The sequence below is a fragment of the Amblyomma americanum genome, chromosome 9, assembly GCF_052857255.1.
Source record: "Amblyomma americanum isolate KBUSLIRL-KWMA chromosome 9, ASM5285725v1, whole genome shotgun sequence".
Classification (NCBI taxonomy): domain Eukaryota; kingdom Metazoa; phylum Arthropoda; class Arachnida; order Ixodida; family Ixodidae; genus Amblyomma; species Amblyomma americanum.
This window is the reverse complement of record NC_135505.1, coordinates 101,487,931-101,630,642: the sequence shown is the minus strand read 5'-3', so window position 1 is coordinate 101,630,642 and position 142,712 is coordinate 101,487,931. Positions and strand designations below refer to the sequence as shown.

The window sequence follows — 142,712 nt, the reverse complement described above, 5'->3', positions numbered from 1 at the left end:
CTAACGATGTGGCCTAGAAACAGCAGCTCTTCTTAGGCAAAGTGGCATTTCTCTGCTTTCAAGGTTAGGCCAGACGACTTGATTGCGTCTAGTACTGTTCGAAGTCTTTTGAGGTGCTCTTCAAAGTTCGAGGCGAAGACAACGACGTCATCTAAATATACCAGACAAATTTTCCACTTCAGGCCTGCCAGCACTGTATCCATTACTCGCTGAAACGTCGCTGGTGCGGAACAGAGACCAAATGGCATCACCTTGAACTCAAACAGCCCATCCGGAGTTATGAATGCTGTCTTCTCGCGATCTCTTTCGTCGACCTCAATTTGCCGGTAGCCGCTCTTGAGGTCCATCGATGAGAAATATTTGGCGTTGCAGAGGCGGTCCAGTGTGTCGTCGATGCGGGGGAGGGGGTAGACGTCCTTCTTTGTTATGTTGTTCAAGCGGCGGTAATCCACGCAGAATCGAAGTGCGCCGTCTTTCTTTCTCACTAGAACAACCGGTGCCGCCCATGGGCTGTTTGAAGGCTGGATGACGTCGTCGCGAAGCATTTCTTCGACTTGGTCCCGGATGGCTTGTCGTTCTCGCGGAGACACACGGTAGGGGCTTTGACGGAGAGGTCGGACGTGTTGATCCGTTATAATGCGATGCTTGGCAATTGGCGTCTGTCGCACCTTCGGCGATGTCGAAAAGCACTCACTGTAGTTTTGAAGCAGATTGCGGGTCTGGTCTTGTCTGTTCCGGTGCAGGGCTGGGTTGATGTCGAAAGTGGGCGAGTTCTCTTGGTCAGGCGGATCTTCTGCGGAGGGGTCGGAGAGGGCGAAGGAATCTCGTACGTCAGATATTTCATCGTAGGAAGCAATCGTCGTTCCTCTGTTAATATGCCGGTATTCTTCGCTGAAGTTAGTCAGCAGTACTTCGGTCTGGCCATTGCGGAAATGTGCGATGCCTCTTGCGATGCTGATTCCTCGGTCTAGTAGCAACAACTGCATGTTCCCCTCGATGATGGCTTCAGTGTTTATGGCTTTCGTGGCGCCTACGGTCACGATAACGCTTGAACGGGGTGGGACGCTCACTTCTTCCTCCAGGACACTTAGGGCAACGTGATTTTCCCGAGTTTTCATCGAAGCGATGGCTTCGTCTGTCGAAAGCGTGATCAGCTTGGATCGCAGGTCGATGATCGCCTGATGCTCATTAAGGAAATCCATACCCAAGATCACTTCGCGGGAGCATTGCGGTAGCACAACAAAGGTCGCAGGATAGGTATGTCCTTTGACAGTCACTCGCGCTGTGCATCGTCCTGATGGCGTAATGAGGTGGCGCCCAGCGGTGCGAATCTGTGGGCCGTCCCAAGCCATTGTGACTTTTCTGAGCTGCGCAGCGAATGTTCCATTCATCACCGAGTAATCGCCTCCTGTGTCGACTAGAGCGGTAACTTTCCGGCCGTCGATAGTCACTTATAGGTCGGAGGACCTGGCTCTTGCATTGCATGTCGCTCTCGGCGTCGGGTCACGGCTTCGTCGCGTATGCGAGTCACGGGTTGGGCGTGTGGTCGAAGCTCCTCTGGGTGGCGGCGTCGATTTCAAGGTAGCTTGCGTCGTGGCCGAGGTTCTCATTGTGTGCGTCGTCGGTGCAGCGAGTGTCGGTTCTTCATGCGGCGTCGCGGGTGCAGCGTCTTCATGGGGCGTGGTCGGTGGAGGATCTTCGGCGTTTAGCTCGTGAGCAACCTCACCTCCAGAGGTTGCTGCCTTTAGTTTCCCCTACGGGGGCTGGGCGATCGTCCTCGTACCGCGGCTGCGTAGCTGCGGCGTGGCGACGCAAAGCGCGAGGTTGACGGCGATGGTGAGCGCGAAAAGCGGTTCGGCGTGTACTCTTCTCGACGCAGGTACTCGTCGATTTCGTGCGGACGTTGTCCGAAGCGTGGTCATGGGGCGTTAACGGCAAATCCTCGAAGACCGATACGTCGGTACGGGCAGTGACGAAGAATATGGCCGGCCTCACTGCAATGGAAGCACAACGGCCGGTTGTCGGAAGTCCTCCAGGCGTCGCATTTCCTGGGGCTTGAGCGTCGGTCATAGGCTGGGCGGGCGGGGGCTGGGAGGCGGCGTTGTGGAACGATTGGCTCATCTCGGGGAGGACGTGGGGGATGTCGCTGGGGCTGAGCAGTACTTACTGCAGCGGCGTAGGTCATGGCCTGGGGTTCTGTGGCCGTCGGGGTGCCAAGTGCCTGTTGCACTTCTTCCCGTACCACATCCATCAGAGTCGCTGCTTGTGGCTGTGGGGAAGATGGCAGTAATCGGCGTAGCTCCTCTCGGACGATTTCGCGGATAACTTCCCGCAAGCTGTCGCTGGTGGTGGCCGGCGTGTCCGAACGGATTGCACAGGCAGAGGAAGGGCGATTGTACTGCCGAGCTCGAACGTCGAGGGTCTTCTCAATCGTGCAGGCTTCTTGCATAAACTCCTCGACTGTTTTTGGCGGCTGGCGGACGAGGCTTGCAAAGAGTTGTTCTTTTACGCCACGCATTAAAAACTGAACTTTCTTTTCCTCGGTCATCCCGGGATCGGCGCGGCGAAATAGGCGCTTCATCTCCTCGACGTAACTGCGGACGGGCTCATTCGGAAGCTGGATCCTGGACTCGAGGAGTCGTTCGGCTCTTTCTTTCCTCACGACACTGGTGAATACCTTCAATAGTTCTCTCTTGAATAGCTCCCATGTCGTAAGGGACGACTCGTAGTTTTCGTACCACGTGCGTGCGGAGCCATCCAATGAGAAAAAAACGTGTCCAATCTTTGCCGCATCATCCCACCCTTTGAATGACGCCATGCGCTCAAATTGGTCCAACCATTCTTCAGGGTCTTCGCCTAGGGATCCATTGAAAGTTGGCGGCACCCGCGGCTGCTGCAGTATGATCGGTGTCGACATCTTTGGCGAGGTTGCAGTGCTGGTAGCAGCGTCTTTTCGCTGTCTGGTGCTCTCCGGCAGTTTCCCGAACTCAGGCTCCTCTCCCTGGAGACGTCGGCTGGCTCGCTGAGCTGCTGGTTCGTCCTCGGGTGTGAAGCGCTCAGGGCTGGGTTCACGACTTGAAGAGGGCGTCCGGAACATGGAAGTTACCCAGCACCTCCACCAGATGTCACGTAGTGGTGACGGCAGTCGAAGCAGCGATGAAGACGGACGAAAGGGTCTTCTAAAAGAACTGTTTATTGGGCTGACTTGCACCCAAAATGGACTGAATCACTCGGCGGCGGCGAAGCGACAAGCGTGCTCGGCGGTCGTCGAACAGAATGCCCGCCGCTGTCGGCCGTGCTCAATTTAAAGCTGATAGCGAACATTCGAGATAAAGGGCGCAAAGTTACTAGAACATTCCGGAACAACGTAGAATCAGCTTTGCCTGGCTGCGATCAATCGAGATAAATCTAGTCGCGTCTTGCGTCGCAAACAAAACGATAAGGTGGTGTCGCGGCAGATTTGAAAAACGAACAAACACTGGAAATATTCGCGGCAATATATAGCTGGCAACGCTGCGAAGAATGCGGAAGTAGTCTGTTCATGAAACCATACTCCACCACACATATCAATCGTTCTTCTCAAAACTCAGATGAGTGTTAGGACGAAAACTAAGAGCAGTGTGAAACGAAGTGGAAACTGTGAATCGCTCAGTGTGCAGGCTTTCTGGCTGTAATTTTCACTGAGTGAACCACTTTTCGGACACGGATTGAGCTTGAGTGATTCACCCTGCCAACCTATACTTCGTCTCACAAGATGTTTGCAGCACTACGGAAGGTAGAGCTCTCTCGTCCAATCAGGGCTGCAGAAACGCAGAAAATAGTCCCTCGAATATTTGAGGAGTGTATGACTATTAATCAAAACAATAAGCATTGCAACTAAAAACATGATTTGGACAGGTATATTTAAATGGTAGGGAGTGTTTCAATCACTGGTGAAATTACCAGACAAAGCCCGTACGGACACAGCTCTGCGGAGGCCTGCTGCGAGGTAGTGACTTTCCAACATGGCGTCGGACGAGTCTGTTGTGTCTCCTGTGTGCTCTACACCGACAGTGCGCTGTTTCCCCAAGCAGGCGAAGCAGGTGGCTTTAAATGTTCTTGAAGCGCTTCGCGTCGAGTGCGGGGGCAGTTGGAGTACAAATGCGCTCATCAAGAGGACGGCAAAACTATGGCCTCCAAGATCACCCGATGAAGAGCGAGCGTGTGCTTATAATCTCGGAGGCTTTAAGTGTGGAGGCGCAGGTCGCTCTGAGGGCGCCAGATGGCGCCAGGTGCCCAGCAGCAAAGCGCAAGCCTGCCGTATCGGGACCAATCAGCGCGTGCTCACAGCTCGAGCCACAGGCGCGTAGGAACACACTAATGTAGTGCGCGCCATCCTGATTGGACGAGAGAGCTGTACCTTTCGTAGTGCTGCAAACATCTTGTGAGACGGAGTATAGTGTCATATCGCCTCGTGTAACTTTTGCTTCTCGAAGACTGGATGAGTCACAGAGCGAGAATGTGGCAATAGGTAAAACAATATCCAAGAGGTGCCAGCCGCGGGAATTAAGGCTTGTCGCAACAAAATATTCTTGTGTTCACGTTTGTTGTTTGGCAAACAACTTTCTGGGTGCAGACTTAGCCTGCGTGAAGAGGCGGGCTAGCTTTGGCAGCATTGCCTTATTTGTATGAAATGGAGTTTAGGAGTCTTGGTTTCTGACTTTTTTTGTGGTGTTTCACGCGCACGTTGTTTTGCTCAAAAAGTGAAGTCATGTCGGATAAACTCCGCAGAGCTTTCACCTTTTCCAGCAGAGAGGGAATGTACTTCACTAAGTAACTCGCTGCTCCCAAGAACCTTTGCACATCGTGTTTGGATGATGGTCGTGGAAACTTGGCTACACACTGAATGGGATTTTCATCCCTCCCAATTCCTCCACTTGTGATTGCATCTCACTGGAATTTTACTTCTTGAGCACCAAAGATACACTTCTCGTTCAGAGTGAAGCCTGCTTCGTGAACAGCCTTAAGCACTGCCCTCAAATGACTGCTGTACTTGGGCTTTGTTGCGTCTGAGATCAATATGTCATCTATGTACATTCTCACTTTAGGCATGCTATCCAGTGCTTTACTGAATTTCCTTTGAAATATTTATTATGCGGAGCTTAAGCCAGAGCCCCGTACGCCGTACTGAAAGTGCAGATTTGGGACGAGTGTTCGTCTAATGGTACGTAATGAAACCCACAATTGGTATCAAGTTTGCTGATGTAAGTGGCACCAGCCAAGTCTGCTTCAATATCTTCTCTTTTATGAAGCTCATAGCTCTCGCACTTGATGTTTTCGTTGGTATCTAGCACGATGCTTTCTTTGGTATCCCATTTCTGACGCCATGCTTCAAGGTACGGGACACTGACGCTGTGACTGGCGTGGGAAGAATCTTGTATTGTACTTGAATGCACTACATTTTTTTTTTATACCCGATAGATCTGGCCATGCGGCCAGACGACACAGCGTAATCTGCTACATATCGATACAGTGATCTTCCAAAGTCCAAAATTTTGTGTCAAAGAGCACAGGGTCGCAATGTAGGCTGCCAGTCTGGCAGTGGCGGGGTAAACAACCGTAATGTTGGAGGTGCCCCATCATCCCCTGATGTCCCTACAGCTGCGTATTTGGCCAGAAAGCATTACCACGCACTGGTCATTTACGATAAATAAGGCTTTGAGATAGTATTTAGTATTTCTGGAAAGTCAGCAGTGATAATGTAGCAATGTTCAAATTTTATTTCACAGCTTCATATCTCCTTCAGGGTTGTTAATATCATAATTTTCAGTTAATATATATATATATATATGTATGACTACAAAGATCCAAATTAATGGTCACGAATGAATATTCCTAATCTGATGCTCTTTGGATGAGGTTTGTACTCTGATGTTTTAAATAGAGGTTTCAACTTGCATAAGCCACATTTGCAATTGTAACTCAGATTAGTTCTGTCTGTACCTTGTTTTATGCTAAGTTGGACATGTTGACATAATCATATACTGATTGCAATTCTTCATGTTAATACAAACACTCAGCAATATCAAGTTGGGTAGTGTTGTAGCTTTTAGGATTAATATCCCTTGAACTAGCTTCCTAATGATGTCTCTGACCCTTTTTATTAAAGCTGCTTGCTGTGATGATACAATCACTTGGCTCTAGACAACTCTTAAGACTGTATGTACCGTACCTAATGCAGTATGCATAGGCAGATGGTCCACTAATGACTCGATTATCAGTCTTATCGATGCTACACGACTGATTAGGGTGGACATTTACCCTACTTTTGTTTAGAGCTTAGTAGAAAGATGATTGACGCCAACCAGGTTAATTTCTGAAAAACACGACGTTTAAGGACCGGCTCGGTCCCTTCTTCACGGTGTGACTACGGACGAGGTGCAGCTTGGCTTAAGCAGACTTTCGATATTCAGGTGGTTTAGGGGATCAGAGCTTTAATTAATAAGGGATGAAGTTTCTATTCAAAATTTGTAGGCTTTGACACACTACCGCTTATACTACAACGTGGCAGTCTGTCCTTGGCAACCTCAGATGTGACACGGACGCTCTCTTTGACCCTAAATTCGGGCAAAATTGAGGGATCATTATTTGCAAACAGGATATCGTTTGGCATTAGAAGGAAGCCTGGTGGGTCTGGAGTGAATTCCGGGCGCTTGCACGTGGGGCAGTGCTTTGTTGTTCGGAACATCTCTTCTATGCTTTCCTTTGCTGGTGGTTTGGTGCTTTCTGTTTTTTTGGAGTTGATACTGCAAGCCAGGAAATCAACGTGGATGCAAGCCCATCTCTTCATGCCCAGCGGTTGGGAGCGCTGGCCAGTCGAGATTTTCCGGGCCGCGGAGGTGTTACATTTGGGCGCCCGCCCGTCTGTGTTGGCAGCGTCGTCAGCAATGCTCACCTGCTGGTAGCCAGCACTAAGCTTCTTCGGTATGGTTCCGAGCCACGCGGTAAGAATTGCTCCCACGTTCGAGAACCGAATACCGAGAGCGTCGCCTAGGTGTATTCCGGGAACCAAGTAGGTAGAGCGAAGGCCCGCGGAAAGTCGCCGCAGCGAGCGTCGAGCACCTGACAGCACCGAGTGCGACTACACCGGACAGACTCTTGGCGAAGCGGAGAGGCCGCCGCAGGGATCGAGCGGCAGCTAATCCCCTATGGTCGTGACTAAGGTGAGGGGACCAATGTGGCCTCATTCCCGGAATATGGCAGCGAGCTGGCGGTCGTCGTCTGCTAATCTTCGCAGGCATGGCGAATGAAGAAGCGCCTCCTTTTGGCTACTAGACCCGACCCTGCCTTCTTGTCCGAGCGTCAACTGACATCTAAAGAACAGGTGTTAGCGGTGCGTGGAATCTTTCGGCTGCCTACGGAATCATCCCCCTCCACTGTCGATGTGGACACAAGGGCATTCTCCTCTCTCCCTGGCTCGACACGTGACGAGGACATGTCCCTATGTATGTTGGTGCATGTTTGTGCGTGATAATACAAGATAGGCCACTCTCACCCTGGCGGAAACGTCCTCAACCTGGGGAATCTGGGGAGCAAGAACTGTATAAACCTGGACAGTGAGTGCAGTGAAGATGGTGCTCCTCTTCTGTGCTCCCCTGTAATGCAAAGTCGTGTTCCCTTTTGGGTGCCCCTATTGTGTACTCTATTTAGGAATCATGCTCTCTTTTAAGGCCCCTTAAGCCTCCTTTTAAGATCCTCTCTTCGGAGAGAAGTTTCTTTTGACCTCTACCTATGTAAATAATGTAAATAAACCCCCGAAGTTTTCTTCTTCCCATTATCCAACTCCTTTAACTCGTCGGCAGTCCTGTCCTGGTGGTGGTGGCGATCGGAGCAAGCATCGTTCCGTGACCCGTGGTCCCGTCGGGAATGACTCCGAACCCCCATCCAACACCGCCCACCTAACCTTCTGCGGCCCCCGCTATGCTTGTCTTCTCTTGGAATCCACTCCGTTACCTTTAAGGACCAGTTGTTATCTTTCCTTAGCATTACATGGCCTGCCCAAGGCCATTTCTTCCTCTTGATTTTGACTAGGCTGTTATTAACCCACATTTGTTTCCTCACCCACTCTGCCCACTTTTGGCCGCTTAACGTTACACCTATCATTTTTCGTTCCATGGCTCGCTGCGTCGTCCTTAACATAAGCTGAACCCTTTTTGTGAGCATCCATGTTTCTGCCCCATAGGTGAGTACTGGTAAGATACAGCTGTTGTACACTTTTCTGCTGAGGGATGTTAGTAAACTGCCATTCATGACCTGAGAGAACCTGCCATATGTGCTCAACCCCATTCTTATCCTTCTAGTTATTTCCCTCTCATGATCCGGATCAGCTGTCAACATCTGCCCTAAGTAGAGGTATTCTTCCACTGCTTCCAGCGCCTCGTTGCCAATTGTGAACTGCTGTTCTCTTGCTAGACTGTTGAACATTACTTTAGTTTTCTGCATGTTAATTCTCAGACCCACCGCACTGCTTTTTCTGTCTAACTCAATCATCATGATTTGCAGTTCATCTCCTGAGTGACTCAGCAAGGCAATGTCACCAGCGAATCACAGATTATTTAGATATCCTCCATTAACTCTTATCCCCAACTGTTCCCAATTCAGGCCTCGGAATACCTCCCGTAAACAGGCGGTCAGTAGCCTTGGCGAGATCGTGTCTTCTAATTGTGTGACGCCCTTCCTTATTGGAATTAAATTGCTGATTTTGGCAGCTTTACAGTTACCATATATATCTTTCAGTACTTTGACATAAGGCTCATCTACACCCTTCTTCCGCAATGCCTGTATGAATGCCAAGGTTTCCACTGAGTCAAATGCTTTCTCGTAATCAATGAAGGCTATATATAGAGGTTGGCTATATTCTGTGCATTCCTCTATCACCTGATTGATAGTGTGAATATGATCTATTGTGGAATCTCCGTTATGAAAGCCTTTCTGATCATTTGGTCGATTAAAGTCTAAGGTTATCCCGACTCTATTAGCAATTACCTTAGTAAATGCATTGTACACTTGCAAAAAGGTATTTCATTGTAGCATAATGTGAATTTAGCTTTAACTGAAAGTGACTGAACTGTACAGTGCAATCTGCCTGAAAGGTTACTTCACTATAAATACAGGCTGCCTTAAATCGGAAATAGAACTAAACAAAGTGGCTGGAAATGAGAGGTGCAATCAAAGGTCACTGAATATAGTTGGCATGCAAAGAGCCCCTGCTCTCTCACAATGATGTTCGAGAAACATGTTCACTCTATTTGCAACTTGTGTTTAACGAGCAGCACTGGCTCATTTTTCTTGTGCTTTGAACCCAACTTGTTGCATGAATTGGTCCAGATATGATGTGAACATGCTGGCGTGAATATTTCTAGCACACCTACACTTGTGCTTAGTTTTCGGGCATCAAAAACAGGGAAGAGGCAAGTGCTGCCATGCCTGAGATAGCTATGCTTTCCAACCTTTTTCTCCTGTTAGTTGGCCTTAGGGCATTTATGAAAGATTTTGTTTAATTTCAAAGCCAGTCCATTACTGCAAAGTGAGTTGTATCAGAGTCCCTTTTGACTTCATCTCTTCACCGAATTCCCGCCAGGCATGGAACCATTCTACTTTTGTTGATTTCTACTGCTGCCCAGTTATGTTTGCCACTTATTTTAAGTCTGTCTTCAGTAGCGTGGGCTTTACTTGCACAGTTATTTGCGCAGTCTGTTAATCTCAACTGTGGGCTGTGTTTTGATGGAGGCGAAATGCACAAGGATTCTGTGGGCTGGGCAAAATAAATGTCCATTGAAGATCTCCAGACAGTCGAAACTTTTCTAGAGTCCTCCACTTTGGCCCCTCTCTCTGCCTGGTGTCACTCTGGGAGGCTAAAGCTAACATGCCAGTATCGAGCAACTGCTTGGGCTTTGGAGAGCAATGCCATGCCCTTTCATACAACTTTTCGATTCCTTTTTTATTGGTTTGGCGGATTGCTAGCGGCTGCTTTGATGTTTTGTCTGCCCATTTCGTTGCCAGTTTCTTTGGCGTACCTTCTTGATAATTTGAGCACTCTCACTTAGACACTTGAGTGGCACATATTCTCTTATTATTTATTAGTCCCCTAGTACTTACTTATAGTGTGTTCATAGCTGGAGCACAGATGCAAGTGCTGATGAGCATGCTGCGCTGTCAAAAATTAAAGATAAAAAATTTTTGTTTTGTATTGTAACCTTTTGAAGAGCATAAAGTGAGTTTTTGATGTGTAATTACTTTTTCTGTCTAACTCTATTGCTAGACCTGACATATTTTGAGCAGCTGCTTTCAGGTGGTTGTTAATTGTGATGAGTCTTTCCTTTCACTTGCAAGTCATTTGTGTGCTTGTTGATATGTTGCAATAAAACATATTGCATACCTCTAAGCAGAATTTGTTAATCTCTCATTCAAATGTGATCGTGGCAGATGAGATTTTTTGCAATGCACAAAAAAATTGGAGGAGCGGGAAGGAGTCCTCAGTCCGCTAGCCATTGTTTCAAGAGCTCTTGTCTTTGTGACAAGTCTTTTCAAATGTTGGATAACAGACTGACGCTCTCCTCTTGGCTCTTGACAAGTTTTTCCTTGTGCTTAATTGTCACTCAAGTTGGATTAAGTCATCCAGGAGGTGCAGTAGAAGCTTAAGGCAATTTATATTCACCATTTCATTAATTTGAGGACATGACTGCTGCCTTGGAAATCTACAATTAAGGCAAAGTAACTTGCAGCCTTTTCCAGCTATCGTTATGTTTCCCATTATACATTTCTACACTCTCCTGCCTGTGAAAAAAAAAAGGTAATTTTCGCAAGGAACAGGTCCTAAAATGTTCAAACACTGTTGGTGCTCTTAAAAATACATGTTTCTCTTGGAAAAGACGGCTAATTACTAGCAGATCCTGACCTCACAGTTGCTTCATGTCCACTGGTGAGGAGAATAGAGAGAAGGAGTTTGTGCAATATTCATAGAAGCGCCAAAATAGCTATTGCATATGCGTGCACTACACACATCTGGCAGTTATAAGTGAATTTATAATTGATGGCATTATATATACCTGAAAATTCAAACGTTTGTTTAGCAGCTAAAATATATTTACTTGTGATGCTGGAAATCATGATTCAGCAATTTGAAATATGCATTCATCCATTGGCCAACTCAAGGCAGGTTGCAGTTCGTGATAACTGGCAAAAGGCACTCACCAGCTGGAAATTGCTTTTCATAGCTGTTTCATGTTCCAGTTGAAAAGCTTACAGCTGGAGCAGTGAAATGTCCAGCTGGAAACTGCTTTCTTTAGCTGTTTCCCGATTCAGCTTGAAAGCTTGCATCTGGAGCAGTGGTGATGATCCAGCTGGAAATGTCTTTTTCCAGCTGGAACAGTCAAGAGTCCAGCTGAGAAGAAGGACATTCCAGCTGGACATTACTTGTTCCAGCTAGGGCTGGCCTCCTTGCTTTTTACATTACAGCAACCTATTGTATACGGTAAGGCATTTTATAACCCGTCTAAATTCAGCCTGTACTTAATCTCTGGTGTTACCATTCCTCGATCATTGAAATTTAAATTCTCTGTTCCTCAGCATAATTATCAGGAAGCCTTGACCTTTTCTTGTCAACGCGCATTGCATATTTGCACTGACGGGTCATTCACTCATCACTGTGCTGGTGCTTTGTTGTTCTTAGCTCCACAAAAATCATTTTATATGTTCATCGCATATCCTTAGAACTACCCTCTAGTGCCTGTGCCGGGGAGCTTGTATATTTCCATTCTGCTGTTGTGTTTGCTGTTAGTAACCCTTTCTCTATGCCGTTTTTATTTCTACACTGATTCTCTATCTCTGTTTTCTGCCCTGTCTTCAATTGCTTCATTGAACCCGACAGTTATTTCCACTATGAAAGATCTCGATCGTTTGTCTTCTCTTGCCCCATTTCTTTCATTTCATATCTGGGGTCACTCCGGAATTTTTGTAAATGAATTAGTCGACCAGGCTGCTGGTAGTGATGGGCAATATGGCCATTTTCACACTTCTACACCCTTTCACACCATTGTACGCTTTCTCCTTTACCCCGTTCTTCGCTTCTTTTATGGCGAAATTATTGCCAAGAAAATAATTGCGGCACAGAATTATTAAACTGCATGCGTAATATGCTCATTATTCCTTCCATACGTCTATACTAGGAATCCTCTAATTACTTTACTCACTGGGCTTGGTAGATTACATTTCTACACTTAAAAAAGTTTGCCTATTTCCATCTTCAACTTATTCGTATGTGGTATGTTGATCAAACATGTCAGTCATTATTTACTTCCGGAATTGTTCTCTTACTATTCCTTTTTGTTTCCCGTTTGAAGTATCTCTGCTAATCTGTCATTACACCGTCTAATTATTCCTCTCTTCTGAATAACCCTGCTGCTGGTGCTGTCCTGATTCAAATGGTTCACAACCTAGGGTGCGACCTCTTTCTCTGCACAACCAATGTGCCGGAATCATTTACAACTGCCGATGTAGAAGGCTAGCGAGCACCTACAACCTCAACGAAGCGTAGCTCCTAACGATCTCCTTACATATCGTCACCTAATCGTGTTTTCTGGAAACAAGCCCGGACAAAAGCTGTATTGTAAAACTCTACGCATGATCAGGTCCTTGTAACAAAAGCCTTGGCCATGCAAGAGTCATGCGTTGCGCCTGGTGGCACAGAGCTGGAGAAGTTCGAGTACTGCGAATTCAGCAAATAAAAAAATTGGCCGCAATGCCTCGGCAGAATGTAGTTCCAACAGAGTGGAGAGGTATCTGCACTTATGATTTCTCTTCGCGCGGAACTCAGTGGCGACGAATAAACCATCGCACATACAAGTTAAGCCGCGGATATAAATTTCGAATGTAAAATTCATGCATTAGATTCCATCGGTGCGATATCGAAACCAACAGTGCCAAAATTCGGTTTTGGTTTCGATCGCTCTGGAAGGTTACAACAGGTCAAACTTTTGTCCTGCAATAATATTTATTTTAGGTTTCCCACGTAGTCTTGATAAGGTTTTTAATTATATAGACGTGCATACGCTAACCTGGCAGGGACCATGTATGTTAGCGCAAGCTGCATCGCGGGCTGCATCAACGGTCGCACAAATTTCGGGCGTTTCCGGTTGTGCCAGATCCCCGATCTGTTGTTACATATATATTATTTTTGTTGTTGTTGTTGGTCTGTGTCAAGAAGAAGCTTTGCACAAGGAAATGTATGTGCCTGCAAAGCAAGGGGAAATGCGTGCGACCCGGTGAACGTCACTTTTGCAGTGTGCGCTAGTGAAGACGCGGTTCGCGTTTGTGCGCGCTTGCCGAAATGTCGCCGCACAGTCACAAAAGATTCGGGCTTGTTAACGCCTTTACCAGTAACACGAAAGTCGCAGAAAAGTCTAACCACAATAGCAGACAAATTTGCTCCGTTGAAACCTGCTGGCTATTTTAAGACTTACATCAGTAGGCTACTAGACGCATAGGCTGCAAAGCTGCAATTACCGTTAATTTGTGTACGCGTCTTCAGCCACGACCATCTCACTGACTCGGTCGCCAGTGAGCCTTCCGAGCCTTATTTTTCTTGTAGCAGGCTTTAGCAAAGATAGCACGTTTGTGGAGATCGCGCTGTTCACAATTCTGTCATGTCCGCGTTCTTCTGTGTGTGTGTAATCGCATTGAAAATGCAACAATTAGTTCCTTGGCAATCTGTAGCTTTGCCGTGAAAATTTAGATGCTTTATGTATTCTGTGGCGGCATGTATGATAACATTGTTTATGGTGCGTTATGGTGACTTGTGGAAGCTGGTGAACCATATCTCAATGGCGGTACCTGTAACCAGCAGTTTACGCCGGAAACTGGTACAAACCACGTTGGTACAAACAGCTTCTAGTTAACGCGCGTACCACCAGGCTTTTTTTTTTTCCATATAGAAGTCGTCCCTTCCTCCATGCTGGCATGTCACACAAGCATAAAATCCTTATTCCGCGTCCCAATAGCCGCTACAAGGGAATAAAAAATGATTGCTACTCTTCGACTGCACTAAACGGCATGCATCAAAATGCAGGACTACCTGCCGTATTTACAATGCTGGGTTCGTATTATTGCTCGCCGCGGTGGCTCAGTTTTTAGGGCACTCATCTACTTAGCCGGAGTACCCCGGGTCGAGCCTGACCACGGCGGCCGCGTTTCGATGGAGGCAAGACGCTAAGGCGTGCGCCCGTTGCTATGCGATGTCAGTGCACGTTAAAGATCCCCAGGTGGTCGAAATTATTCCTTCCTTTACGGCGCCGCGCTTCAGGTGTCCGCCGAGGTGTAACACAGATACTGCACCATTTCCTTTCCCCAAAAACCGATTTTCATTTTTTTTTTTGGCTTGGCCTCTTTATTGTGTCCTCTTTTTGTGGGCATTGGAGAACTACTACTAGCCACAGGAAGAACATTCCAGAGGAACTGCAGCCAGCTATGCCGACCCATAGCTTGATGCTCCTCTCCAGAAAAACAATGTATTAAGGGATGTGTGTTTGTACCACCCACCAAAAAATCTCCTCTACATAGATGACTATTGGCATCCTCTATATATCAGTCTGGTGGAGAGTGCCGGTTTATTTTTTTTTTCAGTCTTTTAATCCTGTTCTGTTTATTTTTTTTCTGTTCGTGGCTATTTCTCATCTTCTAAGTGGTATTTCTTCGATTTCTGTGAGTTTTCATGCATTTTATCTGTTTTGCTTTTACGTCGCCTGTTAATTTTGCTCTATCCTTGAAACCCAAGGCTACAAGATGGTTTGTTCTCTCTTGATATCTGGTTGTGTAGATTTAGAGTTCGCTAGAACTTGTTCAATGTTTTCTGCACTGCTCCTGTATGCTGCACAAATATCTCCCTGTTTGTACTTGCTTCTATGTTGCCTGGTTCTAAGACAACCTGATCTAGCCTCGGGTACATGGGTATTGACTCTTAAATTACCATATAGCGCTTCCTTCCGGATTTTGTTCTTAGCAGCTCTATATTTGCACCTTCATTCTCTTGTTCTCATTTTTTTCATGCCCTTGTACTCAGTTTCATAAATAGCAGGCAACGCTGCAGAGAATCCAGAAGTAGTGTGTTTGTGAAGCCATACTTCACCAGATATTCATTTTTTTCAAAAGTCAGGTGAGTGTTTGGACAAAAACAAAAAGTTATGTAAAACATAGTATTAGCATTGAAAATCACGGTTGAAACTATGAGGCGCTCTGTGTTCAGGCCTTCTGGCTATAATTTTCACAATGTACAACTACTCAGGCACGGATTGAGTTGGAGTGATTCGCCCTGCCAATCTCGTGTCGCATCGCCTCTTGTAACTTTTGTTTCTCAAAGACGCATTGCATCGCAAGGCGAAATTGCGGCAAGAGGTAAAACAAAGTCCAGGAGGTGCCAGCCACGGCACTTAAAGTTTGTCACAATGATGTGCTTGTGTTCACTTTAGTTGTATGGCAAACAACTTTTTGGGCGCGGTCTTAGCCTGTGTGAACGGGTGTGCTAGGTGCGGCAGCTTTGATAGCTATGAAGGAAATGGAGTATATTTTTTATTTATACAAGTACCTGCAGCACCACAAGGGCATTATTGCAGGGGGGACAATTGGAGGAAGATGAACATGTGACAAAAACTTATACAGCTAAGCACAGTTGGTAAAAGCAAGAAAGTAACAAAATATGTAACATCGATAAGTCACCTCGATTGGCAAATGGTCTTCAGTGTACTGCGGTGCAAATGCAGAGGAGTCTGTTTTACAAACATTTTTTTTTGTGTTCCATGGGCGTGTTGCTCTACTCGAAGAGCAATGTTCTATCGGATTAAACTCCACAATGCTTTTCTCTTTTCCGACAGACAGAAAATGTACTTTCCGAAGTAACTGGCTGCTCCCAAGATCCTTTGCACATCGTGCTAGGATGATGGTCAAGGAAAGTTGACAACACACTGAATGAAATTTTCATTTGTTTTAATTCCTTCCCTTGTGATTGCATCTCCCAGGAATTTTAATTCTTGAGCACCAAAGATACACTTCTCTTTGTTCAGGGTTAAACCAGCTTCGTGAATCGCTTTAAGCACTTCCCTCAAATGACTGCCGTACTTGGGCTTTGTTGCGTCCGAGATCAATATGTCGTCTATGTACATTCTCACTTTAGGCATGCTGTCCAGTGCTTTACTGACTCCATTTTGAAATATTTCTTATGCAGAGCTTAAGCCAAAGCCCGTACAGTGTACTGAAGATGCAGATTTGAGACAGTTCTTCGTCTAATGGCATCTGATAAAATCCATAGTTGACGTCAAGTGTGCTAAAGTAAGTGGCACCGGCCAACTCTGCTGCAGTATCCTCACTTCTATGAAACTTGTACCTGTCACACGATGTTTTCATTGGTATCCAATTTCTGACAATGCTTCGAGTTCCAAGATGCTGACGCTCTATGACTGGCGTAGGAAGAACCACCTGTATTGCACTGACCTTCCTTTTATGTCCCTTAGATTTGGCCAATGCAGCGGATGACACAGCGTAATCCACCACATATCGATACAGAGATGTGTCTTCGGAAGTCAAAATTTTTTTGAAAGAGCACCGGGTCACATAGTAGGCTTCCAGTCTGGCAGTGGCATGGTAAACAACCGTAATGTTGGGGTGCCCCATCATCCCTTGATATCTCTACAGCTGTGTATTTGGCCAGAAAGCATTACCACCGTCTGATCATTCGTGATAAGTAAAGCTGTGAGATAGTATTTAATATATCTGGTAAGTCAGCAGTGATAATGTAGCAGTGTTCAAATTTTATTTTGCAGCTTCCTATCTCTTCCATGGTTGGTAAAATCATAGTTTTTAGTTACATATAAATATATGTGGCCACAAAGATTCACATTAATGGTCAGAAATGAATATTCCTACTTTGATGCTTCTTGGATTAGGTTTGTATCCTGAGGTTTTAATTAGAGGTTTCAAGTTTCATAGACCACATTTTCAAGTTTAACACAGATATCTGTGCCTTTTTATATGCCAAATTTAGACAGCTTGTATATGTGTCAGAAATGGTATACTGATTGCAATTTGTCATGGTAATACAACTCTCACCAATATTAAGTTACCTAGTTGGCCACCACAGTGGCTCAGTGGTTAGGGCACCCGGCTGCTTACCCAAAAAACGTTGGTTCGATCCTGGCCACAGCGGTTGAATTAGATGGAGGCGAAATTCTAGAGGCCCATACTGTGTGATGCTGGTGCACATAAAAGAACCCCAGGTGGTCAAATTTATGGAGATCTAAGGCATTCCTCATATCCTGAGTCACTTTGCTTTCAACTTGGATATTACAGGTTTCAAGTTGGATAGGTCACATTTTGAAGTGGAACACAGATTAGTGCTATGTGAGCGTTTTTATGCCAAAATTAGACAGCTTATATATGTGTCACAAATGATATACTGGTTGTAATGTGTCATGATAATACAAACTTAGCAATATCAAGCTAGGCAATCTTGTAGGTTTTAAGATCAAAATCTCTTGAAGAACTAGCTTCATAATGGTTTCTTCGAGGCTTTCATAAAGCTGCTTGCTTTTATGATAGAATCACTTGTGCCTGTAGACAACTTTTAAGACTGTATGTACATAATTGTACCTAATGCTGTACGCATGGGCAGATACTCTGCTGACAACTTGATTATCAGTCTTATCAACACTACAGGACTGACTAGGGTGGACATCTGTGTTACCATTGTTTAGAACTGTGTTGGTGTGCCAAAGAAGTACTCTGTCTGCTGCTTTTGCAGCAGTACATCTGTAAGCGTTTTATTTCTGCATGCAGGGTTAGTCATGCAAGCACTGCTGAACGTAGCTAATGCAGGAAATGGCTCTGCACTTCATTAAAAAGTCTAACTTATTATGACTCAAGTTTTTTAGAAAAATTGGGTCCGACAGGTGAGGATGTCATTATGATGGCAGTGATTGTACACTAATTGATTCTAGGGTTCATTAATTTCTGCTTAGCTGCATTGTCTATAGATTTCCTTCACTTTTCAATTCCTTGAAAACTAAGATGTGGGGTATACTACCACCACTAAACCTCTAAAGTAGAAAAAGCATTGTTTCTAAACAGACATTACTATAGCATGATGTCATTTCTCTAGTCGAACACTAATTGTACGTTCACTATCACACAGCCAGGCGGCATGTAGTCACAGTAGGAGGAATATATTGGCAACATCGTGGGAATTCCCTGGGTGCTCACATAAGCAAGGACCAAAAGACCACTTAGACAGCAATGCTGTTAACACATGCACCTTATGAAAACTATGGCTAGAGGGCATAAAGTGAAGTAGCGTGTGCATCATGCACACTTTGAGCAGGACTACAAACTCAAGCTACAAGCCTGGACCCGAAAAACATTAATGCTACTCTGCTTCCCTTATACTGTTAGCGTCCAGTGTACGAGAATGCCGAGTGGCCGAAAAAGTTTCCGCGCGGCCTCGTGGAATGTCACGCTGACATGTTCGCATGCGATGAGTTTCTGAGGCAAATAGAGAGAGAGCACTGTCTCCCCAATGCTGTAACAGTCTCTCCGTCTATCGGCGCTAGGTCCGCTGCAACACACATGCCCTCCCTTGTTGGTTAAATTAACTAGGGAGGACGACATTGTGGGAAAGTAAATCCAAGGGCACAGAGCAGGCCGAGTGCCCACAGAATGCGCTCTCTAGTTTAGATTTTGACGTCAGCACTTCCTTGTACCCCTGACTGCATATTATCAAAACGGTCACTTTGAATTTATCTCCGAGATCACATTCACAAAGATAGCTTTGCTTTGAGATGCATAAGGCTGTGCGTGCTGATAAAATAGGTAGCTGCCTCAACATGTCTGATCTGCAATTTCGGGAGCACTCTGCTGGCTTCTGGCACCTCCTTGAGGCAGTGAGTGGACCCGAGTTCAACATTCGCCAGGAGTGTGCATCTAAAATTGCACCTCCTTTGTCTATATGCATCATACCATCGGCATCCTATGCATGAGTGTTGTCTCCGCTGCCGTGGTTTCTTGGCAAGATAAAATGTATTCCTGCTTATTAATGGCTGCCTCTCCGACATTATGAGGTCTTGATGCCCGTCGATCACACTAAATATTTTCTGCCTGTTCCACCTACAAGTGGCTACTGTATTAAACTTGTTTTGTGTAATTGTGGTTTTCCCTTGTGTTCTTTATGCTTTTCTGTCTGCCTTTTTGCAGAGAAATCAAGCGTACTCCCAGATGGAGTGCTAGGTTCTGGAGGAACAACCTGCATGAACAACTGCTGCCAAACTATGCAGATTATATCCTTAGCCTCTATCTTTTCAAACTGCATATCTATTGCTCTGAATTTCTGATGACTACGTGCGGAGTTAGGCACATCAGAATCCTGAGTAATTTGTTACGAATACGGTGGGTCTTGATCTGACAGCACCTCTTTACGGTCTGCAGGCCATTTTGGAGCTCAGGTCTATGACTTTTCGTGGCATTTCTGTTGTGTTCATTGATCTGGCTTTTGGGTGTGTTGAGCCGTATGCATTGACAGTTCCTTTGCAGCCAAGATCATCTGTTGCTCCTGTTGCAAAAATATTGGTCTGAGACAAGCAAATTGTTCTCACATTCCCCTAAGTACTCACTCAGTTGCATGTCCTGTGTGAATTTGGGCCTGATGATCTTGGGTGCTGACAAAAAAGACACTGTGTTTACATTATGTTTATGTATCTGCATCTTCTTGTTATCCTAATCCCACACCCAATGAAGGAGTTAGTTTGTTACGGTGTTATAAACAACCAGGTGCAGCGTTAAGACGGGCATGAAAAGAGTCTGGAGTATGTTCAATCTTGGTCCACTCTAGTGGCATATGGAACTTGGTACAGGCACTAAAACAAAGTTTCAAGCATGGCAATCTTTCCTGTCACCTGCAATGCTTTTCATGCTGTCATAAAATGTATGCCTGCTCCAGTAACAAAACAATTCCTGTTTGATACCCAGTGCATTTGTCTATCTTGTAAGCGCTGCTCCTCTGCAAATAATTGTTATTACCTATGGCTGTTGAAGTTATGTAATCTGTAATTGCAATCAACACAGGGATGCCAGTATATCGCATTTGAAGCAGTGCAAGGACGGGAAGCAGTAAGGAGATGCCACGAACGCTGACTATCAACTGGTTTTATTCCAGAACGGTCATAGCATATATAGGTTTGCCATATATATGGGAAGCATTCATGATTTAGAAGGAAGAACAACTCTGTGTGAGCACACCATCTATCACCCTGTTTCCCAAGGAGGCTGCATTTCCAGATCATCGGATTTATGACGTGCGTCCTGACGCTAGATTTTAGCTCCCTTATACATTGTTGTGAATTTTTGTTTTTCTTGTTTAAACTTGTTTTACTCCTTTTGTGGCTTCCTCTCACATCATCATTATATATCTGATGCATGCCTTGTCGTTATATTCTAGCTGTCTTATAGACCTGTTATGAATTTTTGTTGCTCTTTGTGACTTCCCCTTTGAGATCTTGTTAGCAACTCAGCTGGGCATGTGCCATTTTCTCCGTCAGGCCACGTTTAAATTATTTTTTTGTTGTCCTTAGCTGGTCAAACCTATTATAACGCATTCTTCACCTTGGAGTAAAACTAGTTGATGCTCAGTACTCGTGGTGTCTCCTTGCTGTGTCTTGTCTTCGCTCTGTTTAAATAATAGTCGGTAACTATCAAGCCCAATTCATAACACTAGTGCCAATCTATTATTATTGGATATATAGAGTATGTAGGCACCTCTGCTATTAACATTTCGGTTTTTTGTGTACTTATTCTGTCTTGCTCTGGTTGATTTCACAGACATATGTGGTCCTGCTACTCCCTGCTACCAAGTATTAACCTTTCAAAATGCTTCCAACCCTTACTTCACTTGTGTCTTAATATTGAAAACATGCAATTTCACATCCCCAGTAGTAGTAGTAGTATCTGGCTTTGTACTTGCATTAAGCCATAAACACAACCAGATGCATTTCAAACACAGAAGTACCTAGAGCATTATAAGTGCTGTACAACTATTCAGACGAGCTGTGCTAAATATACCACAATTGGCATTGCTGGTAGAAAACATCAATTTCATGTATATGTTCTCTTATTTTGCTGCACAATGCCAGTTGCACTTCTTTATTTCTGACAATATCCTTTCACATTTTCTGCCTAGGGAAGAAAGAAAATGACAATGTATTGTTGGATCTCGTTTTTGTGAATGATTGCTAATGCTCTGTGCATTACCGTTTACACAAAAGCATACAAGCTCTGGTGCTTGTGGCATATGTGTTCATTGTAAAGTGACACTCCATTTCTCTCCATTATTTTGCAGGGCATTATTGATAAGCGAATGTGTGCAGCGTTCCAGAGGAAGAATCTTTCCATACCACTCCTGCCTGCCTTCAATGACTCCATTGCTTCATGTTCATAACCTGATAAATTGCATGTGCAGTGGTCTCAGTGCATTGTGTTTACGTACAAAGTGAGATGTAAATGGTTTTGATGTAATTGTAATAATAATGAAATCTAAACTAAGAATATGGGCATTGCCCTCGAAAGAAACATTTTGTTTAGTGAACTTGTTTTGTAAACAATGTAATTTTTTTCTGTAGAAGTGGCAGCCGCGTTGGGAAAGGAGAGGGAAGGAGGGAATAACGAGAATAATGGATGGCTGCACAATGGCCTCTTCAGATGTTACTGATGCTGAGAGGGCACCAGGTTCTTTTTTCTTTTTGGCCCAAAGGTTGTGGAGCAGAAACTTTTGGTGTTCATTGGCTGAACAGTTTAAATTAGGCTCTGAATGAGATTCTGATACAGAGCATGTGATGATGTACAGCAATCAAATGCAACCTCCGACCTGTGTGCTCTTGCGGTGGGCACTTAGCAGTATTAGTATTAGAACCAAATGTATTTGGTCACTGAAAATCAAGCACCATGGAGGGAGTTGGCTAACAAGTGCCAGCCAGTCTTGCAGCTATCTTAGACAAGCCAGGCACTCCATGATAAAGGAAGATCATTGGTTCTGAAACATGCTCAAATAAAAATTCAAATTGTAGATAATGATGCCTTTATTTTTGGTGCAAGGTAAGGTGAATTAGAACCAATCCTGTTAAACAGAGGTCAAAGCAAGATCTCTGAAACTGAAGCAATGGTCACTGTGAAAAACTTAAACTTCATATGAAGGACAAAATGCAATTATGCTGCACATTGTGTGATCATTCTGTTAAGTGTGCAAATTGATTCAATGTTTTTCTTGCTTTTCAAAACAAAGATGAAGATCTGCATGCACTGGAATAATTAGTCTTTTCCTGCATCTCTGTTTGACACTTCAGTCTTGATCTTCATTGTTGTGTTGTATGGTCTCATATGTTTGAAAATTCATGTCAATGTAATTGAATGTGACTCCACCACTTTGTACTGTTGCTTTGTCTGCTGGTTCCAGCCTTGTGAAGGCTATAGCTGTGCAAAACCTGTCCTGTCAGTATCATGCTGTGTATTCTCTATGTTATTGTATGTGCAGCTGTTCACTGCTCTATGTGCATTTTTTCTGCTTTGTTGAAGGTTATAATATGATTACTTGTGATTAATCACCAGTGAATTACCTCATTTTGTGATATGCATAGCATTACTTACTGTTTCAAAACAGTATCTGTTGCTGTGTGGATTTAGCTTCCATTCTGACATCTTCCATTCTATTTCGAGGCTTTTTTAAGAGCAGGTGACATTTATGTGTATAGTTAGTACCGTGAGAAAGTTTGTAGTTTTCTCACAAAACTGATTGTTCTGCACATCTGTTCTACAAGGTAGCACCAGTTTTACCGGATTTGCTGGTCCACGGTGTTCTTTTAGTTGCCCAACTGGGGCCCTTTCATGAGTCAAGCCTTCATGCACCACAAATGTTCTGTAAAACCGGTATAGTGCTGTGATTATGCCCAGAATAATGCTGCAGCTGATAACAAGGGGACAGTTTGCACTTTTATTCACAACTTGTCGCCATGTTCACTCCCTCTACAGCGGTGGTCTAACCATAGGAGCATGCACATTACATGTAGGATGTGTGATGTTGGATTCCCAGTGCCACTGGATACCCTCCAGTGTTACAATATGCAAGTTTTGTCCCTGGCTTGTGCTGGGTGGAATGCCTGGAAATGGGTGTTTGACCCCGCCTTGTGTAGACAAAAGTGCCTTGCGCCATGCTGCGATTTGCCAGAGCTGCCCTTGTGCCTGAAAATTCACCATTGTCTTTATCAGCTCCCACTCTCACTGTTCCAATGAGCTCACCTCATCATGGTGTTCCCAGAAATGGGCTTCTTTTGTGCCATCCGTGGTGTTAGAAAAGCTGGTAACCTTAAACTTTTCTGAACAGCACATTGATGAACTGATCTGCATTTAGAAGTGCATTGTGAAACTCGGTCGTGAGAGCTTCTTCCTTTCTTCACTTGTCCTAAAATTTGCGGTGCAGGTATTAAACGAGTAAATATAATACACTCTAACTGCACTCAAGAGACAGTAGTGTGCAGTATAGATGTTGTTTTACTGATTTGATTTGTTACACTCTTGGAGACGATGGAGGCAGAACATCATAATGGGCATAATGGCAACATTCATGGGCAGCTGTAAGCTCGGCATTTTACCAGTAGCTATGCTCTGAAAGGTTTTTTCCTTTGTGCAGTACAATGCCTATAAATGGTTTAATGAAGAAATGACAACTGTATCAATGTTTTGTACCATTTTTGCTTGTGTTGTGTGTAGGGAGACGTACTGTCCTTCCCATGAAGCCAGAAATTGTGCAAGTTCATTCATCAATGCAATGGCTGTTAACTCAGTTCAAATTGGTGTATAAATTTGAAGGAAGTTTTCAGTTTTTTTTAATGTAAGTATAGTACTTATCTGCATGTAGAATTAAAAGTCAAGAATGTTTGCTTTGCAACTATTTTCTTTTAAGACTCTCTCTACTGATTTGACACAACCTTGGAGACCTGGTTTACGAAATTGTATGCCATATTCCAAGTGCATGAGACCACATGAGCGGTTGCACATCTAATCTTTTGTCTCAGTGGATGTAATCCGCTTTTCACATGCAGGTCTGAGCTTCAGGGACTACAAGCATGGTGTACCCTCTGGACAGAACTTGCCAGGTTAGAATCGGCACTTTTTCTCCATATATGCTTTCCTGAAGAGTGTCCTTGCAGTTTGAAAGATACAGAAGCTTCAATTTACTGAACTGTGGGGAATGAAAGTGATATGTGCCTTCGATATTCTGGAAAGCTGTTTTCTGTGATATGTGAAGTATTCATCGAACTGTCATTGCTTTGAGTTCTGTTTATTGATGCAAGAAATTATTTAAGGAGCCAAGGCCTTGGTACGTTTTTAGACTTTTGCCTTGGCCTCAGACACTATCTGAGAAGCTAACAAAAAAAAATGGCATTGTGCATTGGCCAAAGCATAGCTGACAGCCACTTGCTCAGTTATATAGCCCACCTGGTTGGACTTTGGACAGTGTTGGTCATGATGCCAGTAATGTAGTTGCAGTGATCAAATGCATCAACTTTGGATGGATTGAAAGGCTGCCCTACTTTTTTTGGCAGCGATAACATTTCTTGCAGTCTGAATGTTTTTTGCGTGCGGGCAGAATTGACTTAGAGACATCTTATATCAGGCCTGAACTCTCTTTAGAGCCGATTTGTTGAATGAAACTTTTGGTCAACATCCACAGCTATTGATAGTCGACATTCCACATTAAACTTTTTTCCTAACTCCAAGTGAACTGTGGATTGTTGGTTCTGGCATTTATTAAAGTACTCTCCCTGTACAACACAGGTTCAGCGGTCAACCACGGCACACTTCCCGTGCAAGATTCAACCACTGAAAGGCGCCCTGTGAGCAACTGCATGGAGTCTACTCCTTCCTGCATGGGTAACCACCAGGGTAAACCCACAGGAAAGAAGCTGCACGAATGCACCGACTGCAGCAAGAGATTCAAAACAAGGTCTGAGCTAGCAGTGCATCTCCAAGTTCATACCGGGGACCGCCCATACCAATGTAGTGATTGTGGAAGCAGCTTTGCACGAAAACACATTCTGAATGCACATGAGCGCACTCACACGGGCGAGCATCCTTATCGTTGTGGCGAATGTGGCAGCACCTTTACAAAAATGGCCAGTCTGAAGAGACACGAGCGCACTCACACTGGTGAACGACCTTACCATTGTCTGCAATGCGATAACAGCTTTACACATCATTTCAGCCTCTGGAGACATCAGCGCACACACACAGGCGAGCGTCCTTACTGTTGTGAACATTGTGGTCGCACCTTTTCAGTGAAGCATAACCTGGTGGCACACATCCGTACTCACACAGGTGAAAAGCCGTTTCAGTGCCAGCTCTGCCCCATGGCTTTTGCGTTGCGTTTAAACCTTGCGAGGCATGAGAGGTCCCATAAGGGCGAAAAGCCCTACCAGTGCGACTTGTGCCAAAAGACATTCAGTCGGAAGAAGTATTTAATCGACCACAAGGAGATGAGACACAAGGATTAGCACTGGTCCCTAATGCCCCGAGCCAATGCCGATCAGTCTTTCCTGTACAAGTAACAAGAGTCTCCTCAGCTCACAAACTTGCATCAATGGCAGCAAAATCGCAGCATTCATGAATGAAATCACTTACTCTTGATGAGAGACTTTCAAAAACTGTTGTGTAAATCTTTTTGTTTGTTCCAGCTGTGTTAGTGGCAGGGATAAGTGAGGAAAAGCAGGTGTCCAACCTTGGATTGATGTGTCTTGTGTTAGTTTGTTGGCTTTAATAGTTGATAATTGTTGAAATGAGAACTAACGAAAGAGTCACAACCTCGGATTGATGTGTCTTGTGTTAGTTTGCTGGCTTTAAGAGTTTACAGTTGTTTGAAACGAGAACTAACGAAAGAGTTCACAACCGTTTCTCACCATTTCTCAGAGCGCTGTCTCTGCTGGATATAAAAGGCATAATATTTGTGGAGAATTGTTTCCATATCATTCTTAATCTATCTCATCTGTCAGAATACCAGCTGTTTGTGACCATTTCACATTTTGCTTGTTTCTTTGTTGTGTTGGTGCTACTTGATAAAACCTCTATTTGCATAAGGTGTTCATGGTAACAAGCTGCAAGGGTCGTGGCTGCTGAAACAAAAAATACTGTGATTAATGCCTGTGAAAAACATTGTAATCTTGTAGTGTATTGTAAAGCTCGCAACTTGGCTCATATGTGTGAGATTGCTTAGTGCCAATGATTCAAATTTGCCATGCTACGTTGGAAGTGCCGTGGTGCAAGAGAATTCGAAAAAACGGTACAGCTATCTCGGTGTGTGTGTCCATCTTCACTGCGGAGTGTTACGTTTTGTCTGTGGCTGTAGAAAAATAATAAATGATAACACCGAGAACAGCATCATTTCCACAGATTCTCTGAGCATACTCCCCTCACTTCACTATACAAATACAGTTCCACCACTAATCGGAGACATCATATACACAATGTAACAAGAGCCACAACAGATCGACATGACAAAATTTTGCTGGGTTTCGAATGATGTTGCAATCAGTGGCAGTGAGAAGGCAGATCCATATTCTGCACAAGCTCAGCACAAAGAAATGAAGAGTGACCGTTCTCTAAAAATGTTACTCTATAAGCTCTATACTCTGTAAGCTTTGAACTACCATCGTTGAAATCGTCCATATAATCGATGTTTCCACATTCGTTGTTGTTCAGGCTCTTGAGGAAGGCTGGCTTCAGGACTGCAGGAAATTAAAATGTTGAAGCAGCAATCATTATATGAACGTTTTTTCATGCCTCACAGGACACAAAAGCACTCTGACGTCACAGCCATCGTTTGGCTGCTGAAACTGAAACCGAAAAAGCACGACAGAAAAAATTCTGTTATAAATTATTTAGCGATCGTAGGCAAATTTCACATGGCGATTCATGCATAGTAGTGTCTTCTGCATCATTGTAGAGAAGAAAACATGGCACCTAAATTAGATGTGTATAGTCCTTTAACTAACCGATGTCATCGCAAAACTGACTAATCACAAATTTCATTTTCTTGTTCTGCATGAGTCTATAATCCCTGTCTACCACACCTCCATCCGCACAAACCATGGAAAGACCACCTATCCTGCACCTACCTGCATATCTACACATCTGTCTTCATTTTTGTGCACACTGCGAAAGAATGGAATGAATTGCCCAGCCACGTTTGCTCCATAGTGACCCTTGAGTATTCAAATCATCGATTGAAGCATTGTTAGGCTCTGTAACCTGCTCTCGCATGTAATAGCTCTTCAGGGGCCTTTGAGGTAGTAAAAAAAATAAAAATAAATTGCAATCTAAAAGATGATTGAAGTAAATCATAAGATACACCAATTAAAACCTAGTTATAAAAGAATGGAAGTCATGGCCACATCAAAAATGACTCATTGAAGTCATTTTGTGTATATATAGAAAAAAAACATTTAAAGATCCAAGTAAGTGCTGAAGTAAAATGAGACCAACTTCATTTTCACTGACGGGTGTGTCTATGGAGAAAGAAGGATGGCCCATGTTGGTATTAAGCTGTGGAACAAGCTTCCAAGTGAACTCAAACATAGTAAAACTCTTCCTGAGTCATTGAAGAAATATTATAAACAATGAGTGAAGCCAGCGTTTTTTCTTTTCATGTATTTTTGTGTGTTTGTATGCGTTTGTAAAAAAGGCTTGGTGCTCTGAATATTGTTGCTCTATGTACCCATTTATGTATTTCTAATTTCATGGGCTTTTATATGTATGTAATTAATTTTAGTTATGCCTGCAATTTTCTTTGAAACTGAATTGCATGGATCCCAACTAGCTTTTAGCTAGGGATCCAGATGTTTTCACAAGCATGCCTTGTATGAATGTTGAGAAATAAAATTGAATCAATCAATTTTGATCACGCTGAGAGAGAGAGTGCAAGGATTAGAACTTGAGTGCGGGATGTAGGTCATATGATTACTTGGTCATCACAAAGAAACAGAAGTTGAAATAAGTTGCTTATTATTCATTCTTGATGCTGAAAGTTCTTGACGTTTGTTGTTATTAAAGTTACTGAATCAAACAAGAAAACTAAAGCATATTGTGAGCGCTTTGCGCGAACTTTCACCTCTCATCTGTATATCCCCATCACCATCATCGTTGCTTGCCTGGGCTCCGGGGAGCGCGCGCTGTGTGCCCGGCTGTTCCCGAATAAAAGACGCCTGTGTAAGCGGTGGCTCACAAGTGGTGGAGGTGCTATTTGTATCCCCTACCTCTCGCTTCGGACCCGTCTTTCGCTCTCCCTGGAGCTCCGATCAGGCCGTCTTTTGCGTCTGCAGCCCTCAGGTATGGAGGAAGGCAACGGAATGCGCTCACCCCCATCGCCTTCCCCGGCTGCTGCAGCTGCCCCAGCCTGGACCATCACCAGCTGTCAACGCGACCCTCAGGTCTTCGGCGGACTGTGGCGACGACGTCGACGACTGACTCGACAACTACACCAGGGTCAGTACGTTCAACCGGTGGGATGACTCCCACAAGCTGCTGAATGTCATCTTTTACTTGACTGACGTCGCAAATGCGTGGTTTCTTAATCACGAAGATGACATCGCCGACTGGACTACATTCACACAGCAGCTGCGGCAAATTTTTGGCACGCCGACAGGCCGCTCTGAGCTAGCCAAGAAGAAGCTTGCCGCGCGGCTTCAGCAGCCTGAGGAGTCCTACACCTCTTACATCGAGGACGTTCTTGCTCTTTGCCGCCGTTTTAGTGCTGACATGCCTGAGTCGGAGTGCGTTCGCCACATTCTTAAGGGCATTGGGACCGTTGCTTTCAACGCGTTGATAGCCCAGAACCCCTCCAGCGTATCTGCCATTACCTCCACATGCCAGCGCCTGGATGAGCTGCAGTCATGCCGCCTTCAGCCAGACCCCAGTGATGGCAGCGTCCTCGTCGATGGGAACCTCCGTTCCGTCATCCGTGCCCTGATACGCGAGGAACTCTACGGGCAGCCCACCACTCTCGGCTCTCCCACCTTTAATATCCCACCTGCTACACCTGACTTGCGGAGCGTCATCAAAGATGAGCTGGCCGCTTTCACCTGCGCCGTAGCCCCTCCCACCCCTCAGACACCTCACCTGCCCACCTATGCCGACATTGCATCGAGGCCACCCGCCCCGGTCCCTACGTCTACTCCAACGCCTGTCTGCGGTCACGTGGCTGCCGTGGCTCCGTGTCCTCCAGCAACGCCTTATGCTCCAGCCTGGCGTACACCCCGTCATACTTGCTACTACTGTGGGATCCGCGGTCATGTCTCATGCGTCTGTCGCCAGTGACAGCAAGATGAACGACGCGGTTATGCTGCTTTCGAACGTGCACCTGTGCGCCAGCCTGATACTTCCACCTCGCCGTTCTCCCAAATTTACCGTCGCTCCCCCTTGCCTCCAAACTCCCAGGATATCACTCAGTCCTCCCGTTCTACTTGCCGCCGCTCCCCTTCACCTTTTCGCCGCTCATAACCTCTTCGTCCCGCCTCGCAGCCCTTCGCTCCTAGCCCGGAAAACTAAACGAAGCAGTTTTTGGCGGGAAAGCTGCTTGCCGTGCGACTCTAAAATTCCTCCTGACCACCCGTCGAATATGTTGACAGTGTGTGTTGAAGGGGTGTGGACTCAAGCTCTCATAGACACGGGTGCCGCTTTCTCCGTCATTCACCTTGCCCTGTGTTCCCGCCTGCGCAAAGTCACAACTCCATACACCGGTTCGCCACTCCGTGCAGCCGACGGCACGCTCATCCACCCCACTGGCCAATGCACTGTGCGTGTTTTCATCGCTAACCAGCGCTATCATATTGAATTCGTTATCCTCCCATCCTGCGTTCATCCGATATTACTGGGGTGGGACTTTTTGTCATCGTCTTCTGCCCTCATCTCTTGCAACGACCGCCTCATCCACATAGCAGATCCAGACTTGGCACCCTGGTCTGACTGTTCGCCACCACGTGTGGTCGCTGCTGTCGACTTCGCCCTGCCCCCTGGCCGTGAACAGCTCATCCTTGCAACTTTAGACTTCGCTTTGACGGCGATGCCTTTGTCATGCCTTCGCCACGCTGGACCTCCCAAGGCATCGCTCTTGCCTCACATCTTTCGTCCGTGGTTGCGCGGTCATCACGGCGCTGAACACTACCAGCCAGTCCAAGTTACTACCCAAAGGCGCTACTATTGGTTTCCTGTTTGAGGGTAAACCTGTCCCTCTCGACACCGACCCGATTTCATGTGCTGTGCTACCAGCTGATCCTCCCGCTCCGTGTTCTTCCTCTGCGCTCGCAGCCGCCATCAGCGCTGACCTTACGTCTGAGCAGTCGACAGCCTTACTAGAAGTTCTTATGACCCACCAGAACTCCTTTGATGTGTGCACGTCCGCTTTAAGCCAGACTTCTGTAACGTCCCATCGCATAGAGACGGACGGCTCAGCTATTGTACAGCGCCGTCCGTACCGCGTTTCCGCATCTGAGCGCAAGATCATTGAGGACCAGGTTGCAGACATGCTTTCGTGCCACATCGTTCGACCGTCTACAAGCTCCTGGTCATCTCCTGTCGTTCTCGTCTGTAAAAAAGATGGCTCATTTCGTTTCTGCGTGGATTACCGTGCTCTTAACAAGATAACCCATAATGATGTCTACCGCTCCCTCGCATCGACGACGCGTTGGACTGCCTCCAAGGCGCTGAGTACTTTTCAAGCCTCGACCTCCGCTCGGGCTATTGGCAAATCCTCATGCACGAATCAGACAAGAATACCGCATTTGTTACCCCGGACGGTCTTTACGAATTCAGTGTGATGCCTTTTGGACTGTGCAATGCCCCGGCCACATTTGAGCGCATGATTGACACCGTGCTACGGGGCATGAAATGGAAGACCTGCCTGTGCTATCTGGACGACATTATCATCTTTTCGTCCGACTTCTCCCAGCACTTGCACCGTCTCAACGCAGTTCTCACGTGCCTTGCGAAAGCCGGTCTTCAATTAAATACCAAAAAGTGCCACTTTGCCAGCAAAAGCATCAAAGTATTTGGCCACATCGTTAGTAAGGCCGGAATCCGACCTGATCCTGAAAAAATTGCCGCTGTCTTCAGTTTTCCTCGTCCCCAGCGCCTGAAAGAACTTCGCAGCTTCCTGGGCTTAGCGTCCTACTTCCGCCGTTTCATACGTAATTTTGCATCCATAGCGTCCCCCCTCCATAAACTACTGACTTCTGAGACGCTTTATCTGTGGTCCACTGAATGCGAAGAGGCCTTCCAAGCCCTCAAGCAGGCGCTCACTTCAACGCCTGTGCTTCGCCATTTTGATGAGGCAGCCCCCACCATTCTCCATACCGACGCCAGTGGACAAGGCCTTGGCGCTGTTCTCTTACAACGCAACGATGCCAACCAAGAGCAGGTTGTAGCGTACGCCAGCCGTTCTCTTACTACAGCTGAGCGTAACTACACCATAACAGAGCAAGAGTGTCTCGCCGTTGTTTGGGCAATCCGGAAATTTTGCCCCTACTTGTATGGCCGTCACTTCACCATTGTCACCGATCTTCACGCACTCTGTTGGCTGTCGACACTGAAGAACTTGTCCGTCTGGCGTCTAGAACCTGGCGTCTAGCACAGAGGTGATCAACTTCCATGGATAGCCAGCATGCGGTTTCATGCAGTTTTTCGCACGGTTTCGAGATGCATTCTACTATTAGTCACCAACTAGGCCCACTCTCTATATATTTCTTCAGAACCATCTGGTGAAAAGTGTTTCTACATTTTGTCCAATATACATACCGGGTTGACCATTTGTTACCCTGTAAGTACATCAAGATTGCACGCATGCTCATGCAGTCATGAAAAGCTGAACAAAATCGATGAGCAGGTCCGTCCTTGCATACATTTCTCTTTTAGTGGTCAGGAGTTCTTTTGTGACTAAGTAAATCAATATGAATGGTTGTAGTGTGACACAACATGATGGTTACATTCATGTGAGCACTATTTTGGATTTTGCGTTCATCATCATCATTATCAGCCTGACTACACCCACTCCAAAGCATAGGCCTCTCCCAAGTCTCTCCAAGTAACACTGTCCTTTGCCAGCTGCATCCAGCCTATGCCTAGAAACTTCTTAATCTCATCCGCCCACCTAACCTTCTGCCGTCCCCTGCTATGCTTGTCTCTCTTGGAATCCACTCCGTTACCCTTAAGGACCAGCAGTTATCTTGCTTTAGCATTACATGGCCTGCTGAAGCCCATTTCTTGCTCTTGATTTCTACTAGGATGTTATTAACCCACCTTTGTTTCCTCACCCCCACTGCCCACTTCCGGTCGCTTAACGTTACACCCATAATTATTCGTTCCATGGCTCGCTGCGTTGTCCTTAACATAAGCGGAACCCTTTTTGTGAGCATCCACCTTTCTGCCCCGTAGTTGAGTACTGGTGAGATACAGCTGTCGTACACTTTTCTGCTCAGGGATGCTGGTAAACTGCCATTCATTACCTGAGAGCACCTGCCATACGAGCTCCGCCCCATTTTTAGCCTAGTTATTTCCCTCTCATGATCCGGATCAGCTGTCACTTCCTGCCGTAAGTAGACGTATTCCTCTACCGCTTCCATCACCTCATTGCCAATTGTGAACTGCTGTTTTCTTGTTAGGCTGTTGAACATTACTTTAGTTTTCTGCATCTTCATTCTCAGACACACCGCACTGCTTTGTCTGTCTAACTCATTGATCATGATTTGCAGTTCATCTCCTGAGTGATTCAGCAAGGCAATGTCACCAGCAAATCGCAGATTATTTAGATATTCTCCATTAACTCTTATCCCCAATTGTTCCCAATTCAGGCATCGGAATACCTCCTATAAACAGGCGGTTATTAGCCTTGGTGGATCGTGTCACCTAATTGTGTGACGCCCTTTCTTATTGAAATTTTATTTCTGATTCTGGTAGCTGTACAGTTCCTATATATATCTTCCACTATTTGGACATAAGGCTCATCTACACCCTTATTCCGCAATACCTGCATGAGTGCTGAGGTTTCCACTGAGTCAAATGCTTTCTCGTAATCAATGAAGGCAATATATAGCGGTTGGTTATATTCTGAGCATTCCTCTATCACTTGATTGATAGTGTGAATATGATCTATTGTGGAATCTTTTTTATGAAAGCTTTCCTGATCATGTGGTTGATTAAAGTCTAAGGATGCCCCGACTCTATTAGCAATTACCTTAGTAAATGCATTGTACACATGCAAAAAGGCAGTTCATTTCAGCATAATGCGAATTTAGCTTTCACTGAAAGTGACTTCGAACTGTACAGTACAATCTACCTGAAAAGTTACTTCACTATACAGGCTGCCTGAAATCAGAAATAGAGCCAAACAAAGTGGCTCGAAATGGGAGGTGCAATCAACGGTCACTGAATATACATGGCATGCTAAGGGCCCCTGCTCTCTTGCAATGATGTTCGAGAAACATGTTCACTCTGTGTGCAACATGTGTTCAATGAGCAGCTCTGCCTCATTTTTCTCATGCTTTAAATCAACCTTGTTGCATGAACTGGTCCAGATCTGAAGTGAACATGCTGGCGTGAATATTTCTAGCACACATACATTTGGGCTTACTTTTTGGGCGTCGAAAATAGGGAAGAGGCAAGTGCCGCCATGCCTGAGTTTGCTAAGCTTTCAAACCTTTTTCTCCTGTTAGTTGACCTTAGGGCATTTATGAAAGATTTTGTTTATTTCAAAGCCAGTCCATTACTGCAAAGTGAGTTGTATCAGAGTCTCTGTTGACTTCATCTCTTCACCGAATTTCCGCCAGGCTTGGAACCATTCTACTTTTGATGATTTCCACTGCTGCCCAGTTATGTTTGCCATTTATTTTAAATCTGCCTTCAGCAGCGTGGGCTTTACTTGCACAGTCTGTTGCACAGTTACTTGCACAGTCTGTTAATCTCAACTGTGGGCTGTGCTTTGATGGAGGCGAAATGCACATGGATTCTGTGGGCTGGGCAAATTAAATGTCCATTGAAGATCTCCAGACAGTTGAAACTTTTCAGGAGTCCTCCACTTTGACACCTCTCTCTGCCTATGTGTTACTCTGGGAGGCTAAAGCTAACATGCCAGTATCGAGCAACTGCTTGGGCTTCGGAGAGCAATGCCGTGCCCTTTCATAAAACTTTTCAGATTCCTTTTTTACTGGTTTAGCGGATTGCTAGCCACTGCTTTGATATTTTGTCTTCCCATTCCGCTGCGTTTCCTTGACATACCTTCTTGATAATTTGAGCACTCTCACTTTGACACCTGAGTGGCATATATTCTTTCATTATTTATTAGTCCCGTACTACTTACTTATAGTGTGTTCATAGCTGGAGCACAGATGCAAGTGCTGATGAGCATGCTGCACTGTCAAAAATTAAGGATAAAAATTTTTGTTTTGTATTGTAACTCTTTGAAGAGCATAAAGTGTTTTTGATGTGTAATTACTTTTTCTGTTTAACTCTATTGCTAGACCTGACATATTTTGAGCAGCTGCTTTCAGGTGGTTGTTAATTGTGATGAGTCTTTCCTTTCACTTGCAAGTCATTTGTTTGCCTGTTGATATGTTGCAATAAAAGATGTTGCATACCTCTAAGCAGAATTTGTTAATCTCTCATTCAAATGTGATCGTGGCAGCTGGGATTTCTAACAATGCACAAAAAAATTGGAGGAGCGGGAAGGAGTCCTCAGTCCGCTAGCCATTGTTTCAAGAGCGCTTGTCTTTGTGGCAAGTCTTTTCAAATGTTGGATAACAGACTGACGCTCTCCTCTTGGCTCTTGTCAAGTTTTTCCTTGTGTTTAATTGTCACTCAAGTTGGATTAAGTCATCAAGGAGGTGCAGTAGAAGCTTAAGGCACTTCATATTCACCATTTCATTACTTTGAGGACATGACTGATGCCTTCTAAATCTACAATTAAGGCAAAGTAACGTGCAGCCGTTTCGAGCTATGGTTATGTTTCCCAACATACATTTACACACTTTCCTACCTGTGAAAAAAATAATTTTCGCAAGGAACAGGTCCTAAAATGTTCAAACACTATTGGTGCTCTTAAAAATACGTTTTGTTTCTCTTGGATAAGACGGCTAATTAATAGCAGGTCCTGACCTCACAGTTGCTTCTCCATGTCCACTGTGGATGAGAACGGAGAGGGGGGTTTTAGCAATATGCATAGAAGCACCAAAATGGCTATTGCATGTGCGTGCCCTACACACGTCTGGCAGTTATAAGTGAATTTATAATTGATTGCATTGTAAGTAGCTGCAAATTCAGACGTTTGTTTAACAGCTAAAATATATTTGTTTGTGTTGCTGGAAATCATAGTTCAGCAAATTGAAATATGCATTCATCCATTGGCCAACTCAAGGCAGGTTGCAGTTCGTGATAACTGGCAGAAGGCATTCTCCAGGTGGAAATTCCTTTTTATAGCTGTTTCGTGTTCCAGTTGAAAAGCTTACAGCTGGAGCAGTGAAATGTCCAGCTGGAAACTGCTTTTTTTTAGCTGTTTCCAATTTCAGCTGGAAAGCTTGCAGCAGGAGCAGTGGTGATGATCCAGCTGGAAATGTTTTTTTTTCCAGCCGGAAGCCTTCCAGCTGAAAAAAAAAACATTTCCAGTGAAGATTCCAGCTGGACATTATACTTGTTCCAGCTAGGGCGGGCCTCCTTGCTTTTTACATAATGGCAACCTATTGTATACGGTAAGGCATTTTATAACCCGTCTAAATTCAGCCTGTACTTAATCTCTGGTGTTACCATTCCTCGATCATTGAAATTTAAATTCTCTGTTCCTCTGCATAATTTTCAGGAAGCCTTGACCTTTTCTTGTCAACGCGCATTGCATATTTGCACTGACGGGTCATTCACTCATCACTGTGCTGGTGCTTTGTTGTTCTTAGCTCCACAAAAATCATTTTATATGTTCATCGCATATCCTTAGAACTACCCTCTAGTGCCTGTGCCGGGGAGCTTGTATATTTCCATTCTGCTGTTGTGTTTGCTCTTAGTAACCCTAACTCTATGCCCGTTTTTATTTCTACACTGATTCTCTGTCTCTGTTTTCTGCCCTGTCTTCAATTGCTTCATTGAACCCGACAGTTATTTCCACTATGAAAGATCTCGATCGTTTGTCTTCTCTTGCCCCATTTCTTTCATTTCATATCCCCTGTCACTCAGGAAATTTTGGAAATGAGTAAGTCGACCAGGCTGCTGGTAATGAGAGGCAATATGGCTATTCACACACTTCTACCCTTTCACACCGTTGCATGCATTCCCCTTTACACCATTCTTCACTTCTTTTATGGCAAAGTTTTTGGCAAGAGAATAAAGGTGCCACAGAGTTATTTACCTGCATCTCTAATACGCTAAAAATTCCTTCCATCTGTCTAACTAGGAATCCTCTAATTACTTTACTCACTGGGCATGATGGATTCCCTTTCTACATTAAAAAGTTGGCCTATCTCAATCTTCAACTTATTCGTATGTGGTATGTTGATCAAAGATGTCAGTGATCATTTACTTCCGGAAGTGTTCCCTTACTATTCCTTTCATTTCCCGTTTGAAGTATCTCTGCTAATCTGTCATTACACCGTCTACTTATTCCTCTCTTCTGAATAACCCTGCTGCTGGTGCTGTCCTGATTCAAATGGTTCACAACTTAGAGTGTGACGTCCTTCTCTGCACAACGAATGTGCCGGAATCCATTACAACTGCCGAAGTAGAATGTTAGCGAGCACCTACAACCTCAACGAAACGTAGCTCCAAATGATCTCCTTGCATATCATCACCTAATCGCGTTTTCTGGAAACAGGCGTGTACAAAAGCTGTATTGTAAAACTCTACGCATAACCAGGTCCTTGTAACAAAAGCCCTGGCCATGCAAAGTGTTCAGGATACGCATCATGCATTGCGCCTGGTGGCACAGAGCTGGACGAGTTCTAGTACTGCGCATTCAGCAAATAAAAAATCAGCCGCAACGCCTCAGCAGAATGTAGTTCCAACAGAGTGGAGAGGTATCTGCACTTATGGTTTCTCTTCGCGCGGTACTCAGTGGCGATGAATAAACCATCGCACGTACAAGTTAAGCTGCGGATATTAATTTCGGATATAAAATTCATGCATTAAATTGCGCTCCATCGGGTGCGATATCACTGGAAGGTCACAACAGATCAAACTTTTCTCCTTCATTAATATTTATTCTAGATTTGTACGTGGTCTTGATCAAGTTTTTTTGGTTATTTAAACGTGCATACGCTAACCTTGCAGGGACAATGTATGATAGCGCAAGCTGCATCGCGGGCGGCATAAACGGTCGCACAAATTTCGTGCATTGCTGGTTGGGGCAGTTCCTCGATCTGTTGCTTTACATATTCTTTTTGTGTGTTGTCGGTCTGTGTCAAGAAGAAGCTTTGCACAAGGAAATTTATGTGCCTGCAAAGCAAGGGGAAATGCGTGCGACCTGGTGAACGTCACTTTTGCAGCGTGCGCTAGTGAAGACGTGGTCCGTCTTTAAGCGCGCTTGCCCAAATGTCGCCGTACAGTTTCATTAGCAACCGTTTCATTAGCAACCTCTGCGACTAACTCAGCGCAACGGGTCTTCACTCCTTCTTTTAACTTTCTATCCCGTGCATTCCTTCCCCCCTTCCTTTTTCAACTTATGCCTTATGGCACACTTCTCGAATAAAAAAAAAAAGTCGGCTGCCTGATGAAGGTTTCCACCTATTCTTTCTTAAAGTTATCCCCATTGATGGTATAACTTGGGCTTAGAGCGCGACAACGCGCATCACAACAAAGAGCAGAGTTGGACATCCACCCGTTCCTCCAGGGCAAGCAGCTGGACTACGGCATATACCTCATTGAGCAGGTTGGCAGGCTCCACAACCCACTCTATTAGACTCTCGCCAAGTGTAGCGGAAATCTTCAAAATGGGTGCCGCGTGCAAATTGGGCCATAACATAAGCCAATCACACTGTATTCAGAAACAACGCGGGCTCTCACATCGTTGAAGAATTGTGCTTTTTGCGGTTCTTCTACTGTCTCTTGTCATCCCAGGCAATTTCTCGAAGATTATGAGCCTGCCTCAGCTCGACAGAAAGCCATACAGGGTGAAGTGGGGCAGAACGCGACACAAATTTGCAAATCGTCGCGATTATTTGTTATCCACAGATATCAAAAACGAATACTGTCGAATTATTCCCTACCGTCCTGGCATCACTGTTACCAAATTTCAAAAGGCCATCCGAATAGGAACACGATAAAGTTTAACGAAATTTAAAACGCCAAATGTCACATGTCACTCCACCCCGCAGGACATAACGAGATGCCCCTCCAAAGTCAAAGTTTATTGCTCCTCCGTGCACTGAATATACATGAATTGGGCTCCATGGACATCTATCTTTGGAAGCCTATTCGAATGACAGACACTACGTGATGAGACCCAACTTGCCACAGTTTTGCTTTCTATTGCCAAGCTTAGCGTGTAGCCTAGCTGGCTATGTGGTGTTCCTCAATTTCTGCCTTCATTGCAGTTTTTTTTTTCTGCTTTAGTGTCACATTTCTTGCTCTCTCGCTCAGCCGTGTTGAATGAACATGCGATTCGGTTTGATTCGTAGCGCGTAAACATGAGGTTTTGAACGTGATTGCAGGCCAGATTGAACACAGCTTGCTCCATTGTCTGTTCTTGCCCGCTGTTCTTGCTGTTCTTGCCCGCCGGAAAGAGTACAACGCTGATCTTCGCAAGACTTTTTATGCAGTTCCTGCCTTTCATATTGTCCCATTTTTTATTGCACTTCTGCGTGAGGGCCTTTCGGAAGACTGATACGCTTGACACCTGTGCTGCTTGCGTCTCTCCAGAGCCTTCTCCTGTTCCGCACAATAGTCTCCATTCATTATTTTTCTATTGTACGTTCAGACCATCCAGTAGAGAAAAGGAAAACACTGGTAGAGCTATAGAGCAAGCAATATAAGCACAACATAAAGTGTACTCCCTCCAGAGCATCACAACGTCGCTTTTTGCTCTGTATGTATAGCATGCTGCGAAAGTATCCCTCTCTTAAGAACCAACCTCATAAAAATTCATAAACTTTGCATAATGCAGGCCAAATACCAATTTATAATTACTAAACAATTGCAGTATTCTAGGCCGCGAGCTTTACTGAGCTGCACAGATTTAAAAAAAATCGTGCAGATTTTCGCAGCTTTGTGACCGCATTCCCGACCACCAAAACTCACTTCGCATTTTTTTTCTGCTTAGAAGGGTCCAATCTGGTTAATCTTAAATTAGATTGTTGCTTGGACGTGTGCCCAGTCATGCCAGCTAAATATAAGGTTAACAGGATTGCTCAAATAAACGTTTGTGGGCGCTAGGTAACAAAATGACGCCGTGTTTTGCCTCACTCTAACCCCCAAATGGTTATTCCCTCATGGGACACTGCCCTTGCCGCTGCTGCAGAACGGCACGGGAGACTTCAACCGCACAAAGCTGCTCAATGTAGGCTACGAGATCGCCAAGGCGATGCACGAATACGATTGCTTCATCTTTCACAACGTCGACCTGCTGCCGGAGAACAGGGCCAACAAGTACGCCTGCAGGAAGAACCCGCGACACATGTCCACGTGCCTCGACACCATGAAATACAGGTGAGCATGCGACCGAAATGGCTGAAATTACCACAAAGCGAGACTGATTGTCTGCCTGCTGCCAATAGTACAATCGTAGTACCTGCAGTGTTAAAAATTGAGAGAGTAATAACAACGGCGAGGACGACGATGGAACAAGGGGGGCGGTAGAGCCTGGTGATCGCGCCTGAATAAATCCGAACCCGGTGTTGGTTTTTGGGGAACGGGAATGACGCGGCACCTGTCTCACATATTTCGGTGGACACCCGGGCCGCGCCGTGGGGGGGGGGGGGTAATTGGGTGGGAGAGGAGAGGAAGAAAGAGGTGCCGTGGTGGAGGGCTGCGGAATGGTTCGACCGTCTAGGGATCTTTAACGGGCACTGGCATCGCACAGCTCGCGGGTGCCTTTTGCGTTTCACCTCCACTGAAATGCGGTCGCCGCGGTCGGGTTCGAACCCGGGTACTCCGGCGCAGGACACGAGCGCCTTAACCACTGAGCCACCACGGCGGCCATCCCATCCACCCTGATGGGGCTTGTTTCGCAAAGCCGAATCATTTGCCACGCGTTCAAAAATGCTGCAGCGTTTACGGTTCCCAAGTGGTTTCCTGGAGCGCCATGCTGTAGCGACGGGAATCCATCTCAGTAAGACGCGCACAGTTAGTTGCGAGTTATCAACCTTGCCATAGCAAGGGCACATGGCCAGATATTCCTGACTTTGCCCTTTATGTGGTATTTCTTGCATTGTCCGACGGCCATCGTTTTCGAAGCGGAAAGCTTGACTACGCTAAATAAAGCAGTCGTCGCGTAAGCCGGAGAACGACCTTCAGCCCATCCACGTTAGCCGTATATCCGCGTATGTGGTACAGTTATGGTGCCTAATCCTTGACACCTGAACTTTAGTTGACCTTCGACCTTAAGAACATCTGATGGAGTGATGTGAAGCCACGTGATGACACCCGGGCTCCGGAAATTCCGACCGCCCGGGATTCTTTAACGAGCACTTACATCGCATACCGGACCTTTAAACAGGAAATTGTCAAAGAAAATATCTATGATAATTGTAGGGGAAGTTCTTTGTTGTTTGAGGCCAGGACTGGAGTTTTGCGGACTAAGAAGTATAGAGTCAGGTACCAGGAGATAGACACTTTGTGCATTGCGTGCGGAGAGGAGGAGGAAACGGCTGAACACTTGATACTTTTCTGTAAAGGGCTTCACCCTACAGTGGAAGGCAGCGGAGCTGACTTACCCAAGGCATTGGGGTTTAGGGATAGTGAAGGGAAAGTGGATTTTAAGAGGTTAGAAGTAACCAAGCGAAGGTTATCTGATTGGTGGCTAAAAGCAAGACAGGAGTAAAATTTCACAAGACATGGCTAGGTGGCTTGAGCCACCGCCCGATGTAAAGGGTTCAGCCGTATCCATCCATACATCCCATCCAGCTCTAGAATTTTGCCTCCATCGAAATTCGGCTGCAGCGGCCGGGATCGAACCCGCGTCTTTCGGATCAGCAGCCGAGCGCCATAACCACTGAGCCACCGCGGCGGCGTAGAGAAGATGCTCGCCGCGTTTGTGCCGTGTTGCACGTTGACCGTCAAGACGCCTCGAGGCTAAACCGAGACTCCTGTGTGCGCGCGCGAAGCTTGGGCGCAGGAGGCCAGAGGGCGGAAAAGTCGGCGATATTGATTAAAATTTAAGGCATAACTGGCGCATCGGTCACAGTGCCTCGCTCCATGATGACCAAAAGTTATTTCACTCTCACCCGTACCATTATAGGTTCAGTTTTGTTTAAGCCACGCCCTTTAAGGACATCGTTTCTGGGTGCCATAGCGCCTTCACCTTGTCCCTGGCTGGAAGTTTTCTGTGAACAGCGCGCGCTGCATGTCCCTTCTTAGCAGGCCACACACGAAGCGATCCCATAGGGACACATCTAAAGCGCTCCCAAAATCGCATGTTCGCGACAGCTTCCGAAGAGGGCTCCGGAGTGGTTTCGACCACCTGGGGGATCTTTGGCGTGCACTGGCGTCGCGCGGCGCACGGGCTCCTTGGCGTTTTTAACGCAGCAAAAACGCAGCGGCTGCGTTTTTATGGAGGAGGGGCGCTGGGGCGCCCGTGTGCTGTGCGGTGTCGGTGCACGTTGGGGATCCCCAGGTGGTCGAGGTTTTTCCGGGGCCCTCTACTGCGGCACCTCTTCCTTTCTTCTTTCGCTCCCTCCTTCGTCCGCAAGGCGCGGTTCGGGTGTATTTTTCAAAGGAAAAAAAAGAGGGCGTGGAGGGTACAGGAGGAGGAAAGGCGCCGTTGCGAGAGGGGTTTCGGCACGCTAACGAGGAAATTGCCGATCGGCATTGTGGAGTTCGCTGACCATTCCGCGAACTCGTTGGTCTTGTGTTCGCAAGGAAGGCCGCTCCAGCGGGGTCGGAAGTCCCCAACAAAGGGGCCCGTCCCGTCCCTGCCTCCTCTTTGTGCAGCGGACGTCCTCGTTTACGCCGCGCCGTCACGGGGATGACCCGCCGGGAAAAACGCGAACCAAGTACAGCTGACGACATGTGGTTGTTAAGGGGTTGACGAGGTTTCGGGGGCGCACGAGATACGGCTGAGTATTAGCCGAGTGACCGGAAACCCACTATTCCTGTAACGACTGTCTACTTCCCTTAACGACTGTGTTCTCTTTGTTGCTGTCAACAACCTGAGTCATCGCCTCGTCGGCACATGTTTCTAGCGTCTGTGGTGCCGTGGGTGGCGTGGGAAACGGAAGTCGCATTTGTGTTGTTTGTCTATTTGATTGCAACCTCTCCTTTCCCAAATGTTTAATCAGTACTTTTTCCCCAATCTCTGATCAGTGGGCGGACCTTGTTTTCCTTTCCCTAACCACTGATTGGCGAGATGGGTCGTTTGTTATCTTATTGGTTGCTGTCCCTGCTAAGGGCGGAGACAGAGGGTTTAAAACCAAGCGCTCTGGGTTGAGCGGGGGCTGAATTTGTCTGATCCACGATTTAGTCATGTAAATAGTTTTCTCCTTGCTTTGTTTCTTCTCGTTTTTTTACCTATGTTGTAAATAAATAGTTAACCTTCTCCTTTCCTTGAGTAATGTGAATGTTTGCGAGTAGGACCACCGGGTCATCAAGAAACCCCGATTTCATCAAGTAGTTTCCTCTCATTGCCACCGGAAGGGGAAACTCAACTGGCAGCGCTATTCAAAACTTCAAAGCAGGGAACCCTTGCCTTCCTCGACGATGAGCGATGCTTCGTATTATCCAATCTCCGTTGTCGCGTGTCCGACGGCCGTGACAACGAGCAGACAAGTTCCCGGTATAGAACGACGTTTATTATCCATGCTTACGGGTTGATGCTGGAACGACAGCGGCGGCTAGCAGAGAAACTCGGAGCGCCTTAGGCATTTCCATTACCGCAAAAATATCCTACGCTACAATTTTAAACAAAGATACCGCGGAGAGTGACGCTGGCGTCGCTCGACTTTCAACCGTTTGCGGCACATGCGCACTTCGCACGGTGCGTAGTCAGTGGCGCGCATAGACAGGACACTATTATTTGAAGACATCACTTTAAATTCCTGCCGATTCTGTTTCCAACTCAGAAGGCATAGCATTGAATATGGCATGAAAAAAATATGACTGAGCACCTCTTATTGTGTAAATAGTTTGTGTATATTACCTCTCTTCCTATCAGCCGCCGCGGTGGCTTAGTGGTTATATGGCGCTCGGCTGCTGACCGCAAAGACGCGGGTTCGGCCCCGGCCGCGGTGGTCGAATTTCGATGGAGGCGAAATTCTAGAGGCCCCTGTACTGTGCGATGTCAGTGCACGTTAAAGAACCCCAGCTGGTCGAAATTTCCGGAGTCCTTCACAACGGCGTACCTCATAGCCTCAGTCGCTTTGGGAGATTAAACCCTCATAAATCATAAAATTTCTCCCCCTACCTCTTTCCCTGTTCCCTCACCTCTTTCATTTCATTTCTCCATTCTGCCTGCTATCCTTTACTTCCGCTGCCCCAGCTCAGGTGCTTCAGTATCGATGGCAGATGCCGGGGCTAGCAAAAATCTTTTCCTTACTTTTTATCATTATTTCAATAAAACCACTACTACTACTACTACGCTAGCGCTACAGGACGACATAGTTGAGCAGACGAGGCTCCGTATGTACTGTGTGCAGCGACGTTCTGTCGTCTGCTAGCATCGTTCCATAGCGATGCATTGGACCCTTATTTTTGAAACGTCTTTCCCGAGGACTTTGCTGCTCTCCTCATGCAGTTGACGGCGCAACAGGTAGGTATTGTCACGAATAAAGACGAGAATGTCGAAAAGACAAAATGCTAAGTGGAAAACGAAAACTAAAACTGAAAAACCGTGCTGAGGTCCGATTTCGTGCACTGTCAAAGGCTGACTTCTGGGACATGCCGCCCAACTTCTGGTGGCTTCACTTTCGAGTGCCCGATGCGGCGTCCAGCCTAGTAGTAGCTCTATGGTCCAGCCCCCTAGTGGACATCAGTGATAAAAACGCAGGTGGCACCAGTTTCTCATGCCTGACATTCGCCAGTGCTATAGTACAGTGCTCTAGAGCACTGTAGCTATAGTGAACTAGAATACTGTACCAGTGCCTCATTCGCCGACGCGCGATCTTGTGTTCTGCGCCTACACGAGAAAAAAAATAATGGCAAGGAGAATTTTTTTTGTCGTTTTCGTTTTTTTTTGCCGGTGTCGTTTTGTTTTAGTGTGTAGCGCGTTATTCAAACCAAAAATTTTTTTTGTTAGCGGAAGTCACGTGGTGGTTTTGTGCCTACTCTCGAACTCTGCTTTTGCTCCGTGGCGGTTTCAAAGATCGGCTTGGTGGTTTTTGCTCACGACCGGCTTAATAAAGCCAAAGCCGGTGGTGGTTATGCCTCATGACCGGACTCGGCGAAATACGTTTTCACGGTACCCCTCCCTGCAGCTTTCTCCGGACTTTCGTGAGTACTGCAAAAAGGCAGCGTCGTGCACGCATGTTGGCATATCATCGCTGCTCTCCCACTGTCTTGGAGCTTGTTGGAAGTGGTTCTGCTTCGGCACACAAGTGTATACATACAATGATCGCGGTTATTTGTGCCGCATCTTTCTGCGAACTGATTTCGCGAGGGCTGCGAAGTGAAGGTGTATTTAGAGTACGAAGGGGCACGGTGAGCTCGCTTCCCTGCGCTTGAAAGCCCTGTCGTGTAGTTGCTTCCCGTGCTTCTATCTGTCGCCGTGGTGGCGCGCACGAAAGCGCCTTTCTTTTGTCTTTTATTATCCAGTGCGCCTCTACTTCTGTCATAACCACCATTGTTTTCTCAGGGTGAGTAATTTCGAATAATTTCGTTGCACAGCGGTTGTGGGATCTTATATCCTTCCTCGCAGCTTCTGCTCATGGACTCACCTGCACCATGGATACCTTGTGCAATCCGCCTTTTTCATTTTCCTGTGCTGCCACCTCGCGTACAACGCTGGAAGCTCACTGGTAGGGTACTGCGCGCCCAACCCGGCCGGACTGAGTGCCGCTGCGGAGCACGTTTTGTTGGAATCTGTCAACGATGGCGTGTCCTGGGCAGCACCTGGTACCTGGAGGATTTCTAGGGTTGACTGATGGCTTGGTGCGAAGTCCGAGGCAGGCTGTAGTGCCCACTGAAAAGCAAATTCTTCAGTATCTCCGAGCATCCGGCATGCGATGCGAACACCAGCTAGCAAGGGCCGCCGCTTCAGAGATGAAGGCTACATTCGGAACATAATGTTCAATGAAATATCCCCGATCAGTGAGGTTGGCGTTTTCCGCTGTATATGCCTGCCATTCATGAAAGGTGGATACTACATCATGCACGCCGTAGTACAGAAAACGACTGGGGACAACAGTTTTCACAAGCAATCGTTGTGCTCAAGCGCTGCAGAATAGCTACACGAGCTATAAAAGCACAAGCGTACTCGCAACAAAGCAGCTCTGTTAGCATTTCACTGTATTTTCCCACAACACACCGCTGCATAGGTTAAACAAGCATGCGCGTCCCTAAAGACGAGCGCGAGAAGCGCACATTAATCCATTCCGGCGATACCACGCAGAGCTCTTCATCATGGATATGGTTCGAACACACGCATAACGCACCTTCTTCTGCCTCTTAGTACATGGCACATACCCACACGGGGGGATTGGCCAGGGTGTAGTGGCATAAACAAGGAAATTTCCATAGGAGAATATGACAAAATTTTAGCACCATGCGTGAATGCTCTCGTAGCTTCTTTTTCGTTGCCCGCTCCATCGCGCGATGCAAGCGGCTCACAGCACTTGCCCATTTGGCCTTCTTGCTTGAGAAAGCAAAAAGCGTCGGAACGAAGTCTGGGTGCCGCGGTGACATTCGAGGCCTTCCTGCCCATGAGTAAAACACTTCGTGATAGACTGCACACGCATTTAAACACAGTACCTCATCCGTACCTGTCACAAAGTGATTCCCGCACAGTCTTGACGTGCTTGACGGTGCCCAAGGGCGGCACGATCGTCGAGCCGGCGAACTGCTTTTATCCACGCTTCGCGTCGAAGGCTGTCCCGAGATGCGCTCGGAAGCGAAAAAATCCTAGTTTACTTCCCTTTACATATTGGGCATTGCTGCCGTATGCAACACATTTCGTAGGTATCGCCAAATGCGTCGCGCTGAACACCCGACGGCACCAGCAACGCACCCCATGTAGGAAGCCGGTTTGTTTACACTTCCACGACCGGTCTCGAGTGGAGCGAGCGACCCTTCCAATATGTTTCGCGACACCGCCGCCAGGGGATGGGCGCATGCGCAGTCGCGTCGTGAAAAAGGCGGATTCACGAAAGGTGGGGAACCCCATTGCTGTACAGAAGAGAGCTGCAGTTTAACTGAAGGTTTCCCCAATGTGAAATGAATTACCTACTTTGATGAAGCTGCAACTCTTATGCAGTACGGCTGTGAAGTGTTGCCACAGGGCGTGAATTTTTTTCCCATGAGCGGCAGAGACAAATGAGCTTTTTATTATAGTCATTTGAATGCTGCATGGAAGTCAACGAGTGTAGCTTTCATTTGAACTTAGTCATCAGTTTTCTGGACGACTGTGGGAATATTTATCTCATAAGCTGAACTGCTTCAGTGGACTCCCTTTATTTTTGTCTGCTGAGGCTAAACTTCCGTGCTAAATAATGCATATTACTTAGCTAGGGTGTATACCATGGCCGGTGCTATCTCTGAAGCCATTAGATATGTTTACGGTTCCTGAGGAGGAGAGTGGATGGACAGGCTGGCTTGAAGTGTTGTTCCGAAAGCTTCATTTCCTTTTGAGGATTGTGTAGGGAAGATGGCTGGCGCCAGTTCCCATGCCCACAAATAAAAGCCAGTTCATGTCTCCCAGCACCTGTGAAATGTGGTGACAGGGTATTCAGACATTGAAGACTGGATGAACCTGAGCCAGCCTGCTTTGTGTAGGGGAGCTAGTGCCCTTAGGGCAGGCCTCTCAGGTAGGAAAGAGCAGTGCAACTGCCCCAAGTGCTTTAATGTAGCACTTTTGGGTGGGCCAGCTGGTAAATACCTGGAATGTGACTTCACTGTGCAAAGTGGACAAGAACGCAGAACAAAAATTGGGCAAGGGGGTGCTTCTATTTTTCCGCCTGCGTGTTTTTTCACTTTGTACAACCTAATCATATTCATGCTTTCCTGCATTGTACCTTGCAAGGAGCAAATGCACCAACTGTGCTGGAAAATTTTCTGCATTCTTCTGCTTATTCATTTGGCAGCTACCGGCATTATAACTTTCTGTTTGGCACAAAATTATTCACATCTTATACCCCTGTCACACGGGCATTTCGAGGGCCCTCGAACCGATAGTCTATCGACTCAAAGGCGATCGAGCGCTGCCACACGGGCAGTTTCAATGGCGATCGAGTCAATAGCCTATCGAGCCAACGGAGTAGCGCAGAACTCCATCGAGATTTCGAGGGCCTTCGAGCGCTGCCCAAGGTTGCTAGCGTTGCTTCGAGTGGCGCCAAGCGCATTTTCGTACACGACACATTCACGGTACAAAAGCATGAACATTATTAACCTAAACTTTAATGCAAGCAGTCAGTATAATAATTTTAAAATTGTATTAGACTAGTTTTAAGTGCATTAACTTTGCGTTGCTTGCGTACTTAACGTTGACAACATGGTGGCACCCTGCCCGCCCGCTTCACAGCAATAACAGCTTTGTCGCTAATCCCTCAAAGCAATGTCGTGTTCTAAGTTGTTGTATTCGCCTTCGATTTGCCCATTCTTACCCTCGCATAAAGTTTCAAGAGACAAATAGCTCTTGTTTTTTAGATATCATGGCGATTTCCCAGGTCTTAAGCCTGACGAATCAGCGCTCCGACGCAGTTGGACTGGCTTGGTTTTGGCTCGTCTTGTATTAGAGTGGCTACAGCAGTGTAAGCATATGTCCGTCGCCTACGTGCAATTAAAAGGGTTTTGAACGACTTTCACGTATGCCTGTATTTCAGCATTTAGTATACATTTATCAAATATTTTGTTATTTTTGCAAAATCCAAAGTAGCGATTGTGGCGCCACACATCCGTGGCGTAAGACACGAGAACCGTTTCAATGGCCATTGAGATTTGCCGTGTAGCAGCGGCGAGTTCAATGGCGATTGAGAATCTCGAAGACCCTCGACTCGAGGGTGATTGAAACAGGCCGGTGACACGGGTATTACCCTTCCCCAGAGTGAGCATTTTTTTTACTTCCAGTGTTTTCTCTTTTTGGTGCATATGCAGAGACTGGGATCCCTTGGAGGCAATGTGCAGTTTCCTCTTGTCGTCTTGATCCTGTCTTCACCTTGTTAATAGTCGACATCTATGACTGGCATGGCCAAATGTACTGCACAGGATGGTGGACCAGCATTCGGTGCGTATATCTGTACTGGTTTTTCAGGGTAGGGCATGGTTCCAGGGCAGTTCCTAAAAAAAATTTTGGATTTCAGACAGCTTACCTTTAGTGTTTTCAATTTTTGTTTCATGGCTTAGGTGCTGTGCTACCTTTCTGCTTCCTTATCCAGTTAATCTGGTGCTTCAAGAATAACACTAGGCTTTAACAGCTGGCATGGTCTGCAAAGAGAGGAGTAGCGGAAGTGTTGTTACGTGGGTCTGTATTCTAACTGCGTTGCTTTTGAAAACGTCCCTTTCGGCGACACTTGGTTGGCCAGTCGACTTGAAAGCGTCGGCTCATTCACCTCAGCATTTCGACCAACCAGGTGTTGCCGAAAGGACGCAAGCTGCAGTACTGGCTCTAAGTTTTTGTTTCATTCAGAATAATGCCACACTAATTTGGATCGCGGTGGTGCCCTAGTCGTTTGAGCATCCGCCTTGCACGCGGGAGATGGGGGGGTTCAATCCCCAGTGCCATCGGGTACCCACCGGTGATACAATGGGTACAAACTTTCCGCTGCCTGGTGCTCGGCTTCTTTAGGGTGAAATGGTTCTTTGACCCCACTTTGAGTATAAGAAAAAAAACTGTGCCATGGCACTCTTTGGCCAGAGATGCCCTTGCGCAATAGAATAAACCCTAATTTCGTTGACGTGTGTCAGTTAGCAGGTGCAAAACATGAGCTATGTGTGACTGAATGGAGTATCCTGCTGTGAAATGTGAACTTAGTGCTTTTGATGCTCATATAAAAGAAGCAACAGCCACCAAAACGTAGGAAAGCATAGAGGAATATTTTTACTTGTAGTTTTTATCAACAAGGAATCAGTAGAGTAATAATGCATTTTACCTCAAAGATAACAGAATAGTAAATAAAATACAAAAGGCATGCTGTCGGCGGAAATGAACTCATGTTAATTTAGTTTATTTGCTCTTAGGACCAGGCAATGCTGCCTTGGAATGTTGGAGCTTATAGGCAGGCTGTACATATAAGCTTTGCAAATAAAAAAGGTACCATTCAGGAATGGGTGTGGAAGATTTTGAGAGAAATTGGGTGTCCTAGTTGTGTGGTGAGAACATCAGTAGCAGGGTTCTTGACATAGGCAGCCTGCAAATGACCTGTATGTGCATGCATTTTCAAATTGCTTTAAAAAACTGGCAGAGCCGTTCAGTTCTATATGCCATACAGTTGAGACCATATACAATCTTAAAAGGGGCTGTGAAAGGGGGTCTCAACAAAGATGCGATGTGCCTAGGATGCTAAAGGATGCCGCTTCACAAATATCCTCTTGCAAGTATTTTTCAGCTGCGCTTCATAGAAGCTGAGTTATATTTAGTCAAAATTTGAATTTCCATGTCTTCGCGCCTTTCCCTCTCTTCTCGTCACTTTTTTCACGCTGAAATGCGGGCGCTACTCCACCGGCCTTGCACTTGCCCCCTCTGCCGGCTGCCGACGCGCGTGAACCAATGCTAACAGTCTGCTGCTGACGTAACGAGCGCTGATGCTGAGGTAACGAGCACGGATTTGGGCGAAACCCCAGCACCGCAGGTCGCCGCTAGGTGCAGAAGCGGGTAGTTTCAAAAATTGTACTGTAAATTACCGGCTTGCTTTTGAGGTCTTGTACGTGGCATGAATGCTCGTTGGCCTGTACTCTATATAATGCTAGCATTTTGTAGACAACCTCAAACAACCGTTTCAGGGACCCTTTAATGGTATAGCAGTTGAGACAGCTTCCACTTTACAAGTATTTAGGAGCTTACCTCCATTCAAACTTAAATTGGAAATGTTGCATTAACTTATTCCAGCCACTGCTAGCCATTCTCTTGGTCTCCTAAGCCGGAACATTCAACATGCTCCTGTGCAGCTGCGAAAACTTGCTTATGGAACGTAATCCGACTTAAAATCAAGTACGCTTCAGCCATATGGGACACGGAGCAAGCCTACGTCATAAGTAACAGCAAAGCCCTGTAAAACCGTGCTCATTTCATTTTTTACAGACTACTTGCATACCACTAGCGTATGGTCTCAAAAGCTTGTGTTAGGCATGATAACCTTTCCCATCATTATAGACTTGCTCGCTTTACACTTTTTTACAAAATTTCCTATCATCTGTTGCTCGATGACTATTTTTTTCACTCACCCTCGGCAGTCTTCCCATGCCATGACCATACATTCGAGATCAAACACATCACATTGCACACTTCAACTTTTGCAAAAATATTTCATTCCTAAACCATCATTCACTGAAGCTGGCTGCCTTCTACAATTGCAAGTGAAATGAATTTGACGTTATTTCATGAAGTTTCTAAAAATGAAAGCGATGTGCAGTTTTCTAGCTGTGCTCTGCTCATTGTAATGTGTTAATTTTTTGTGCTGCTTATTATGTTGCTTTTCTCATTATTTCCATTTTGCATGTTGTTGTTCCACCACATTTTGATAGTAGCATATTTATTTCTTGCTTTATTTCTAGTTTTGTGTATTGTTCAGTTTGTCAGGTTAATGTTCCCTGTTGTATTTCTATGTTTTCATTGTTGTCACCCCCCTATGTAATACTCTTGTAGTGAGGGCCTGTAGGCTTTCTGAAAATAAAATAGAAAATAAAGACACTTATGACCTCCGCTTAAGGTACCACGCGACAGCATTTATGGGTCCTTCAACTGCTCGCTCCTGTAGCCCGCGTAGACACGGACACTGCTTTTTCTTTCACAATCTCATCATTGTGTAATCCATTTGACATACATATAAAGCCTCACTTTAACCAAGCCATACCAACGTGCCTGCGTGGCGTATAGGTAGCGTGTGTGACTCAACATAATGGTTGGGCTCGATTACAGACTAATTACCTCACTTGCAGTTCTTAGTTTATATTTTCAAATGTCCTAATGACTTTTCAGTCATGTTGCAACCATTCAATCAGCAGTTTTGTAATGTTTTAATCACTTTTCAACTCCGGTGCTGCACGTGTGATGTAGCCACCTTTTCATCCATTCCGGAGTTTGACACAACACTGATGGGCTACACCGGGTTTTCCGCTAAACAGGACGCTTAGTGCAGTTGTGTTGATATGAAAAGATATAATCTTCAGCATTCTATAAATACACGAATATTAACAATATGCAGTAAGGTATTGGAAGGGATAAAGCTGTGTAGGACAAGTAGCGATTGTAGATCTGGGCCATGAGAGCAGAATGACTATGAATATGAATGGGGTAGAATGCATTTGGCAGCTGTTTTGAGCTCATTTATAGTGGCTTACCCATACATCTGAATAGGAAAGTACATACAGTAGAACCTCGATATAACAAAGTTGTACTTTTTGGAAAAACTTCGTTATATTGCAAAGTTCGCTGCATTGAGGCTTTTGTCTTTCAGTGGCGCAAATAATATCGCTTATTCCTAAAATCTTCCCTTTCGCTTTATTTTGCTCGTGTGCATTCATGAAGATGTTACAAGCAATTTTAGAAGAAACACCACGTAAAACGATCGGTGAGAATCGTTCACTACAGCTTCGTTACCTCGAAATCGCATATAACGAAATACAGGTTCCGGAAAAATTTCCTGCATAACCCAGCCACTCCCCAGAGTCCCGTGCATTTATATTACCATTTGCCTTGAAGTATTTTCTTGACGGACTGTAAATATCTTGAAATCTTGACTGATAGTTGGAGGTAAACGCTGCTTACAAGAAAGTACCCCAAACTTCATGCATTACTGCGGCAACTGCCACAAAGTGAGTGCCTTCACTGAATACAAAATCATGCAGCGCTGTGGAAGTCAGTTGTGTGTAGCGCACATTGTTTACCTCCCATAGTCGGACAGTTTGCCGAAGTTCGTCTTTCCGATCGATTCTGTGAAGCCGCACTTTTCTTGTCAAGTTTTGCTTACCGCGTGGAATGCAAAATATTTTTCTTGCCGTCTTCCGTCCAGTTTCGGCACCCAACCGTACAGCAACGAGGCATTACATCTTTCCCAGACCATAATTAGCACAGCAATGTGTGTATGCTGATATCTCAATCTTTCAGAAAAAAAAACAACAAATAGATAAATGAATTCGCTGAAGAGAGAAGATTGCAGGCCGTTAACAGAACAGGCGATGCCACAGCAGCCGTCAGCTACTTTAAGCGAGCTCTCCACCCACACGAGCGGGAACTTTCATGGTGGTGGAGGGGCAGAGCTAGGTCATGTGCTACAAGTGAGCCTATAACTGCATTGGCGGCGGGATCAAGGCATTTCCTTACTTATAAATTATCGAGGGACTTTAGCTGACCTACGCCCCTGTTATATTTGGTGGGGGTTCAGTTTCCCATCCTCGTACCGCTCTGGACCTCCGCAGCTGCACATACCAACCCATGGTATGCCCGAATACACCAACCACAAAGCCATGAAGGTGGGCTCAGCAGTCCTCTGTCCCGGCTCCTTCAGGCAGCGGGACCCCGCCCTCTTCAGCGGTACTGACGATCATGACTCTGAAGACTGGCTTTGATCATACGTGTGGGTGGGCACATACCAATGTGGGACAATACCACCAAGTTGAGCAACATCATCTTTTATTTGACCGGCATTGTCAACCTGTGGTTTTGAAACCACAAAGCGGGCTTCTGCGCATGGACTGCGTACAAGGCAAACCTCACCGAAGTGTTTGGATGGCCTGCTGTGTGTGTACAAGCTTCGCGCTAAACACCACTTGTGTGAGTGCTCTCAGCAGTCGGGTGAGACATTCTCAAGCTACATTGAAGATGTGGTTACCCTGTGCTCACGCATCAATGCCTATATGTCCGAGGCTGACAAGGTCAAGCATATTCTGAAAGGCATTGAACATGACGCCTTTCAGATGCAGCTGTCGCGAGATCTCTGCACCATTGCCGAAGTCAGTCTCTGCCAGAGCTACGGTGAGCTGCGCAAGCAGAGGCTACTAACTCAACAGCATGCCACGCCTGTTGAGTCGCTTGCCAGCCTGTCGACTGCACCCGGCTACTCGAAACTAAATATTTCATGCTTGAGGAAGTTGCACGTCAACTCTCGCTTCCGCCATCCCACTCCGTGCCATTTCCATACCTGGCACCCGACCTTCGAATGTCATCAATAAACAAGTGGCTGAGGCCCTTCCATCAGTCCCTCCGCCAGCACCAGCACAACCGCCCGTACCTGTCGCTGCATCCCATCCCTGACCTATGCTGCCACCGTCGCACAGCCATGGCCGCCTAACTACTGCCCAACCTTTGCTCCTCCAGCGTCTGTGCCTCAATTCTCTCACGCTCTGACACCTTTTTTCAGACTGCTTCGACAATTCGGCAATCTCTGGCGTACTGGTGACAACCGGCCTATTTGTTTCTCTTGTGGTCATTTGGCCCGGCTGTGCCGTCGTCGTGTTCCAGTCTCCCAAGTTGCCGGTCACTGGCCTCCTCCAAGTGAATACTCACTGCCAGCCGAGCTGCCACAGAGTCGCCCTCTTTCACCCAATAGCACAACCTTCCCCACCGGCATTCACCTTCTCCTTGTCGCCACTCCCTTTCTCCCATGCATCAGCACCCAGATATTTCACTAGAGGAAAACTGGACGCTGCAGTTCCTGGGGCAAGAACTATGCCACCAGTGAAATGTCAAGGCCTCATTTATCTCTCCGAAATCTGATCGCAATTTCCGTAGAGGGTGTTTTTGTTCTGGTGCTTGTCGACACTGGTGCTGCTGTATCTGCTATTTCCATCACCTTTTGCCGCTCCTTGCGAAAAGTGACAACCCCACTTTCTGGATTCTTGCTGCACACCGCAAGCACGCAGGCTATCATGCCATTAGCGACGTGCATGGCTCGTGTTGTTATTCAGGAGATTTTCTGTGTCACTGAATTCATCATTTTGCCAACATGTTGTCATGAAATCATCTTGGGTTGGGACTTCCTGTCGCGCCATAATGCAGTCATCGATTGTGCTAGTGCTGAATTCGAGTTCTTTGCACTCAGCGGTTCCTCGTTGACCGATGCCCCTTCTGCTGCTTCTGGCAAGGCCATCGTTGCTGAAGACACTAACCTGCCTGCATGCTCTTTTGTTCTTGTGCCCATCACTTCTGACCTTGTTTGCGACGGCAACATACTTTTTACACAATTACCGCTCTTTATGTGCCGCACGTACCTGCCCATACCTTACGCCATACACCCTGTTAGCTGGCCTCACTGCGTTGTTTGTGACCAATCCGTTTACATATGCTTCCGCTGTGCGTTGCGGTGAGTGCCTCGGTACCGTCCAGCTCATTGATTTTATTCTGTATAGTAATGAAAATGATGATTTGCCGTCCTTCGATGTAGATGCCCGCAGCCCGCCAATTCCTGCACTCGACACTTCGCCTCCAGGCGTTTTCATTTTCTTTATTGAGGCCTTTCTCCCTGCACCTCATTGCACTCAACTTCTAGAGCTGGTTCATCAATTTCGTTCTTTCTTTGATTCATATCAACCCGCTTTGGTGCGCACATCGGCTGTTGCCCACCACAACGACACCGGTGACCATGCCGCTCTGCATCAGTGCCCATATTGTGTCTCCACCAGTGAACACCAAGTTTTTCAAGAACAAGTTGACACCATGCTTCAGAGTTGCATGATTCAGGCCTCACACAGTCCATGGGCCTCACCCGTGGTACTTGTGAAGAATAAAAATGGCTCTATTCGTTTCTGTGTTATTACTGCCGCCTGAATAAGAACACGCGAAAGGATGTTTATCCTCTTTTTATTTATTTATTTACATACCTACAGCACCCTTGCAGGCATTAGTGTAGGGAGAAAAGAAAAAACAATATGAGTGCACAGATGATATACAATACAAATTCAGCTGCAATTTGAAAGGCAGGAAACAAGCAGTGAAAAATAAAATGACACGTATACACGTAGTTGTCTTGATATTTGCGTCACTTAATCACACTGTATCGTGGCAAGTGGAAAAACAGGCATGAGAAGTTAAAAGCAATGCTAAAACCCATTAAAAAAGAATATTTTTCAGATCCTGGATAAAAGACGAAGGGGTCCCGAAACAATTTCTTCAGGCAAACCATTCCACTAATTTATTGTCTTTGGGAAGAAGCTGTTCTTAAAAAAGTTTATCCGGCAAGCATATTCATGCACTTTTCGGGAATGGTCCGTTCGTGCAGATACATATGTTGGTTTCTTTAGATATCTATCTTTGTCGATGCCTGTTCTAGAGTGAAAGATATTATAAAATAGCGGCAAGTGCAGGTATTTTCTTGTGGTTTCAAGCAGCGGCCACCCCAGATTTTTGGATAGATCGCGAGATCTTTTCGAAAAGTCATAATTACTTGACACAAAGCGAGTAGCATGTGCCTGTACATGTTCAAGTTTTGCAATGTTGCATTGAGTTGATGGATCCCAAGTACTGCAAGCGTACTCAAGAATGGGACGTACATTTGACAGAAATAATGTTTTCTTTACCTTAGTTGGTGCCTGATTAAAGTTTCGTCTGAGGAAATTTAACATTCAACTAGCCTACAGAGATATGTTATGTATATATGAGCATTCCATGACAAATTGGCAGAGAATACAACCCCCAAATATTTGCATTCGCTTGCAACCAACAGGCAAGTTCCATCCATGACATAATTGGTAAGCATTGGTTGTTTTTTAGTTGTAAACCTTACGAGATTGCATTTGGATAAATTAAGGGACATCTTCCAGGACTGGCACCACAAGAACACGGAGTCCAGGTCGTTCTGTAAATGTTGAGAGTCCGCCGCACTGGTGATTTCGCGGTAGATACAGCAATCATCCGCGTATAATCGAACACGGCTGGTAGTACGGTCACCAAGGTCATTGATATAAATCAAGAAAAGTAGAGGGCCTAAAATTGGCCCCTGTGAAACATCAGATAATACAGACATACTTGATGAGCACTCACCATCCAGAAGCACGCATTGTTTTCTTTCAGACAGGTATGTTTGAATCCATGCTAAGAGATTGGCCGGTATATTAAGAAGGGTTATTTTGTGTAACAGGAGTGCATGACAAATGGAATCAAATGCCTTCCGAAAATCTAAAAATATACAGTCCACCTGCGTACCTAAGTTAATTGAGGCTGCAATATCATGAGTAAATTCAATCAATTACGTATCACAAGAAAACCCAGCCCTAAAACCGTGCTGCGTTGGTGAAAAGAAGTTATTTCTCTGCAGGTGATTCATTAGGTTAGTGTCAATGACATGCTCTAGTGTTTTACACACTACGCTTGTTAAGGAAATAGGTCTTTAGTTACATGTTACGTTCTTGTCACCGCTCTTATGGATCGGAATTATGCTTGCATTTTTCCAGTCAGAGGGTAAAACTTCTTGCTCAAGAGAGGTTTCAAAGAGTAGAACTAAAAATGGAGCAATAGCTAACGCGCAATTCTTGGGGACAAAATTTGATATGCCATCTGGACCAGGGGCAGAATGTACATTAACCTTCTGCAGCAAAGACACGATACCACATTCGGAAAATGATGCCCCATTCATTTTTGTTAAGCTGGAAACGCATTGCGAAGCGGCGACTGCGGTGGCAGGTTGTGAGAAAGCAGATTGAAAAAAATGCATTAAAATTTTCAGCTTTTGCTTTTTTATCGGAATTGTAGTTTGTACGGTCAATAACATCTGGAATAGCCTGCCTGGTATTTTTCTTCTTTTTGACGTATTTCCACAATTCCTTTGGGTTGAATTTAAGTTTATCGCCTAGACTGGAAAGGTACGTATTATGTGCTCTGCGCATCTCTTTTGCAACGACCCTGCTCAGCTCTTTCATTTTTGAGCGCAACTTTAGGTCAGGAGACTGGCAATATCTACGAAACAATCTATTTTTTCTGTTTATCAACGTGCAAAGTTCTGTTGTTAGCCATGGCTTATCGTTACGGCACTTGGCGGGAATGACACGCGAAGGGATGAAGGTTTGTGTTAATGATAGTAGTTTTGTTTTGAATCGATACCATAACCCATTAATATCAAGATGTGAGATATGTGAGCGGAAGTGGAGAAGAAATGTGTCAAGTTCGGCAGGCGGTGAGGTGTAGTCGCCTTTTTCATAAAAGAACACCTTGCATGGTTCTGAAATGCGGCAGGTTTGGGCTGTACAGGATAACTTAGCGACAACATCATGATCACTGATCCCGGGCAATGTGACATTTGATATAAGATCACTGTCATTACAGAAAAATAAGTCCAATACATTTGTGGTAGCACCGCTTGTCCGAGTCGGCTTGTTAACAAACTGTAGCAAAGAATGGGCAGTAACCATTTCCTAGAAAACAGTGTACAGTAGGGATGCATTGTTAAGTACAGGCTATAACGAGGACCAATCTATGTTCGGCAGGTTAAAATCACCAGCGAGTACTATATACGTTGCTTGTAAGCTTAACAGTATATTGCTCAACTCAACCAGAGGTTGGGAACTGCTAGAACAGGGTGATCTGTAAAATGAACCAACTGCAAGATACGTGTTGTTTTTAGAAGAATTTTGCACCACACTGTTTCACAGGATTTGGTATCAGTGTATCGGCATGCTAAGTATACTGTCATGGATAAGAACAAATACACCACCACCGTGCACGTTGCTGTCTTATCTATAAACGACATAATTACGCGGAAAGATTTCGTTGTCATTGATTGTATTGTCCAGCCAAGATTCCGTTCCAAAAACAACATGCGGCTTCGATGCTTCGAGGAGTGAAGTGAATTCTATTGTTTTATTTTTATACTGCGACAATTTACTGTAATAGATACTAGGCCGTGAGCATTAGTTACTTTAATGTTGCGGAAGGATCCATTCTGTAATGGCTATGAAGCAAATAGATCCACAGTGTCTGACTGTTGTATATAAAAGTTTGATTGCGCATTTTCAACTTGAAGTTAATCTTGAATTCGCCACCACGTTTGTGAGCAAACTGAAATAATTTTTGCCTATCAAGTTGTACTTTTCTTGAGTAGTCCCCACTTAGTGCAAAATTTGTTCCTTTCAGCTTTGAGGCCACCGACGGTACCCGCTGTTTGTCTTCAAGCGATAAGAATTTTACAACCAGTGGTCTATGTTTCATTTGGGAAAAATTACCAATTCTGTGCGCCCTTTCAACGACTTCAGGGAGAATTGTGACGTTCACTTGTTGCGAGCAGAAAGAAATCGCTTTCTGCTCAGAGTCAGCCCATGATTCATTCAAGGTATCCTGAATTCCATAGATGATTAAATTGTTCCTTTTACACCTGTTTTCCAAATCATCTTGGCAGTCCTGCAGTTTGATACACGTGACAGAAAGATCTGAACAAAGTTTCTTTGCGTTATTCTTTATAGGAAGCACGCTGCCTTCCATAGAATCGATTTTTCCTGCTAGTTGCAGTAACTTTTGCTCCAGAACTTGCTGTTCAGCATGAATAGCTCGAATTTCTTCGAGGATTTCTCATTGTGTTTGTTGCATTGATGGCATTGTCATAATCACATCGAACATATGTTTTTCTTGTTGAGCTGACAGTGGTCTGGAATTTTGTTCAATATCTCCTGAAAGCAGTAATAGTCTACGAACAGTATGCACGCATGTCAGACACTGCATAATCGTCAAAAAAACAGTAGATGGTGAGTTGGGATCTGGCACCAGTTTTCTAAATGCTCTACCGCTAACAGGACGATAAAAATAGCCAACCTGAAGAAAGACCAAGCATGATTCTCTGGCTGCCATGTCGGTGCCAGATCCCAAACTTGGCGCTTGTTGCAGCTGCTTATGTAGACATGCAGTAAAGTATAGTGTCCCAGGTTGCCGGCAAAGGAGATGATAGCTGAAGGGCAATGGCAGCATAGCCGCATCGAGCGGTGAGCGGAAGTCCCAGCTTGACGGAAAAGCCAGGCAGAATTCATCCGAAATGCAGACGTCACCGGAATACGGCGTCGATCCAAGACCAGAAAGGGCCACCATCATCTGCACAAGCTGAAGAAAGACCAAGCATGATTCTATTGCTGCCATGTCGGTGCCAGATTCTTCGTATTGATGATGCTCTGGACTGCCTACAAGGAGTGGAGCTCTTTTTTTTTCTCGATTTACACTCTGGGTACTGGCAGGCCCCCATGGTAGCTGAAGATCACCCTAAAACCACTTTTGTGACCCCTAATGGCCTGTACGTTATTAATGTCTTGCCTTTCGGCCACTGTAATGCTCCGGCTACTTTTGAGCGCATACACAGAACAGTCTCCATTTTTTGCGCTGGTTTTCTTTCGAGCACGTGACGGGGACCATTCTGCATGGCCTGAAGTAGAAGTCGTGCCTCTGTTATCTCGACGATGTCGTGATCTTTTCGCCAGACTTTGAGACTCATCTGTCCCGGCTGAAGCGCGTCTTAACCTGCCTTATTGACGCCGGCCTTCAGCTCAATTTAAAAAGCTGTTGATTTGGTGCTCGTGAACTGACAACTTTAGGTCACGTTGTGCCAAAAGAGGGCATCCATCCAGACACCACCAAACTTCATGCTGTGATTGTGTTTCCAAAGCCTACTTTCATTAAGGAACTGTGCAGCTTCCTAGGTCTTTGTTTCTATTTTCACCGTTTTATGTGCAACTTTGCCGCCATTGTTGCCCCTTTAACACAGCTTATCGGCAGCAATGTGGATTTTTCAAGTTGGTCGTCGGCATTTAACGCCTACAACACCTTGCACAGTCTCCTCACGGCACCACCCATCTTGCGTCACTTCGACCCGCAAGCCCCAACTGAAGTACACACGGATGACAGTGCTATTGAACTCTGTGCTTTGCTTGCTCAGCGCAAGTCTGGATTCAAGGAATATGTGGTTTCTTATGCCACCTGTGCCCTCATGGAAGCCAAATCCAACTACTCCGTGACGGAAAAAGAGTGCTTGGACATTGTCTGGGCCCTTGTCAAGTTTCTACCTTATCTCTATGGCCGTCCTTTTGACGTGGTCTCCGACCACCATGCCCTATGTTGGCTTTCTTCGTTAAAAGATCCCTCCGGTGACCTGGCTCGATGGGCTCTCTGGCTACAAGAATATAACATACGTGTCATTAACGGTTAGGCCGCAAGCATCAGGACGCTGATGCTCTGTCCTGCTCCCCGCTACTGGCCGCGATTGCCAGCCTCTCCGCCCTAGAATCTGCTGGGCCTTTGCTCACCACCTGCAACATGCTTTCTGAGCAACGTAAAGATCAATGGATTGTCTCTCTTCAAGACTATCTCTCCGATCTATCTACGGCTCCAGCATCCTGCGTCCTTCGTTGCCAAGCTTCACATTTTGCAATTCGTGATAACTGATGGAAGGGAATGGCTTCTCGTCATTCCCCGACATCTCTGGTCCCAAATATGCACCTGCTTCTATGCTGACCCGCAATGCGGCCACATGGGAGTATTCAAGACGTGTGATTGAATCCGTCTCCAGTATTACTGGCGCAGCATTTATAACTTAATCAAGTACATCCGCTATTGCCCGTCCTGCCAACGCTGCAACAGTAACGTTGATAAAACTCATTTTGAAGTTACCCGTTTTCGGATAGGAGAAAGGAAGGGAGAAAAATTGGCACTCTTTCCATCAGGTTGAGTGCATTTATGTAAAAATTTTGGATATCAAGCATAGACAAGTTTTTATACAGCTCATTAAGATGCAAGACATCACTGAGTTTTTTTTTACAATCGCTCGGTCCAAGTGCAACCTGAAATCAAAAACCTTAAATGATATGGTACATAAGTTCCTTGTATCTAACACAGCAGCTAACGCACCACAATATTGCTTCCTTTGCTGTACAGCACAATTCAAGCACCCTGCCAGAGACTGATGAGCAGTTCATCCAGTGCCATTCAGAATGCTGCAGTGCATGTAGCCCTGCTGGAACTTTCTCTTCTGATTAGGAAACCAAAGTCAAATCTTTTTTCACCTGTCAATGTTTTCTGTCCATGAAAAATGTAAGAACAGACCAACACACCTTCAAACAAAATTATCTTTATTATTTCAGTCGGTAAGCTACTACCATAGGTTCGCCATGCTTAAAACAGTAAATGATACTGAAGAGTATACTTACAGGAGGAGATGAAATGGTTCCGGCTGATGCCAGCTGCAAATGGCAGCCACACTGCTAACGATGTGCCTGTGGAACTGCAAAAGTAAGATTTTCTAGGCTGAATTGGCATATGTCATATTTTGCACAATAAGTCTGACAATGTATTTCTGACACAAGCACAGTCAGCATCAGGCTTGTGTACTCAGTTTCATACACAGCAGTCAACACTGCCAACTCCTGTTCATACAAACGACCACATCCCAAAAGTATTTTGCCATGCAACCGAAGCGAACTGTGAACAGAGGCATATTTCATTACAATAAATATCAAATACCCGTCCTGCATTTCGTTTCACTTCTTGCCACACTTTCATTCTGCGAATGGAGATTTCGAAAAGTACGAGTGACATGTGGCGCTATGATAAGTGGCTGGTAGGGCAAATCGCTCTGACTGTATCTGCGCCTAAGTAAGTAGTGCAGAAAAATTATAGCCAGAGCCCAAACACCGAGCACCGCACAGCTTCAACCATGCTCCAACCATGCTAGACGTTTGTTTTATAGTGCTCTGTTTTCTTCAAAACACTCGAGGCTTCAAGTGGAATGAATGATATTGTTACGTGGTCCAGGCGGGAACGACGCGAGAACGCCCGGGCACAGAACACAGGTCAAGAGTACAGGGCGGCCCACACAGAGCACAAGGCACAGAGCACCAGGCACAGAGCACAGAATCCCAGAGCACGCGCGCCTCCGAGAGTCTTCATTCATCTCTTCTTCTATCCGTTGCATGGCCCCCGGTCACAAAAAAACACCGTCTTGGTGGAAATTAGGGCGGGGCAAGGGATTGCGACACGTAGGGCTTGAGGTGAGAGACGTGGACAACGTCACTCTGAGATGCACCGGAGGTAAAGGCCGGGGCAATCTCGTAGGTGACGGCGGTGACCTGGCGGAGCACACGGTATGGGCCAACATAGCGGGACATTAGTTTTTCGCAAAGCCCGACACGCGTGTGGTCGACCAAAGCAAGGCGAGGGCTCCAGGGGAAAAAGTTACCATGCGGTGGCGGCGGTCGTAGTAGTCCTGCTGTGAGGCCTGCGAGGCTTGTAGGCGGGAGCGAGCCAGCTGGCGGGCGTGGTTGGCGCGGGCAATAGTGTCGTGGGCATATTCAGAAGGCGGGGAAGGAGATGTCGGAAGCAGCGTGTCCAAAGGTAATTGGGGTTCACGGCCGTACAACAGACAGAACGGGGAGTAACCGGCAGTGTCATGACGAGAAGAATTGTAGGCGAAGGTCATGTATGGAAGGGCAGTGTCCCAGTCCCGATGGTCCGGGGAAACGTACGTTGCGAGCATATCCGTGAGAGTGCGGTTGAGGCGCTCTGTAAGACCGTTGGTTTGGGGATGATAGGCGGTGGTCAGCTTATGTTTTGTTGAGCAGGAACGGAGAATGTCGTCGACAACTTTAGAGAGAAAGCAACGGCCGCGGTCGGTGAGAAGTTGGCGGGGTGCACCATGACGGAGGATGAGGTCGTAGAGGAGAAAATCGGCCACGTCGGTAGCAGTACTGGTGGGGAGGGCCCGCGTGATGGCATAGGGAGTAGCATAATCTGTCGTAACGGCAATCCATTTGTTTCCGGAGGTGGACTCCGGAAACGGGCCCAAAAGATCCAAGCCAACACGATAGAATGGTTCAGGGGGCACATCAACAGGCTGGAGCAAACCCGCGGAGAGCGTGGCGGGACGTTTCCGGCGCTGGCACTGGTCGCAGGCACGAACATAGCGGCGGACGGACTGGTAGAGACGGGGCCAAAAGAAGCGACGACGCACGCGGGCGTAAGTACGCGAGACACCCAGATGTCCAGCAGTCTGGAGGTCATGGAGCTCGTGGACGACGTCGTTGCGCAGATGCTCCGGGAGAACGAGCAGTAGGTCTGGGCCGGCGGGGTTCAGGCTTCTGCGGTAGAGTGTGTCATGATGAAGTACAAACCGGCGCAGGGCAGGGTCAGATGGAGAGGATCTGAGGTGGGAAATAATAGAGCGAAGCTCAATATCTCGTCGCTGCTCATCGCCAAGGTGACTAAGAGCAGAGAGCGAGAAGAGGTCAGCGGCGGAGTCACTGCCAGAATGATCAGAAGAGTCAACGGGATATCGGGAAAGGCAATCAGCATCAGTGAGTAGCCTACCGGACTTATATACCACGGTATAGTCGTAGTCTTGGAGGTGTAAAGCCCAGCGACCTAGGCAGCCAGTAGGATCTTTCAGTGATGAGAGCCAGCAGAGCGCATGGTGGTCGGTGACAGCCGTAAAAGGGCGGCCGTACAAATATGGGCGGAATTTCCCAACCGCCCAGACAAGGGCTAAGCACTCACGTTCGGTAATTGAGTAATTGCGCTCCGGGGCGGAGAGGAAGCGGCTGGCGTAGGCGATGACACGGTGCTGTTCGGATTGCCTCTGAGAGAGAATAGCGCCGATGCCATAGCCACTGGCGTCTGTGCGGACTTCAGTGGGAGCTGTCACATCGAAGTGGGCCAGAACTGGCATGGTAGTAAGCTTCAATATCAAGGTGGAAAACGCGTGTGCTTGGTCGGGCCCCCAAATGAAGGTGGCGTCCTTTTTCAGGTCGGTGAGGGGGCGGGCGATATCGGCGAAGCCTTCAACAAATCGACGAAAGTAGGAGCACAGCCCTAAGAAGCTGCGGACGTCGTTACAGGAACGTGGCTGAGGAAAGTCTTTAACGGCTCGGATCTTATTAGGGTCAGGGTGCACCCCGTGTCGTCGACGACATGACCCAAGATGGCGAGTTGACGGCGCGCGAAACGGCACTTAGACGAGTTGAGCTGCAGGCCAGCATGACGAAAGAGGGAAAGGATCTGAGAAAGGTCAGTGAGGTGAGAGAAAAACGAGGGCAAAAAGACAATGACGTCATCGAGATAGCACAGGCAGGTGGACCACTTAAAGCCTTGCAAAAGAGCATCCATCATGCGTTCAAATGTGGCTGGTGCGTTGCATAATCCGAAAGGCATAACTTTAAATTGATAAAGGCCATCAGGAGTCACAAAAGTGGTTTTCTCACAGTCCTCTTCATCTACAACAATTTGCCAGTAGCCGGAGCGAAGATCTATGGACGAGAAGAATTTGGCACCATGGAGGCAGTCAAGCGCGTCATCGATACGCGGCAGGGGGTACACGTCCTTTTTAGTGATCTTATTCAGGTGGCGATAATCAATGCAAAAACGCCATGAGTCATCCTTTTTCCTGACAAGGACAACGGGTGAGGCCCAAGGACTGTGTGAGGGTTCGATAATGTTTTTTTCTAGCATTTTAGTAACTTCCGCATTGATTACTTGACGCTCGGCATGAGAGACCCGGTAAGGGCGGCGGCGGATGGGAGGGGCATCACCTGTTTCAATGCGGTGCCTGATGGCAAGAGTTTGACCCAGCGCGGTGTTGTTCACGTCAAAAATATCCGAAAAAGATTCGAGAAGGGCACGAAGCTTGGCAGTTTGATCGGGATGGAGGTCGGTAGCCATCATGGTTGTGAAGGTGTTGGTCGACAGAAGAGACTGCCGGCGCGGTGCGGCGGTTTCTGGAACTGGGGTAGCGGGCAACTTAGCCACATGGCAAGGAGCGAGAGGGGATAGCGTAGCGACGCAGATGCCGGACGGTAGCACTTGAGAAGTGAGGCCGAAGTTGAGGAAAGGCAGAGAGAGGGCGTTGGCTTGGATGGTGGCAATGGTATGAGGTAGTGCAACGTTACGGGTCAGGAGAAGGTCAAGATTGGGAGTAACAAGATAGTCGCCATCAAGAACTGGGCGCGATGGGGTCAATAGAACAAAAGAGGCGGTTCGGGATGACAGGCGAGCATATGCGGTACTGAACAGTCGCAGTGATACATCAAGTGGGTCTGAATCCAGCATTGGAAGGGCGAAGTGTAGAACACCCTCCGAGGTGTCAATGAGGGCGGAATGGTCAGTAAAAAAATCTAAGCCGAGGATAAGGTCATGGGCACAGGTGGTCAGCACGGTGAACTGAACTGGTATACTCTGGCCGGCAATAGTAGCGCGTGCGGTACACATACCGTCCACAACAGGCGTGCCACCATCCGCGACACACACACGGGACGTTGCAGGCGTGAGGACTTTGCGGAGGCGACGGCGGAGGGCAGCACTCATCACTGATACATGAGCACCGGTCACCTCCGGGAGCTGCATCACTTAGTTTTCCAATTGGGAGCGGCTGCGAGAAGGCGACTGGGGGGAATGAGAGCGGCAGCCCTGCGGGGACGGAGAGCGGGAGAATCGGCGTGGAGGGGGTACGGCCGGTGCAGACGGTTCGGACGGGGCGCAGGTCGAGAAGTTGTGGGATGAGGCGGGACTGTAGAAGGAGGGGAAGACGTTGCGGGGCGTTGAAGACCATTGACTGCGGCAATGACGGGCGATGTGGCCAATGCGAGAGCACCGGAAGCAAATGGGACGGTCGTCCGCCATGCGCCAGTCATTGGGATTGCGGGAACGGGGCAGAGAATAATAGGTGCGACGAAAAGCACAGGGAGTGGGCTGGGGGCTGTCCGGGCTTCTGATGGTGCACACTGCCGGAGCGAGGTTCAGATGAGCGAGTTCCTGCCGCACGACGGCCTGAATCAGCGACACAGCGGGCAGGGTTGTATCAGGGATGGAGGGCGGGGATATCACAGGTGCGAGGGCCTCCAGTTCACGTCGGACGATCCGGGTGACTGAATCGGTGACGGCAGGGGCGTCCGAGGGCGTGCGGGATGGTGATCGGTGGTCCTCACAGGAAGATGTCGCGGCCGTGTTGGGAAGGCGAGAAAACGACGGCGAAAAGCGGCGGCCTTTGACTTGCTCAAATCGACGGTACTCATTTATGATGGAGTCAATTGAGGTACAGTCTTTGCAAACAAGCAAGTGGAACAAATCGTCGGCAATGCCTTTGAGCACGTGGCCCACTTTATCGGTCTCACTCATTGCGGCGTCGACCTTGTGACAAAGCGGCAAGATGTCCTGAATGTAGGCCACGTAGCTCTCGGTAGAAGATTGTGCTCGAGTAGCCAGCTGTTTCTTGGCGGCGAGCTGGCGGTCATCAGGTCTACCGAATAGCGTCTTCAACTTTTCCTTAAAGGTGTCCCAACTTGTTAGCTCTTCCTTGTGGGTCTCGTACCATACACGCGCCGTGCCATTGAGGTAGAAGATGACGTTCGCGAGCATTAGCGTAGGGTCCCACCTGTTGTAGTTGCTGACACGCTCGTAAAGGTTAATCCAGTCTTCGACGTCGGAGCCATCTGTGCCGGAAAACGTGCCGGGGTCGCGAGGAGGAGCCATGATGACGAAAGGAGTGGTAGTGGGGGTAGTGGGGCTCCTTGACCGGCCGGGTGGAGCCATGGTGGTAGTTCCAGCCTGACGAGTACTACGAAGCTACGTGGTGTGCGCAGCATAAAATCCGCACCTCCACCAAAGATGCAACGGATAGAAGAAGATGAAAGGCTTGCCACAAAGATGAAGATGATCTGGTGGACGGTTCCCCCGGAGCTTCAGGTCCAGCGGTCGGTCACCCACTGCCGAAGGTCAAGGGTTGAGGGATCGCCGCACAGCCTGGGCGGGGGTGCCGTCTTGGTTCGGGTCGTAGTCGGGTCATCGTACGTCAGGTCCTGGTCGTCGTGTCTTGTGTTCGGGGCTGGGGACGGGGCGGGGGAAAGCGGCTGGTCGGTTCTGGACAGTTCGAGCTGGGGTTGGGCCGGGCGGCGGAGCCCAGGTCCCCTCAGCCGACGACGAAGGCGAGCAGAAGGCGGCGATGCTCCGGGGACTAGGATGACGATGAGTACCCAGCACCTCCACCAAAGATGTTACGTGGTCCAGGCGGGAACGACGCGAGAACGCCCGGGCACAGAACACAGGTCAAGAGCACAGGGCGGCCTGCACAGAGCACCAGGCACAGAGCACAGAATCCCAGAGCACGCGCGCCTCCGAGAGTCTTCATTCATCTCTTCTTCTATTCGTTGCAATATTTCGAAGAGTAATATGGTTTTTTGAATGCATATCCACCTCCTCCGCTGCGTTGCCTGCTACATATGTGAAATAGAATATAGAATAGTTATGGCACTCTAGACAAATATACAATGCAATGCAAGTACATACAAAATTATAGCAGCAAAAGTTAGGGACAATTATGTTGAAGCACAGACAAATTTGTTTAATGGGAGGGAATGGTTGGTACCTGGCAGTGAATTCCAAAATTCAATTATATAAGGGAGGAAAACTACATTTTAAAGGGTTTCTATGCGCATAAAATGGTGTGATGTTAAGAGCACGCTACGAGAAGAAAATTTAGCGAAGGCGACATATTTGTTACCGGAGAGGCAAGAGGACGAATTTATGATGCTGTGAAAAATAAACAGTTGACGTACCGCTATGCAGCGAGATGCGTTAGGTTATGTGAAGACATGGCTGACGATGGCGACAGCTGGTTGTCATAATGGAGCTAGATAAATCTAATGGTTTTCCTTTGCACAGCCTGAAATCTGTATTTCGCACTCCTTTTAAGTATTACAGATTAGACTAACATAGTTAACTATAGGGCGTGTAATGGTTTCATATGATAGTAATTTAGTGTCACGCAGAGAACTAGCTAGTGTATAATGCAAGTAGCCTAGTTTTTGTAGAGCTTTAGATGTAATGGTATCCATTGCATTTCGATTAGGACAGGTTAGTGCTAAACCTGAGAACAAGGTATTTATATTCAGAAACGTGTTGAAGGGAATTATCATTAAATTTTTAGCTGAAAAAGGATGAGCAATTTTTATTACTGAAAGACATAATGACCATGTTATGGTAGTTAATCTTGATTTGGAATGATTTACACCATCTGGAAAATATGACGAATTATTTATTAATGCAAAGATGATCAAGGGGAGATGAAATTGTGGCATATAACTTGCACTCGGCATGCATTCGGATTTTAGATGAAATCTCGCCCTTTCCTCACCAAAAAATCTACTGATGTCGCGTAGCTTCTTTAGAGTAGAGACGCCTCAAGATCACCTTTTGTTGGCTGTTAAGGAATCTAAGAAGCAAAAAGCGACTGAGTGTCTGTTGAAATTTCATTCCTTTACTGCAAGTTTACCTGAGTTCAACTTTCATTGTTGTGGACAACCTGCCCCTTACTTTGATTGTAGTGGCACTTCCATTGGGTCCTGCGTGGCCTTATCCTTCTAAACATTTCGATAGGTATTTTTATTGAGGGGGGTTAAAGTTTTTTTAGATTTGTTGGCGATTTTTTAGTAATTTTGAAAATACAGATGGCCTTCATCTACCCCTCTGCACTGGGCCAAGCTTTTTTTACCAATGAGCTACCTGACGCAGCTGTTTTAAAGTTTTTAGACTTAAAACTAACCTTCTGTGAAAGACACATTTGCTGTGGCTATTATAGGGGATATTCAAAATTCAGCAAGTGCTCTTTCCTGCATAACGTTGCCCCCGACAAGATGGCTGACCGTGTGTTTCCAGCTGAAACAAAGCAAGAAAAACTAGTTTTGTTTGATTCTTTCAAAATAAGTTTCTTACACTCTATCCACACCCTTAACGCCTATCATGTAGCCCACGCAGATTTTTTATAGACAAGCCGGCCACATTGTCGGGGGGGGGGGGGCAGGAATGTTATACAGGGAAGAGCACTTGCAGAATTTTGAATATCCCCTATACTAAAGCATAAAAGGATTTGTTGCCATTCGATTTGGCTTTGAGAGAGCATGTAATATGAAGGCAAGATAACTGATGGTCCTTAAGGGTAACTGAGTGGATTCCAAGAGAAGGCAAGCATAGCAAGAGGCGGCAGAAAGTGAGAATGGGCGGATGAGATTAGGAAGTTTGCAGGTATATGGTGGGCGCAGCTGGTAAAGGACAGTGTTAATTGGAGAGACATGGGAGAGGCCTCTGCCCTACAGTGCACCTTGTCAGGTTGATGATGATGATCATTTGGCCGCCATGGTGGCTCAGTGGTTATGGCGCTCGGCTGCTGACCTGGAAGATGCAGTTTCGGTCCCAACTGTAGGGGTCGAACTTTGATGCAGGTGAAATTTTAGAGGCCTGTGTAACATGCACTGTGCAATGACAGTGCATATTAAAGAACTGCAGGTTGTCAAAATTTTCAGAGCCCCCCTTCACTACGGCGTCCCTTCATAGCCGGAGTCGCTTTGGGACTTGAAATTAAACCCTGATTAAACCATGATGATTTGGTGCATTCAAATACTGAAAAGAGCAATAGTATCACACTGTATAGAATAGTCTCAAAAAATCATGCCCGCATCAAATGCAAAAGAGCTTTCAAAATCAGGCAGGCCTCCTTTTGATAGCGGGGTTTCTCTATTCGGTCTTGACTTCTGTTTCTGAGACCCTCCTTCGAAAACTGAAGCTTGAACACAAAGAAAAGCTGGTGGCTGTCAGAAGGACCAAAGCTTATACTTAGTGGCATGGGCAGGGACACTTTATTTTCATTCTTTTTACAGTCCCACGATAATTTTCGTCCGAGGGCCAAAAGCCTATGGTGGCGCTATACACTTACAAGACCTGCACAACTTCAAGAAAGTGGCCAACAGGCATGCAGTCCCTGTTGTTTTTTTGGCACCCTACAAAGTTGTCCCCACGTATTTGCAGCTTCAAAAAATGTGGATGCAGGTAAACCATGACTCTCGGTTCGTTAAGTGTTCTATAGGAGCGGTATATGCATTCCCATGACATGGGGAAACTTTATGGCGGCCAAACTGGCTGTTGAATCATTGAATATTTGAGGGAACATGCCCAAGATTTAAGTGATTTAAAGGACAAATACGCAAATCTGGAGGCGCACGTTTGTAAATGCAAAGGATGCGTGGCTCGGTTCGGAGAGACCAAGATTCTCGGCAAGAGTGCCGACAAGATGGCATCTGTCAGCTTGGAAATGTACCATATAAAGAAATATGGCACTAGATGTGTTAGCACCCACTCATTATCGGTCTTTGTGCAGAATTCGGCTTTTTAGAAGTGGCGAACAATTGAGTTATTTTTCGTTTTTTTTTTTGGTATGCTTTGATTTTCTTCGATGCTGTCATCATTCCAGACTGCGTCGCTCCTGTCCTTTTCCCACCTGTTCCTCGCCTTTATAAGGTGTTCCCCTTCTATCAATAAAATTTAGTCGATAGTCAATGTTTGTGTCTAGTATTCCTTCTTTTGTTCTGTGGATGCATGTGGTAGCACTGTTTTTTTTTTTCTATAATCATCAGCCAGTGCATCTATAAGAGAAGTGTTGCCAGCATGATTGAAATCGCTAAATGTGGTAAGAGCAAAGGATGGTTTGGGAGCAATGCACGAAAGAGAACCATTGTGACCAGGAATGCCTGTACCAATTCATAACTGTTACCATTCATTGCAGAGGAATGTAACCAGTCATAGCAAGGTTCAAGCTAAGAAACACCAGGTGCATACCAGGCTTCTGCCTGGCGGGCTCGCAAACAATTTGCATCAGCCCAGAATTCAGGCTGAAATTTATCACTTCCCTGACAAAAGCGGCACCATGAACGCACGTTGATAGAGGGCCAATGAATGCCCAGTATGTTGGAATCCCAAGACATAAAATTGGAAGGGCATTGGTTGTATTTGTGCATGAACATTTAGAGTGCTTGTAAAAAGGTGACTGATGTTCCGGTACATGAGGGTACACCAACTTTACATGTCCTTTATAAGGTTTATGGTGGTTTAACATTCCAAAGAGACTCTGGCCGTGAGGGACGTCGTAATGGCTCTGGAAATTTCAACCACCTGGGGTTCTTTAACGTGCGCAGTACACGAGCCTTTAGAATTTTGCCTCGATCGAAATTCGACTGGTGACTTGCATTAGCATAAATGTAATTGCTTCTATCTAATGAGACAACACTGCAGTTGCATAGCATGCACTTTCGTTAACATGCTACTGAGAAAGCACTTCTAGCTGCACTCCTTGGGTTTCAGTGGCATGTGTGTGTGTGTGCGTGTGCGCGTGCGCGTGCGTGCGTGCGTGCGTGCGTGTGTGTGTGTGTGCGCGCGCGCGCGCGCGTGTATGTGTGAAGCCTCTGAGTAGCCAGTGTAATTGTCAGTGGGCACCCCAATTGTGCTTTGAGTAGGCAGTGGCGCCCACCAACAAATTGAGTTATGCACCTCTCCTTTTCTCAAAACCAGCGCAAGGTCAGGCCCCCATTGAGATTTTGAGGTAAGGGAAAGCGCATAACTGGCACCTTGGGTGAGCTTACACCTCAATCGCACTTTAACGTAGTACGTGGCAGTGGTGCCCACCTGCACAAAAACCGTGCTTGCGTACAATATTTCCTGCTTAGTAATGCTAAACCGCCAGCCTTTTCTTATTTCTATTGCAAACGTTTCACGGGGCCGAAGTACTGGGGAGAAGAGTGGGATTGAAAATGAAACTCTACGTTCGGTCTTGTGGAAGTTTGTGAAAGACTTCGGACGGCTTCAGCAACAGTAATGAGGGTGTTCACGGTCACATTCAGGCTTGGATCAAACCCCCAGATTTGGAGAACAACAGGTTTGATTTATGGGGAGCCATAAAAAATACATTGATAAGGTGGTAACCACGCTGGCGGTTCCTTTCAACTCGTCCTTACCAGCGGTGACTGCAACAAACACTTAACTTTCTTAACAAAGAGGTTCGCTGGCTGAACACGCTCTTAGCGCACCAGGCGCAGGTTTCGTCCTTGCCACCGTGTGTTCACTTTTAATGTTACCCAACCATAATTAGTAAAGATTGTTCGTTTCCTGCGCCCGTCCAACAATATTTTCAGATGTCATGAAAGTTGGCAGCAGACATAGTTTCTTACTATTAACTAGAGGGAAATCTGGCGGCGCTGCACCTGAACCTCCATGGGCGCGCAAAGCATCATGGGGCGATGAGCTACTAGATGCGAGACAGTAGGTTCTTTTTGGGAACACATAGTGGCGTTACTGAGATGTCCCATTCCGTATCCACGGCGCACTCCGCACGCAGACTTCGGTGTAAGAGTAGTGTGCAAAAGATATAGTAATGAAAACGCAACAGCATACGACGCCAATAAAAAGTTCTTGTTTTCCAAAATGCTGTGGAAAACCTTTTAAAATGTTGAAACGACAGCATGTTTTTAAAAACATGTTTCTATTTAAAAGTGCGCCTGTTAAGCACAAAATATTGGCTTTTGTGGTCTGCAATGCTTGGCCAATAGGAGAGCAAGCCATCGCTTATTGTGAGGAATATTTGCATTTACATACTTTTCTGCTCGTTTGTTACGATTTATAGGCAGCATATTGAATTATAGGACAGTCTTGATTATTGAACGTTTGTTTTTCATTATTTTTTGGTCATAAGTTGTAGTTCTGCAGTCGGTAGCTCTCTGCCCCATGATAGAGTGCCCATGGTGGTACAGGTGGTCTTGAGGAAGCTCCATGCAAGCTCCCATAGGCGGGGCACCAGCTTTCTCTCTAGTTCATAGTAAGAAACTCTATTGCAGCGGACTTACCAAAATAAGGCATCGTCTCCGTCTCGGTTCGCCAACGTTGCAACAGTGATCGGCATCGAACATTGCCTTTTTTCCTTGTTTTGCGGTATGGTTGCATGCAGTATTTAACCTGACATGCCTGAATGTAAGTGTTAGGCCTATGTACTTGAGCACAGCGTGGCAGCGCCACGAAAACGAGATTCAAAAGTGAACGCGGCACCACCTAAACTTGTTTTTTCACGAGAGAAATAAGTTGCTTCTCTGAACATATTATGATAACACTTATACTTTTAGAACTGTACTGTTTCAATTAGCGAAGCAGACAGTTCTCGTTTTGGTTAGTGTCGCCACCTGCTACTGGAAAATGTGGAGTGCAACGGCGCCCTGTTTGAATATAAATTTTGGGATTCGATGTATCGGTCACCGATCATGCAAGCTTGCGTTGCAGCATCGATTTTAAATATATGGCAAGCAGCTTCGATCATGAATGCATAAGATGCTCATACGAGCATCTTATGTATTCCAAGTACTTGGAATACATACAAAGTTTCAAGTACTTAGCTCTGGAATCCACGCGAAACCATAGGTCGCGCGGTTTCCAGGAGCTAAGTACTTGCTTTGTACATGTTGTTTCATGAAACATTCGTATTAGTGCCGCGAAATAAAGGAAACTTTAGTACAGCACAAAGTAGCTGGAGGTGGGAAGCTCGGCGACGACTCGCGACCAGTTGGGCGCCCCCTTTGACTCTGAACAGTCCGTAAGAAAATTATCTTGCAGAGGCGCGACTGGAAGTTGGGAATTTAAATTGTCATTTGTGCCCGACTGATACTAATTGAAACACCTATTGGGCTGGGGTTTATTTTTTTCATCTTATACACGTGGTATTGTTTTATGCAGTAAACAAAAGTATACAAAGAACTGAGATAAAGCGAGACGGTTTAAGAGTTTACAGAAGACTACCAAATAGAAACACTGATATAATGCAGTAGGATACAACTTTATGGCCCACTTGGTCCTTTAGTACTCCAGTGATGAACTGCAACAGTCAATGAAATGAGCTTCATAATTGTTTATATCAAGGAAGCTAGATGCGTCCAAATTGAGCTCATAATTTTCTTTCGGGTTAGTCTTCAAGTCACAAAAAAAAAGAACTTCTTTGACAGGCAACTCTGTATGGTGGTCATGAATGCCGGCAGAGCTTTACTGCAGACTTGTGCTGAATCTGACTCTACCGTCATTTTCCTTCTCGGTGACCACAAAGCCAGCAGAGACCGTTGCTGCAAGGCGCACTGGTTTTAATCTAGCTGTACCTTCTTTTTTTGTCTACATCGAGGTGAGAGTTCAGTACAGTAAACACCTTTGCAAGTCTTTCAAGGTGGTTACTGACCTTTTGGTTGAGATATTAAGTGCAATGCTAGACTTCGCAACATGTGGGCTTGGTCCACCCTTTGTCTTGCCATACACTGTGTTTGGCTGCGGCTGGAAAAAAGAGGGGCATCCTGGTGGCCGAGCAGACTCCTGGGTGCTAGGACTTTCAAGGCATCTTGGCAGAGGCAACAGACCACTTCAAATCCCAATGAGCTGTAGCCTTTTCCTGCCCTTTGCTTTGTCTCACTTCCCTATTTATGCACAATTTTCCGGTGTTCTCTTACCTGCTAATTTTTTCCTGGCAGCTGGGGCACACCTGTGGTGAAAGTAAAGTTGGTGATGTCATATTTGGTTGTGGCGGTGCCATGCAGCAGGTGCGAGTTGGACTTGCTTTCAAGTTCATGTCCAGTTGTCTTGCTATGGTTTATGGTGGGTGCCTGACAACGGAGCTGAAATAAAAAAGTTAACATCCATGGATTGTCTTTGCGTATTCTAAGAAAAGCCTGGTGATCCTCAAAAAAAAAAAAATGGGCATGGCACATCAAGGAGAGATGAGTTTTTTCCCTATACGTGAAAGAAAGTTTTTTATACTGCCTTGTAATGTACAATGCTTCCGTGTAGCGAAGTGCCTCACAGCGATGTCTGAACTGAGATACAAACTAAGGAGGATGGCTGGTGGGGATCTTTTCTTTGGTGTCTAGCAAAGGCTACAGTGGGTGAATTTTGAAAACTATAACGGAAGGTACTAAGCGCTCGTTCTTCAGATGAACGATGGGTGAAGAAGCGGAAAGTCCGTGTGTATACTGCGACCGACATCAACGGCGACTGCGGGAAGCCATGTCGACGGATCCCGAATGAAGCTATCGTGCACACTAGCTTTAACCGGAGCTAAACCATCACCAATTTTTTTCTTTGCGTCCTTCCTTGGGACCAAAATGAACGCTTGTAGAAAGCAGTGGCTCGATCAGATCAATTCCGCCAAGCCATTCTTGATTCATAGACAGTGGCCATAAATGCTGTATGCTAGGTCATAGATGTGTACAGAGATGTGTAAAGTCCTTCGATTGAGGTGGGCAGGTGGTTCCATTCAATGCCTGTCTTGGGAATAAATGAGTGCAAATGTGTTCATGCGACAAAAGGGGATGCCTACGTTATGAGGGTGGTCTCTACAGGATGAAATGTATTCATGTTCAGAGAGAAGCGCTTCTTTGAGATGGCGATTGTGTTGTTAAATTTTGGGCAAGAGAGATAAGCGAGACACTTTTCTTCGTAAGAAAAGAAGTGGAAGGTTCAAATTAGCTTTCACATTTGGTACATTAGATAAACGAGAGTAGTTGTGAAGTATGAATCTAGCGCAGCAATTTTGCACAGACTCCAAGGTTTTGAGTGTGACATTTGAGACCAGGATCCCACACCGAGCATGCATATTCCAGTTTTGGGCGTTCGAGTGACTTTAGAGTAAATTTTTTATAGAGGATGGTGCCATAGTGAAAATGTGCCTTAAATATACAAGCATGCCATTGGCATTGTTGCAAATGAAGTTTATATGTGTTTGCCAGGACAGATGGTTGGTATGTAAGCACCTAGGTATTTGTAAGATGTCACGTGTTCTAGGGAAAGGCCATCGATATAGTAGTCGAAAACATCAGTGAAAACAGGAGGCGGGTTCAAGGAAATTGGCATTGCTTTGCACTTTTCAGGGTTAAGGCACATGTTCCAGGTGTTACACCAGTCGAATATACTATTAATGTCAAACTGAAGTTGAGCAGAGTCAGAGATAGAAGAAATCATTTGGTGAATTAAGCAGTTATAGGTGAACAGTCTAATTAGAAGAGTTAATGTGGTGAGGCAAGTCATTAATATAAATAAGGAAAAGTAATGGTCCCAGCACAGAACCTTGGGGTACACTAGAGTAAACTGGAGAAGGAGAAGAATCAGAGTTATTGGCATATACAAACTGTGTTATGTTGAGAAGAAAATTTTCGATCCATACTAAAGGTTGGGATCAATGTTAAGCCTGCTACACTTCAGAGTAATTGATGGTTAACAATATCAAACGCTTTGGAGAAATCTAGAAATATGCAGTCGATGTAGGATCCAGAGTGTATGGCTTCAAGAGGGTCATCAGTGAAAGAGATGAGTTGTGTCTCACATGAAAAAGATGTGCGATACCCATGCTGATGTGACGTAAAGAATGAGTTATTTTCAAGAAAATAAACAGGTTGGAATACATTATATTTTCTAAGATTTTGCATGAAACACTAGTTAAGGAAATTGGTCTATAGTTATTGGGTGACGGTACTACCTTGCCTACCTTCCAATCGTTTGGTAACACTGAAGAATTCAAAAATTGATTAAACAGGTTAGAGAGGATTATAGATGAGTACACATCAGTACTCTTCAAAAACTTCGAATTAACACCATCTACACCTGAGGACGAAGACAGTTTTAAGTTCTTAATTAAGTTCTGCCCACTAAGAGGTCAATACGTATAGTGTCTATTGGTGGAAAATTCATGTCATCGGTAACAGGCAGGGAAACAGACTGCAGTATATTTGGAAATACTTCAATAAATGCATCGCAACACTAGGAATAACATTGCCATTTTCATTGGATAAAGTTATCATGTTGGATTTTTTGAGCCACTAATAATGTTCCAGAATTTTTTAGAATCTAATCAAGAGAGAAGGCAGGGTCTTTTGAAAAAATTCTTGTTTAGTGCTCTTCATTGCACTTTTGTATAGAGAGTTAAATATCTGATAAGCAACTGAGTCATCGTGCCCACTGCTAAATATTGCCTTGCAAAACAATCTCTTCTTTTTATTTATTAGCCGTTTAAGGAAATGTTGAACCACGGGGATTGCTGCCTGCCCGTTATGACATGCTGGGGTATGTATTTATGTTAGCTAATTGACTTCTTTAAAACGAAGACCAGTTTTGGTAGGTATTCATCCAAAATGTTTCGAGTTCTGTATTTATCGAAGCAAAGTCTGCTTTCTTATAATTTCTTATGAACTTTGGTGGTGGCGCGGAGTGACTCACAGCTCCTGCAAACGAGAATAGAATAATACTCTAATCACTGAGACCCGGTAGAAAAGTGAGTGAATGAAAAACATCAGGGGAAGTAGTCAGAATCAAGTCTAGGATATTGCAACTAGTTGGTGTAGCTCGTGTTGGTTGCATTATGATTTGCGAGAATTTGAAATCAGCGCACAAGTTTTGAAATGCTGCGGTTTCAGATGATTGGTCTGAGGCAAATGGAACGGGGGCAGACCAACTTATTTTAGGGCAATTAAAATCACCCAGCAGGAATATAGGTGAATTTGGCAATCTGATGGTGATATTAATTAATACATCATGAAGATCGGTACAAAATGAGGAAGGGGCAGTAGGGGGGTGGTAGCATGCACAGAAAACCACGTCATGGTGGTTAATGCGTATACATGCACACACCATTTGTAAGGAGGAAATAGGAATATTAAAACTGCGAATATTGTCTGCAATGGCAATTAGGACATCTCCACCAGATCTAAGAGCATGATCACAGCAATATATGTTAAACAACTTTCTGCAGTTGAAAAGTTTGTTGTTAGAAATCGTTGCATTGAGCCAAGTCTCAGTGAGTATGCAAACATCGGCATTATAAGTGTCAGTGAGGGAGCACAGGTCATCACGTTTGTTCATTAGACTTCGAATGTGTGAAAAAAGAATAATTTCGCTTGCAGAATCACGAGAAAGCGGAGTTTGACTGCTGAGATAAAGGTGAGCCGTTTTCAGGAGATGCAGGTTCGGCAGCATTGACATGCGCAGACGTATCATTACGATTATCACATTCGCATTCATAGACAATGTCTGTCGAGGGGAGGTAGATAAAGCATTTTTTGTTGTGAAGAGGTTGTTTTATCGAACTAAGAACTGCTGGCCGCTGGCTTTACCAAAATCATAGTTTTTTTCGTGATGTGCAAGCAGCCAGACTCTTTGCGAACACTGACGCCTGACCATTTTAGATTTGACCTATCAGAAAAAATGGCTGATTTTGCAGCTTGAGAACTTGGCTATCACCAGACGACACTTGCTTGGAACAAACTTGCCCAACCTATGCGCTCGGGCAATGGCTTCATCACCTAGCTGCATGTTTAATGATGACAAAATAGAGTCGCAAACTTTTTTTCCGATTCCGCCCATGATTCTGGCTGCTGATCAGGAAAACTAGAATAGCAAGTTCTCACGCCTTGATCTGTCTCCCAGTTCGTCTAAATGTCTACCAAGGGTGGTCGTTTTGGTTTGAATAGCGTCCGATACTGTACGGGCAATATCATTTCCAGAGTAGGAATGTGAAGCAGCAATGTTAGCTTCCACAGCCGTTAGTCGGTCATGAAAATCGCTCAGTTGCTGTTCAAGATTTATTTGCATTTACTTTATTTTGCTATCTGGGACAGCACTTTTGAGTTATTTTTGTTCATTTTACCAATCAGTGCTTTTAGTAAAGCGACAATGTCATTATGATTCTTGCTAGGATCATCCTTTGGAGGCCTGGGGTTTAGTTCAGTATCCCCACTCAAAAGAAGCAACTTCAACACATGCAGACATTCAGTACCAGTGCTGAAAAAATTATCTCGGCATGGAAAGAGTGAAAAAATTGGAGGACGCTTAAGCTTTGCCTTTAAGGGTGGAACGAGACAGCGTGTTGCAGCACTTCCAAGAAGTCCACAGAACGCCTTGCCCATTAGACAAATCACTCTGCTATGTGCGATGAAACGGACGCGCGGAGTGGCAAACCACATAGAAGCGCTGCCAGGCGCCTTCCCGAAACACGCGGGACTCAAGTTGCAGTCGTAGTCCGTCGGCACATCGTTCTCGACAAACCCGGTGCCACAAACGAACGGGCAGCAAGCTGCAAGCTTCGTGGTGAACGCGCTTTGGATGTGCGCTGTGTTGTTCGCCACTCATCGCGCGATTCCTGCATGCCCGCACGGCCCCACAGCGCCCGATTAAACGAGCGAGAAGCGCTGCCGTCGCGCGCTATCTGTTAGGGCAGCGGCGCACATTGCTATGAAGAGGAGGAGGGATTTTTCGCTCACGGCCGATGCCGACGACACTGGCTTTTCTGCGACAAAGGGCTCTTAATGCTGTCACATTAAAAATTCGCCGGAAGCATTGACCAGCAAGAAAAGACCTTACGTGTCTGGTCCTGAACCTGCACATTTTAAAAGCGATTAGGGAGGTTTGATTTGCACCTTCGAGACACAATTATAGCGATCGCGCATTCGAAGCATCCAGTGTCTGATTTGCCAGTGTAACAACGCCCAGCGCAACGACGAATCGTTATGCCCATGCCAGCACCACAGTTGCGACTAGAGTGCATGTTCATGATTAAACTGCGCAAAAGAAACGGGGACAAAGACAAGAAAGCATGTACACACACAGAGCGCAGACTTCCAACTTTTATTCGAAAAAGGCTTTCGAGCATTCCTTTTAAATGCACCACCCACCACGTGATACATTTAGGATCCAACACAGCAGATGCGTTTAACAATTTAGTAGAGCCAATCTGGAGAACCAGTCTAAAAAACCCCCAAGTGTGTGCATGCCTAAACACCCTTGATACCTAGATAAAAGAATAGAGGAAGATAAAAACCTGATGGTGAAACCAAAAAATCAATGAGAACGAAAATGAAGACGGCCTAACCATGTATTACAAGCGAGAACTTTCTACGCAAAGGAATGAGACGTCAAACTAACAGTAACAACATTAAAAGATGAAGGTGCAGGCACTAAAAAGTTGGCAGAAAAGCATAAAAAATGAGACCATATGAATGATACAAAACAAGATTAACAACGAGGCTAAAACCATGAAACCGAGAGTGAATTATGGAAACAATAAACAAAGGTAAAGGAGACGCGAAAATGACAAAGGCTAAGCCCATGCTAAAATCTATGATGGATGGAAACCACAAATAACAAGGGTAAATGGGCAGGGTTAAAAAGGATTGAGGCCTTCTTAATCGCAAAGAATGCGAACAATTATGTGAGCACACCATCTATTCTGCTTTCGAATAAAGAAATCTCGTTTTTAGAAAGTAACACTTGAAACTGTCCTTTTTAACCCTGCAAATTTAATCAACCAAATGATGAGGCAGACTTTCGTAAAGGATATTCCACAGTAGATCATATTCAACTATCAATCAGGTGATAGAGAAATGCGCAGAATATAACCAACTTCTATATATAGCTTTCATTGATTATGAGAAAGCATTCGACTCAGTGGAAACCTCAGCAGTCATACAGGCATTGCGTAATCAGGGGTAGAAGAGGCTTATGTCAAAATACTGGAAGATATATATAGCAACTGCACAGCTACTATAGTGCTCCATAGAGTCAGCAATAAAATTCCAATAAGGAAGGGCGTCAGGCAAGGAGACACGATCTCGCCAATGCTGTTCACCGCATGTTTACAAGAGGTATTCCGAGGCCTCAATTGGGAACAGTTGGGAATAAGATTAAATGGAGAATACCTAAATAATCTGCGATTCGCTGATGACATTGCCTTGCTGAGTCACTCAGGAGATGAACTGCAAATCATGATCAATGAGTTAGACAGGCAGAGCAGAACGATGGGTCTAAAAATTAATATGCAGAAAACCAAGCCTAGCAAGGGAACAACAGTTCACAGTTGGCAGCGAGAGCCTGGAAGTTGTGACGGAATACGTCTACTTAGGGCAGGTAGTGACAGCTGATTCGGATCATGAGAGGGAGATAACTAGAAGGATAAGAATGGGGTGGAGCGCATATGGCAAGTTCTCGCAGATCATGAGTGGCAGTTTACCAATTTCCCTCAAGAGAAAAGTGTACAACAGCTTTATCTTACTGGCACTGACCTATGGGGCAGAAACGTGGAGGCTAACGAAAAGAGTTCAGCTTAATTTAAGGACAACGCAGTGAGCCATGGAAAGAAAAAATGATAGGTGTAACGTTAAGAGACCGGAAGCGGACAGAGTGGGTGAGGGAACAAACACGGGTTAATGACATCGTAATTGAAATCAAGAGGAAGAAACGGGCTTGGGCCAGGCATGTAATGTGAAGGCAAGATAACCGCTGGTCCTTAAGGGTAACGGAGTAGATTCCAAGAGAAAGTAAGCGTAGCAGGGTGCAGCAGAAGGTTAGGTGGGCGGATGAGATTAAGAAGTTTGCAGGCAAAGGGTGGACGCTGCAGGCAAAGGACCAGGTTAATTGGAGAGGCATGGGAGAAGCCTTTGCCCTGCAGTGGGTGTAGTCAGGCTGATGATGATGAAGTGCCAATAGTGCCGGAGTCCAAAGAAGCCACGGCGTTCTCTTGTGACTGGCCTGTATCACTTCAACTTCATGTTGTTCGGAATTAAAACCGCTCTGGTGATTTTCAAGCGATTAACGAGGAAGTTCATTGGAGTCATCCCCCACGTCCATCACTTCTTCGACGATGTTTTGGTGGCAACCGAAACCTGGGAGGAACATGTCAGAACCTTCGGTCAGTTCCGCCCCCCCCCCAGTGCAAGATGCCACTCTCACAATCAAACCCAAGAGAAGCGAAATTAGGTCCCCGATGACGTGCTTCCTGGCCCATATTGTAGGCCGCGTAATACTACCACCCTTTAAAAACACCATGGAGACGATCTATGTTGCCAGCAGACAAACGAAAAAGGAGGTCCGAGCATTTCTAGGCCTCACCAACTATTACGGAGAATTTACTCCGGATTGCACAAAAGTGTCACATCCTCTGGGGTACCGACTGAGTGGGCCTGACAGGCCTGACTGGGGTAGCAAACACCAAGAAGCTTTTGACAGGCTCAAGGTGCTGCTTTCAAAACAACCAATAGCAATGTTTGCTGATTTGAGTAAAACATTTGTATGCCGCGCAGATGCGTTGTCAAAAAGCCGTGGTGCTGTACTGCTACAGGAACATAACGGACTACTCCACCCAGTCTCATACGCAAGTAGAAAGCTGTAGCCGCGGGAAGCCACATATTCCACCACTGAACGGGAATGCCTTGCGAATGTCTGGGCTGCTCAGAAGTAGCATGTACATCCCTATATCAAGCCATTCACCCTACAGTGCGACCATCTTCTGCTTGCTTATGTTACCTACGCTAAGTTACTCAACAGTCGTGTACTCCGGTGGAGCCTCTATGCGCACTAATCTAAGCGGAATGAACAGCAAGCAGCGGAAGGAAGAGAACACAAGCTGTATGGTATGCTATTAATTACAGTGAAATCTTACACTGCGCTTTTTGTCATGGTGTTTTTGTGCCTCATAAGATGTATGAACGCTACTCTCAAAAATGTTGCTTATACATCCCTGCTTGCAGTCAGCAGCTATGACCACAATCAGTGGTCAAGTTTCTACTGATAAAAATTCCTAACACAGCAGGCCTGCTCGGGATGTCATATGCACTTTCTTTTCCGAAAGATGGCTGTGGCAGCACAAAAAATCAGTCAGTTTTTGTGCCAAAAGCAAACAAATTGTAGCATGTTTTTTTTTCACTGCCAATTACAGGCAACTGTCGGGAGAATTTCATCTTGGTTCTCACGGCTGTAAACACAAAAAGAGCTAAATTACAGAAGCCAGAAACTGGGAAAAATTTTTTGCCACACTGGCCGGGTGTCTCCAATTGTCTCAAAAGCATGAAAAAAACACGTATAAAGTTAATCAGTACATTTTGCAATTTACTTCAAATTTGCTTTCTACTCCTGAGGACTGTCAGGGCTTTGTTTTATGTCAACTTTGACTCTCAAAAGGAACCCACTTGCACAAATGTACGCTACAATCATTTTCTTGAGTGGAAGGTGTTATGTCTATGCTTGATGTGCAATAAACACTACAGGCAACCAAGATCAATGGTACACTTAGGGAGCACCGTAACAGTGGATGAAAGGTTGTGACATTTTACCACCCACTATCAGATGGGAGAAGGTCACTCCTGAGTAAGTGGTGATGTGTTTTGTAAATGTCATGGCAAACTACTACACAAGACAAAGGCAGAACTCATGCAGTAAACTAGGCTCTTTTCTTGATTGTGCAACCCAGTTTTGTGAGCATAAGAAACATGATGAATACAAGGAAAAAATTTTTTGTGTGGGTCATTGCTCTAGCTAATTCAGCTCAAAACCAGAATGATGTGGAGCAATGATCATTAGCAGGTTAGGTATATTTGAGCAATATGCAGAAATGAAATTTTTAAATGTAAAATGACCATTAAACCTCTACATTATGCAGACAAACCATTTTTACCAGGTCGTTTTAAAGCAAAACTAGGTGGCCATTTGGTGGCATGAGAGTAAAGTGGAAATTTACTTGTCTGCATGACAGCTTCCAGAAAAAAAAAGAAAGGCACAAGTACTCAGAAGTGCAAGAAAGCGTTGACTAACGTTGTCAAGAGCGCGTTAGTCACGAACGCCAGGCAATAACTCGTGAAATGAGCCATCTGTGTTAATAAGCCACCTGTACTTACGCTACTGCCCGCTCAATTTTTTACTCATAAGTTACCGACACAAATACCACAAAAAGCAAAAACTAACTGCACAAAGACCGGAGTTCGCACAAAACCTGAGACCCCACCTGAAAGCTTAGAAGGGAAGCATAAACCGATGAAGCACGGTAAAAGCAACTACACGACAGGGCTTTCAAGCGCAGGGAAGCGAGCTCACCGTGCCCCTCCGTACTCTGATTACACCTTCACTTCGAAGCCTTCACGTGCACGACGCTACCTTTTTGTACTACTTACGAAAGTCCGGAGAAAGCTGCAGGGAGGGGTACCGTGAAAACGTGTTTCAGCAAGCCCGGTCATCAAGCCAAACCCACCAAACCACCGATCTTTGAAATTGCCACTGCGCAGCTGCAAGGCGAGCAAAAGGAGAGTTTCAGAGTAGGCACAAAACAACCACGTGACTTCCGTTAAAAAAAACAATTTCCTCCTTGCCATCTTCTTTCTCCTCGCGCATGCTCAGAACACAAGATTGCGTGTCGGCGAATGTCAGGTGGTCCAATTCTCTAAATGTCTCACAAGACATCTAGTGAGACTCTAGGAAGCCATCTACATGCCCATATATTGGAACTTGTCTATTGCTCGCACCGCCTCGCGGCATATAATTGTAACAAAAGCTTAAAAACAGTTGTACTATAATTTTTCTCAAACTAAACAATAACGATAATTAAAAACGTGTTTTAAACAAGTTTGCACATTTTTTCTGCAATAACTTTGCGCATAAATCAGACTGGTGGATGCGCCTAGTGGTCAGTCTACTTGGGGCCTCTCTCCGAAGGCGACGCTAAAGACATATGCGATTATTCTTTTATTATTGATGCTAAACTGTACATGCTCCTCGAACGTGCTCGTCCAGACGGTCCTGTAAACATAAAGAATACGAAAGACTAATCAATATGCGCGAAATGCAATCGGCTAATATACACTGCAACAGGAAAACACATGCGTGCCATTAAACCTGCTGTCTGCTGTACCTGGTACTTGGCGACGGTGAGAAATTAAAGACAGCAGCAAGCTTTAATCCTCCAAAGACTGAAATCAATTCGCAACATGCTGGTGTGCTCGTTCTGAGACTGTTGAGATAAAAAAGGATGTACGCAAAAGAGTTGATGCAACTAATGCAGCAACAGAAAAACACATTTGTTAGCCGTCACGCCAGCTGTCTTAACGCCTGTCGAGGAACCCAACAGCGACGAGTATTAATCCCTAAAATCAAGCTGCTAATTAAGATCCGGCATCTTCAGATGCCAGATCACGTAAACGGACCACATAAACAGACGTATAGCATCTGCTGCTGTAGCAAAGCTCTCAACCGCACAATTTTCTCCTGCATGATTCACTGCTAGGAATCACACGTCCACAAAGATTAATTAGCCACTAGTTTGCGTACTGAGACTCACATTTTTCTCCGGGTACAGTCCGACGCCCGCAAGAGCACGACTCGCTCATCTGCATACATCAGCTCCGTCATCTTTAGACAGCAAGTTAGCCTGCATCGATGTAGACTTCGGCGAAGCAGTCATCTTAGACGGCTTCGTGAGAAATGGAACGCGTCCCAAGATGGCGGCTGTCTGGCTAGATGCCTAAGTAGCCGTCTTCTCGGAGGTATTGGAATGCACCCGAAAGCATTATTTCACTTATGGATTGGCTTGGTGTCATTTAATATTTGTGGATCGCGGTTATGTGGGTGTCTGTGGGCATTTTGCAACATTTCGTTGAGAATGATCATGTGTGCTGTGAGCGTAGTGCAGTTGTTTTCGTGCCTCAGCGTCTCGGCACTCGCTCAGCACCTATTTTCATCAATGATGTGAAGTCAAGGGTGGTCCTAAAATCCACTTGCGGACCTCGGTGTTCATTTCACGACAACTCTGTTCAAGTTTAAAGCCTCCTGCTTTACATGGGGTATCCCTTTATTAAGCGCCCATCGTTCCGTTCAATCTATTTCAACGCCAACCTCAAGTTCTTTCTCACAACCACCAACCTCACAAAAGTTCTTTTTGTGGCCTTTGGCAATTTCAGGAATTCTATTTTGCACTCTGCATAGCCGTCTTGAGAAAGTGAGTCTGCCGCATTTGACAAATTTGTTCCGTTCGTGCTTGTTTAATGCGACGAGGCTGTGTATATATGACCCTAAGTCACTGAGGGCTTAAAGCCCAGTAAGCACAAATACCACACACCTTACGCATTTCGACAGAGGGAACAACTGCCTCCTGTGACTCGCCGGCTATTTTACGTAGGCCATACTTTGTATAATGGCGCAGTCTATATTGGGCCTGGCATCAATACCGTGAGAAGTAATGCAGGCCAGCTTTCTTGTGCGCCTTGCCTTTTTCTTCATTATTCTCTTCAACACCTCAGTCACTTCATGCTCTTTTACCAGCTCACCTTTTCCTAAACCAGATGTCTAGTATTGTGCATGAAATACTTGATCAGCTGCATGATCATACTCGGCTGCTGGCAGTTAACTGGCACTTAAACCATACTGTGAAAGTAATTTGCAGTGTAATTTGCAGTAATTTGCAAGAAAGTGTACAATGATCATTGCATGTTATTTATTTCCTCTAAGGTATTCTAGAACACATTTTTACTGATGCAAAATGCTTTTTGATAATGAAACGACTCACAAAAATTGCAGTAATTTTTCAAAAGTTACTCACAAGAGTGGTGGAATGAAATGTGAAGTATAATGTCTGCCTTAGCCCGTGCTTTTCTTACTAAAGCCACATCTGAAGGCTGTAATCCTGTGGTAAGGGGTGTCCTGAGCTAGTCATCATTTGGTTATTGGGGCCTTTTTCAATGAGGCCAAAAATTAAATGACCTCGATGTACTTATCTACAAATTCAGGCATAAAGTGTAGTATTCCTTCTTATAGCAGTTCATCACACGCACTGTAACAAACAGCATATGAAATGCCAAACTAGTGAGAAATACCTGGGTGATCATGTTTTCACTCATTGAATTTTTTTGTATAACAAAAAGTATGAAAATTATGAAAGCTGATACTGGGTAAAAGTAGATCGGTTACCAGTCTGAAATTCAATTGTGAAGCTTTTTGTCATTTTGATAAACTTAAGTCAACATTATAAGCTCTGGTCAGTTTTGAAGCCTCAAAAAACTTGCATACCTTCATGAAATTTAAAACTGTTTTTACTGCTATTAAGTGTTTCATTCAGCGGATCGATATAGCCATCAAACCAAAGTTCGAAACGTCCATTTTCGCGCGAGCCATCAGTCTTCAGTATAATCCGAACCTATGGTGGTGCACTTCCACCACTGGTGCACTATATTTCATATCACAAGTGTTTGCAGTGGAGTGGAAGCTATGAGCACGAGGCAACATCAGGCACAATTGTGACGCTTCACATGCTAGTTAGCCAGCCTGACTGTACTGGAAGTGATTGTCTCATCCTCTAGCCTGCACTCCAATGCAAATAGTGTGCATTCTCAGATGAATATGGACAGCTGTCGACAACGCTGGTGGCACACAGCATCAATAACCTCTTTATTTATTGGTGGTCCTTTAGAGACTTTGGTTTTTTAGTAACAGCTAAAAGCTTGGTTACTCAAGGTCCAGTTTGTAAGGTGCGTTGGTCATAATAACTGACCTCATTTTTGCATAGCAGCATACAAAGACTGTAGCAAGATACAACTCGAATAAAGAAGCAAACACCCCTCAAAAAAGGTTCTCCTGCCAATGGTATTGACCGCCTTGGTATTACATCGCAGTTAATTCGCTGGTGTTACATCTCAGATGGATTGCAGGCATCTCCGTGAAGTGGGATGAACGACGACATAACAATCGTTAAATGCCACTGCCTGGAGGCCCTCCTTTAAGGGGTGTTTGCTTTCTTTTTTTTTTCTTGATATGTATGCAGCTGGAATCAGTTGCCTGCAGAAATGCATCACTGCTATTTAGGACTATTAAGTACTCTGCTCGTAAGTAGAAGAGCATTTCAGACTTCATTTTAATACAGCATCTGTTTATTTTATCACCTAATTAAAAAAAAAGCAACAGCCAAGTATGTAAAACTCGCAGAACACTCTTCATTTTTTGCTTCATGTAATATTTCCGGCTTACTTTTTGCACAGCGGAAAAGAGATATGGTGGTGCTTGTGGTGTTCTAAAATAAAAAATCTGCCTTCTACTCTGGCTTTCACACCTGGTCCTTTTCCACATGTGTAGAATAATTGTTATGTTCGATACCTATTATTATCATCACTAGGTTGCACTCTTAACAGTCAACCCAAAAATTAGGCTCCATGTGTATTCACTTTTTACCACCGTAAGCTGGAATAAGAATTTCGATGCCTTATGACCTGGAAAGGAATGAAGCGAAGTTGATTTACCATAACCCTTTTCTTTGCAGGAGTCACCGCGGTGGCTGAATGGTTATTTCGATGCCTTAAGACCTGGCAAAAAAAGGTATGAAGCCAAGTTGATTTACCATAACCCTTTTCTTTGAAGGAGCCGCCACGGTGGCTGAGTGGTTATGGCACTCTGCTCCTGGCCTGAAAGACGCGGGTTCGATCCTGGCCGCGGTGGTCGAATTTCGATGGAGGCGAAATTCTAGAGGTCCGTGTACTGTGCGATGTCAGTGCTCGTTAAAGAACCCCAGGTGGTCGAAATTCCCGTAGCCATTCACTACAGCATCTCTCATAGCCTGAGTCGCTTTGGGACGTTAAACCCCCATTAAACCAAACCTTTTCTTTGCAGGCTTGTACATCTCGAATAAACCAGGAATTTAAACAGTTAAGCTTGGCCTGTATGGTGGACTTGCACTTAGGGCATGCTATTGGTTTCTTACATACCTCATTCAGCCGCAGGTCCATCCAAAGATTTCAGTGCAGTTATGGTAATGTGTAGTCCTGTCCTGTAATCTAGTTCAGCTCCGTAGACCTGTAGTTAGATGTATATCAGTCATATTGTTACGGTACGCAGTCACCAAGCGAAGACGACGTTGTTGTGCCGCTGAGTAGTCGACTAAGACGCTGCCGCTAGTGCTTGTGTGCTTACTAAGTAGAAGAAGAAGTGCTTGTGTGACCCGTTTCGTGCCGTGTCTTTTGTGTACGGCGTACCGTTTCTGCTGCTGAACTAACCTCGTAATAATATAGGTATTGGTAATGTCGTAGTTCTTTGTTTTAAATGGGCTCCGAGGCACCTTCTGAGGATAGTACATAAACTCGCATAATCACTGCGTTGTGTCGTCGTGAACACCTCAGCCAAATAATGCACTTTTACCCACAGCAAAGAACCAACAGTCAACGAGCGAAAGCTGGCGAGCCCGTACCAGGAACTTTTTCATACGACTATTGGTTAGATTCTTTCAGGCACCATGCAGCTACCATGGCCATGGCTAGTCAGCAGTGTCACTGTGACAGTCAGCAGGGGGTGGCTTTGCCTCCCCCTCCTCAAACATTGGGGATGTCCCGCGTGCACGTCAGTGGTTGGGCCAGTAGATGAGCGACAACCTTTTTAACTGTGCAAAAAGTGACGAGAGGAGAAGGAAAGGTGTCAACACAGTGACATTCAAATCATCTCTCGGTTAACTTTGCTTCTAACAAACTTATAAAAAAAATTCTTGCTGGAGGATATTCGTGAAACGGCACCCTTGAACACCCCATTTATAGTGCACCTTTAGTAGGAGCCCTTTCAGAGTTCCTTTAATACTTGAAATTAGGCTAACACATGACACATGAAGTGTCATGTGTTGTCTTTATAATTTAGATGCAAAGCAAGTCCTTGAAATTCATGCCTTGATCAGAAACTCTGCTCATGAATGCTGATTCAGGCGTGCATTTTTTTTGTGTTGCATTCTTGGCACAATGTATTGCACTGCAGATGAGTGCTGGTCACCGTTGGCTCGGGCTCCTCCTTATTTCATGGACGTGACAAACGTGCAGCACCAGGCTCTCTTGATAGAGCTATCATTTTGATGCAATTTGCAGATGTTTGCTGCCTCAAAAGGACTTTTTTTTTTGCCAAAAGTTTTCTTACACTCTAGTTGTTACAGGATTTCATCTTGTACTTTTAAACAGTTTAAGCATGATAAAAGTCTGAGCTTTTCCAACCAAATTATTTGGCCTCTTCAAGGCAGTTCCCTCCAGTGCCAAGCAATAAGCGTTCACATGTAAAATTACTTTCCTCTTCTGGATAGATAAGATGTTCTGCAATTTTTAAAAATAGGCTTTTTTATTTAGAAGAGCACTTTCTTCATCATAGCATTTTCAGCAGTGTAGTGTATCAGAATACAGCTAAGAAGTTCTAACTAGCAAGCTGCTTAAGTAATATTGAATTGTCGGCTCTAACTATTGCTGTTACTCTACTTATTAACTGAGAAGCTTATCGCCCACTATAAACAATATTCATATCAGTTTTTAGAATTTTGAAAATGCAGTTACCCTCAACCCTGTGGTTGAACAAATTTTGTCTTTTTCGACGATTTATATGCACTGAGTTGCTTTGCCTGCATTTTTTTTAATGCATGTATTTTGCAGCTATGTAGGCAAGATTTGTTCAGCCACAGCACTGAGGGTAACTGTACAAATGTGGCAGACTGGGCTTGTTGGTGAAGGTTCATGCTTGAAAAAGACGGGATAAGAGAAGGAGACAAGACAAGCGCTGACTGGCAGCTCGCAGATTTTATTGCAAGATGTAGAGGAATATATATAGGTTCAAAAAGATGAACAAAAGCACAACGCAGCATGACAAGGAAAAGGCACGTGCCCGGCCAGGCTGCTAAGATGGTCTCACGAGAACAACCGTAAACTGCAAAAGCTACAAGAACAACATAAGACTAAACTGTTGGCAACAAGTCTGTGACAAGTGGATAAGATAGCTAAAATCTAGTGATCCAGAAATGTGATTTTTTTTGGAAACAAAGTGACAGATGGCATGCTGATGCAATGTTTTTCTTTCTTTTTGATCATGAAAGCTTCCCATATCTCCCACGTGCTCTGGTCACGATATTTTTTTCGGACGTGCATTTGATTTAAAAGTGGAAAACAACCCTCGCAATCACGGCTATGAAGTGCAAGGTTAGAACCTCTTGTCGAACCTTATGAATTGGCGTGCTCTCGCAACCTGTCATTAATGCACCTTCCGTTTTGCCCTATGTAAAACCTGCCACATGAAAGCGGAATCTCGTGAACTACATTTGACTTGCACGCAATTAATGGCTGCTGGTGCTTCTTGTTGCACACCGCTTCTCAGTCGTGTCAGTGTTGAGCTGCTTACATAGGGCAGCTAGCTTGTTTGGCACAGAGAACAGTACTCGTACGCCGTCTTTTCCTGCTGTCTTTATCGATGTGACAAGCCATGCACATATGGAATGATGGTGGCATGAGCTCGGTCAAACTCTATGCGCTTTTTGCTGACGCTTCGTCGAAACTTTCTTAACAATTTTTCATCCAGACTATACAATAGGTCCTGTGGGAATCCAGCAGAAATGAGGTGGCTTACTTGTGAATTGAAGCTGGAACTCGCCTGGTGCGGGCATGATCTGCAACAAGGCAAGAGCGGGGGCTAGTTGGTGTTTCATACTGAGGAAATCGCGCTAAGTGGTACAGGACGACGTGAACACGGACATATGTGCTTCGTCTGTGCTCACGTAGGCTTGTATCAGTTAGCACGATACCTTCGAGTGGGCAGAAGGAAATGGGAGTAAGCTTTTTTGCGACCAGGAAGCATACCTCCAACAGATATGGTTTTTGCGTATTAGGAGCTCTAAATCCAAGAATCAGAGCTGATTATCCAAGGGAAGCTCATTAGTTAGGAATGTGCTCGACTTCCTTTGAGGTGTTGCTGGATGGGCTCTTAAAAAAGACAAGATAGTCATTAACGTAGCGGAATATTTGCAAGCAGCAGAATTTTCTAGACTGGTGTCAAGATTTTATCGATTTGGGCCAACAGCAAGTTGCTGACCACGGGTGAGAAGCAAGACCCAGTGCATACACCCTCCTTTTGTCTATACATGTGGCCATTGAAGTTAACCAGGGAGGTGGATATGTAGAAGGACAATAGATCCAGGAAACGACTCACATCAGTTCCGCATGCGTTCTGGAACTTTACAGTGACGTAGTCATCGATGCTGTCGCTGACCCCTTCGGGTAGTGCAGCATGCGGCAAATAGTAGTATAGGTCCTTTATGTCTATCGAGAAGGCGCTCATGCCAACGGGACTGACTTGCTTCAGGAACTCTGTTACTGTCACGAATTTTCTGACGAGGTAAGGGTAATGCAAATATAAAGCAATGGCATTATTGTGTAATAACAAAACAGATGGTTAGCGAGCAAATGTTTGGCGAATGAACTCACTTGTTTTTACTCCTTATGCTTCAACGTTGTGGGTTGTAAGAAGCAAGCATATAAAAATTGTTGAACTCTACGTAAAGGAGTATCTGTAGCTTGGAATTGCCAACATCAATAAGATTGACAGACATGCTAAGCCCTATAATTCATGCACGCAATAGTGCTTGGCCACCTGTCTCCGAAGAACTAGTGCCCCCTTTATACAAGACTCTCCGAAGAACGAAGAGTAGAAGGAAAACAGCCTGATTTGGGGCTTGAACGGTGTGCGGAGCGAGGCACGCAAAGTTAACAGGCAGGGTTGCAGATTATCGGCTACTGTGGACCCAAGCGAGCAGACTTAGGAAGGCATCTCCTCCTGGTTTTGCAAAACGAGGGGCCTGCCCTTCCCCTTCCGCTACCTCATACAGTGAGCACTGAGCTGGGCACTACCAGCTTCTAGCCTGCTTGGGGATCCTGGTTGGGCTGCAGGCTCTTCGTGCCTGCCGTCCCATGTTGAGGGCCTGCTATTGTGGGTCAAGGTGTCTTTTTTTCTGTTCCCAGGTCACCGGACCTGGGTGGCCATCTCCTCCATGGCACAACCGGGCTTGCGGAGTGACGTAACCACCCCTGCAAGTTCCCGGCATCCTTACTGCTGTTGCAAGTTGGGCCTGCGACGGTGCTTGGCCCCGCCATGTCTACATCAACTGACAGCTGCGCAACTACCGAGTGGACGGCATGTCGGTTGTCTGCCGCGCTGTCCACACTGTCCATACTTATGCCTCAACTGCACCTCACTCCCAGTGCTGGACGGTCCGCCACAGACCGGTGAACTCTCCTCATGCTGACTCATTTCTTGCATGTTATGTTGTACCTCTTCCTACTATTAGTGCGCATCCATCATTTTCCTTAGAACTGGTTTTGGATCGGTGTTGTTTGGTTCACTTGATTCTCTTGGGACACTCCTCAGAGGATGTCGGAAATCTGCCCTTGCAGTTTTTCTCCTTACAGTGTATCATCTCCTTCTTAATGCATTCTCTTGCAGCAAGCGTTATTGAAAAAAAAAAAATCATTGTCGAAAGAATTTACTGGTATTCAAAAATTATTTTTCTGTAGCTCCAAAGTTGTTTACAATTAAATGCTGAAAGAAATGGTGCAGCCACTACACTTTATACTGCCCAATTTTAGGTGCACTTCAGCCAACGCGACACTCCTTCAATCTCATCCAGCCAATCTTTTAAGCCATGGATAAAAAATGTTTGAACAAGTGCTCAACTCATTATGTTCGTTTGTGAAAGGGTGTGGTTACAGCTTCAAGAACAGATGTGTCCTCAAGCAATACTGGTTTGCTCTGACTGAGCTTTTTCTTTGTTCTGTGGTGTAATCAATAATGGCGAGTACTCAGGTTAAAATCATGCGCATTTTAGGTGGATAGATAATAAAATGAAGCAAGTAATACCCCTTGAAGTGTATTGTAATTAAAGGAGTATAGACACCTAATTTTCATGGCCTGTTTTCTTCTCTACATTGATATGGAAAACACCACTACGCATCAGTCACCATGTGATGTCCACCTGTGACTGCTAAATAAATATAATCGAACTTTTTCTCTCATGCTCTTTCAGATTCAGTTTTAAAAGCTGAACGACGGTTGTGACGTCAAATTGTGCTTTTGTGTCACGTGAGGCATAGAAAAATGTCCACAAAATCGCTGCTTCATGGTTTTAATTTACTGCAGTGCTGAAGCCAGCCTTCGTCAAGAGCCGGAATGACAACGAATGTGGAAGCAGCAATTGTAGTGCAGTTTTTTAATATCTCACGTGGCCTGTAAACACACATTGACGTCACAAGCCTCATTTGGCTGTTAAAACTGAAAACGAAACAGCAAGAGAATGAAATGCGATTATAAATTATTTAGCAGTTGTAGGAGAACACCAGCTGGTAATCCATATATAACAGAGCCTTACGCATCATTACAAAAAAGAAAACAAGCATCCAGAAGTTAGGTGTCTATACTTAAAGGCCCAGGAGTATATCTCCTTAAGGCGCCAATTAAACCTGCTAAAACGAAAAATCTTCTTTCGGATAAATGACGATCAGCAAACTAAGTAGCGATGGTGTGCAAAAAATTATTTAAAAATATTCATATTTCAGCATATTTTATTCGCGTCCACACTTGTCGACATAGAGCCTTAGACCTGATACATGAACATAAACACTGCTACATTTGCTTGCCTTTTCTAGCTGATCGTTAGACATGAATAAATCTTTAGCTGTGGAAGTTTACACTTCAGGGAATTATTCTGCAGTTCGTGACTTATAAAACATAAAAGCAGTCATCCTATGACGACAGGCGGAGGAATATTTGGTATTTCGAGCCCCTAACGTGGGTTTTAGATGTGCAGCCTTCACGTCAGCACCATTGTGCAATTAACGTGTTCAGAAGCTGAGGCCAATGGTTGCTTCCATCATAAGTAATGCTTCAAGTCCGGCTGCATCAAAGGGGTCTCGAGTGATCTGAGCACAGGTGGAGAGGGAGAGAGATAGCATCTTGCGGCCTGCTTTACACATGGTTTTTACAAAAATCAGAAATCATTTTTAAAGATCGTTGTTTGATCAGTTTATGTTGGAGACCTGAAACAAACAATCCCCTCACTCTACAAACGTGCTGATTATTGTTTTGCAGCCTTCTAGCTCTGAACTGACATGGTGTGAGGGTACGGGTTCCCCGTTTTCATCCTCCCTTTTGTAGTGCTGCCACTTTGTATTTTTCTCCGTCTCGGGTTTCATAAATAATGTAATGATTCTTGCTGAAAACCGCAGCGAAATTCTCAAAACAATAGAGAAAAATGTTCTGACCGGCACTGAAAATGGTTGATTCCTTCAGATTCATGCGTTCTACAATCTAGCACAAATGGTCTCAGATCCCTTTTTGGATATTGGTAGGGGCCTAAGACCCTCCCAGACCTCCCTGACTTCAAGCACTGGTTATTGCACGCTGTGTTTGCCGGCAGCGGCTCAGCTAAGTGGCAGTTCTTTGCGACCATCTGTGGGCCTTCATTGCTCGATTGGCCGCACTTCTTTGGAAGTGCTTTTCCATTGGCATTTTTCATGAAAAACGCTTCAGTGCTGGAGTCGTCCAATGTTCTCTTTGTACAAGCATAGTTTTCAACGCCCGTAAGGAGAGTAAGCCCATTTTGTATCATACGTGCACAAAAAACGGCGCATTCTGGGGGGAAAACGCCACTTTGATATTTTCAACATTCAGGCACCATGTCCACATTTGTGGATACGCCACTCTAAACGTCTACTGCAGCACTTTTTCTTCGTCTATGACGATGAAAATTGGTGTGCCGTTTCTACATTAACCTATCGACACATTTCAAGTCCTAAATTGCATCATTCACGTTCGTTTGTAAAGATGGAATGCCAAAAGGAAAACTATTGTCCCACCAAAAAACAACGTGCTACACATATTTTTTTTTTTACAAATGCATTTCGCTCTAGCTGCAAGAGATGGCGCCACAGACTTGACAAGGAGGGTCAAAATGGTAAGCGTGCAATATTCAAAGGCGGAAATCCGCCTTGCGTGCAAAAATATGAGGAGGCTTAGGCTCCATCCACATATGTGATATTGTGATAGGGGGTATTGTTTTGGCTCTGATATGGGTGCATGTTTTTTTTTCTTTAGTTATGTTGGCCAGTAGTTTGTGTGCACTACGACTGCATGTTTCTTCAGTTCTTTGCACCTTCCCTGCAGGGGCAACATGTAGGTGGTGCTGAGCTGTGACGCCATGGTTCCCGAAGCAGTCACACATGTACCCTCGCAGTGGTAAGCAGTGCATCACCACGGACTCGAGCACTCACGCATAGCCGTATGTGGCATCGCCGTATCCGGGGAAAAGGGGATCCTAGTGCTTGAGCCGATGCTGAGTGTTTGGACCTTTAAGGCCTCTCGGTGGAGCCAACACACCACTTTGGCCTCAGTTTCCTGTTGACGGGACCTCCAGGCACATCCAACAAGGGTAAATCATCAGTTGCCTTTTCCTGTCCTCCCCTCTATCTTTCACTTTCCTATCTTCTTTCTCAAAACTTGCCGGTCTTCTTTCTTAATAACTTTTTCCATTTTCAGTGTGCTGAGGGTTAACCATGTCTGGACAAACACTCTGAGTTGCATCATATTTGGCTATAGTTGGCGTGTACAGCTGGCGTGGGCAGGACTTGCTTGCAAGTTCCTGTCCACCTGTTGGGCTCCATGGTAGACGGCTGGCACCATCGCCTAACACCACACATATTTTATGGGTCCTTCCCGTTCACTAAAGGATCGCCATTCACAAAAAATGTTGATTCAAATCACATCCGAATTCGTCACCAAATTGCTGAATTTCACATCATTCACAGTGAATCAAAAGAAAAGACAGGCAGAGTGATTTCACCCTTCCTCATTGAAAAATCTCTGGCCTGGCCCTGGCTACAAGGCAACGAAGTTAGCCAGTGGTAAGTTCTTACTTAAGATGCTTGATATACTCTCCAACTGCCAAACTCAAACATTGTCACTTTCGGAGAAACTCCCGTCACTGTGACACCCCACTGGTCTGTAAATACTGTGCATGATGTAATATCTGATAATGACCTGATTTATCGAGCAGAAGAAATATTAGAAATACTCTAGTAACAAAATGTAACAAACATGCACAGAGCAAAACTCCAAAAAGGAAACAGAGATTGCAACTAAGCACATAGTCTTTTACCTTCCTCCTGCACATTGCCTGGCTCAATAGACATAGGTTGCACAGACATATCTGTTTTTACATACATTCCTAATCCCCGCTGCTCGTTCAGGTGCTATTTTTGTCCATGGCACGCAGAGCTGCAGTGGTCAAGAAAAAAGTGTGAAATACTCCTCCAGTGATCATTTATCTGAAAAGTGCACTGTTCCACCTCACTCTGCGTACTGTGGCAATGGTCACCCAGCCTACTTGTAATCATGCACTTCATGGAAAATAGAGAAGGGAATTATCTCTCTCAAAAGAAATGAAAACACCACATTCAGGGAAGCAGGACAACACATCACAGCGAAGAAGTTTTTCCTTTGTCCAAACTCAAACTGTGGCGGGGATCACCTGCAATATAGCATCACGCAGGAATGACACAACAAGAAGGAACGATTTATTCAGGCAGCCCCTTTTATAGCCCGCCGGTGAGGTGACGTGGTGATCACGTGGTCAAGCCAAGGTTTGCCGACGACGCATCATCTCTCCCCCCTTAAAGAGGAAAGCGTACAGGTGGCCGTCGCTGTCTGGTTGATCTTCGCAAACCAGGCGGGCCAGTTTCCGTCCCGGATGCTTCTGGGCTATCTTGCGACGTGGTCGGAGCGTCGTCCGCAGGTTCCCGCTTGCCAACTTCTCCAGGGGCTGTGTCTTCTGATTCAGTCCGACGTCTCAGTTGGTCCAAGTGCCGCCGCTGAAGACCTTGCTCCGAGTCAACGGAGACCATCCTGGAGCCCTGTTGACCATGCACTACTCCTGGAATCCACCTGCGACCTGCTCCGAAACTGCACATCCAGACCGGTTCTCCCACATCCAATTTAGTCGCACCTACCCTTCGCTGGCTTTCTGCCGACTTCTCACCGGGCGTGATGCAATCCATCTTTGTTCTTATCTGGTAGCCGAATAAGTGTTCCGCGGGCGACTTGCCATGCTTAACAGGCGTTCGGCGATATCGGAACAAAAACCGAGCTATACGCATTTCCAGGTCTTTTCCGGGGTTTTTCTTTAGCCCTTCCTTGAGCGTGCGCACAACTCTTTCGGCTAAACCATTCGATTGTGGGTGATAAGGGGCTGTTGTGAGTTGCTTTACGTTGTTTCGTGCCAGAAACTCGCGAAAAACGGCGCCCACAAATTGTGGACCGTTATCTGAAACGAAGGTTTTTGGAAGGCCGAAGCGTGCAAATATTGACCGTAGTGCGTCCACCGTTGTTTGCGATGTGGCAATTTTCATTGGAATTGCTTCTATCCATTTTGTTTCAGAGTCTACGACGACCAATACCATATGTCCGTCCATTGGGCCTGCGAAATCTGCGTGTAGTCTGCTCCATCTTTCCCCGGTTGCTGGCCACGCCAAAGGTATCTGTGCCGGTGGCATCGCAGCGGCCTGTGCACAAATAGAGCATGATTTCACCAGTCGCTCTATGTCAGAATCCAGACCCGGGTACCAAAACAGCGTTCTCGCCGTGCTTTTCATGGACGTCATACCTGGGTGCGTCTCATGGAGCAGCCCCAACAAACGCTTTGCCGCCGCCATAGGTAGAACAATGCGATGTCCCCAGTACACCAAATTGTGGCTCACGGTTAGCTCTGTTCTTCTGTTGAAGTACGCCCGGAGATGCTCAAGATCCTGCGGTAGATACGGAGGCCATCCGTCGGCAATCCACCTTTTGACCTGTTGAAGAGTGGCGTCTCGGTTTGTCATTTGTTCAACCTCCCGGGCGCCGACCGCCGTTTCCTCAAGACACTGGGCATACAAAACGTACTCGTCGGGAGCGACATCCCGCGGCTCCGTAACCGGCAATGGCAAGCGACTGAGGGCGTCTGCATTGGAATTCTCGCTGCCCTTGCGGTACTGCAATGTGTAGCTGTAGTTGCCAAGGAACAAGGCCCAGCGCTGGATTCTCGCAGCCGCCATCGGTGGTATTGGTTTGCCTGGATTGAATAAACCAGTAAGAGGCTTGTGGTCGGTTACTAACACGAACCGATGTCCATACAAGTAGTCCTTGAACCGTGCGACGCCGAACACCAGTGCTAGTGCTTCTTTTTCTAACTGAGAGTAGTTACGCTCTGCCTTTGTGAGTGTCCTGGACCGGAATCCGATGGGGTAGTCAAAACACCGTTCACACGGTGGGACAAAACGGCCCCAATGCCTACTGATGACGCATCGCACTCAAGCCGCAGTGGCTTATCCGGGTCGTAATGAGCAAGGAACTTGGAAGCCACAATTGCCTGCTTAACTTTCTGAACAGCTTTTTCTTGTTCCTTGTTCCACTCCCACTTGGCCCCTTTAGCTAGGAGGGCGTACAGCGGAGCCAGCACAGTGGCCAGATTGGGCAAGAACTTGCCGTAATAATTTACAAGTCCGAGAAAAGCTTTCAGCTCACTCACTGAAGTAGGTTCTGGGGCTTCGATAACAGCCTTGATGTTATCGTCCTTTGGTCGCAGACCCTTAGCGTCGATCCGATGGCCGAGAAAAGTGACTTCGTCTTGCCGGAATTTGCACTTATCCTTGTGCAGTCGGAGACAGTACTCCCGCAGGCGTTGCAGCACCCTCTTCAGCCTTGATACATTGTCCTTTTTTTCAGCGATGATAATATCATCCAGGTACACCTGAACTCCTGGAATATCGCCCAGCAGCGCGTCCATCCGCCTCTGGAATATAGCTGGAGCAGAACTTATGCCAAAAGGTAATCGGTTGAAACAGAAGAGGCCTTTCTGAGTGTTCAGCACTGCTATCTTTTTGGCATCCGCGTCTAAAGGTAGCTGGTTGTAGGCTTGGCGTAAGTCCAACGTCGTAAATACTTCTCCGCCATTCAGCTTAGCAAAAATGTCGTCCACTCGAGGCAACGGGTACTGTTCCATCACTGTGGCTGCATTCACTGTCATACGAAAGTCTCCGCACACTCGGAGAGACCCATCGCCCTTTAAAACGGGTACCACTGGTGTTGCCCATTCGGCGGTTTTCACAGGTGCCAGGACATCTTGCGCAACCAGTTGGTCCAGCGCTTCAGACATCTTGTCCCTCAAAGCGTAGGGAACCGTACGGGCCTTAAAAAACTTTGGACACGCATTCTCTTTCAGCTGCAATGTGGCCGGTGGTCCCTTGCATACGCCGAGTCCTGGAGCAAACACGTCAGCATATTCGTTGAGCAGCTCTTGCAGTTCCGTGCTGTCAGCTTTTATCTCGACTGGTTGCACACTCGCGACCACACGCGACAGCATTGCCACCCCAGCCTCATTGAATGCCTTGATTGTGTCTCTGCCGCACAAAGATGGTCCGACGCTGTCGACCACTACGACCGTACCCGGAATGCCTTTCCCGTCGCATGTAGCCGTCATACTGAGCTGTCCGACAACTGGAAGCTCGCCCAAGAGGCAGGATAGCTTAAGCTGTGATTTGCGCAACGGCGGCCACAGCGCCTCGTACTTCCGGAACGTCGGATGACACTCACGGGTGATCCTGTGTCCACCAGCATAGTAAGAGGGACGTTATTCCAATTAATGTCCTTGTAAATTGGCCGAACCTTGCGGATGCTGGCTTCTTGGTGGAGAACCGCTGCAATAGTGTACAGGGCTTCGCTGTCGTCCGAGCTCGTGTCCCCTGCTGCTGCCATTGCGTAGGAGCCCTGGCGTCGTTGGCCTCCCGGGTGCGATGCGTGCCGAAGGAAACTTGTGCTGGACTGGCACATTCGGCGCAGATGTCCTCGTTTGCCGCACCGGTAGCACACCGCGTGAAGGTGTTTGCATTCCGCCTCGGTGTGCGACTCGCCACCACACCTGCCACACGTATCGCACTTCTCCAGCCTTGGGCGCGGCTTCGATGAACGACTCTTTTGACGGGCAAACTGTACCTCTCCTGGCTCTGAAGAGTGCATGCTTTTGGCGTTCTGGGAGGCTTTCTGTGCCGAGACAACAAAGTCTTCCGCCTCTTCTAGTGTAAGCTTCCGTTGAGTCAGTAAGTGTCGCCGGACGTCTTCATCTTGCACACCGCACACAATTCTGTCCCGTAACATGCGCTCCAGTGACGTTCCGAAGTTGCACTTCTCCGCTAGCCGCCTAATTTCCGCAATGAAGTCCTGGGCAGACTCCCCGTCTTTTTGCGAGCGCCTGAAGAAAGCATAACTTGCAGCGATCTCGTTAACTTGCGGAGCATAGTGGTCTTCCAAATGCTGGACGACTTCTTGGTAACTCAGCTCATTCACTTGTTTTGGATGACACCGCCCCTGCACCACTCGCACCGCACTGTCTGTGAGCGAAGCTATGAGCAGCGCTCGCTTCTTCGTTGGTTCCGCGATGCTATGGGCTTCGAAGTAAGCCTCCAGCCGAACACGATACGTAGGCCACGTACCTTCTGCATCCGTGAATTCCGGTGGCCGCCCGGCACTCATTCTTGCGCACGTAAGTTCGCCTAGCGCCGGCGCGCTATCTCGTCGCCACTGCAATATAGCATCACGCAGGAATGACACAACAAGAAGGAACGATTTATTCAGGCAGCCCCTTTTATAGCCCGCCGGTGAGGTGACGTGATCACGTGGTCAAGCCAAGGTTTGCCGACGACGCATCATCACCCAACCTACTTGTAATCATGCACTTCATGGAAAATAGAGAAGGGAATTATCTCTCTCAAAAGAAATGAAAACATCACATTCAGGGAAGCAAGACAACACATCACAGCGAAGTTTTTCCTTTGTCCAAACTCAAACTTCGCCGATGCTCTGTGATAAGGTGGTGCATCACACCAGTCTTCGGCGCCTGCCCAGGCCTCACCGATCAGGGCTCCAGCAAGACAGTACACCCGCCTGGCAGGAGCAGTGAAAGCTGCCCCTGCCAAATTCGAAAGAGGGCCTGTCGACTTCAGAGTCTGGAGCCCACAAGGTGTCTCCCAGCAGGGGAGGCCTATCACTTGTACGTCTGTGGCTGCACAGGATTCCAGTGCCTCCAGTGAGGCAATGGACACCACCACGGCCCTGCTGTGTTGCAGGGCTGGTGTAACTGTCTTGGAAAAAAAGAAGGAAAGCCAAGAATAATGGCTTCTGAAAACTGACCTTTTCCTTAATACCCAGCAAACTTAAACGACATTTTTGGTTCAGTGTAACTGTAGAGGAATACTGAGAAACTGTATACACAGACATTACACATACATTTAAATCAATGTTGCGTATAGCTTTGTGCCTTGAGGAGACAAACCGAGATCAAAACACAAATATCTTGAAAAAAATCCAAATTTTTATACACGGTAGAGAGCAGGCTCTCAGGCGGCTTCGCATTCATAACAAAAGCTGCATTTGAGCACGAGAAATATCACTGAGAACAAACTTTAAGGCCGTAGAAGTCAATGTTACACACAAAACAATAACAATATACTCTGTATACCATATTTCCCGGTGTATAGGTCGCACCCCCCTCCACACGGAAGTTTTCGCGAAAGAAAACATATAAGCCGCACTGGTGTATAAGATGCACCTATTCACATCATAGAAAACTTTTCGGGGATCATGTTGCGAGAAAGTGCGACGAAAATATACGATTGCGGTGGCCGGCGCGTATGCACATATCCCGTGATATGCGGTGCTGACACACAGGCATATGCCGTTCGAAGTCTAGACAGTACTTTTCAAAAATTATTTATTTGATACATGCAGATGGTATGTACTTACGAATGGCAAATAAACGAACCATTTAAACCTTCTTCCTCCGAGTCGCTAACAAATAGCTCAGCAATTTCAGGTGCGAGGTCCGTCGGCACGTCACAGTCGTCTTCAGACTCGCTCCTGTCCACTTCGCCAACATCGTCACTGTTCGCGAAAGGGATCAATCCGGCCTTTTTGAACCCAGCTACAACTGTTTTTGTGCAAATGGAGTCCCAAGCATCGGAGATTCATCTGGCCACTTCTCCAAACGTCACACGTCTCATGCATCCTATTTTCGTAAAGCTGTGGTCCCCTTCGGACATACACGACTCCCACAACCGTCGTAGAACCGCTTTAAAGCTGCGGTTCACAGAAATGTCCAGCGACTGCAGCATCTTCGTCATGCCGCCGGGTATGACCACTGGAATGCAGCTCTTCGTGCTCCTCTTCTTTTTATGAAATCGGTGATGTGCTCTCGCATACTATCCATCACGAGCATTCCCTTATTGATGTGAAAAAATTCGTCAGGTCGACTCGAAAAACATTGGTCGAGCCGCACACTCATCATGTTTTCATCCATTCACCCTTTGGCATTAGCCTGTACCACCACAGCGGGAGGAAAGGAGTCCTTTGGTACCGTCTTCCGCTTAAAAATTAACATGGGAGGCAGCTTCGTACCGTCCGCGCAACAGGCGAGAACAACGGTGAAGTGCAGTTTTTCATGGCCAGTTGTCCTCACTGTTAGTTTTTTCCCCTTTCTCAGCGACGCTCCTTCCAAGGGCAATATCAAACGTAAGCGGAACTTTGTCCATGTTTACAATGTGGCTCGTGTTGATATCCTTGTTTGCAATTTCTCATGTCACAAACAGACTGAAGTTTTCCTGTTGTTCCTGAAAGTCGTCAGGGAGCTTCTGACACACTGTTGTGCGTGCTCGTATCACCAACTTAATTCGCTGCATAAAGCGAAAACACCAGGACAGACCGCCCTTAAATCCAACAGTATTCATTTCTGTTGCTAGGGTCTTCGCCTTGAGACGGAGTTGTACTGTAGACAACCCCCTGCCTTCGGCTTGTTGCTCAAGGACCCACGCGCGCAGAGATCTTCGAGCTCCAGGCAAAGTGCCTTCTTGCCACGGTTGGCCTTCTTGGTCGACTTCATTGTCCAGAGCACACTGGTGGCTTTGCGCCAGTCCCCGGATCAATTTCTCACTAACCTCAAACTGCCTTCCTGCAGCCTGGTTCGCATGTTCCTGTGCAAATTCAACAGCGCGCAGCTTGAATTTCGCGTCGTAACTTTTTCGCCTCGCAGGCGGCGTCATTGTTAGCGAGAGATAAGACACGACAGATGTGAAGCACGCCGCAACGATGAGTGCAATGAAGGTGTCACGGCGGATGGAAGTGACCTGACCTGAAGCGGCTTGAAAATTAAAACTTGTTTTCGGCAAGCTGCCATTTTAAAAATCAACAACACATCTTATCCTTTCACACTAAAAGTGTCTATAAGAATGTATAAGCTGCATTTCGTTTTCCAAGTCAATTTGATGTTACTTTGATTTTTTGCCGAAACGTAGTTACTGTGCGCGTCAGAAGATTGTGCGCGTCAGAAGATTGTGCGCGGGTGTGGCACGTCATGCGACATGTCAGAGCTAGGTGTCGCGAGTCGCCGCTGCCCCATTCAAAGTGTTCAGCTATATCTGTCCATACATCCATCCTTCATTTTTCTGGGCTAGGGCGCACACCTGCGTCGATCCGATATTTTGCTATTTAAAAACTGCAAAATTCTTGGGTTCAATGTTCCAAAGCGACATATGGGCTATGAGGGATGCCGTAGTAGTGGGCTCCGGTAGTGGGCTCCGGATTACTTTAAACGATCTGTGACTCTTACTGACATCGCGCAGTACACAGGCACCTTTCCAGGTGCGGACCAGGCGCGGCCGCCACAAGCCAGATTTATTTCATACATAAGTCGCACCAGTGGATGACGCACCACCGACTAAAATATCAGAAAAAAAGGTGACTTATACACCGGAAAATACGGTATATATCACCACGCCTCACAGTTACTATTCATGATTTGAAAAGTCTTTTCCAACAATTACCTAAAGGATATGTGGCAATTGGGGATTTTAATACGCACTCCCCGTTTCGGGCGAGTGAGCACACAGACAGCAGAGGCCAAATTATTACAAATAACATATGCTTAATGAATGCAGGAAAAACCATATATTGCTGTCCCAGCACAGGGAAAATGAGCTGCCTCGATTAAACCTTCAAATCACCATCAGTTTTTAATCATCTTAATTCTGATGTTAAGGAATCCTCAAGGAAGTGATCACTTACATTTTTAAAATTATCCTCATTCCCAATCATCCCAACAAGACCTCAGCACTGGACCTCAGCCACAGATGCCACATTACATAAGGTATTCAATGATGCTCTAAGTGCAGATAAAAAAATTAAAGGTGCATTTAAGTCTTCTTACGTGCAGAAATGTGAAATTGCCTTGTCTGTTACTTTATAATGCAATGTAATTAATTATTTAAATTTATTAGTGCACTAATGAATAATTAATTATTGATTAGTAGTTAGCATTACTTTCAGTTAGTTATATTTTAATTCATGATGCACTGATCTCATTATTTTTTGTTCTTTTCTGGAGGAATTACTAGTAATTCATCAGTTTCATTAATTATGGTAATTAATTAAATTAAATGCCTTATTTAAGTATTTTATTTAATAATTCGGTCATTAAAACTTTCCATTCCATCACTATTGTTCATTGCAAATTATAATTACTTTTTCTGGGTGATCGACAGTTTATGAGGACACTATGTCCACACTTCCTGTCCACGCCACTCGTGAGGCAAGAAAGGCTTTCGCATTAATAAAGAAAAAGTTTACCCCCTCTATAATTTCTGCACCAAAGATAGCAGTTCATGCTTATCGTAAATTATATGACTATACAGTTAAACTTGGATATAACGAAGTTGACAAAAGCTCGCAATTTTTCGTTACATGAAGGTTTTCGTTACACGCAGGTTTTGCATAGAGGTTCGTACAAATGATGCAGAAACGAAACCAAACAGCCCAAGATACCTGTGAAGGTGGACTCACTCTTCAAGTGTTTATTTTACAGCGAAAAACTGCATAATTTCTGCTTGCTTCTGCACGGGTAAAGGCACAACACGCTTCTCTACAGAAGCTAAATCGTGCAAAGCTCCTTCATTGTCCCGCAAGCCGACGAAACGGTGCAAAACGTCCATTGCGTTCATCACCTCCTTTGCAGTAGGCACGTCACACGGATCTGCCTCACAGGCACCATCGTCACCGCCATCGGATCTGGCACGATTTCAGCTAGTGCTGCATCTGTCATTTCTTCTGTAGCCACGGTGGCGTTGTCGGCAAACAAAAAGTCACTCAGTTCAATGTCGCCAGGTACACCACCTTGAGTGTGTAGCTCGTCCCACACTTTGGCCACATCGGACGGAGTAGAAAGGTCTTCCTCCTCATCGTCGGCACCAGCCTGTGCATTTTTGGCCATTCCGGCCTTGAATAAGCAATTTGCGATAACTTCTGCCCTGACCTCTTGCCAGGAGGCAGCAAGCATCTCGACTGCTTGATAAATGTCAATCTTCATCTCCCGTTCGCGACGGATGTCAAGAAGTATCTTCAGGGTTAGTCGGCACCAGTAACAGCAATTAAAGCTGTTAGTGACCCCGTTGTCCAGGGGTTGTATTAGGGATGTGCAGTTCGCCAGTAAGTCATGCAGTTCGATGTTGGACAGCTGCAGGTTTTTGACGTGGTGCACCGAGCAATTATCCAGCAGCAGGCAAACTTGAAGGCCTTGCCACTCGACGTCCAGGTTAAATTCCTTTAACCACTCAGGAAATAATGGCTGAGTCATCTACGCTTTGGAATTCGCCACATATTTCCCGGGCACTTTTGCCGACAACTAGCGGGACTTGCTTGTCTGTGCCGTCGAGGTTGGCACACAGCAGAATCGTTATGCGGAGCTTGCTCTGCTTTCCGCCGCGGCAGTCATTGCCTTTTAACACTAGCGTGCGGCCCGGAATCATTTTATAAAATAGAGCTGTCTCGTCGGCATTGTAGATTTCAGCTGCCTCGAAGCAATTCAGAATTCCAGGCAGCTTGCCAGCCACCCACGAAGCAGCAGCATCACTATCTGTGGAGGCAGATTCGCCGCTGATTACTCTTCCGACACCGTGCCGGCTCTTGAATCACTGCAGGCACCTGTTGCTTGCCTTGAAAATTGTCATGGCCCAAAATACACGCAAGATCCTTTGCCTTCTGTTGTAAAATCACGCCACTAATGGGCACATTTCTGGCTCGCATGTCCAAAAACCACGTGAACACTGCCTTGTCCACATCAGCGTATGTGGACAGCCTCAGTCTTTTTTTCTTCGAGCTTGTTCCCGACTCCACTGCATTTCTAATGCTGTGTTCCGCACTCAAAATCGTGGATAGGGTGCTCGCTGGAATGCTGAAACGGGCGGCAATGTCCTCCTCCTTCTTGCCTGCAGAGACTGCATTTAAGGGGGGAGGTGGGGATCGGAGTCAATTCCCTTATTTTTTGTAGTAGAGCAATGAAATTTGGCATGGTTATTGGAAAGTGTGCAGAATGACTAAATACAAAGTTTCATTGATATATCTTGAGTAGTTTTGATATTACAAATTTTTATTTGCACTCAACTTGCAGAAAGCCTGGCATGACAAAAAAACATGGTAGAAGCCCACAGTTGCTTTTATATTTTAGCAAAATGAATAGTTCATGCAGTGACATTCTCCAAATAATTTTAATTTTTTTTACATAGGACAACATATTCATGTCTGAAAAATGAGGACGTTATCAACACGCTAATTTAGCTAAGCAGTAAAAAAATGAGATAGTTATTAAAAAATATAGGAATGTCACTGCACAGAGAATTTACTAAGAAATACAACGCAATAAACCTCATGCAAATCCGACAAGGCATAGTTGTTCTATGCTTTCTGCAAGCAGGACAGTCGGCTCAAAACTCACTTCTGAGAAAACTGGCTCTAAAGTTGCACAGCTGCCACATGTTCTTCAGAATGCCCCAGGGCTGTAATACTTGGTGTCCTTGCTTGCAGGGGTCTTCTTATGCCTTTGCTCTTTCGTTTTTTCTGCACTGCATGCTTTTCTTTTTCTTTGTTTGTCCTTCTGAACTCTCTCAAGGGCAAGGCTACCGGGTTTGATGCCCACAGACTTGCATACTTCAGTGTAGGCACGCAAGTTACCAAAGTTGTAGCGTGCAACTGCTTCATGGACTACAGTCTCCACTGCAAACAATGAAGCATGCTGATCTTTTGAAATCATTGACCAGATGACAGAATGTAAGCTTTCTGCAGCATTCTGCGTCTTGTTGCCCTTGCAACGCTCCAGCAGTTGCGGGTCAGACAGGCGTTGGTAGACAGGTAGCAATGCCTCTGCTACACGTCTTGGTAGCTTGTACTTATGAGGCGGTGGTGGCTCCATTTTGGCCTGTGCTGACCTATGTCTGCACCAACTGTCAGGGCCAGGTGGGCACAGCTCATGATGAGGCTCGTCATCTGTAGATGTCACATGGTACAATGTGGCCATCACGGCCCTTTGCATGTCACTGACTTCGGTGTTTCTGCGCAAGGCTAAACCATAGTAATTGGTCAGTTTTTTAATTAGGTCCTGCGTGAGTCCACCTTTCCCACCCAATGGCTCCCCTTTCTTTGCTCTTGCAACCAGTGTGCGGAGTGCAGTGCCCATCCTCTTCTGCACATGGTTTATGCAGTCCTCCTTAGTCAGGGGTATGAAGCCGTATACCTCATCTTTGCAGAGTGCAAGATATGTTCGGCTGTCACCATCCAATCCAAGTGCCATAGCTAGGGTCACTCTCCGCTGGTTGCTGACAGCACCCTAGGCAGAAATTTGACAGTACGGTGCAATCCAGCACAAGCCCGGTATAAAATTCGATAATACATCCTACACCAGTGTGAGAGCTGTGGCCTCGTGTAAGCCAAGTGCCATCATACACAACTGTTATGTTACATGGGCTGGATGGTTGCATCTTGCTGTAGACGTCTTTTACAGCAAGTACAGCATCTGCAAAAATGTTTTGTGCAGCTTCCTCTGCTCCAGGTTTAAACAATTTTTTTAGGTGGCCCTGATAGGTTTTTTGATGCAGCCCACGATGTGAGACGTTCATTGTGGCCCAGAAGTCGTTCAGGGCAGTGGGCCCTTTTCCAATGGTCTTGATGGCTTGCATAGCTCTTATATTGACCTCAAAAGTCCTTCCTTCAGACTTCCTTTTTGATGACCAATGTGAAGCAATAGGGCCGCAAGCACCACAGGAAAGCACCAATTTTACTGCTAGGCCCAGTTTAGTCTCGTGCTTCACTGACAACCTCTTCTTAGAGCACTTTGGGCACAGTAAAGACCCTATTATCGAATTCATTACACTAGCTTGAAATAATGTGAATTCATCTTCATCTGGGGCCGATTCTTCCTCTGTCTGCCGCGCGAACCCGAACTTGCGCTCTGTTGACGACACCGCGCGAAGTGTAGCACGGACGCTGCACGCTTGCTCCTCAGCTGCTTTCAAGGTCACAAAACGTGGTTCCAGGTGCACCTGAACGGTGCGCTTCTGTTTTGGAAAAAGCTCGCTGTCATCCCGTTGAGCCGGCACCGCACCGGCACTCGCCGCCGCAAAAACGGAACTGTGCCCGGGTCGGTGCTGCACTGCGATGTCACGGCTTGTGGACAGCGCCGGGCCCACAGATTCACTGCCGGTTATTGATTCCGAGGGCAGGTGCACCTGAACGGTGTGCTTCTGCTTAGGCAAAACTTCGCCGTCATCCCGTTGAACCGGCACCGCACCGCCACTCGCCGCCGCAAAAACTGAACTGTGTCCGGGTCGGTACTGCACTGCGATGTCATGGCTAGCGGACGGTGCCAGGCCCCCAGATTCACTGCTGGTCGCTGATTCCAAGGGCAGGCTTGCTTCCGACGACACATCGGCGTGACTGGACATCCGAGCAGACCTCCGTTCGTGCGGTTCAGTTGCTGCTGGCCGCTTCTGTTTTGGAATAGGAGGCTTGCGCTTACGCTTCCCGTAAGCATACTTCGTCCTGTACTTCTGGCCCGTGCGACGCTCCATCGCGGGCTCACATACGAAACCACACGCAGCAGATGAGTTGACGAAAATGCAGAACGGACAGCACGAGTTGAATCGCAAACTATCGTTTTCGCGAAGCGCGCACACAGCAGACAACCGGAGAAGCGGCATGCCTTTCGGCAGCCAATCGCAGGGCGCGCTAAGCACCACGTGACTGGCGCGGCCAATCGGCGCCTAGCTGCGACTTCGCGGGTGCCCTCGTATTTTTCACGTCTGTGCATTTATTTTTTATCGTAGACACGTGGTTCCACTGGGAGAAGAACCGCTGTGAAGCAAGCTTTCCAGTGACACCAAACTTGCCGTAGGCGGCGGTGAAGGTGCGGCGGTATCGCGCTCTGAAATCGGCCGTTTTTGCGCGGATTTTGGCCAGTTTTTTGCGACCCGCGGTCAGAAAAATATTTTTTATGTACGCTTAGAGACTGTTTTCGGCGGAAATTTCTTTAGCTGTGATAGAAAAGGTAATGCAGAATCCGAATCTGCTGTTTTCCAAAAATCGATTTTTTCCGCGATTTTCGCAATCTGATCCCCGCGTCCCCCCTTAAAATTGTGAGTTTGTCTTCAAAAGACAGAACTTCTCGTTTTCTGGTGGCAGCACTCATCACGACTAACCGACGATGCAGTTACGAATGGAGATGCACGACTACACGCCGACTGGCAGGCCTAGCACCTCCAAAACAAGTCGGACGAACTAGCACCAGAGAACAGTTTACACATGCACATGTGCAGGTGAGGGACATCGCGCAAAGTGGCGGACGCAACACGTCGTCGTTGTTCTTGTAGTCCCTCTCCCTTCTCCCGTCTTGGCAATGAAAGAACCGGCCATCAGCGTTGCTTTTAAAGTGAATTTTACACAGAAAGTGTCTAAGCCATTGAAACAAATGAAAATCAAAAAAAGAATGCTTGTCCTCAAATCTATACAAAAAAAAATGCTGCAAAAGAAATCTGCTGCTAAAAGTGCCACCTGGTGTCATGCTAGACAAGCAAAGCTTGAAAAGGCTGGTATGTTAGGTACGGACCGGCGCTAGCCGCCACCATTATCATCGTCGCTAACTTCGTTATTAGCCAGGGGCTATGGGTCCATCAATGTATGTATTTTGCAAGATATGCAATAAATAATGAATCAATGAATGAATGAATGAAGTTTGCTCGGTCGGGGCGATCCCAGGCGTTCGCATAGCTGCTGGCTCCTTATAGTACTAATATTCACTAATCTAGTGCATTTCTTTGGCCGAATTTTTCTTAGAAGTGCAAAAATAATGACTGATCAGGTTTGCGAGTTCATTACAACAAGGTTAACTGCCGCAATGCGTTCGTTACATCCAGGTTTAACTGTATGTCGCAGTCTAGCCTCAAACTGGTTATAGAAGAAAGTATAGAGCACGCCTATGCAGGCATTCATGGCGCAGAACAAGATGGCGGTCACATTGTGTTGCGATCACAGGAGCGAGACAGTCCTGTTGTCCGTCAAATGCAATAATGACCCCCACCACAATACGTGGCGGAGGAAAGTTTTGTCGGCGTCTTTCGACACACGTATAAGAGCTGCCCCTTGCCGACCTCTCTTTGTGCAACGTCTTTTGGGCCTGTCAACACTCCTCGCATGAAACTTTTAGTTTTGAACTTCGCTACAATGTAGCGGCTGGGGTACAGGTTTACTATGCAGGAGCCACCTGCCAAGCCTGACAGTAAGTCTGTATTGAAAAAGTGGCTTCCCAGCTTACAAAATAAACTAGAAAAAAATTCCTGTCAGTCAGGTAGTTCAGCCCTCCAGCCAGAAAAAAAAAACGGCCAAAAAGGCACATTAGAGTGTGCAATCAAACTTGACGAAAGGCGTGCGAATGATAAAAGGCACAGTAGGCTTAGGAATGAGTATTGTGCAAGCCGTTGCAGTGCAGTAGCAACGGTTTGTACCTCTAAACGATGCAGCATGTATAAGACAGTGCAATACCAGTTTTTGAAATGAAGGAAATGTCGTTCTCTAAAGCTGTGAAGTACGACGAAATTAAGTAATTTTTTTCTGAGAAAAATAGTGGCAAAGTACACAAGGTGCACAAGAACCTTTGTGCAAAAGCAACATTCGCCGATGATGTATATGGGAACCTGCGACGCCCAATTAAAACTGCATGCGCAATTGCACAACAACATGCACTTTTTTCAGCATCGGCGCTCGGTGCGAGCAAAAGTATGGTCAACGCGTGCTGCATGTCTTTATTTTTGATAGCGATGATGGGAAACGAAACTGCATGTGATGATACAATGGAATAGATTGATTGGATTCATGCACCTCAATTACTGTAGCACGTTGCCAGCGAATATTCTGCTTGCACTGAGCTTCCTGCGTATTTTGTGCACTCAGTTTTGAATTTGTGAGGAAAAAGGCCACATTTTCTCGCATTCTTGAACTTTAGAAAAGGGCGCATTTGCCACTTGAGATACCAATCTGGCATCGCCTTGAGCATGGCTTCCATCCCACTTGGCACTAAACACCTGATTGTGTTAACTAAAATGCTAATATATCTAAGACAACTAGCTTCCTGATTATAAATATTTTTATAGGAAACAATGTCCAATTCACTAACAGTTTAGTCCTGATCAGTGCATCAATGCAAAGCTTTGTATATATAGGAATTTTTAAAGCTGTTCACTGGGTCTCCCAGTCTGTTAGCCTATTTATTATTCAAATAAAACTGAAAAAAACACCCGCAATAAAAAAGTAACCAATGTTTTCTGCTCGGAAAGGGCATCCTAACAAAGAAATAACAACCTTCCTGCACGGATCTCGCTGTTTTCTCGATCCAGCTTCAAACACTAGCACTATTTATTCATCTAATACTCACCTTGCATTAATTGAAAGATTTTCATGAGGAACGGTCCCGTAATGGAATGCTGTTGAAGCAACTGAAATGAAAGGGAACAATTAAATTGTGAAATTTTACGGGAACAGGGTAGGCTAAAATTTTTTATTTGGATTTTTTTCCAGTGTATGAAGTTGCCACTTTTTTTCTGAATAAGGTCATTGTCTCACTTGTGTTAGAACAATTTTTTGTAATAGAAAAAATGACAATTTTATTTTAAAAAAGCAACCCATTTTTTTTCCCCGAACCCGTTTGAACTGGAACGGAATGTCTCCATAGCCAATCTCGAACCCGAAAGGCTTGAACCTGCACCGAACCCAAAAAAATTCCAGTTCTAGGTTCGGGCCGGGTTGAATCGGTTCGAACCAGAACGGAACGCGACTCAGGAGCTAAACCCGAACCTAAAATTACAGATTGGTGATGGTGAAAAAGAGCAACCACAAAAGGACACTTTTGCCCACCTCTTTGTTTTGTGTCTTTGTAAAAACATGTGGAGAATTGCATTGTTGGATCCAAGCAAGGCGTCAGATTTGTGGCACAATGACTACATCCACCACTGATTGACTCAACACTGGGAATGTATGCAAATGCACATATTTATTCATACCTTTTCACGTGCATATTATGGGCTCCATTCTCGATATAGGCAGTTATTTTGAGCCATGTTTGGGATGATTTAGGAAACATTTCTTTAACAAAATCTCGAAAGGTACTTAGTTTTCGTCATCATTGCTGCTGCTGCCCTCTGGGCTACTTCAGCTGCAGTCCAAAGTGATCAGAGTGAGTATAGCTGCTTGATCTGGCCACAGCCTATAAGCAGTAATGCAAACAAGCTTCCATGGTTATCCAGTGATTTTTCAACCTATGCTAAAAATAGCAAACTTGCCTTGGCCAAGGCCAGTCTGGAACCGGCGACATAACACCCTTATGGGCGGCAAAACGCGCCTCTACGCAGCGATCTATTATGAATTCCGGAAGATAAGTTCATACGGAGAACTGTGGAGAGAGAAGCTGTTGTTCATTCTGATCGAAGGGCATAGGAGCATGTTGCTGGGATTCAGCGTGAATAATATTTGCCATTAGAAATTTGAGATTAATTTTTTGCTATTACAACAGATTGTGTATGGTGCTACAGATGGCAGCTCGAGGGAACGGCTTGGTAAAATGCCTCCGTGTTTTCGGACTCCACATAAAAACAAACGCAGATGCCAAATATATTATTCACCTCCTGGAAAAGCAGATAGCACAAATACTCAACCTATGAGATGTGTGGTGTACCTGAATTACAGTCTGGGGAAAGAACAGGACACACTGCGCATGGTGGACTCGCTCGTCAGCTGTCTTCGTATACCACCTTCCAAGCCACAGCCTCGTGTTCAAGCACAGAAAAGGCTAACGTTATCCTATCCTATGGAAGGCGGTCAAGACAACGCTGTGCATCCCCTTGTACAGCAGCAGAGGCCGGCTTCTCCAACTTGATGTGCACAACAATTTAAAGAGCTTTTAGAGACTCATAGGCCGAACCAGCACAAGCGTCTACATGCTACATCTGATAGCTCCAGACTGCTCCGACAGCTCGGATACCCCATTCCGGAACTACACCAGAGCAAAAGACGAGTCCGTGCCCAACACCTCACTCACCAATTTGGGCAGTATGTATTGCACACGGACGCGGCACTCCACCACAATAGTGGGACTGCCAGTGCTGCAGCAGCCTCCTCAGGCATTGCAGTACATGCGAATGTAGCAGCCCTGCGCACTCAGCACCCAGAGGAAGCAGAATGCGTCGCCCTAGCTATCACAGCTACGTGATGACCATCAGCGCCGATTCACAAACTGCATACAGACACTTTGTCTGTGGCATCATCTCATGCAAGGCCACACGTGTACTTGAACACTCGCCCACTGCACAGCACTTCATAACTGCCACGTGGGGACCTGGGCACGAGAGTATCCTTGGTAATCGGTGCGTTCATGCGTGCGCGCACACTGGAGTCTCTTTGCAAGTGCCAATGGAATCCTCTCCCAACTCCAGGGGTAGCAGCAACGATGGCATCCCTGACTACCATGTCATCATGCCTTACTACCACGAGAGAAGGCGCCTTTACCCACTATCACACCACTCCCTCGACACACACGAGAGCGCAGTCTGAAGGTAGCTCCAGACCAACTCTTACGTCTCGCCAGCAGTAGTGAGTTGCATGCACCTGGCATACCCAACTCACTGTGTATACCTGTCAGGCCCCAGTGGTTCACCTCTACTGTTATCTTTGAACCTGTCCACAACCACAGGCCATTGGGCTCATACTGAACCCATCTCCCTCTTCCTGGGAGGACGCTCTGCTTGCTGCCGGCATGATAAACCAGTGAAGTCTGGTCACCAGGGCAAGGTGCAAGGGTGGAGGCTGACACTCCTGTATACTTAGAAGCCCTCCAAGGGTGCAGTTTTATTTGTGCCGAAAATGTCTAGCTGATCAGCATTTCTATGTCCCCCAAACCTTGGCTGATCACCTAGTGTTGATATATGCCATCTATTGTTTGGACAGCAACAGCAGCTAGGGGCTTATAGAATATGGTCAAAAGATCAATCTGAATATAGAAGACCAATTTTATTCGAGACAGAAAAGGAAAATGAAGTAAAAAAAAATCAAGCAGATGAAAAGATGAAGCAAAAGGTTTAAAAATCGAAGAGATGATGTGGTATTGAGGCAAATGGTTGTAGTCCTAGTGGTGTAAGTCAGTAAGCAGGGTTCATCACCTCCCGAGGCGTAGTGAGAAGGTGTCTGGTGCTCGGCTGGTCTGGTGCTCGGCTTCTATAGGGCGAAATGCTTCGGAAATGTGTCTTTGACCCCACCTTGAGAAATGGAAAATACCTTGCCATGGCGCTCTTTGGCCGTAGATGCCCTTGTGCCATAAAAACCCATAACCATCAATCGTCATCAAAGCCTGCACTGTTTTGACATGCAAGTGTTCTCAGGTGGATAGGAAAGAATGTCGAGGCATCAGTAGAATTTTGTTTGCTATAGGCATTCATTTTAGGAGAGACTAGTTACAGTATTTGCACAAATATAACACGAAAATTTTTTTCTGGTTGTCCTGTTCAGGATGCATCTCTTGTTATAATCGAATCAAAGGTACGGTTACAGTCTTTTTTTTTTCAAGGCTTTTCAAGATGTGCAAAGCAAGCTTTGCTATAGGCTTGCCGTCTGCTAGGAGAAGCCAGCTTTTTAATGAGCTTGGCACAAAATGCTCGGTGCACAAAGCCAAAGGGGAGGGTGACTGTAAACACAGAAAAAAGATGCCGCAAGCCATTCACAAAGAGAGGGCTCTGAAAGAGTTGGGAAAGGATAGAACAGGTGAAAGACTGGGCTGCAGTGTTTTTGTAGCATCCTTATTTTAGCGTACCATTTATATTTCTTTGATGGGGGAAGGTTTGGCTATGGTTATCCTCAACAGCTTAGAGATTGTGTTAACAATATAATATTCCTCAAAAAGTTTTCCTGGTGTCTAAAACTACCCTTTCATGTTATACTCTGGAAATTATAGTAACTTAGTGATTACCGTCCTTCTGTCGTTCCTACTGCTACCCCTAGCAATACATCCTGGGGGCATGACAGCGCATCAAGACTGGAGCACTTATTGCTCATGCTATTTCAGGTGGCCCTTTTCTTGCATGGACCGCAGCGGTGGCCAAGTGGTTGAGCATCCGCCTCGTATGCGGGAGGTGCGGGGTTCGATCCCCAGTGCCGCCAGGTACCCACCGGTGATACAATGGGTACAAGCTTTCCCCTGGTCTGGTGCTCGGCTTATTTAGGGTGAAATGCTTGGGAAATGGGTCTCTGACCCCACCTTGAGAAGAAGAAAAAATACCTTGTGACATGGCGCTCTTTGGCCATAGCTGCCCTTGCGCCATAAAAATCCATAATCATCATCATCATCATCTTTTCTTGCATGCAGTGGCACTCACATCCAGCATTAGTACCCTTCTATTTAATGCAATCGCTTGGGCATATTCAGAACGACACGCTGAGTTTTATAACCAGGAAATATGACAACAATCTAGTGTTACAAACCTTAACTTACTGCTATTGCTCCTGACACTAGAGTTAACATAGGAACATCGCTTTGCTTTGTCTATTCTACAGAATAATCTAATCAGCATCCTAACCTTGCCGAACCAAATCAGACATCTTGTCATCTTTATACTTAGCGAAGTTTTATGCTTTTTTCGGTTGAACAGCTTTTAATTCATCAGCGCAGCCACGAGCCGCAAGTTACTAAAACGATCTTCCTGATTGCATCACTGCAATTCATGACCTTGCAGTCTTCAAAGGCCAAATACTGCTCGGGGTTTCTTGGTTGTTTTTCTACACCCTTGTACTTCATTACCCACCTTTAAGTCAGTTTTGTTATTCACCCTTTTCATTAATCTTGTCGTCACCTTTTGAAACATTCCTTTAAACATTTCAAATATTGTGCATTATTCTCCCAGCCCTATTTTCGAAGCTATATACTTCAAAAAATTTGCTGTGTCGTGTGAATTTCTGTAACTTACCTACCTTATCGCATTGTATTTGTACACTTACCTATTGTATAATAATGCACAAACAACATTTTGTGTCTTTCATCTCTTGCATATGCCTCCTCACAAAATACTTCTATTGGGAGCCTGCGAGTATTTTGAATATACGTCATTTAAAAAATATGGCTGTTAACATACAAACCTGAGAAGAATGCTCAAATCTGCGATTTTCCACGACATTGCAGGAAACTAGGACCTTACTTATACCTGTGTTTCATGAGCGTTTCAAGTGCCATCAGAATGAATGTGATAGCTTGGCTTCCATTCTTATGCTGCTGCTCAAAATTTGTGAACAAAATTTGATTCAGATATCATTGGAGTCACTATGCCTTTAAATGCCAGTCATGGTGGCTTCTTTTTTCTTAATTGGATTGTGAGTAAACATGTGGTTTCAGTTCATAAATGCAGCTTATATGCAATAGCTTATTTACTATGGCTTATATAGCTGCATGACATGCCAGCTCCAGTGCACATTTTTAATCTTGTCAGCTTTAGCACATGTGACAAACACTGTAAACTAACGAAAAATTAGCTGTGGTTTAACTACTGTACTACCTGGTTAGAGAGCAAAATTTGTACTGTATCGGGAAACCAAACGCGGCTTATCAGTAACGTTGAGTGCGTTTCGGAAAACTTCGCTACTCATTTTATTGTAACGTGTGTAATTTACACACTCATAATTATTCATGAACGCCTCAGTGCATAACTTGAAGGTGCGTTGCCATGACATCTGTGCATTTACTACATGCGCCTTCATTGACTTCCAAGAACCAAACAGCCATGGCACGGGGTGGAAGCATCTCTGTCTCGCATGCTGGGTTCAGTTCCAACCTACACCACAATTTTCTTTTTCTTTTTTTTAATTGAGGCCACTTCTAGTTATATCTGCCCCGTAACATGACCATCAAGGTTTGAATGCGAGAAGTAGAGCTTTCACTTCAAAAGATGCACACAAAACTCGAGGGTAGCAGCAGCACTGCAATACAAAAGCAAAATGCCAAAAAACTTTGTAGAGTCCAAATCCTACTCAGTGTCATGTAATTAGATTCATGTGCTGTTTCAACAAGTCTGCGCAGGAAGGTTAATTTAATCGGACCAAGCCTTGAGTATACATCAATTATTAACTTCATAACTCGCTGGTATGTCACAGTGAATTTATTCAGCGGTTTTCTACCCAGTCTAGCTTGTTACTTTCAAGTAATCACAACCTGCTATCTCAAGTGTTGTTCGCCTTATTTGATTTTCTAGTTTCCAAAATTTTAACCAGTATGTGTGTTGTAAATTTCCATTGGTACTTTCACGCAATTTTTTAGTGGCACCAGCATTGTACCTTTACATATTGACTGCATTTCAGTGACAGACATTTAAAGGTTTTGGTACTGGACAGCCACACCAACTTGTATTGCAATTCAACAACCCGACTAACTGGGAAAGGAAGCACCTTCCTGCTTCTGCTTACTGTATTGCTCCTCTTGTCAATCAACAGTAAACGAATTCAGATTTTTATTGTATTTTAAACAAGCCAGGTATTGAAATTTTAGTGCTTATTTTATTTTTTTCTCACGATTAGTTTCTTTGGGCAACAAGAGCTTTAACAGAACTTTTCATAGAAGAATTTGGTCCAGTGGTGCTGAATGTGGGCGGAGCTTCACTGCAGACTTGAGGTGGACTATAGCAAAAAATGCTGTACTGTACCCAGAATGGCACAGCTCTAAGCATCACTTCACATTGTGTGCAGTGCTGCCGTAAAATTAAATGTCCACTGCAAAGAACATGCATTTTCTGAATGACAAGAAGTGTATTCAGCATAGTCCACAATTCACGCATGGTATTCGTCGTGAGATGACTGAATAAGCATTTTATTGTGTTAGAACTGTTTATACCCTCATATTGAAAAAGGTATTAGGGAGTCATTATTTCAATATTTTTATTTGAAGAAGCAGTCATATAGAACTACATGGAGCAGTATAAATATCATGAAAAGTACAACTATTCGCAGGTGTAAATTGCAGAATAAGTCATCAGTCTTGACGTAGTACTGGTAGGCTGGTACCAGTGAGGCTGTTCACATCATCCTGTTTGCAGATGCAAAAGAGGAAACAATTTATAAAAGAGCATAGAAAGGAAAATAAGCTTTATAGGTTTATTGCTTATCTTTGCATTGTAATGTATAGGGTCATTTTCAGCCAGCTTTTTTTTTAATAAGTCATTCTATTCGAAGCACTTATTACTACCGCATTCGCACCCTAGTAGTGGCCTAGTAATTTCAGCATTTGTATGGAGGATGTGGAGTGCTCAATCCGCACTGCCACTGGGTACTCTCCAGTGATACAATGAATACAAGCGTTATCCTGGCCTGGTGCTGGGCTTCTTTAGGATGAAATTCTAGGGAAATCCCCACCTTGTGTAAAGAAGAACCTACTGCACCACGGCACTCTTTGCCAAGGCTGTCCTTGCGCCATTAAAAGCCATCACCGTCATCAGTGCTATCACAGTTGAGGTAGTAGGCGCCATGTGTTGCTAGCACTGTGAAGCAGTTGTTTGAAGTAGGCACCAAATGAAACTTCCAACTTCAGGCTGTGCAGGCATGTTTAGGTGTGCAGCTGTTGCAGGTGCTTCACAATAGCCCCAACTGATTTCATTTTGGGACACCACAGCCCAGAACTAGTTATTCCATCTGTGTGAAAAACAGTATCAGCTGCACTGTCAAAGAAGCCACGTAGTCAGATTCAGATAAATCCAGTAGCTAAGCAGTCTTATCTGTGCACACACTTCACCTGTTGCAGATAAATTAGGTGACCAAAATCTCATTTATGTTGTAGTTGCCAACTTTTGACCGCTTGTTTAATTTCAGCTTAGAGGATTGTCAGCATGCCTGCACACACTGCAATATATAAAAGTAATTTGCCAGCTGCAGTTATCTTTGTTGTCTTTGATCGTTTGTAGTGCAGGAGGCAATAGGGCTATGTGCTGACACTGACATGCTGCCTTCCTACATAATACACTAAACCTCGTTGATACGTTCCCAGTTCATACGATTTCCCGGTTCGTATGCTCAAAATCGCGGATATTAAAAATGTCTTATAGTGTTACACCATATTTTTCCCGGTTAATACGTTCCCAGGAAACGCGATTTCCCGGCTACTACATTTAAAATTTTGACAAATTGTGTGGTTGGGTAATGCGTTTATTAACCAACCTCACATATGCAAACATACGAGAGGGCTAGCGACACGTTTTTTGCGGCAGTCACCTGCCATGGTGCATTCTCTACAACGCTTTTATGCAACGATGCGAAGAACCAAGAACCAAAAATAAAAGCCGCGCTAGCATTCGTGACGATACTTTCTGCGGCGACGGAATATGAAGAGGAGAAACGCTGAGGTTTCTTCGCAGTACTTAAGGGTATGGAAGTGAAGCTGCAATGAACTACATCGATACTATATACGAGCCTATATACGAATGGGCTGGGTCTGGGAAATGCATGCGGCAATCATCCGCAGCGGTGGCTTTCTCGCAGCACTTGGGTGCAAATGGGCGAAGCATCCAAAAATGACAAGGAAGGTACTTTAGTTACTTTTGTCACTGCCATACACAAAACTACACAAAAATGCATTATAGATCATAAAAGTCATTGACCGTGGCAGTACAATACACAGAAGTGCACATTGCTGTAAGCTGACTTTATGTACCTGTTGGTCCACGGGCATAAATGCCTACCCATGTATTGAAGTGCCTTGGTGCAACTTCACATCATGAAGCGCTTCTCTATCCGCCACCCGAGAACGCGCTCTCTAGCAGTCAGGCTCCGCCGAGAGTCTTGCAGTGATATGAAAGTAATACAGGTACTGGAAAATTGTGATTGCTAATGAATTTGTACTTTATTGACAGTGCTCGCCATATGACGTAATCTGTTTCTTACGCCAGACAATGAGAAATGTTTAATTTAATATATATTCACACAAAAAGCAGTCAAACGTTTCCTGCCTGCATTAGCTTTCATTTCACTGAAGAGCAGACTTTGCTGCATCATTTAGAAAATGTGCACAGGGAGTAATATCATAACATGGAATTCCAGCCTAAATTCAATTGAAACAAAAGTAAAAAAACAAATGCAGTGAATCTGCAGGAAACACACCAAGCAGCAAGAACCTGTATAAAAAGATAAGTGATGTTTAAGGCTGACCACATTCCGACGTTTTGCATCTACATTCCTAGCACTCTTCCTGCAAAATCTCGACCACATGTTCGTTTCTTTCTTGAGGCTTATATATAAACTGTAGCCTGTGCTGTTATGAAATGGCACTGTATCTAGCATTGAAAATAAGAAATTATTCCAGACTGCACAACTGGCCTGGTTGAAATGTATGCAGCTACCTTGGATGCCGATGTTGTATTTTCAAACGGTAGAGATTTCAGAAATGTCAGTCTGAGCTAGGCCTCTCAAACACATTAGAGACTTTTAGTAGAGCGTATGTAGACATACGCAAAGGCATAGCGAATGCTATAAAAAAGTGTCCTTAGTACTGCGCATGCGCCAAACGCTATTTCAAATCGAGTTTTTTACGTACGCTGTTTTCCGAACTTAGCGTGCACGCTCTTGCTTACGCTAGGTAAAATAGGTGTTGTTAACATAACATGGCGGCGCCCACGTCACCCGCTTAGGAGAGAATTCGTCAATGTGATTGAGTATTTAGGCATTCATTGCCTTTAAATGGTACACGTTAAATTTGCTTTGCCTCCTCTCGCTGACAGCAGAACGAATCAGCAATAAACTTGCCCAATTTTCGATTCTGTATAACGATTCCACTGTTCTTAACCCTAACAAGAAACCACCGACTGTGGATTGCCTTGATTTGGATTTCTATGCCAAGGTAGTCACCGCCTTGCCAAATGTGGTCGTTTCGTCGGTAGGCAGAAGGGTCCAAAAGAATTCAACATGACTATTAAAAACCTTGCTCGGTTCAGTTAGCTAAAAGAAATAAGGCCCTGGCTTGACTGAATTGGCCATGGAACTTGCTATCTACGCGATACGATTCGGTTAACCTTGGCTAATTATAGGCACAAAGTAATAATGCACTTCTCTATTTTTTACAAATCATTTCAGTTCAGTGAAGCAGTAGCTAAAATGTGCCTTGCTAAGCATGAATTGGATCATTGCGTGATGCATGTAAATTTTTTACAACCCACATCGACCACTTTCTAAAACGCTGGCAAAAGGCGTGACATTGAGCAATCTGAAGACCTTGTTTTCGGAGTCTACGGAAGCCTGTAAAATTCAATATAATTTAGTAGACATAGTTCTCTGCAAAATGCAAAGTGCAACCAAATAAAAAGGCCGGTAAAACACGCACTGAGTGGTACTAGATTCCTCAACCATGCATTTTTCACAGTACCAAACAGTGGCATCAAAGAACCAGGATTGATTGCAGGTTAAAGCTTATTTGTTCTTCCTTTACAGTTCAAAAGCATTGAGTGACATTAAAAATAATGCATCATTTGTGCAGTGTATGTACATCACGATTTATTGAATTATTCCCCGATATGAAACTTAAGGACTTAAGGCCACTGAGTTTTAAGCACCCAACAGTTTTGCTGCGACGGAAAGCTTACTGTGTAAGGTGTCCAAATCTGTTAGGGTTATAAGATATTTTCCAAGCATTTTTCGATCTCTAGATGTCTCAGTTTTTGAATCTTAATGCTGGATACTATGATCAGTGAGCGCGATGCTGACTGCATGCTGGTGAAATTAACACAGCAAAAACTTATCTCGCCTGCCAGACAGTTATTGGACATCTAACAGAGCAGCGTCCTTTTGAGCTTCCATGCCTAGATGTGTTTCAGTGCAATGACTTACATCTTATCAGTGCAGGTTTTGGGGGGCCATAGTTACTTCATCCACAAAATGAAAAACACTATGGCGCCATCTGGTGACAAAAGCTACAAATACTCTCAGTTGGTCAGCACATGTAATGAACATTACTAACAAAGCCAATTGCACTCTTAGTTACCTCAGACATAACTTGTGACTCACCTCTTCCTCGATAAAAACGTTACCTCGCATTTGCCTGGCTTTAATTAGAATACGCATGCTTACTTGGGCCCCTTCATAATGTTTCCAACACCCGAAATCAGTTCAAAATTGTGCATCCAGATTTATCTTTTTGGTCTACTACTATTAATCAGTGTCACCACACTTACACCCTAGGCTAACCTTGCTAATCTCAAATCTAAATATCGCATCTTTAGGCTGGGCTTTCATCACAAATTTTATCATGCACCACTTTATATTTCAGTCATTTTACCGTTGCCAATCAAGCTGCACCAGCTATTCGAAATCTATCCTGCCCCAGCACAGACAACTGTACGTATTCAGCCGTTCTTTGTGAAAACAGTTGAGGATGAACATCCTGCCCGTCGAGGCTATGCACCACTCCAATCCACCTCACTTCAAGGCTACCACTGAGTCTTGTTTCACTTGAGCACTCAGCCCATCCCTCGTGTAATAGCTCCTTTCTGGGGAATTCGAGATATTAGCAGTAAAAAGATTATTGGATATTATTTTACAGAGATGTGATTTATGGGCGTTTTTAACGTCCCAAAGTGACTCGGGCTATGATGAACACGGTAGTGAAGGGCTCCGGAAATTTTTTCCACTACCTGAGGTTCTTTACAGAGATGTCATGTGGGAGGGTACACTGATAATGGCAAAGTTTAAGCACAAGATATCACGAGTTGCTTTTATGCAGTTTTCAATGCAAGTATAAAATTACAAGTCCTTATTTATTTAATATTGCAGTACTGAGTTCTTCCAATATGAGGCAAGTTCCTTTCAATTCCTCCGTAACTTCATGACCCGTTTTGGTTAATGGTTGGTCCCTTTACAATATTTTCTACATAGTTAACAACTTCCAAGCAACAAAACAACTCCATTTTGGCTTCACTCTGGGCACAGGAGATGTAGAAGATGGAAAATGTAACATTTCATGGTCTGCTAGACAGGTTAGTAAATGGCTGCGCATCACATGTTTATCACATGTAATGTAGCTTGGGTCAGACAGGGTGTCTACCGACCGGGAAAACCGGGAATACCGGGAATTGTCAGGGATTTTTAAGACGCCGGGAAAAGTCAGGGAATTGTCAGGGATATTACAAAAAAAATTGCAGAGTCCGGGAAAATAACATATGCTGGCGCGCTCGTACCAGTAGCGGCAGTCGCGGTCAGGCGTGGATTTGAGTACAGTGAAGGGCGGCCGCGGCGCATGATACGTACGCCGTGGCCTCCGCGATCCGCAGCGAGCGCTTGCAGGTACGTGTCACTGACACAAGGTGGCGCGCGCTACCACTCATAACTCAGAACTAGCTCAGAATCGTCCAGAGGCGCGTGTATAGCGCAAATAGCACTCCATTCGTTCGTTAGTTTTCGCGTCTCCCGTGATCGAAACTAGTCACGCGCACCTGTCTCTACCGCGTGCATTTCGGTCTTCAGGTTGAAATTTCCTTTGTGTTGTGCTCCTGAAGTGAAGATATTTGTGGAAGTGCTCATGTCACTGTCGAAGAAATGCTCCTTCAACCTTGATTGGACAAACCCGGAAATCTCCGCACATGCAACATGGATTAGACCCGTGCCAAATGACCCAAATAGTGCTCGCTGCACCATGTGCTGCAAGAAGTTCTCCCTGAGCAACATGGGTAAGAGGGCGATTACTAGTCACGTTGACAGTAAGAAGCATCAAGCTGCTATGAAATCTCTGCAAAGCGTTTCCCAGACCCGAGTCGTCTCATTTTTCGAGACTGCGACAAATGCGGGCTCGCCTTCCGCGGTACCAGCGGGCATTTCGTTCGGAGGTTGCAATAGTGGTCGTAGTGCTGCGGCGATGCTTCCAACTACCGCCACAGAAGCACTTAGCCCTTCTCTGATGATGTCAGTGCGTAGCTTTCAATTGAAGAACGAAGTTACAAAGGCCGAGATCATGTGGTGCTTGAACACTATAATGACCCATGGATCTTTTCGATCAGCGGCAGCCTCTGCCTCGCTCTTTCCTTTGATGTTCCCCACTTGTGAGATCGCTACCAAAATGCAACTTGGAAAAGACAAAGTGGGATACACCATTTGTCATGGTATTGGACCATACTTTCAAGAGAAGTTGCTGTCAAGCCTGTCTAGCGTTCCTTATCTGGTGATTGCGTTTGATGAGTCGCTCAACAAAGTCACTCAGAAAGAACAGATGGATGTACTGATCAGGTACTGGGACAAAACTGATGCCACTGTGAAAACGCGCTACCTAACTTCGTGTTTCTTGGGGCACACCTGCGCAGAAGATTTGAGTGTTGCTTTTAGGAAAGCCACAGAAGGCATTAAGCAAATGAAGATTTTACAAGTGTCGATGGACGGGCCAAACGTCAACTTAAAGTTTTTGAGGTCCCTCAAGGAAGAACTTAGAGAAGCTGACAACAGTCACCAGATCCTGGACATTGGGAGCTGTGGACTCCACATTGTCAATGGCGCATTTAAAACAGGCCACTCTGCGACGCACTGGGATCTGGTAGCATTTCTTCGTGGGAGCTATAATCTCTTCAAGTGTGCGCCAGCACGTCGCGCAGACTACACTCGCTACACGGGCAGTGTTGTGTTCCCGTTGAAGTTCTGCCCAGTAAGGTGGCTCGAGAATAGGAAGGTGATCTCGAGAGCGCTTGACATTATTCCGAACTTACTGAAATATGTGGAATGCTCCAAGGAAGCAAAAAAGTCGCCAGCATGCGCTAGCTTCAGCACTGTTGAAAAGGCAGTAGGTGACAGGATGCTGCCTGTGAAATTGGCTTTTATGCTGTCAATTGCTGAAGAACTCGAGCCATTTCTGGCTGAATTTCAGACGGACAAGCCCATGCTGCCGTTCGTTGCTCCTGCTCTGGATCGCCTGTTACGGTCATTGCTTGGTAGAATCATCCGAAAAGAGATCCTCCAAGCTACCAACACGTCCTCCAAGCTGCTTAGGATTGACTTGGAGAACCCAGATAACATGGTTTCTGCTGCTGCATTCGACATTGGGTTTGCTGCGAAAAATGAGTTTCGCAAGATCCCAAAACCGTCGCAACTGACTGTGCTTAGCTTCAAAAAAGACTATTTCCTTCGTGAAGAGGTGTTCACAAAAGGTGATGGAAAGGTCACCTTTGCAATACAAGTTGACCAGAGGTGCAAGCTGCTTGGACCCTGCTAGTGCGTTGTCCCCAGAGGCTGGTGCTAAAAAACTGTGCATGGCACTGGAGGTGCTAACGGAGCACCAGTGGATGACTGGCTTGGAAGCTGAGCGTACCCACCGTTCCTATGTCGAGGTATGCTCATTGAGCTCAGTACAGGTGGCATTGAGGAGCTTTGACAGAAAGGAACAGAGGCTGGATGCGCTCTGGTTTGAGTTGTGTTCACGGGACCATAAAGAGCTATTTTTGTTCGTCAAGCTAATTCTTTGCATGTCTCATGGCAATGCAGCTGTGGAACGAGGATTTTCTGTAAACAAAGAATGCCTTGTCGAAAACCTCAAAGAAGAGTCGCTGATTGCACAGAGAGTGGTGTATGATGCAGTTTCAGCTGTTGGAGGGGTTGCCAAAATTGATGTTACGAACACAATGATGCAAATGGTTCGTGGTGCCAACGCCCGATGGAAGGAGGAGTTGCAAAGAAAGAGGCAAGAGAGATTGGATGCATCAGATGCTGAAAGGAAGAAGAAGAGAGTGGCTGCTCTTGTCAAGGAGCTTCAACACAAGAAGCAAAAGCTCATCAGCGATGCACAGTTGCAGGCTTCTCGTCTTGAGGAAGAAATTATCTCCTTGGAACATGCCTGAAACAACTAGTCAATGATATTTTACCTTCTTCAATAGTGGATAAGTGGTTTTATGTACCTGAATAAAATATTTTGCTTTGAGTGCAATGCCTACCTGTGCAATATATTGCGTTTTTATAGCAGTGGTCTAAATTATTTTCCAGGACGTGGGTCAGGGAATTTTATGGAAATGGTCAGGGAAAACCTGGAAAAGTCAGGGAATTTGAAAATAACAATTTGGTAGACACCATGTCAGAGCTAGCTGCAATAGTTAATGCATTTGCTATAGCAAATAGGCCACAGTCAAAGCTATTTTCTTGTTTTTGCACTGCCTTTACGTGGACATTTTGACAGATAGAAGTGAGATCCATCATATTCATTACCTGGTGCACTGCACTGATTAGAATGTCCTCGTGTAGGGAATTGTACATAAAAACTGTATTAGCAAGGGCTCTATAGTTGCTCGCTGTGACCCAATGGCCAGGATTTGGAATGTGCAGAATTTGGATAAATCTGCTCAGTTTCTTGAATTGCAGTTTTTTCCCACAGTGTCTTGAGACCCACATTTCACTGGAAATTGCTTAGAAATGATAAATTGTGCAGCATTTATGACATTGTCCAACAGCCACCCTGTGCCTTGCAAATCCTTTGCATCCACAGTTTAGTTTGTAGGGATTTAAGCTGTTCTGATTGAGAATGGTTTCGGTAAAAACGGCAGAGTTGTCATCATGTGACTTTGTTATGCTCCATGTCAGATGCTGAAGCCTGTTTCTGCACATTAGTAAGAATGCTGATATCTAAGCACCTCTTTTTTTTTGGCTGCTTTTCCTGCTGTGCGATTTTTTATTACTTGCTCGGCCACAAAATGACATTACAAGAGGAATGATCAAGACTGCTGGCTCCTTTGAAAGATGCCCGGGTGTAGGATTTATGTTTGGTCCAGCTCTATGAGTTTCAGAAGTTATTTGAGCCTGAATTGTAGTGTCTTCACAATCAACATATTCTGTTACATGCTGGGTTCGAAGTTGACTGCTGTCACTATCTATATCGGTGTATGTTTCCGTAACATGCACTGTGTCTTGGTGCTTATTTGCTTGCTCAGTTTTTCAGTGTTTCATCTGGTATTGAAAATATTCTTTATTTCTTGTGTGAGCCATAAAATTTTCGAAGAAATTGTCGTACTCTCTCATCTTTTCCATAAATTCACATTTACTGTATTCGGCTAACAAACTTGCAAATAACGAGAAATGTCTACAGGCATATTTATACCTAGCTTCTGTGGTATGAAGCTTTAGGTCTCCCTTTGATGCCTCACGGAAAGTTAAAATGTCTAGGTTTTGCTGTGGGAAATGGTCATCAGTTTGTATGAAGTTCGATTTTAACCATCGCTGTGAAACACATCTTTTATCAAAAAGCTCTTCATTTTGTTTTGCTCTTACTGCAAAAATGTGCCTTCATGGCAGCCCGTACTATCTGTTAAATGTGCATGTGCACACTGTCATGCTGTTGGTAACTGTATAATATTTAGTATCTATATGGACCAAATGTTGGTCATTGGATATCACACACTCCCCAGGTTCTTTATTGAACATCTCATATTGTTTGCACACCTGTTCTGTTGCATATTCGGTGCACTGTGCTAACACCTGCATATCAAATTTGTTTGCCTTGCGAGCGTCAATGCCAACTCTAGTTTCTTTAAATTGAGCCAGACTGACTGACAGGGCATTGTGCTTTATGTAATTTATCAGACCTTTCTCTGCCTCCACTAAATGCATTTTGCACCTCAGAAATTTCTTCAACTCTTGGTTATAGCTCTTCATTCTGTTGTTTGTGTTATTCCCTAAACTGTACAAATTACACCGATAGGCGTGAATGCACATACATTTACAGCTATGCCAGTTTTTATAATATTATGCAAGAAGAGTTTTGTCATCTTTCAGTGTGGTTTTCAGATTGAGCAGCTCTTCTTCATATATGTCAACATCTCGAGCAAAAACTAATTTGGTAATTATGCTTTTCACACTATTCTTATCAAAGCTGTTTGAACTGTGCTGGGCAATTTTATTATGCAGATACTTCAAAACATGCCAAGAGCACAGCAAGATTTGACACTGAGGCAGGATCTCATTGATTATGTTCATTTCAGTGAAATCTATCCATTAATGCAACCTTGCATTTTTGGTTAATAACTGGGTTCAGCTCTAAAAAAGTATCTAAGAACAATTTTAGAATTTCAGTTGCCTCTCTCCGAACAAATGGATAACATATGGGCCTGCCATGACTTCTTCCATCCTCACAAAGCACTGAGTGCAAGACATACCCTTCTCTATTTACTTTTTAAGTACTTCAAAGAATAATACCTCTGGGTACTTTTCTGCTGACTCATAAGCTTTGATTGGAGCAAAATAAACAACAAGTAGCTATTACTACTTTTTTCAACATGAATCTTCCACCCCAATTGATTAGAAAGAAACTTCCCGAATTCCTGCAACAAAAGCTGACCATGATGTGTAGTGTTTTCTATTTTAGGAACTGCCCCATGCTTCAGGTTTCTAATGTCCTGAGAGGTTATCAGTTTTTCTGTATTCTTGAGGACAACTCCCTTGATGTCTTTTGGGTTCGCACTGCAAGAAATCGGATCTGCAATATCATTCTTTGACCCGCCGCGGTGGCTCAGTGGTTAGGGCGCTCGACTATTGATCCGGAGTACCCGGGTTCGAACCCGACCGCGGCGGCTCCGTTTTTATGGAGGAAAAACGCTAAGGCGCCCGTGTGCTGTGCGATGTCAGTGCACGTTAAAGATCCCCAGGTGGTCGAAATTATGCCGGAGCCCTCCACTGCGGCACCTATTTCTCTTTATCTTTCACTCCCTCCTTCATCCCTTCCCTTACGGCGCGGTTCAGGTGTCCAACGATATATGAGACAGATACTGCACCATTTCCTTTCCCCCCCCCAAAAAAACCAATTATTATTATCATTCTTTTCAGAAGACGTTAAGCAACAGTTTTGTATCACATAAAAATCTCTGGACTTGTTTTGTGGTTGTGATCCTCTTTTACACTTGTAATTTTACAGAATGGGTTTGGAGAACGTTGACGCACAAGTTTTAGTTTCACTTGGCAGCCTGATCCATTATAATGTTGCTTCGGCCGGATGCAGTTCCCCTTCACAATGAGTTGACTGGCATGACAACAAATGAAAGTAATGCATATGCATGGAAATTTTCCTTCACTTTCATCTTGATCAAAATCAAATGGGTTTTTATCGGAATTTAAAATGCACATTGGGTGAAATTCTCTTGTTTTCCACTGCTCAAAGCTAACCTTGAATTCTCTGTATGTTTTAAATGTGGTGCCTATAGACAGGTTTACACCTCCTCCTCCAATTTGGCCCACTGACACAGTGTTTAACTGTTTAGTTTCTTTTATGCTACAACTCGATGGCAGCCTACTCTGTTCTCGATGGCGGCTAATACTGCTGTCCGCTGTCTCTGCCTCAGTCACATCTGATTGATTGATTGATTGAAAGTTTTCACATTCAGTACAAACCTGCCCAGCACCCGAGTCCTTAAGTGTCCTAATGTGCTGGGAAACCGTAGGTGGCTGTGTGTAATTATGAGTGGCACCTTTGTGCGCCTTCTAGCTGAACCACACACCGCCAACAGGTGCAGGGCACATACACGGCACTTTTTTTTTAATTGCTTGCTGCAAGCATGCCCTGCCCCCACCACACATGCTTCTCCATTTCTCTGGACTGCACAGTCCCCTTCTATGCTTGCACAATACTTCTCCTCCTTGAAGCTTTCAAGACTAACTCTGGGGGTGCTACTGGGTCTCTGCAAAGTGTTGTTACTCCGTTTGAAGTTTTCAACATCTAAATGTAAGTTCGCTGTCTGGCATGCCATGCTGCTCTGCCTTGATGGCTGCACTGTGCTGCCTGGTTCAGACTCCCTGTAGCCATCGTTCTGAACTAGACTGGTCCGCTGCAATACGCCAGTGGACACGATACAATGGCCCTTGGGGTACACCCGCACACTGCCGACAATTGCTGGAGCACAAGCACAACGTTTTTGCACCGATGGCCGCCACTTGCCACTACCAATGCATGGTTTGACACAGAGCCCACCACTTGTCAGCAATGGAGGATACCCTGCTTTTTTCGCACTGCCACCCACCATCACTGCCCACATCTTGGTGGAACATAGTGTAGTAGTAACCACATTATCTGCATTGCTGAGTGCAGGAAAATTCATCTCATCTACCCATCTACAAGCACAGTGCACTATGCTGGCTCTTAGCACTTGCTTAATGCAGTTGATCTGCGTTTTATCTTAGCCAAGAAGGAGTCTGCATCTAAAGTTTTAATCAGCATTGCCTAGCTGCTGCACACCAGCAGTCTCCTATGTATGGGTGTTGTCTCTCATGCCATGGTTTCATGGCAAGATGAAAAGTATTCCTGCATTTTAATAGCTGCTTCTGAGGCATTAAGGGGCCATGATGCCCCTCGATCACACTAAATATTCTCTCTTTGTAGCGGCGCGGGCATTACCAGCGGCGCTGATGAAGAAGAAGCTCTCGCTTGTGCAACACAGAACGCTTACGGCAACCGGCATGGCCAGGAATGTCGACAGCCCGCTCCGCCAGCTCATCGGCCGCGGCTACCGGGTCATCCAATAAATGTGGATCGCGTTCCACGTCTGGCAATGCCGGAAGACATCTTCGACGCGCGTAACGTGCGCCCAAGGGCTCTGCACTCCTGCCCGTCCTGTCCCTCCACTTAGCCTTCCTGCTGCTCGCCCCTGGTTCACACCCGGTTTTCGGCAGCTTCTCGCCACCAGGTTCGCACCTGCCATCACATCCGGTGAGCTCCTTCAGCCATATCAGCGCTCCTTCCTCAGCTGCCCGGCCTGCCCGCATTTTATGCCAAGGACCCCGTTTTGTGGCTGGCGCTGCTGGACTTTCATTTCCGCCATGTGTCTAGCCAGCGAGCTGCGCTACCAGCCTCAAGCCCAACCACAGTGAGCACAACTGTTATTTCTGCCGCGAGGCACGCATGCATGCCACCCCAGGGCCTTGTCGCGCCTAACACGCCACCCGGCATGCTTGCCACATATCCGGGCACCTGGCGCCTTCACCAGTGCCTGTGCCTCCACGACAGACGAGGCAGCCCTACCGTATCCTTCCCATTTCTACAACTACGTCCCGGACTTGCTTCTTGTGCCCCCAGCCACCCGTCACACTGCCGTAGTGAGCTCGTTTTTGCTTAAAGCCACTGCTCCTCGTCGACCACTTCCCTGCATGGCAGCCCGAGTCCCATGCAGCAGATCTCCAGCCCAGTGCCGTGCGCCGTCGTTTCACTGTCACTAGCGACTGAGGCATCCCGTTCTATAGCAGCAGTTTCCACACGCCATACGTTCGCCTGACCCACTGTGCCAGCGCACAGCATATATCGCCCGTAAATGAAGGCGGGTACATTCTCGGCACTGGCATTTCCTGGCCAGCTTTAACCCCACTGCCGGCCCCACCAGTTCACGTTATGACTGCATCACGCCTTGCTCGCTTCCCATTCCTTGATGACTTTTCCCGCCTGTTCATCTTGTCATCATCATTTTTCTCTCCCCTCGCCCTCTGTGAAGCAGCCAGGCTCGACCGCCCGAGGTCGTTACTTCCACCCGACAGCCTTCCTGACTTCTGACCCGACCTCCCCTGAAATGAAACTTGTCACTAGGGGGGGGGGGGAAAGCATCTGTAGCGGTGCTGATGAAGAAGCAGCTCTCGCTCGTGCAACACAGAACGCTTTCGGCTACTGACCAGGCCAGCAACATCGACAGCCCCCTCTGCCGGCTCACCGGCCTCGGCTACCGGGACATCCAGTAAATGTGGATTGCCTTCCACACCTTCCCCATGTACAAGTGGCTACTGTATTGAATTCTGCTTTTGTGTAATTGAGGCTTTTTCCTTGTGCATGTTTTGCTTTTCTGTGTGTCATTTTGCAGGCAAATCAAGCGTATTCGCAGGTGGAGTGCTGGATGCTGGAGGAACAACCTCTATGGACAACTGCTGGCAAGCTATGCAGATGATATCCTCTGGGTCATATTTTTTCAAACTGTGTATCTGTTGCTCACAATTTCTGATAAATATGTGCCAAGTTAGTCACATCAGAATCTTTCCGGGTAATTGGTGACGAATACGATGGGTCTTGACTTGGCAGCGTTTATATACGGGGTGCAGGTGATTTTTGACCTTAGGTTTACGACCTTTCATGGCATTTCTGTTGTACTCATTGCTTTCGCTTTTGCCTGTATTGAGCTGTATGGATTGACAGTTTTTTGCTGCTAAGGTCATCTGCTATACCTGCAATATACAGGGGTTGCAAAAGTGTAAGACTGAGGCAGGCAAATTGTTCTCACATTCCCCTAAGTACTTAATCAGTTGCGTGTCCTAGGTGAATTTTGGCCTGGTGATCTTGGGTGCTGGCAACAGACATTGCACTTGTTTATTTTTTTGTGTGTGCATTTTTGGAATCATAATCTCACATCCAGTGAAGGAGTGAGTTTGCTATGGTGTTCGATACAACCAGGTGCATTTTAAATATTACAGGCAGGAGAAGCCTACCGAAGTATGTGCAATACCATTCTGGGTCCGCTCTTGGAACTTGGTACAGGCAGTAAAACAAACCTTCAAGCATGGAAATTTTCCCTGTCACCTGCAATCCTTTCATACTAGGATAAAATGTATCCCGGCTATAGTAACAAAACTCCTATCTGGTACCCAGTGCTTTTCTCTCTTAAAAGCACTGCTCCCATGCAATTAACTGTTATTACGTGTGGCTGTTGAAGTTAGGTAGTCTGCCTTTGCAATTAACACTGGGATGCTAATCTACTGCATTTAAAGCAGCGCAAGGATGGGACACAGTAAGGAGGCACCGTGAGCGCTGACTGTTAACTAGTTTTATTCCAGAAAGCTCAGGAACATACATAGGCTTGGCATATATATGGGAAGCATTCATGATTAAGAAGGAAGAACATCATTTATTAGCCGACCGTCTGTTGCCCTGTTTTCCCAGGAAATTGCATTTCTAGATCATCAGATTCAAGACGAACTCCCTGCCGCTAAATTTGAGCTGCCTTGTACATTGTTATAAATGATTTGTCCTCACTTGTTTGCTCTTGTTTTGCTTGTTTTGTGGCTCCCTCTGATATCATCATCATGCTTCTGATGCATGCATTGTCATTAGATTTTAGCTGTCTTATACAGTTGTCATGAATTTTTGTTGTTTATTGTTTACACGTGTTTTGTTGCTCTTTGTGTCTTCCCCTTTGAGATCTTGTCAGTAGCTGAGCTGGGCACGTGCCGTTCTCTCAATCATGGTGCAATTTTTGGAATTATATTTTTGTTGCTTTTAGCTTGCCAAACCTATATAACGTGTGTTGCTGAGCTTGGTATAAAACCAGCGGATATGCAGCACCCGTGTCTCCTCGTTGTGCCCCGTCCTTGCTCTGTTTCGAATATAGTTGGTGACCAACAAGCCCAATTCTTAGCACTTACGCCAATCCGTGATTACTGGATATACAGAATGCGTAGGCACCTCCGCTATTAGCATCCGGGTTTTTTGCATACTTATTCTGTCTCGCTCTGCTTGATATCGCAGACAAATGGAGTCCTGGTACTACAAGCTGCCAAGCATTAACCTTTTAAAATACTTCCAACCCTTACTTCACAGGTGTCTTACTATTGAAAACATGTAAATTCACATCCCCAGTTGTAGTATCTGGCTTTGTGCTTGCATTAAGCCATAAACACAACCAGATAAAGGAAACACATGAGTGCCTACTGCATTTTACGTGCTGTATTCACAAAGCATATGAACAATTTGCTTGTGGCTTTAGAGACTTCTGCATGTTCTACTACGCTCTGTTTGACTTTACAGTCATGAGGACCACTATTACGAGAACAAAGTGTACATCCTGCCTGAGGAAGAACCTTCGAAGGCAATCTATTCGTGCTAACATGTGCAGAACCGTACCGTCATATATGCATGTGCAAAGTTAGGTTCGCAGAAATCCATCTGCCTTTGCCTAGAGAACTATCCAGACTAGCTGTGTTAGATATAACACTATTTACAATGCGTCTTAGCTAGTAGAAGGCATCAGTTTCAAAAGAATGTCTTGCTGGGCAAGTTGGTAACTGTACATCTTTGGTTACAGGCATGAAAACAGACACAGCACAAGGTCTTTCTACCTTGTGCTGTGTCTGTTTTTGCGCCTGTAACCAAAGATGATCAGTTTCGACTATTTGTTCGTACTTTATTAAACAATGCCAGTTGCACTTTTTTTTTTTTCTGACCATATCCTTTCACATTTTGTGCGCCTAGGGAAGAAATAAAACGACGCAATCTGTTGACAGATGTCGTTTTTTGGAATGCTCACTACTGCTCTGTGCATTGCCATTTACAAAAAGTACACAAGTGCTGCTGCTTGTGGCATTTCTGTTCATTTTAAAGTGACACTCCTTTACTCCCCATTATTTTGCAGGCCACTATTGACAAGCCAAGATGTACAACATTCCAGAAGAAAAAACCACACCTGAAAGCCTTCCTTGACTCATTGCTTGATGCTCATAACCTGAAAAATTGCATGTATAGTTATCTCAGTGCATTGTGCTTATTTTTAAAGTGGGATGAAAATGGTTTTGATGTAATTGTTTTAATTACAGAGATCTAGACGAGGAATATGGGCTCGCCCTCAAAGGAAAAATTTTGTTTAGTGGACTTGTTTTGTAAACAGTATAATTTTTTCTGCAGAAATGATGACTGCCTTGAAAAAGGAGAGGGAAGAAGGCAATAATGGATAGCTGATGTGGCCTCCTCGGGTGTTACTGATGCTGAGGGGGCACCAGGTCCCCCTTTTTTTTTTGAGCTCAAGGGTCGTGCAGCAGGAAACATTGGTGTGCCTTGGCAGAACAGTTTAAATGATGCTCTGAATGAGATTCCCACTTTAGCCGTGGCACATACAGAACACGTGACCACATACAGCAATCAAATGCAATCTCCGATTTGTGTACTCTTGTGGTGTACACTTAGCAGTACTAGCATTAGAATCAGTGTATTTGGTCACTCAGAATCAAGCACCAGGAAGGGAGTGATACCTGAAGAACAAGCGCCAGCTGGTCTTCCAGCTTTCTGAGACAAGCCAGGCACTGCATGAAAAAGGGGAGGCAAGGAGGTTTCATGGCTGTGGAGCATTCCAGAAAACAGTCGGTCAAACTGGTGTATGTTTTAGGGCAGTTATTACATTCAGGAAATGTTGCATACTTTGGAAAGAATTTTTGTGCCAGTGTCACCAAGATGTTGCATGTCTGTTTGTAAAGTAACTTTGTGACTTGGAGAATTGAACAAAATAAGCATCTTGAGCTCAGCTTTGATAAAGGAAAATCACTGGTTCCAAAATATGCTCAATTAAAAATGCAAATTGCAGAAAATGGTGCCTTTATTTTTGGTGCAAAATATGGCTAATTGGAACCCATCTTGTTATGCAGAGGTCCAAACAAGATCTCCGGAACGTAAGTGATGGTCATTGTGAAAAGCATATTGTGACATCGCATGAAGGAGCACAAAATGTAATTATGGTGGATATTATGTGATAGTTATGTTAATCATGCACATTGATTTTTTTCATTGACGTTTTTCTTGTTTTTCAAAGCTGAAAAGTCAAAGGTAAAAATTGCATGCGTTGGAATAAGTAGCCTTTTGGTACATCTGTGTTGACACTTCAATTTCTATCTATCTTGTGCTATATAGCCTTGACTTCACACTGTTGCTTTTGTCTTCTGGTTGGGGCTTTGTAAAGACTATAGCTGTGTAAAACCTGTGCTATGAGTATCGTGTCATTTATTCTACATGTTATTCCATGTGCAGCTGTTCACTGCTTAATGGGCATTTTTTTTTGCTTTGCTGAAGAGTGCAATCCGATTCCTTGTGGTTGGTCTCAAGTGAATGACCTCATTTTGTGATGTGCATAGCATTACTTACTATTTCAAAACAGTGTTTCTTGCTGTGTTCATTTAGCCTGCATTATGACATCTTCCATTCCATTTTAAGACTTTTTTAAGAGCAGGTAAAATTTAGCTGTATGGGGTGTTCTGTGGCAAATTTTTTTAGTTTTCTTTTAATACTGTTTGTTATGCACATCTGTTTTGCCAAAGTAGCACCCTTTTTACCAGACTTGATGACCCGCAGTGTTCCTTTTTTTAGTTGCCCGACTAGGGCCCTATATGAGTCAACAAGCCTTCATGAATCACGGAATTTCAGTAAAGCCAGTGTAGTGCTGTGATTATGCTCAGAATAATGCAGCAGCTGATGACAAGCTGACAGGTCGCAGTATTATTCACAACCTGTCGCCGCGTTCACTGCCTCTAGAGTGGTGGTCTAACTATTGGAGCATGCACCTCGCACGTAGGATGTGTGGTGCTGGATTCCCAGTGCCACTGGATACCTGCCAGTGCTACAATACACAGGCTTTCTCCCTGGCTTCTGCTGGGTGGAATGCCTGGAAATGGGTGTTTGACCCCACCTTGTGTAGACGAAAGTGCCTGATATGCCATGCTGCTATTTGGCCAAAGCTGCCCTTGCACCATGAAAATTCACCATTGTCAGCTTCGGCTCCCACTCTCTCTGTTACGATGACCTCACCTCCGCAGTGTGCTCCCAGAGATGGGCTTCTTTTGTGCCATCCGTGGTGTTAAAAAGCTGGTAACCTTAAACCTTTTTCAGAACAGTGCATTGATGAATTGATCAGCATTTAGAAGTGCATTGTGAAACTCGGTTATAGCAGTTTCTTCATTTTTTCCTTGTCCCGAAATTGGAGGTGCAGGCATTAAACGAGTAAATATGGAATGCTAGAACTGCACTCAAGAAACAGTAGTGTGCAGTTTAGATGTGGTTCTACTGATTTCACTAATTACACTCTCTCTTGGAGATGATGGAGGTGGAACATCTTGTTGGGCATATTGGCAACATCATACCTGCCAACTCTTCCGATTTTTCAATAAAATGTACGAATTTTGAGCCCTATTATGATTTTACGAATCTTGCCTTAAAGATGACGGAATCTAAAATTTATTTGCGATAAATGTTTAAAATTCTGTAAAAAAAAAACTTGCCGATGGTAACCTTCCTCTGCCACGAGAGAGGGATATGTATACCATCTGGGAAATGAGCAGCACCTGGAATACTGTAGAGTAAAACTTCATTAATTCGAATTGCACAACCATTTATTCCTACTCCTCAGCCTCGGTTAATTCAGGTAATCCGCGCTGCCGTCACAGTCCTGCTGAACGTCCCTGCAAGACTGTGGCGACGGGGGCTGGCATCGGTCAATTTTGACATGCTCCCAAAAAGTGGTTCTGTGTCGTGCTATAGTGACGTGCACGACTAACCGATCGCCCAAACATTTGTCCCCAGGCCTGAACTGCATGTTACATTTCTTATCGGCGCCTCTCTGACATGCACGCAACTGCAGGTGTTTTCAGGATTGGCATGCCCCCGCCGGTAGGCCGATAGAGGGTCTGGCTGCGTAGTTTTGTTTTTAGAGCTTCACCGCCAGCCCGAAGCGTCGGCGGCTATCGACTGTGCTTATCAGTCAGCTGAGCTATGCGCCGTTTAGAACGACGATTGCATTGCCGTGGACATTTTTGTATGTTTGTTTGCTTGTCGAAAGCATCTTAATGGCTGCTGCGGCAAGACTGTGATACAACTGCGAGCGGCCCTCAATTCAGTCCGCGTGATACTTGCGTTCTACCAGCGTGCTCAAATTCCGTGCTCGTCACGTGCTGTTCGCAGTTTGGGCATTTCCTCACGTCTGACACCACGTGTGAAGAAGGTTCAGCCCTATCGCGTCGTGGACTGGCGACGAAACTTGATGTTTAAGAAAAAAATTGTGTGCTAGCTTGGCTCCCCCCGCACCCTGGTCAGCAGGGTATTACGAATTTGAAAGCCCTGAGGTTGGCAGGTATGGCAACATTAATGGGCAGCTATAATCTGGACGTCTTTACCGGTAGCCATGCTCTGAAAGTTTTTTTCCCTTTGCGCAGTTCAATGGCTTTAAATGGCTTAATAATGAAATGATGGCTGTATCAATGTTTTGTGTCATTAAACATAACTGCACTCGTTAGTTTTTAAGCCTGTCTAGAGACTGTCCTTCCCATGAAGCCAGAAAATGCGCAGCTTCATTTGTGAATGTAATGGTTGTTGACTCGGTTCCGATAGGTCTGTAATTTGTAGGCAATTGTCAGTTTTTTTTTAGCTTAGAAACAGTAATCATCTGCATGCAGAGTTAAAAGTCAAGAATGTTTGCTTTGTAACTCTTCTTTTCAGACTCTCTCTACTGAATTAAACAACCTTGAAAAGCTGTTTTGCGAGATTTTATTCCATATTCAGTGTCATGCACATACCACAACATGAGCTGTTGCACATGTAATTTGTCTCAGTGGATGTAATCTGCTTTTCACATGCAGGTTTGAGCTCCAGGGGCCACAAGCATGGTGTACCCTCTGGTCAGAACTCTCCAGGTTAGAATCGGCACTTTTTCTCTATATATGCTTTTCTGAAGAGTGTCTTTGAATAACGCATTGAAGGATACAGAAGTTTCACTTTACTGAACTGTTGTGAATGACGGTTATATGTGCCTTCGATATTCTGGACAGTTGATTTCTGTGATATCTGTGCTACTCACCGAACTGGCACCGCTGTGGGTTCTGCTTATTGATGCAAGAAATTGCACAAGAGGCCAAGGCTTTTCCAGGCTTTTTAGACTTTAGCCTTGGCCTCCTTAGATACTGTCTGAGGAGCAAATAAAACAAAAAAATGGCATTGTGCTTTGGGGTAAGAATAGCTCAGTGCCACTTGTTTATTTATTAAGCCCACTTGAGTGGAGTTCGGACAGTGTCTTTTGTAATACCAGTTATGTAAGCGCAAAAATCAAATGTACCAATTTTGGATGAATTCAAAGGTTGCCGTATTTTTTGGCAGTGATAAAATTTCTTGCAGCCTGATTTTTTTTTTTGCCTGCATGCAGAATTGAGTGTAGAGACATCTTTTTCAGGCCTGAGTTCTTATGCCTGATCTGTGGAATAAAACTTCTGATAAACATCCACTGCTTTTAATGAGTGTGCTCTCCGCATTCAACTTTTTTTCCTTTCTCCGAATGAACTCTGGATTGTTGGTTCTAGCATTTTATTTAAAGTACTCTGCCTGTACATCACAGGTTCAGTTGTCACCCATGGCACACCTCCCGTGCAAGAGTCAACCAGTGAAAGGCACCCTGTGAGCCGCTGCATGGAGTCTACTTCTTCCGGCATTGGTAACCACAGGGGTAAACCCACAGGAAATAAGCTGCATGAATGCACCAACTGCAGCAAGAAATTCAAAAGAAGATGCGAGCTAGTGGTGCATCTCCGTGTCCATACTGGCGACCGCCCATACCAATGTAATGACTGTGGTAGCAGCTTTTCACAAAAGGCCACTCTGAACAGACACCAGCGCACTCACACAGGCGAGCGTCCTTACCATTGTGGCCACTGTGGTAGCAGCTTTACACAGCAGAACGACCTGGTGACACACGAGCGCATACACACAGGCGAGCGTCCTTACTTTTGTGATGACTGTGGAAGCAGCTTTGCACAAAAGGCCACTCTGAAGGCACACCAGCGCACTCACACGCGTGAGCGTCCTTACCATTGTGTCCATTGCGATAGCAGCTTTGCAGTGAAAAGCAGCCTGGTGCTACACATTCGTACCCACACTGGTGAAAAGCCGTTTCAGTGCCAGCTGTGCCCCATGGCTTTTGTGACACGTTTAAGCCTTGTGAGGCATGAGAGATCCCATAAGGGCGAAAAGCCCTTCCAATGTGACTTGTGCCAAAAGGCATTCACTCGGAGGGAAGGTTTGAAATACCACATGGAAGCTATTCATAAAAAATAGCAGTAGTCTGTGATGCCCCTGGCATATGTGTTTTGCTTACTACCAATTTGTATATTTGCTAACAAGGTTCTAGCTGAATACCCCATGAAAAATGCTAGTAACTAACCATCATTAATTGCATTAGCTAGTTTTGTTTATTGTGACATACTTGTCAGAAAATGACATTATTTGTGCCCTTGCACAACACCCATGCTGTTGCTCCAAGTGTCCTGAACACGAAGAGTGAGGATGCTATGCTCGTAAACTTGCATAATGGAAATAAAATCGCGGTCATATATGGATGGCATAACTTATTATTGGCGAGTGACTTTCAAAAGCATTGTACCGAGTATTATTTTCTGGCGCTAGTTGTCACCCACCCTCAGCGAAGAGACTTTGGAGAGTGAAAAGTCACACAATTTTTTATAGTCTTGAAGCCTGATCGGGGTAATTTTTGTGAGCTTAACTATAAGATCACTCATTAATATCACTGAACAAATTACTGTTTTTATGACAACAAAGGATAAGCTGCTGCTATGAAAATCTTTGTGTGATTATTCCAGCTGTGTTAGTGGCAGGAATGAGAGAGGACAATTAGGTGTCCAGCTTCAAAATGATGTGTCTTCCGTTAGTTTGCTGTCTTGAAGAGTTCTGTGTTCTTTGCAACAAGAGCCGACAAAACAATTCACTAACATCTGCATCACAATTTCTGAGAGCACTGTCTCTGCCCTATATAAATGGCACAATATTTATGGAGCATTGTTTTCTCACCGTCTTTAATCTATTTTGTCTGTCAGAATACCAGCTGTTAGTGACCATTTCACATTGTACTAGCTTTGTTATGTTGGTGTTACTTTAGAAAGCCTTCTTTTATTTACATAAGGTGTTCATGATAACAAGCCACAAGGGTCGTGGCTGCTGGAACAAAAAATACTTTGATTAGCGCCTTCGAAAAACATTGTAACCTTTCAGTGTAATATAAAGCTCATAATTTAGTCGGTTGTGTGTAACTGCTTAGTGCACGTTAGTATTTTTATTCCAGTTATTATTGCAAAATGTTGAATGCATTCTGGCTATTTGTACAATTTGCTTAACTGACATAGTTTGAATGCATTCTGGCTATTTGTACAATTTGCTTAACTGACATAGTTTTCATTTAAATTCAAAAGGAGTGCAATTCTTTAGATAGCCTGCTTCATAAAAGCTGCTTCTCCCCTTTTTTTAGTGTGGAGTAACTCGGAAAGTTTATTTAGCAAAAACTTGTGCCGGCTAGCGTACGTTCAAGAAGGTGTAACCTTCTCCTGCATACGGGTACTGTGTTGAGTTTGTTTACTTTTATGTGTTTTGAAAGGTCGGACAGTCTTCTCTGGACACCAGTATTGAATTTGAGTCCGCCAGATACATTGTAATTCTGCAATAAAAACAAATCATTTCTGTTCATTGTCATAAGGAAACAGCCGCTTGTGACGAAAAATGTGATTTTAGAGCCTATGTCAAATGTTTTTCAGGTTGTAAATCTGCCTAATATCCTACATTATAGGACAGCTAGAAAGTTGGTGTTGATAAAAA

General features: G+C 45.4%; 4 protein-coding genes, 1 non-coding gene and 3 pseudogenes across 6 annotated transcripts; 5 read left to right on the top strand and 3 right to left on the bottom strand.

Moving 5' to 3' along the window:
• The first annotated feature begins 18,738 nt into the window (after positions 1 to 18,738).
• On the top strand, positions 18,739 to 27,979 carry LOC144103897 (uncharacterized). Its single transcript, XM_077636604.1, has 2 exons — positions 18,739 to 24,212; positions 24,895 to 27,979. Exon 2 carries the CDS (start codon positions 24,966 to 24,968, stop codon positions 25,608 to 25,610), a length of 645 nt encoding a protein of 214 aa, XP_077492730.1. The 5' UTR covers positions 18,739 to 24,212; positions 24,895 to 24,965; the 3' UTR covers positions 25,611 to 27,979.
• A 16,565-nt stretch (positions 27,980 to 44,544) lies between these two features.
• LOC144103900 (uncharacterized) lies at positions 44,545 to 93,769 on the top strand. 2 transcript variants are annotated; one of them, XM_077636613.1, is made up of 4 exons: positions 44,545 to 44,712; positions 48,526 to 48,655; positions 88,526 to 88,633; positions 92,908 to 93,769. In XM_077636613.1, exons 2-4 carry the CDS (start codon positions 48,607 to 48,609, stop codon positions 93,189 to 93,191), a joined length of 441 nt encoding a protein of 146 aa, XP_077492739.1. In that variant the 5' UTR covers positions 44,545 to 44,712; positions 48,526 to 48,606; the 3' UTR covers positions 93,192 to 93,769. The 2 variants fall into 2 exon arrangements, with proteins under 2 accessions (XP_077492739.1, XP_077492740.1); XM_077636614.1 differs by lacking the exon at positions 88,526 to 88,633 and adding an exon at positions 88,428 to 88,483.
• On the bottom strand, positions 60,709 to 67,063 carry LOC144105113 (uncharacterized). Its single transcript, XM_077638294.1, has 2 exons — positions 66,257 to 67,063; positions 60,709 to 60,798 (listed from the first exon to the last, which is right to left on the bottom strand). The coding sequence occupies exons 1-2, from the start codon at positions 67,061 to 67,063 to the stop codon at positions 60,709 to 60,711; spliced, it is 897 nt and encodes a 298-aa protein (XP_077494420.1).
• Positions 93,770 to 96,159: 2,390 nt separating the features above from the next.
• Positions 96,160 to 142,376, top strand: LOC144103543 (uncharacterized). Its single transcript, XM_077636237.1, has 4 exons — positions 96,160 to 96,175; positions 96,294 to 96,368; positions 139,700 to 139,753; positions 140,449 to 142,376. The coding sequence occupies exons 1-4, from the start codon at positions 96,160 to 96,162 to the stop codon at positions 141,162 to 141,164; spliced, it is 861 nt and encodes a 286-aa protein (XP_077492363.1). The 3' UTR covers positions 141,165 to 142,376.
• LOC144105112 (uncharacterized) lies at positions 107,623 to 109,911 on the bottom strand (annotated as a pseudogene).
• On the top strand, positions 124,812 to 127,286 carry LOC144103891 (uncharacterized; annotated as a pseudogene).
• On the bottom strand, positions 127,379 to 131,439 carry LOC144105110 (zinc finger SWIM domain-containing protein 3-like; annotated as a pseudogene).
• On the top strand, positions 129,850 to 129,921 carry TRNAN-AUU (transfer RNA asparagine (anticodon AUU)). The gene has a single exon. It is a non-coding gene; the product is annotated as a tRNA-Asn (tRNA).
• Positions 142,377 to 142,712: the final 336 nt, after the last annotated feature.

What these genes read in the sequence shown, in the direction of transcription:
- LOC144103897 (XM_077636604.1), top strand. Translation starts at nt 24,966, where the DNA reads ATGGAGTCTACTCCTTCCTGCATGGGTAACCACCAGGGTAAACCCACA.
- LOC144103900 (XM_077636613.1), top strand. Translation starts at nt 48,607, where the DNA reads ATGACTGGCATGGCCAAATGTACTGCACAGGATGGTGGACCAGCATTC. An exon ending in GGATGGTGGACCAGCATTCG is followed by an intron (nt 48,656 to 88,525) that starts GTGCGTATATCT and finishes TTTTCTTTGAAG; the next exon opens with GAGCCGCCACGGTGGCTGAG. An exon ending in ATGGAGGCGAAATTCTAGAG is followed by an intron (nt 88,634 to 92,907) that starts GTCCGTGTACTG and finishes TTCTGTTCCCAG; the next exon opens with GTCACCGGACCTGGGTGGCC.
- LOC144105113 (XM_077638294.1), bottom strand. Translation starts at nt 67,063, where the DNA reads ATGGCTCCACCCGGCCGGTCAAGGAGCCCCACTACCCCCACTACCACT. An exon ending in ATCTGAACCTCGCTCCGGCA is followed by an intron (nt 60,799 to 66,256) that starts GTGTGCACCATC and finishes AGCATGTTGCAG; the next exon opens with GTGGTGAGCAAAGGCCCAGC.
- LOC144103543 (XM_077636237.1), top strand. An exon ending in TCCAGGCACATCCAACAAGG is followed by an intron (nt 96,369 to 139,699) that starts GTAAATCATCAG and finishes TTTCACATGCAG; the next exon opens with GTTTGAGCTCCAGGGGCCAC. An exon ending in CTCTGGTCAGAACTCTCCAG is followed by an intron (nt 139,754 to 140,448) that starts GTTAGAATCGGC and finishes TGTACATCACAG; the next exon opens with GTTCAGTTGTCACCCATGGC.